This window comes from Hippocampus zosterae, chromosome 7 (assembly GCF_025434085.1).
Source record: "Hippocampus zosterae strain Florida chromosome 7, ASM2543408v3, whole genome shotgun sequence".
In the NCBI taxonomy this organism is placed as follows: domain Eukaryota; kingdom Metazoa; phylum Chordata; class Actinopteri; order Syngnathiformes; family Syngnathidae; genus Hippocampus; species Hippocampus zosterae.
This window is the reverse complement of record NC_067457.1, coordinates 11,937,263-12,081,441: the sequence shown is the minus strand read 5'-3', so window position 1 is coordinate 12,081,441 and position 144,179 is coordinate 11,937,263. Positions and strand designations below refer to the sequence as shown.

The window sequence follows — 144,179 nt, the reverse complement described above, 5'->3', positions numbered from 1 at the left end:
GACAAGAGCTGGGTCGACCACTCCGAGGCACTGCTTTGAAGATTTCTTCATTGACCAAATCAGAGGGGGGGGGGGGGGGGGGGGGGCACCTGTCTGAAAGCTTGCAGCGTTTTCATCTTAAATGGATTTTACACCATTCTAACTAACATTGTACGGTACAGTACATTGTGTCAAATGTTGCCCGCTCGGCATCCATTGCAGCCTGATCAGACTGGAAGGGGGATTCTCCCATCTGCGGCCCCTTCTCAAGGTTTCGCATTGTTCCCCAAAATGGGGCTTTTTGAGTTTTTCCTTGCCCTCTTGGGGGTTAAGGTCACGAGATATCGTGAATATTTGTCAATTGTGGGCATGTGAAGCCCGTTGAGACCGTTTGTGATCAAGGGCTGTATAAATCTGCTGTACGTTCTTATCACTAGTGTTATGATACATTCACCTGACCTGAGTGCGAAAGACAATTTATTGACTTGCTGAAAATCTGGGATTTTCCCAATGCATGATTAATTAGGTTCTATTCTATTCTAGTACATTGCTTTCATAACAAAGACATTTGACACCCAAACAGAAAAAAAGCATGCCAAAAAGCACCATAGGTCTGCTATTTTAGTATCCTTCACTCACACTGCAGTCTGTTTTGGTCTCTGTTATGACCAGCATCGCAGCTCTTTGTTCCAAACATAATACTGGCTACAAATCATGTTATTAAAATATTTTTTAGTAGCCACCAGTGGACAACATGGTATTTGGACAGAGGCGGGGGTGAGGGTGGTGGTGGTGGTGGGGCGAAGGAGAAATCAGCGGAATGGAGCTGATGATGCAGCATCTACTGCATGTGGATGACCTTTAACAAGTGTCCAGTCCCCTGCCAGCCAGTGTAATCATCAGACAGTTGGAAGAGGAAGACTAGGCTACCATGCTGCTGGCCCATTTTAACATTGTGACATGGAACCTTATGATTGACCTTCGTAGGGATTTGGGATGTCAGTTTAGGATTGTGTGTGTATTGCACGGAGGAGAATATGGAGGTTCGAGTACATCAAATGGAATCTGTTTGGATCGTCACCAATGATCATTGTGGCCACGTGGAAATATGAAGTCAGAAACTCGATCGAGCAAACTCTGTGGAAATTGTTGATGTGAATCTCTGCAGATTGAATTGAAACATTGAAGTGTTGAAAGTGAGACTTTTAAAAATTGTTGGATTGTCGTATTAATACAAGTTGCATCTGAAAATGCTGCTGTGAATTGGGAATTTCTCCATTGTGAGACTAATAAAGGTTTTTCTTATCTTATCTTATCTTATCTTAAAAAATTGCAAGAATTTTTTTCTCCTTTAATGTTGGATCATCTACAAAGAGATTTGCAGTTTTTACTTTGGCCACAAGAGGTGAGAGTTGTGATGTGATAAATTGTGGCTAGTTGACTAACCACAATGCCCTGAGCGCCCAACAGAGCGCCAAGAACATCGTTGAATAGAATCTGGGTTGATGATTTTGACACATTCGTCAAAAACAATCTGCCATGGGACCTGTATAACCCTTCCCTGTCTGTCCTATCAGCCAATCAGCTTACTCATTGTTGTTTTGTCTATTTTGTTGCCCTCAAACACATGCAGTTTGAACCCCCTGGGTAATATAAGGATTCCAATTGATTAGTTTGTTGATGAAGAAGTGCGTCACATAGTTTTGGCTCTTGAATCCTTTCAGGGACAGGGGTTACAAAAGTTAACAACCGATCGTGTGATCAGGTTACAGTTTATCGTTATTGGCGAAAGGATTAATATACAGAATCTGTCCCATTTTAATATTTCACTCTGTGAGCATTTAGAACATCTTGAAAGCTACAGGAAATAATCGCCTGCCTGTCCTGTACAAGAGCTGCATTTTGCCGGTTGAATGAGGTCAAATCAGTAAACTGATTTTAACACTGGCGTTTCACATTTTTGGTTGCAATAAGACTAATCATTCACACTATAAAAACATCAATGTGTTCCTTTTCTACGACGTAAGTTGAGTAATAAATTTTCAGGAATCTCAAAATGCAACTGCCGTAGGTTCTCGCCCTAATTTTTATCCTTTTCCCACGGGCATGTGTGTGTTTATGTACCGTTTGAGAGCAGGTTAATACGTGCTGAGCCTCTTACACAAGCCTGAGTGAGTGCAGATCAGCTTTCGGCACAGTAAATAGTAACCTTGGCATCTGTGGGAATGTGGAACATGTTTCCTAACACACGGGTGCTGAATTCTGTCACGTTCTGCCCGAAGCGATAACAGATCGCTCCGTGCAGAACAAGGAAGTAAAGGGTTGGATCCCCGGAAAGCAGACAACGAAAAAATCTTGTCAAACAAAAAGTGTCTCTAATGACAAAAAACAGAAAGAGCCCGACAGGGAAAAACGGTAAAAAAAAAACGCTGATCAAATAAGGACCAGGAGTAACAAAGAAGGAAAAAACAACTGAAAACGCTCGCGGAAAACAAAACACGAGGAGGGCCTGAATTGGCGAAAATACGATAAGTACAAATCTTAGAGTCTAAACGCGAATCACAAGAGTATCGGCCGTAAGGCAAGAAGGCAACGAGTCAATAACAAATAGCGAAATAGAGCACGAGAGAATATGGCACGGCGTGGAATTCTCCGGCAGTGAATGAGCTGCCAGAGCCACTTTAAAAAGGCCTGATAATCACCCTGGAATTAAGAGCAGGTGTGCAGTAGGCAGAGGGAAAAAACCCGCCACCTGCTGGCAGGCACGGAACGTGACAAATTCAAGAAAGTGAATGACATAGGGCCAGAGGTTCAAAGGCTGAGGGAGGAGAGCCCACATTAAAAGTTCGCCCAAAAAACACAGACAGGTTAGATCAGCTGTGTCAAACTCAAGGCCCGGGGGCCAGATCCGGCCCACCACATCATTTTACGTGGTACCTAAAAGAAAATCATGTGTGTCAACTTGCATGATCTCTGCTCAAAAAATGTACCGAAATGTCAAATTGTGATGTGTAACAAATTATGCTGAGATTTTGCAATAATTTTGGTACCCATAAAAGTTAGTAGTTTCACTGTCATAACGGCCCTCTGAGGGAAAATGTAACTCAAAAGTGGCCTGCGATAAAAATCTGACACCCCTGGTTTAGATAGTCATGTGTATATTGCCAATTTCTCTTCTGAGCTTCAAAACAATAATTAATATTTGGGGATTTTTTTTCTATTTCAGTGCTCAGGACTGTGCCGTTATAGGCAGTGATGTTGTTGGAATATAACTGGGTGTCTCAAAACTGTTACTCATTAGGATTGCATTCGGACGTACAGTCCTGCTCCACTCTGACCGTTCAAAAACATTCAGTTGGTCATGTTTTTGGAATGTGGGAGGACACCGGAGTAACTGGAGAAAACCCACACAGGTACGGGGAGAACATGCAAACTCCACACAGGAAAGCCAGAGCCTGGATCGAATCCACGACCTCTGCACTGTGAGGTCGATGCGCTAACCACTCGACCACCAGGCCACCACCCTTTCAGTTGGTCAGCGTGCCCCAAAAAAGAAATGCTGGAGCCCAATGCGTACAGTCCATATGGAAACAGTTCAAGCAAGAGATGGTGATTGGTTTATAACATAGGGTGTGTTTAGAAAGTAATGCAGTGGAGCATGTTTTGTCTTGCAATTGTGGTTGTATGCTCAGAATTTGCATTATAGCCTGGAAAAATAGATAGCAACTGCAGTATCTTTTATTTGTGTCAACATGAGTAGATTAAGACTTTCCTCCGCTCATCATGGCACAACAGAACTTAAGTGGGAGAAGTGGGTTGGTGCAGCCGCCAAATAGAATTTTTTTAGGGCCCTGTCACGGTTGCTTGTGATACACTCCTCATCGGTGACAGATTTTTTGATTAATTTGTTCAAATGCATGCACGTCCGCAGTTGGTCTGATTGCAAACTTGAACCAGCAATGTTTACAATGTTCTTCAAGCTGAATTTCACTTTTCACCGTTGTTGTTTTTTCTTCTCCAGCTTCATATCTTCTTTTGTATTCATCATTCCAGTCAACCTTTAGCCTCTCTGCCTTTGACCGAGGTGCAACACGACTTGATGGGATTTGTTGTCTGTCCGGGATGCATCGCCTGCCGGTACATTCAAATGAGATTCTTTTGTTTTTGAAGCACCCAACAGGGGGAAAAGCAGCGAAAGATGTGCAATTTAGACTGAACTTGACACACAGTCGTCTTAAAAAAAATGTATTGCATCACGGTGAATAATATATAATCGCCTTCGAGTTGCACAACCACTAATCTACTAAAGAAACTGTTCATATCGCTTCTGTTCGTTGAACTCTTAAGTAAAAGGACAAAAAGTTGGGAAAGGATTCACTACACAGGCGCGCGCACACACACACACACACGCATATAATAAATTGTAATTCTGAGACTATGTTCACACTGCAACTCAATTCAGATTTTTTTTTTTGCTCATATGCTACACATACAGTATCTGATTTTTTTCATATAGTGTGAACAATACAATTGTATTTTTTTTTATTCAAACACGGGCCTCTTCAATATGTATGCATCTGTAGTATGAATGCTCATCCGCACACCACTGGATTAAGGCGTTCACATGGAAAACGCGTCTCAACTTCCAAAATTTTCTATTGAAGAAATTTATTCCAGAACCAATTAATTTCGGAAGTATAAGTACCACTGTAAGATAAGATATCCTTTATTTGTCCCACAATGGGGAAATTTACAGCCTCCAGCAGCAAGAATGTATGTAGAAAGAAGAAGAGAAAAAAAACCCCAACAACAAACATCTTTCAATTAAATACAATATGAACACAAATGGATAAATCGCAGTACTATTTACAGTTTACCTTCACATCATTTAATTATTATTATTATTATGATTGTTATTTTTTATTCATCAGCCTGACAGCAGTCGGTAGGAACGAGCGTCGGTATCTCTCCTTCTTGCAGCGCGGGTGTAACAGTCTCTGGCTGAAGGAGCTACCAAGTGCTGTCAGGGCGGGCTGGAGGGGGTGGGAGGGACTGGCCATCATAGCTTTTAGCTTAGTTAGCATCCTTCTGTTGCCCACCTCCTCCAGAGTGTCAAGGGAGCAACCCAGGACAGAACTGGCCTTCCTGACCAGTCGCTCCAGTCTCTTTCTGTCCCGGGCCGAGATGCTGCCTGACCAGCAGACAATGCCATAATAGATGGCCGAGGCCACCACCGAGTTATAGAACGTCTTAAGGAGTGACCCCTGAACCCCAAAAGACCTCAGTTTCCTGAGTAGGAAGAGTCGGCTCTGTCCTTTCCTAATCAGGGTGTCCGTGTTTGTGGACCAGTCCAGTTTGTCGTTGAGAAGAACACCAAGGTACTTGTAGGAGGTCACCCTCTCTATGTCCATACCCTGGATGTTCATCGGTGCTGGTGAGGACTTTTTCCTGCAGAAATCCACAACCAACTCCTTAGTTTTCCTCGGGTTGATCTGGAGGAGATTCTGCTGGCACCAGTCCACAAAGTCCTTTGTCAGTCCCCTGTACTCCCGATCATCCCCTTCTGTAATGAGGCCAACAATCGCAGAGTCATCGGAGAACTTCTGAAGGTGGCAGTTTGGAGTGTCATGTCTGAAGTCCGAGGTGTAGAGGATGAACAGGAATGGAGCCAGAACAGTCCCCTGCGGCGCTCCAGTGCTGCAGAGAAGCCGGTCCGACTCACAGCTCTGCAATCTCACGTACTGCGGCCGATTTGTGAGGTAATCTATGATCCATGCTGTGAGATGGTGGTCCACTCCAGCGTTCTGCAGTTTGCCTCCCAGCAAATTGGGCTGGATGGTGTTGAAGGCACTGGAGAAATCAAAGAACATGATTCTCACAGTGCTCCCAGCCTTCTCCAAGTGTGACAGCACTGAGTGGAGGAGGTAGATAATGGCGTCTTCCACGCCGATGCCAGGCTGATAGGCAAACTGCAGCGGGTCCAGTGACGGGCTCACCAGCGGTCGAAGGTGGGCGAGGATGAGTCTCTCCAGCGTCTTCATCAGGTGAGACGTCAGCGCCACCGGTCTGTAGCTGTTCAGCTCCTTAGGGTGGGGGGTCTTGGGCACTGGGACCAGGCACGAAGTTTTCCACAGCTGTGGAGCTCTGCCCAGCTTCAGGCTCAGGTTGAAGATGTGCTGGACAATGTTACACAGCTGGTCAGAGCAGGTCCTGAGGAGCCGGGAACTGATCTTGTCCGGACCTGCTGCCTTCCTCACATTCATCTTCCTCAGTTGGTTCCTTACCTGCTCTGTTGTGACGTACAGGCAGGAACCAGGTGACATACTGGGTTGATGAGAGCTGGTCGAAAGAGGAGGGGGAGGAGAAGAAGTCCTCAGTGAGAGAGGTTGCAGTTTGTGTTTGGGGGAAGGGACAGACTTCATCAAAAGTCCAATATGCACTCCGCCTGAGCAGCAGGGAGTGCTCGACAGATGCATATGTATGCATCTGTAGTATGAATGCTCATCCGCACACCACTGGATTAAGGCGTTCACATGGAAAACGCGTCTCAACTTCCAAAATTTTCTATTGAAAAATTTATTCCAGAACCAATTAATTTTGGAAGTATAAGTACCACTGTACTTCATCAAAAGTCCAATATGCACTCCGCCTGAGCAGCAGGGAGTGCTCGACAGACGACTGACAGTCCGTGAATCTGCAAAGTTGTTTTGAGTAACAGTAGTCGTCTTTACATTTGACTTTCATTTAATCCCACTTGAAACACGATGCATAAAGTGGACATTTGTGGTGATGGTAGTAATTCAGCGATGCAGATGGTTCACTTATGACATGCCGCAATGATCTGACATCATGTTTAATAGCCATGCCCATTAAATGGGTTGATCGAGCTTTCCCTTTCATCCCCCAAAATAATTCTAACTCCTCCCGCCTCACCACTCTGACGATTTGAGATGATAAAATGAGCCTTAAACACTGCGGCACGTAATGTTTTGGGGGTTTTTTTTCGCTCGACATGCTCATTGCCTGTCGCGTGACCGAAAGCATTGCATTCACATTAGAAATCACATTTGTTTTTGTTAGTTGAACTAGTCCATAAAAAGATCTGAATTGGGCATCACGTAGATATCATTGTTATTTTGCAAATACTGTAGTCATCCAACAGTAGAACCATGCATGAACACTTCATAGTAAAAGATTAATTTTGCTCCTGTCAGCTGACATCACACAAACCCACAAGATTAGGCGAGGCATCTTTATTTATATATCTATCTATAGCATCCTCGTCTCGAAAGGCGATGGTCGACGCGTAGGGGGGGATTAGGTACTGGACGCATGAGCGCGAGTGGCTGAAGAGCCCTATTCTTGAGTGGCATTCCCGCTGGCATTTCACGCAGATGAATGTTGAGGATGGTGGGGTGGTGCGTGGAGCAGCTGCGCGGCACTTTCCAGCTGCCCGCTTCTGTGAGGGCCGGTCCTGCTCCTCCGCCGCAGCCTCGGCGACCCCTATGCGGATGGTGTTGCGCCAGGTGGCTCGGTCTGCTGCTGCACTCTCCCATCTGTTGGGATCCACCCGGACCGCCTTTAGGTCACGTTTGGCAGTGTCCTTGTAGCGCAGCAGGGGCCGGCCCACACTCCGGCGTCCCTCAAGCAGCTCGCCATAGAGGATTTCCCGCGGCAGACGGTGGGGTCCATGCGGAAGGTATGGCCGATCCAGCGGAGCCTCCTCTTCATCAAGGTGCATTGGATGCTTAGGAGGCCGGCTTGTTGGAGGACCACGGTGTTTGGAATCCGGTCCTGCCACCTGATGCGCAGCAGCCGCCGGAGGGCACGTAGATGAAAGGTGTTAAGTCGCCGTTCCTGCCTAGCGTAGGAGGTCCATGACTCACTGCCGTGAGAGGATGCAGGCCTCGTACACCATAACCTTGGTTTTTGCACTGAGAAGGCTGTTTTCCCAGACGCGTTTCGACAGCTTCGCCATCACACCGGCAGCCTTGGCAATCCTCGAGCTGATCTCGGCGTCGAGTGTTGTTGCACATGTGACGGTTGAGCCTAGATAGGTGAAGGAGTCGACATTTTGCAGTGGTGTGTCCTCGATGGTAATAGAGGGGGCGACGGTGGTTCCCTGGGCTAGTATATTTGTCTTCTTTAGGCTGATCGTGAGCCCGAAGTCCCTGCACGCACGCGAGAGTCTATTCACCAAGTGCTGGAGTCCTGCCTCACTATGGGAAGTGAGGGCAGCATCGTCTGCAAACAGTAGTTTTCTTACCAGGATGTTGTAGGTTTTAGACTTGGCGCGCAGTCTTGCCATGTTAAAGAGGCTACCATCTTGCCGTGTGCGGAGGTATACCCCCTCTTCGCAGTCAGAGAAGGCATACTGGAGGAGGATGGAAAAGAAGATTCCAAATAGGGTTGGTGCAAGGACGCACCCCTGCTTCACTCCACTGCTGACTGGGAATGGCTGGGAGGTAGCGCCGTTGAAGCGGACTGTGCTTTGCATGTCTTGATGGAAGGAGCGGATAACGGTGAGCAGTTTTGGTAAATAGCCCGCTCCGGCTGACCAGGTCGAACGCTTTGGTCAGGTCAACGAAGGCAATGAACAGAGGTCTTTGCTGCTCGCGGCACTTCTCTTGAAGCTGGCGGAGGGAGAATATAATGTCCACTGTGGATCTTTTAGCCCTGAAGCCACACTGCGATTCGGGGTAGACTCGTGAGGCGAGGCGCTGAAGCCGTTTCAGGGCGACGCGGGCGAACACCTTCCCAACGATGCTGAGCAGAGAGATGCCCCGATAGTTGTTACAGTCGCTGCGGCCCCCCTTGTTCTTGTAGAGGGTGACAATGGAGGCGTCCCTCATGTCTTGGGGGATGTGGCCCTTTTCCCAGCAGAGGCTCAGAAGCTGGTGCAGCGGTTGCAGGAGCGTGTGTTTCCCATGCCGCAGTACCTCAGGGGGGATGCCATCCTGGCCTGGTGCTTTGCCATTGTTTAGAGCGTCGATTGCTTTCGCAAGCTCGTCAGGCGAGGGTGCGCTGTCCAGTTCCTCCATGAGTGGAAGGTCAGGCAGGGAGTCAAGGGCTGCTCCTGCGACGGTGTTTTGAGTTGCATATAGCTCTAGGTAGTGATCGACCCACCTGTCCATTTGCCTGCTTTGGTCTTGGATCGTGTGACCGGTCTTGGACTTGAGAGGGGCGGTTTTGTTGCATGATGGACCCGTTGCCGTTTTGATCCCCTCATACATGCTCCTGGTCCTGCCCTGGTCAGCAGCTGACTGGATCTCCATGCAGAGGTCCTGCCAGTATTTGTTAGCACAACGGCGGGCTGACTGCTGGGCTTTACTCCTGGCAGCACGGAGGGTGTCTCGGGTGTTGGGGCAGGGGTTGTTCTTGTGCTCAAGCATTGCCTTTCTCTTGGCTCCTGTTGCAGGCTCCATTTCTAGCCAGTGCGCCTCGAACCAGTCGGCGTTTTTCCGCACTCTCTTCCCAAAGGCGAGCATTGCAGAGTCGTAGATGGCGTTTCTGAGCTGGTCCCAGAGACGCATGGGGTCTTCTGTGGTGTTGTCATATTTCTCTTTCAGCTTATCTCTGAATGTAGTGGAGAAGCAGTTCACCTTTTCCGGGTCGGCAGTGCCACAGGTGTTTATGCGCGGCTTACCCTTGGTCTTGGCGTGGTGGATTCTGCGAGGCTGCAGCCTCACCTTACTGGCGATTAGGGCGTGGTCGGTGTCGCAGTCTGCGCTGTGGTAGCTCCTCGTGTGGAGGATGGCGTTCAGGCTGGATCTTCTTGTAATTGCTAGGTCCAGCTGGTGCCAATGGGATCTAGGGTGCCTCCAGGACACCTTGTGGCGGTCATTGCCTGCGAAGAAGGTGTTGGTGATACAGAGGCTGTGGTGGCAGCACAGCTCGAGGAGGCGTTGGCCATTCTCGTTCAGTCGGCCAACTCCATTTGGGCCGAGGCAAGAGGGCCAAGCCTGCCAATCGGCCCCCACACGTGCGTTGAAGTCGCCGAGAATCAGGAGGAGTTCGGTCTTGGGGATACGTCTCACTTCATTTTCGAGAGTTTCGTAGAACTCATCCTTGGCTTCTGGGGAGGACGTCAGGGTGGGGGCGTAGGCTGAGATGATGTTGGCATAACCTGCTGTGGTCTTCATGCGCAGGGAGAGGAGACGGGACGTGCCGCCGGTCGGTGTTTCCACTGCGTGGAGCAGGGAGTTCCTCACTGCGAAGCCCACGCCATGCTGGCGCGGTTCCTTCAGCGGCTGACCCTGCCAGAAGAAGGTGTAGTTTTCTTCCCTAAGAGATCCGCTGTCTGGCAGGCGTGTCTCCTGGAGGCAGGCCACATCGATGTTCCAGCAGGCCAGTTCCTTCCCAATGATGGCGGTCTTTCTTAGGTCAGTGATCTGAGTCGGGTCGGGGGACATTCCGGGGCACATAGTTCTGACGTTCCAGCTTGCTATGCGAAGTGCTGGGGACTTCTTTCTCTTGCGTGTTTTGCCTGGTGCATGGAGGCACTCGCTTTCCGGGTTTCCCCTGCTCTCTACGCACCCAGTAGAGCAGGCGAGTGTGACGGGCTAGCACCCTATTGACCGGGGGCTGCCCAGTTTGGGGCGGGCGGTAGCTAGCCAATGGAGTGCGATGACTCCTCCCACCGACGGACGAGGCCCCTGGCGCTCCGGCTCCACGCCAATTGGCTGGAGCTCTAATGAACCGGTAACTGCCTCTTCCCGTGGTTGCTTTACGAAGTCTTGCGACTTTGGTGGAGACCACTCTCCAGTGCGCGTCGAAGGCTTGGGCGGGAGATATGGAGACACCGAGTTGCCCAGGCTGTAGTGTCCCCCTCTCGGCATCACCGATCGGAGCCCAAGGGAGAGGATGAACCAATACACTTGGGACCGGGTCTGCTGCAGGAGTTGCCAGGGTCGCTAACTGCGTGTCTGACCCTGCCTGTCGGGGCTCCACTCCGGGTACACTGGTAGGGTGTACCACCGTAGCCAATGCCTAAGAGGCAGACCCTGCGAGGCAGCAGGGGGATTTGGATTCAGAGTTGCCTTCTCCTAGCCTTTGTCTAAAGAGACCCAACCTACAAGGCAGCAGGTGGTTGGACCACCTTTATTTATATAGCATATGAGATAACTCAATGTGTTTCACAGACGTAAAAGGACAACGTTAAAATGCATTTACTAACAAAAGGGTTGAGGAAATTAAAAAAGCTAAGGACAAACAAACAAACAGACAAAATTAAGAAAATAAAAAGTAGCTCACTTTAAAATGACATACAATGCAAGAATAACATTGCGGATTTGTATTGATTGTAATCATAGAGATGCTTTAGAATACCTTTGTCACCGGCATGGTTTTAAAAGCATTTAAACTTGTGGCTGACATCGGTTCTACAGTATTACAAACTATTCCATATGCATGCTGCCAAACAGCTGAATGCTGATTCACCATGTTTGGTTTGAACTTTGGGCTCCACAAATTGACCCGAGTCTTCTAACCTCAGAAATCTACTAGGTTTATATTACACTATTTGTATTTATACTTGTATTCTTTGGCGTTTGACTCAGCATGACTTAGATTTGCTCTTGATTTTACTGCTTGGTGCTTTCTACCGCCTTATTACTTATTACTTATTACTGATTCGTCTTACTGTTTATTGTATATGTTAAATCGCTCCATGTACAGCACTTTGTATGCAGCGATGGCTGTTTGAAAGTGCTCTATAAATACTGTTGACTTGACTTGACTAGTATTTCTTTAATGTATTCAGGATCTTAACTGTTCACTGATTTGAAAAATTTCTGCGGAAATTTGAGACCACCTTCGACCCCGCTTGTTCGCGTTGCTGACTTTTTGCTCTGATTAGCAAGCAAGCTTCTGATGCTTTTGTCGAGTTTGAGAGAATGTTCCAAACTAAATTTTTGATTGCGATTTAGGTCAGAGCTCTCAATGAATTGCTATCAATTTCAATTGAACAGAAAATGTGTTTCCCCAAAGTGTTCCCATGACACATTGGATGCATAGATTAGTAAAAAAAGAAAAAATCTTGGTTAACTGAAGGACAGCTTTAAGCTTTTGCAGCTTATATGTAGTGTTAGAAAATATCCAAGTACCTAATGTCGATGTACCTAATACAACTATTTACTGCTCTGTTCTCACATCTGTCCCAAGTGCATTCCCTCTTTATCCCCTCTTGCATTTCCTCTTTTCCGTCCGTATGAAAAAAAGGGGAGATTGCAATCGTCATCGACCACAGTGCAGACACGCTATGATGGGATCACTTTACGGCCACGAGGTGATTAGAGCATTAAGTCCATAAGGGTTCAGTTTCACTTGTCACTGCTTGGCACAGAATGCTCTGCAAGACATTTGCTGCAATGAAACAGTCAGCTGCTGTTTCTTCCCAATATGCATTTTGTTTTCAATCTAGAGGACAGTGGAAATTTACCAGAACAAGCCTGCTGCTATAAAAGTGAAGCAGCATATGGACTATTACTTAGTCATTTTGCACGCCTTAATCCTAGTCACTGTGATAATTTTTTTGAGTATAATCATATATAAATTATATATATGATATATAATTATATATATATATATATAATTATATGATATATAATTATATATATATCATATATATAATTTGGTTGAAGTGGAACCGAAGACCTTGTCCACAATGAGGAATAAATGGCAAAGACAACCTTTGTCCCCACTCGGTGTTTATTGCATTAATATATTTTCTCTACTGCTACTCATTCTGATAAGGGGGTGGAGCATATATGAATTTATGGGTGATAGGCATGTGTTTCTTAAATGCTGCATAATACATGTCATGTCTGTCTATTTGTTTTGTTTTCAGCCCCATTTGCAGTAAAGGGCGTTTCCCTCCAGCAGGCGCGCCTGTGCCGTGGTTTCCAACTCAAGCCTGGCATGTATTTAAAGACGGCCAAACTGTCTGGTCTCTTGTCGGATTACTGACCTTGCTCATGGTCACGGTTCAAGTGTTGTTTTCTAGACCTCGCCATGGTCGCTCTCATTGTTCATCTTTTTTTGCTTTGCGTTATTGTTTATTCCCCGTGTTGCCAAGTACCTTGCCTTTTGCAACCGCTTTTGTTTATGCATTGTTTTTCCTGGATCCTTGTGGCCAGCCATTTCTGTTAGGACTTTGTCGATGCGCTTTTCATTAAAGAAATATTTTTATCGCACTTTGTCTTAGCCTGCATTTCTGGAATGCCAAAACATTATTCCAGGGTTCCCACTCTTCCGCTTGCTTTTTATTTATGGACCTTCTAATGACTTTTGTGGACCAATTTAGCCATTTTTAAGGACTTTTTCTCCATTCGGCGGGGGATTCGCGGTGGATTTAATCCCCGTTCAGCAATACACGGGCTGAACAGAAAGCCACATATCACTGAGCTGGTGTTCAAATCATTGCTGCCAAAGGAAGGGCACATCTTTATTTTTAGTGGCAATCACTTAACCCTTTATTTGACATACTTTATGTCACATTTTCACTTTGCTACCTATATCACAGGTAGGAAAATGAAAATAAAACGTTTTCATTAATTCTCAAATAAAACACACAAAGAAAAATTTAAATTGAGAAAATATAAAACTTCAATTTATTTTCGAATAAACACAACACTGAGAACAGAGCTAATGGTCATATGGGTCACCTGGAAAATCTGGTTTCACTAGCAGTAATGCCGATTGCCCATCTTAGCAGTATCCTATGTACCTGAACAGCTGAAATGCATGTCAGAAGTCTAAATCCCAAATCGCTTCCAGGAAAATTAGAAATTGGCATTTTTTTTCACTAAGATTTGAAAAAATTGTGTCTTCCTAATTTGCCAGGAGCCTGTGGCTGTTTTCAAGGAATTCAATACCAAGAAACAACCTGAAATATGTAAACTATGACAAGGTGACCTGACCAAATTTGGTCCTCTTTGCAAAAAGTTGGACGCCCCTAAAAAAAAGAAACCATCTCAGTAAAGATACCTAAAAAATCAAAAACAGTAATACCCCCCCCCCCCGTTTTGCATCCTTTTCCAGATAATTTCGTTTCAGCAAAATTTTGTCAAATCAAACCCTCACTTAAGGTGTGCCTCAGAGCTCTGTCCTGGGGACCTAGCTTTTCAACATCTATTCCGCTACCCCCACTCAGAACAGAATGGCTACTAATGGTGAACTACTTAATGTTTTTAAACTTTCATGAAATTAATGTTTTTTAATCTAAATTACAGTGCTGGATGGTAGGTGTGTGGTATAAACGATGTATTCAATATAAGTCATCAATTTTCCCGATGGGAGAAATTTTGCGCCTCCTGGCCAACCGTGTTAATGTATTTTGACTGTCTCTCTCGCTCTCTCTCTCTCTCTCTTTCATTCTAAATATATTTTTATATATCATATACATCACGAGCAAACAACCTTTCACTCTGACATTCAAACCGATGGACGATTTAGAATCTTCTATGAGCAAAACATGCATGTTTTGGAATGAGGAAATCGATGCAGAGCCTCAATAGAATGGCTGGAGCTAAGATTCTAAAATGGAACGTCTGAACTGTGAGGCAGATGTAGTAGTTCATTACGCCACGTCACAAAGTATTAATTTAATTATTAAAGTACTGTACAATCTGTCTCATGGTATTGGGGCTGTAAATAACTACTTCAGTTAGTTCGTGTCTCACCATTTTTTTTCCTCCATCGAAACACCACGACATAACATGATACCGAAGGAGACTGCAGATGTCTGTTTTGCCCTATTTTCCTCCATCCTGCTGGTAATATAAACAGCAGGCAGGCCGGGATGAGAATCGGCCGCTTGGCATCTTTAAAGGGAGAGACGCTAACAGGGCTGAAGCAGTCTTCTGAGTCCATCACATATTTTAATTACCGTCGTCCCGAGGACCCAGCCGGTTAATCAGTACTCCACTTGTGCAGCAGGCAGGAGATGCCACTGAGCACGAGCAGATGGAAGGAGTGAGCTAACCTCCTTCCGCCATAACAAACGAGAGCAGCGAGAGCTTAATGAGGCCTTACTTGTACGTACTACTTAACCTCGCTCAGAAATACAAAGTCTTATGCTGTCTACCATACCTGGTTTTTTTTTGTTTGTTTGCTTGTTTTTTTTGGGACAATCAATTGATATAAATGTATTCGTAAATATCATCATTTGAACATGATCAGTTGTAAAGTGGCAAATGGGAACTGGGAATGCAAGTAAAGAATCAGCTACGGTGCAGGACGTTGTAGGAAATGTGTTATATTGAACATCATTGCTTCTGGGTAAAACAGAAGATGAAATCTGACGCATTGAATCTGACATGCAAGTATGCTTGAACTCTTATTTGGAGAACCGTGTGATTGAGAGAGTGAGATCAGGCCATGAGGAATAAAAACATAGTAGGAATGTATATAAATGATTCTTTTTGGTCTGAGCAAATTTGAAAACAGTGTTTATTATTAAATATACTGTACTACTTTTAGCTTTCTATTACACACGCAGAAGCACAATCGGCTAGCAGACACAGACAACAGAACACAGATGGGCACACCATCTTCTTTCTTATTTCATTCTTCAAATATTTCAGAATTCTAAATTTAAAGGCTTCTGCGCCGCGATTGTGATTTGCAGAGTTTGGAACAAGGCGAATGAAAAACAGTAAAAAATCATTTGGTTTTTCATGTATTCATGTATGACATGCTCAAATGTTCCCCTAGTTGTTCTGAGCCCACATTGTTTTCTGTTTTGTCATTGAAGTGACGGTTTGACAACTAAAATGTTTTATATGTTAACTAGTGTAAGCTTATGTTATATGATTAATAATCATTTTATGTTTGAGCATCATATTATTTCATGTTAAGCATTCCTAAATTACATTCTGTTGTTTAATGATTGCTTAGACATGTTTTTATGTTGATAGGCTCTGATTGGCTGTTAAAGTAAGAGAAGCAGGAAGTGATTTTTGTTACAAGCTGTGTTCTCGAACGTGCTGCGGTGCAGACGCCCCCCCCCCCTTTTAATAAACTGCATTAAAGGATTCCATCTCTCCTTTTGTCATTCGTAAAGTAGAGCTATCCACTAAAAACAACGAACCCCTCAACTTACACGAGTAAGCGTTTGTTGCGCAGATAATTGTCGGGGACCAAGTGCGATTTCACCTTTCCTCTTCCCATACTGTGTTACGGGTCATTTATTTTCAGTTTTGCCGTACATAGTTCGTGTTATTTTTCATTTAGTCAATTGTATTATGAAAGCGAGCCCATAATTCATCGCAGCCGCCATTCACGTTTGTGACACAGTCGTCTCTGCTGCGTGTGATGTGTTCAATGACACTTCGTAAACTAGAGTGAATATGTTCTTTTTCTCTTTTACTGTATCTGTGCTGGGATTATCATTTTCATCATAATGTTTCAGTTGGAATTCCTATACGAGGACACATTGTTTAATAGGAGTAGAGACAATGTTGTGTTAGTAAGCGGAACTACGAGGAATGCGGTGTGATAGTTGTCCGAGACCCAGTGTGACTTCATCGTTTCTCTTGCCATACATACTGTACTGTGTTGCCGTGTTATATTAAAAACTGCCACACTCCGTAGTAAAAGAGATACTTACCAGAGGCATCTAAGCGTAACCGACTACACAAACTGCAAATAGCAGCGTCTCACTGTAAACACATACAGCATTAATCTGCTCAGTGCTTTGGTCCTTGCCTTTCTGCGAAGATATGTGCCAATGAGGATCAATGGCAGGTATATGCCAGTACTGTATTAGCAGGGACACCAACAGGGCTAATCGTTCCAACTTTCTACAAAGTAGGATGTTCTCTGGTGGACACACGCGCGCACACACGCACACACACACACACACACACACACACACACTTGGCCCGGTGGTCAAGTGGTTAGCGCGTTGACCTCACGGTGCAGAGGTCGTGGGTTTGGAATTTGCATGTTCTCCCCAGATCTGCGTGGGTTTTCTCCAGGTACTCCGGTTTCCTCCCACATTCTCAAAAAATGCATGGCAGGCTGAGTGAACACACAAAATTTTCCCTAGGTGTGAGTGTGAGCACGGATGGTTGTTCGTCTCTGTGTGCCCTGCGATTGGCTGGCAAACGATTCAGGGTGTCCCCCGCCTACTGCCCGGAGACAGCTGGGATAGGCTCCAGCACCCCCCGTGACCCTAGTGAGGATCAAGCGGTTAGGAAGATGAATGAATGCATGAATGAATGTATTTATTATTTTTTATTATTATTTGTTCCAGTAGCGGGCGGCCCGGTAGCCCAGTGGTTAGCACGTCGGCTTCACAGTGCAGAGGTACCGGGTTCGATTCCAGCTCCGGCCTCCCTGTGTGGAGTTTGCATGTTCTCCCCGGGTCTGTGTGGGTTTTCTCCGGGTACTCCGGTTTCCTCCCACATTCCAAAAACATGCATGGCAGGCTGATTGAACACTCTAAATTGTCCCTAGGTGTGAGTGTGAGTGCGAATGGTTGTTCGTCTCTGTGTGCCCTGCGATTGGCTGGCAACCGATTCAGGGTGTCCCCCGCCTACTGCCCGGAGACAGCTGGGATAGGCTCCAGCACCCCCGCGACCCTAGTGAGGATCAGGCGGTTAGGAAGATGAATGAATGCATTCATTCATTCATCCATTCATTCATTCATCTTCCTAACCATCTTCCTAACCAACATCTTCCTAATGAATGAATGAATGAATGCATTCATTCATCTTCCTAACCGCCTGATCCTCACTAGGGTCGCGGGGGTGCTGGAGCCTATCCCAGCTGTCTCCGGGCAGTAGGCGGGGGACACCCTGAATCGGTTGCCAGCCAATCGCAGGGCACACAGAGACGAACAACCATTCGCACTCACACTCACACCTAGGGTCAATTTAGAGTGTTCAATCAGCCTGCCATGCATGTTTTTGGAATGTGGGAGGAAAACGGAGTACCCGGAGAAAACCCACACAGACCCGGGGAGAACATGCAAACTCCACACAGGGAGGCCGTAGCTGCAATCGAACCCGGCACCTCCGCACTGTGAAGCCGACGTGCTAACCACTGGACTACCGGGCCGCCCTGAATGAATGCATGAATGAATTTATTTATTATTTTTTATTATTATTTGTTCCAGTAGCGGGCGGCCCGGTAGTCCAGTGGTTAGCACGTCGGCTTCACAGTGCGGAGGTGCCAGGTTCGATTCCAGCTACGGCCTCCCTGTGTGGAGTTTGCATGTTCTCCCCGGGTCTGTGTGGGTTTTCTCCGGGTACTCCGGTTTCCTCCCACATTCCAAAAACATGCATGGCAGGCTGATTGAGCACTCTAAATTGTCCCTAGGTGTGAGCGTGAGCGTGGTTGGTTGTTCGTCCCTGTGTGCCCTGCGATTGGCTGGCAACCGATTCAGGGTGTCCCCCACCTACTGCCCGGAGACAGCTGGGATAGGCTCCAGCACCCCCCGCGACCCTAGTGAGGATCAAGCGGTTCGGAAGATGAATGAATGAATGTTCCAGTAGCACCGGAGCAAATCTTGCCCTGTGAACACCCCTTTAGATTCATGTCTGGACTTTGACTTTGCCATTCTAACACCTGGATATGTTTCGTTTTGAATCGTTCCGTTGTCGATTTTACTTTATGTTTAGGATCATTGTCTTGTAGGAAGGTAAACCTTTGTCACAGGCTCAGTGCCCCACGAGATGTGTAAATCTTTTCATATTCTAATCCTGCTTTAATACCTCTCCACAACTTTATCCCAGTCCTGTCTGGGGTGTTTTTCATGATGTTGTGTGCTCCCCAATATTCTAACAGACCTCTGAGACCATCACCGAGCAGCTGCGTTAATATTCAGATGAGATTGCACACAGACGGACTCAATTTATCATAATCATTTAGGTCAACGATGGATTAATCTGAAATTGTCAGGGAACCTCTGGAGTGAGTTGGCTGCACTCACAGTCAAGGGGCCGAATAATATCACATTTTTTAGTGTGTGTGTGTGTGTGGGGGTGACACTTCACAATTGTGTGCCACTTGGTGTTGAGAACAAAATAAAATCTTATTTCATATCTTTATGTTTCAGGCCCGAAATGTGGCAAAAGGTCAAAAAGTTCAACGGGGGACACAATACAATACAATACAAACTGGTTGCCAGGCAATCGCATAGCACACATCCGCGCTCACACTCGCACCAAGAGACAATTTAGATTAGAGAATTCCATTAACCTGCCATGTATGTTTTTGGAATGTGGGAGGAAACCGGAGTACCCGGAGAAAACCCACACAGGCACAGGCAGAACATGCAAACTCTGCAACAGGAAGGCTCTTGTAGTTTCCCTCACTTTACAAAAACACACCATTTTCTCGTTCTATAAAAATACTCTGCAACAGACCTGGAACACTGGTGATACAAAGGACGTGGGCATCACACACAATGAAGCTGTCAAGGATGATTCCGGGCTGGTTAGCATCAATGACAACAGCTTTAGTAGTCGACTGGGTGCTGGTACAAATCCACACCAACGATGACAACTCATCGTGTTGTTGCAGTTCTTTTTGCTGTTCCTTTTCATATAATGCAGAAGAGGTGTGCATGTTTTCAATTTAGTCATTGTTATTTTCTGTGTTTTGAGAAAAAGATTGTAAGTGTAACCAACATGAGGGGAATTAAATTGTTAGGACAGAATTACTGAACACTGGGACTAGTAAGCCCTGAAACAACAGAACAAAATTAGGCTGTTTCCTAAAACAATATATGCCAGTGCTAAAGCTTTTATTTTCCTTTACATTGTCATATGTCAGCATTCCATGTGCTCCCCTAACTGGCGACTGTATATTCGCCTGCCTAGCCTCAAACTGCAGCCAATCCTGAGTAGACATGACGGGAGCTACAGGCAAGGTCAAGCTGTTATGTTTTTTTGCCTGCCCCCCCTCCCCCTCTTCCCCAGCACACACACACACACACACACACACACACACACACACACACACACACACACACACACACACACTGAAGTCTCGTCTCCGTGGTAACTGCTACCTCTCATTTTAATGCAAGATAATGTTAACTGACTCATCGAACTAATCAGTGGAATCATAGCAGCTGTTGTTGAGTTATAGAAGATGGTTGATTTTCAGCCAACAGACTTGAATACATTGATGAACATTCTTTTCAAGTACTTTAACGGTGGTCGCGTTGACTTAGATTGAGCCGGGTGTCTGCTGCAGCCAAATAATAGCATGAAAAACATTAGCGCACACACCTCATCCAGATTGTTGCCATTTACATTTGTTAGAATCGCCGCCTCTTTTGCCGTTTCCACTCGTTCAGTTTCCCTCAGATGTTCTTTCTCACTCATGAATGTTTGATGATGCTGCTCTCCCAACATTGGCTGGAGAGTCTAAGGTTGCTTTGTGTACTTGTATCGACTTAAAACTTCAAACCTATGGCTAAATGTGAATCTCGTTACTTCAGGTACTGTAATTCTTGCTGAAAGATTATATTTTCAATATTCTGTCCTCACAAGGATCCAGCCAAAAACAAACAAAAAAAAAACAACTGAATTGAGATATTGTTGCATTTTACAGCATAGCAATATTAACCCTTTCGGGGATAGCGGTCACGACAGTGGACAGCTTATCATGTTATCCGGTTAGATGGGGCCTTAAAGGGTTAACCTTGCTTTCCTTTTTGTGACATTTTACTTTCATCCTGCCCATGAATCCCACTTATGTGTCAAGAGGCTACCACATCACATTTCGAATTTTTTTATTTTTTGTAAACTTGCTTCGACGTACATGCGCAGCTAGCACTTCCTGCCATCCTGGCACCCCCGAAGACTGTCGGAAAGAGCCATGTCTCTTCTGCGTCGTCACAGCAACAATCTCCATCTCCATCATGCACTTTACTTTTATATTGCAACAGGAGCAGGAGTCCACGCCTGCAGGCACATTTAACCCCAAGGAACAACCTTGTCAGCATTCTTGTGTGACTTTGCTTATTTATTTAAAGCCGTTACATAGGTACAAAGTAATTTATGTTGGTTTTATTTGTGTTTTTATTCATTTGATTAGCGATAATCAGTTGAGGGAGACACATGGGAGACACAACAATTCTCTGATTGAAGTGTGTTTTCTTGAATGCCAAAAGATAGAACAAACATTTCTCAAAAATGAAGTTTAAACAATATTTTAATAATTTTTGTAAGTAAGCTTTAATGAGCCAAGCTTAGTCTATCGCTATTCTGGGATCATGGACTAGTAAAGTTATACTCACAGTAAATATTTGTCTAAAAAATATAACAATTAAATGGAAAAAAAGAATTACTGACACTCGAGTCAAAAAAATAAAAATGGAAAACTGGGAAAAGCAGAAATACTGTAATAAGTCACTTTAATTTTTAGATATCCTACAATTAATCAATTCATTCAACAAAACTGAGAATGTAAAAGCCTGTTTTGACAAAGTACGGAGTAGAAAGGTTGTGTTTTCCAGTTTGGAGAGTAGGCATGTCCATAGTCCGGTGCAGGGAACAATTGCGGTCCCCTGTTTAAATTTCCACCAGCCATCAACATCTGGCATAAAAATAATAAAGTTTGGCCCATCAGCACTGTTGACCACAGTTGATAATACAGTACATCTGTACAAAAAAGCTATTTTATATTTTACCGGAAGATGGCAGCAGACCTGTTGGCGCTGTCTGTGCTTTCAGAACAAGCGCACTCCGAACTAGCCACGCTCATTGCATTAAGCCTCAGAATAAATTGAAAATCCTGATGTAGCCCTTTCGCCCTCATTTCTAAAATGAAGATTGTAGCGTCTAAAGAGAAAGTTGACAGAGATCGCTGTCGCTTCCAGGAAAATTAGAAATTGGCATTTTTTTTCACTAAGATTTGAAAAAATTGTGTCTTCCTAATTTGCCAGGAGCCTGTGGCAGTTTTCAAGGAATTCAATCAATTTGTACAATCATAAACCGAGGACCCCCCCCCCCCCCCCACCCCCGTTTTGCATCCTTTTCCAGATAATTTCGTTTCAGCAAAATTTTGTTAAATCAAACCCTCACTTAAGATGTGCCTCAGAACTTTGTCCTGGGGACCTAGCTTTTCAACATCTATTCCGCTATCCCCACTCAGAACAGAATGGCTACTAATGGTGAACTACTTAATGTTTTTAAACTTTCATGAAATTATTTTTTAAAAAATCTAAATTACAGTGCGGGATGGTAGGTGAGTGGTATAAACAATGTATTCAATATAAGCTCTCTCTCTCTCTCTCTCTCTCTCTCTCTCTCTCTCTCTCTCTCTCTCTCTCTCTCTCTCTCTCTCTCACACTCACTCACTCACTCACTCACTCAAAATAGCAAAATACCAGGCAATAAGTGACTCCAGAGAAATTAAGCGTAAAGAAACATATACAGCAACCAAAAGGCTGAAATTAAGTTGCTACATCACTGCGTAAATCAGCTATAAAGAGCAGTATATTCTGGTAATATAATAAATACTTAAAACAGCAGCAGAAGTGGAGACAGGAAATTAAAATTCTAAACTGTTATCCATGCAGATATTATCCAACTCAATCTATCAGCACTGCTATTTGTCACTTGAGCACCGAGTTGTTATTTTGACGGATGAGATTTGATGAATCTAATTGAATGCACTTGCGTTCTACTGTTGAAAACAGAATCGGTAATGGCTAATTAATTCATGGACACAGATATTGAATGAATTCTCGTGAACTAAATGAAAGCCTATAGTACGGTGTTTTCATTTAAAATATCAGATGTTATCCTAATTAATCTGACTGTCATTATTTGACTGTCATTTGGAGCAATTTAGCTTCTCGAATGGAGTATAGAATTCAATCATACCAAAGTGAATTATTTATGCAATTATTATGAGTTCAAAATATTTTTTAACCTTAATTTTATATCGTGATATATATCCTTATTGTGGAGGGACGCGATTGATAAATGATGAATTTTGGGCCACATGGACCAGCTCCAGTGGAGGGCTTTACCAGGGCTACACAGATTTATAATGGCGCTATAGCACCTCCTAGCTCCCGGTGTGTGCTTATTATAACTGGAAGTAAAAGGTTATCTCCCACGGAAAGCTAATATTAAGATCAAATTTGAACTTTGAGTAATTCATAACGGCAAGTAGATTTTGTAATAAACCTTCTGGAATGTTTGGTGGTATACGTGTGAGAAAGATAATTACAAGAGCCATTTTGAAATGTTTCATTTGTCTTTATATTCGAGCTGCTATATTTGTAAGCTTATGTTAGATTATTAATTATCACTTTCTGTTTGCGCATCATATTATTACATGTTAAAATTACCTAAATTGCATTCTGTTGTTTAATAATTGCTTAGACGTGTTTTTATGTTGATAGTTTCTGATTGGCTGTTGAAGCAAGGGAAAGCAGGAAGTGATTTTTGTTGCCGAGAGTGTGATTTCGATCCTGCTGCGATGTAGACATCTTTTTCCCCCCCTAATAAAGCTGACTTCAAACGCAATCAATCTTTTTGCCGTTTCGTAAAGTAGAGCCATGCATTCAAAAATTACTAACCCCTCAACTTACATATTCAAGGCTCATGAATGCACTCTCACTTGTACTTCCAGCACGTGACTGCTTATTGGCTGGAAATGCTGCTCTGATTTCAACGTGTCTATGTAGGTCAGAGTTGTAAGAAAAAGTAAGTACTGTGGACTGGAGATACTTTGGAATTACTTATCACATTTTTGCCCCACTTCTAATCCTCTCTGTGGCAAGTCCACCGAGTCGCAAAATGATTTGAACACATTCGTGATCAGTCTTAAGGACGTTATTTACTTTGACTGCAACCAAGAACAACCACAGCATCATTCGTTTGAAATTGCAGAGTACTGTATTTGATGCAGCTCTTGTAATTGATAGAATGAGAATGTGTAGGGCTGTAGGCGTTGCGTCTTGTACTCTTGTTGGTGGAGCTGATAATTCACACAAGTCACAAAGTCAAATCTTTCCCTGAATTTGAAATGCAGACACCCCATGAATATAAAAAACTAAAATATGACAAAAATGGAAATAACGCGTTTTTTTTGGGGGGGGGGGGGGGGGGGAATTCCCACTGGACAGCGACAATATGGTACAATGTTGTACAGAAATGATGCCTGTTACAGAATTTCCAGCTAAACCCTGTCCCCAAGGATTAGACATAAAAGAATGATATTTGGGATCAATTTGGCTGAAAGTGAAAGCTAGAAGACTAATTTTTACAAAACAAAAGACGCCGGGATGATGTAATGTTGCGTATTTGCGGCGTACAGTATTTGATAGCTTGATTTAACACGACTGAGAATCAGCCAGTTATCAAAATAGCACATCTAAATTTATTCTCAATTCCTCACTGCTATGAATTAAGTAGTTCCTGTTTACATTTCTTCTTTCAAAATATGTATGAAACTTTTTTTTTAATCTAGAAGAAACCTTCCATTTCCCAGTGGGAGTCCAAGTTGGCTGTATTAAATAACAAGGAACTGAACATTTTATCATGTCCAAATTCAATTGGTCATGCCCAGTTGCAGTGAATATGGCACGTCAAGCTGAAATCCCAACTCTGGGAATAAATAAATAACTATAACGAAGCTTACACAAATGAAATACTGCCTTGGGGTCTCTGCTGCTGAGAAACAAATTAGTTCTGGGAATCAAACAAATGCAATTCGGAGTGTGGTGTATTGCTCTACTCGGGGAAATGCACTTTCATGCTTTAAAAAAAACATTGTAACAGATGAATTGCCTTAGCAGAAGTCAAAGTTGTATTATTTCAAAAAGCAAGTTTGAGTGATTGGAACGAGCATACAAAGAAGTATATTTACATGCAGTGCTACAAGTAAAAAAAAAAGTAGACTCCAAGAAATGTCAAATCAGCTAAAGCAACGTCCACAAAAGAATCAGACCAAATCAAAGTCAGCGAAGGCCCGATTATGAAATGTCCGAAAAATTAGCCTGAGCAACTATATTGTGCAGTGTCTGGTTTGTCCTCCTGATTCGGGCCTATCACTTCAATATTTAAATCACAAATCTTTATTTTGTTTGGTCATCATTGACCAATCTATGATTGTGACGTGAAACAAAGATCATCAATTAGTAAGCAGTGCTGGCTAACCAATACATGGCACCAAACACAAATAAAGTGGGAACGCACAAATGAAGCTTCACAAAGCACTTGTGACAATATTTTACTCCTCTAGAGGGCACTCTTGGTTTAAAGGGTGGACAGTGGACAGCTTATCATACGAAAGGGTTGATTAAAATGACAGAAGTCTTGATACAGAAATGTGTGGGGGATGCCAAAATGCAATTGCCAAAAATATAAACTAGCATGAATGTTTCAGGACTTGTTTCTAAGTCTTGAGTTGTGAAACCACCTCATTAAAATGGGGGAAAAAAACAGGCAAACTCATTCTGCCCACAAAATAGTTTTTAATTGATTGTTAAAAATAAGGCGAGAGATGTAGGAGTACATATTTGTGTTTGTGTACTGCAAACTGGGACTGCAACAGTCCCTGGCAAGTTTCTGACAATCGCTTTATGTAAATCCGAGGAGGGAGAAGAGTGTTTGGACAAAGTGCTCAGTATCAGAATGTGGATGGATGAAATTTCCTTTGCCTTTTTTTGTCTATTTTTAGAAAACCTCTTGCTGAGGAAACACCACACATCCCTCTTCTCCCTGCGGATATTTTTGCATAGCTCAGTAAAGTATGACTACTTTTACAACCGCAATCACCCAAGCCGTCCTCAATCATCTTTCATACATACTGGATAATTTATATTTAATGTAAAAAAAAAAGATACACTCTGAACTGCAAAGGCTCAATCATTAAAATAAATACTGAAATGGCTAAACTGCAATTACATGTCTATCTTCTACCGAAGAGAACACACACACAAGCACTGAGACGCGCAACGCTGTCGACAGACCTTATTTTATCTTCTTAAATACCAAACAAACAAACCATTGCAGTGTCAAAGGACAGAGGGCAGGAAACAGTTTCGCTGTCATTCGACCACCACCGCCACCATCATAAAAGAAGACATTCAAAAGTTCTTTCATATAAAAGCAAATATTTTGTGCAAGAATTGTTCACATCGCTGCACGTGTCAATGCTTGGGTGGACGCACTCAATAGTTTTTTTTTTTGGCTCTTCTCATTCTATGAAAATATTCCACCACAATTTCTAAATTGAAGTCTGAAAATTACATCTTATTTACACCAAGAGTTTGCTTACAAAATATATGCGCGTTAGCAAAACAGAGGCTGATTTTTATTTTATTTTTTGTGACCGAAAGGCGCCGCATTCTCATGAGACACGATTCGTTTAATTCAGAGCGTGCCGAGCTTTAATGAAGAATCCTTTGGTAGCAAACGTAACATTCTTTCAAGCCAAAAATAAATATATGCTGGGAACGGCCTAAGGCGGCTGGAGGACTGTTTACATTTGAAGGGCAGGGGGGGTATTGCAAATGAGTGAAATGAAGGAAAACAAAAATTGTAACTAAAAACCTCCAACCTTATTGCTGATCATCTTTTCTATTTCCCCGTTCCTTTGCCAGCATGCTTCTTGATCATTTCCAGCTGTCGGAGTTTAAGTGTTTGGAAACACACGCATGACCGCGTCACAATGTTCTCTTTTGATCGACCGAATCTTGCATCCTCTGCCGCTTATTTGGTTGGACTCATCCTCGACACAGCAGTTTTATGCAAAACAGCCAACGTGTTCATTTGTCCGAACACATTCCACTTTGAGGAGTCGAATGTCAACCAAAAGGCACCAAACTGGATGCTGTCTGTGCCATCTGTTGCATATTTGGAGACAATAATAATCCATGTCGTGGACTGGGGAGAGACACTCGACTATATTTTTGGTTTAAAAAAAAAAAAGGGGGGGGGGGGGGGAAACCCTGTTGAGTTTGTGTTTGTTTCCATCCATCCATCCATCCATCCATCCATCATCTACCGCTTATCCGGGGCCGGGTCGCGGGGGCAACTGCTATAGCAGGGAAGCCCAGACTTCACTCTCCCTAGCTACATCTTCCAGCTCTCCCCGGGGGATCCCGAGTCATTCCCAGGCAAGCTGGGTGACATAGTCTCTCCAGCGTGTCCTGGGTCTTCCTCGGGGTCTCCTCCCGGTGAGACATGACCGGAACACCTCACCGTGGAGGCGCTCAGGTGGCATCCGAATCAGATGCCCAAGCCACCTCATCTGGCTCCTCTCGATGTGGAGGAGAAGCGGCTCGACTCTGAGCCCCTCCCGGATGACTGAGCTCCTCACCTCATCTCTAAGGGAGAGCCCGGACACCCTCCGGAGAAAACTCATTTCGGCCGCTTGTATCCGGGATCTCGTTCTTTCGGTAACGACCCATAGCTCGTGACCATAGGTGAGGGTTGGGACGTAGATCGACCGGTAAATTGAGAGCTTCGCCCTTTGGCTCAGCTCCTTCTTCACCACGACAGACCGATACAACGTCCGCATCACAGCAGACGCTGCACCGATCCGCCTGTCGATCTCCCGCTCCCTCCAACCCTCACTCGCGAACAAGACCAAGATACTTGAACTCCTCCACTTGGGGTAAGATCTCTTCCCCGACCCGGAGGGGGCACTCCACCCTTTTCCGACTGAGGACCATGGTTTCAGATTTGGAGGTGCTGATTCTCATCCCAACAGCTTCACACTCGGCTGCGAAACGCTCCAGTGTGAGTTGGAGAGCCCCGTTTGAAGGAGCCAACAGCACCACATCATCTGCAAAAAGCAGGGATGCAATACTGAGGCCCCCAAAACGGACCCCCTCAACGCTTCGGCTGTGCCTAGAAATTCTGTCCATAAAGGTTTGTTTCCTGCTTTACATTATTGCCTACACACTATTTCAAAGAAACACAGTTAGTCTGACTTGCCTTCAACCAGACATTTCTCATAAAAATGGCTGGTTTATGTTTGGGTTTTTATGACTGATGTGAAGAACAGATGTGCTGAATAAATAAATAAGGTTTTCATATTCACTAGGAAAACGTTAGGCCAAATAAGTGAAGACGCACCAACATAACTTCTCGTTGTTTGGCTTTGAAAAACAAAGTGCTTGAGGCAGGTCTGAGGGTGCTGAGGTCAGCGCTTCATTTGTCATTGTCCACGACCTGCCATACGATGAGGTGGCTGCGCTCAGCTATTGTTAGCGGGGACTGAAGTTTCATTGGGGCATCCTCCACTTCCGCCGCTTCCGCTTCCTCGTCCCCTGGAGACACAAAAAGATGTCACGTGGTCTTCTAGAACCACTGCAAGCTTTCATTTTATTTATTTTTATTTTTTTTAAGTTCCCAGAAGTCTTACTAACATACGGTGGTGGCTTAAGACACAGGTGACTGACCTAACTTATGACTTGCTTTACCTTGCAAGCTCAAAATTGAGATACAAACGTTCCTGTGAACTCAACTCACATTTTACAACAGCGGCATTTTGGCAAATAACGAATATTAGCACCACACTCCGAGAAGCACTGAGATGTTATCATAACCTCCCATTGGGTTCTACGAAGGACATGCCCTGCTGCAAGCCAATTGACTGCTGCAGAGAGACAAGGACTTAAGACCACAAGTGGAATTTCTTCAATAACATGTCAATGAACAGGCCAGGTCTATCTGTACTGTAGTGTCTGTCTTATACTGCCCCCAGGTGGACAAATCGGGCACACCAGGAGCAGCATTTATTTGATGCAATGTGGCAAAAACTGTTTCTTTTTATTCTATTTAATTAAAAAATGAATGTATGTTTTTATAAAGTACAATGTTATGAAGGTACGTTTCTTTCAGAAAATGCACCACAAAAAGCTTTGTGTTTTTAGGAGAAGGTGAGAATGGATGAATTGTATGTCCATTCATTTCAATGGGAAAAGCTGATTTGACATACAGTGATCCTCGAAACACAAAACACGTGTATGGTGTGTTCAGGTTTTGTAAATTACCCACTCTGTTGCCTAACAGTCTTATTCACAGACGCATTTTCAGAAATAAGCAGACAATAGATTTATATCACACTTGATGATTAGGCCAGCACTAAAAAGGGGGAAAAACCCCCATAACATGATTTTCCATAATATTAACCCTTTCATGCATCATATAGTAACCGCTGTCCCTTAAAGGGTTAAAGCCGAAGTCAAACCAGAAATTGCCTTTTGCAATTTTGTATGTGCCCCCACTGGTCGAACCACAGTATTCTGATTAATATTGCGCAATGGAATACGAAATCAGCAGAAAAATCCATCTGTGTTTATATATCGCAGGGCGCTACCATTTTGCATGGGTGGAATTTTCTGCTTCATTCATATACTCCGTACTCAATATTAACCAGATTCCCCATGTTTAATTTTGCAAGGCAACACATGGTCTTGAACAGTAAAACTCACCCATCCTGAAATCTATGTAGCCTTCCCCCCCACTCATCACCAACATAGACTTGTTTCTATCCTGTGATGGGGCATCTGACGTCTTGTCATCTCCACAGCTGGATGTGGATGGAAGGGCATGACCTGTGAAACATCAACACACTTCAATTGTGTCAATTGTTGGAACTCCATTTCTCATGATCCACCAGTGCAGCATCTGCTTTCCACAGGACAATACCTTTTTGCTTGTATATTATCACTACACTCTCATAATCAATATCCCGTTACATTACAGCATTTCATCAACTTAAATCAGATTTATATTTAATCTTCTAACGTCCCCTAAGTGCACAACAAAGACTCAGGGAGAAGTCTATCAAATGATTACATCTAGCCTGATATCAAATCCGTTTCCTGTCGATGTTATTTTATTGATTAACGTGCAAATTAAAATCATTTGGAAGACTGAATTGAAGATGATTTGTATAAAGGCTATGTATGGCAGGGTTTTTTTAAACAGCTACAATTTTTGGATGATGATTAATGCAAAGGGACACAAGTTTGACACACATGTCCAAAAATAATTTTCTAGGTGGGTCCAGTGGTTAGCGCGTCGACCTCACAGTGCAGAGGTCGTGGGCTCTGGCCTTCCTGTGTGGAGTTTGCATGTTCTCCCCGGGCCTGCGTGGATTTTCTCTAGGTACTGTGGTTTCCTCCCACAATCCAAAAACATGCGTGGCAGGCTGACTGAGCATTCTAAATTGAGGATGGTTGTTTGTCTCTGTGTGCCCTGCGATTGGCTGGCGACTGGTTCAGGGTGTACCCCGCCTACTGCCCGAAAACAGCTAACTCCAGCACCCTCCTCCCTCCGCGACCATCGTGAGGATAAAACAGATCGAAAAATGGATCTGATTTCATCCACACACGACAATGAAATTACCAGATGACTTCCCCACAAAATAATTTGAGCCAATTAATTTTAACATTCATATCAAACTTGTAGCCCTTTTTAAAAAAAAATTCATTTCTAAATTTACCACAATGTAAGTCTAATTAAAAAAAATAAAACACTAACACCCCCCTAAAAAAAAACAGATAGTGGTAAGTTATTATTAAAACAGAGCCACAGTCTACTCATGTGGCTCAAGGGCACCAAGTTGATAACTCCATTTGGTTTACCTGGGACGGCGGTGAAGAACTTTACGGCATCGCGGTGTCCATGGAAACAGAGCTGCGCGTGGGCCATGGAGCAGTATGGAACAAATGTCGCTGCAGCTACTTTGTCACTGCTCTCATCACCGTAGACGCGAATCTCACTCCCTGGGTGGCTACCTGTTCCCTTCGTAGGCTTAGCTGCAAAAATTAACACAAGGTTACCACTATCCCGGTTTGCTAATCCAGAGGCACTGTCTCCGGCGTCAAAATTATGGCAAGACATGTCAACCAGGAGAGCTCTGCAACCTCTCTTCCTCTTGCTCTCTTCCACCCACGAGGCTTTGCCCACAGAGGAGTTTTTTTAACCACCTCGTGACTTCAACCCCAAAGATAGGTGAGCCCACCACAGAGTCCCCAGACTGTGTTTCCTCAAAGGAAGGCATGTCGGTGGAATTGAGGAAGTCTTCAAAGTATTCTCCCACAGCAAGTCACAATTTAAAGTCAACAGTGTTAATGGTGCAGTGCTTCCCTGGTGGACCCATTATTCAGGGTTCCACACGTTCTACAAAACCTGGAAAGTGATTGACCAATTTTACAGTCATGGAACGCGAGGAAAAAAAACGTCCTGCAAACACTCGAGTTGTCCTGGAAAATTGTTTTCCCTTCCACTGTTTCTCTCTGCCTTGTGGGTAGACAGGGGGAACATCAATGCTATTTGACTGTCGCCGCTGGATAGCCCCGGGCCGCTTGTGTTTTTTGCACCTGCAAAAGCCAGCATTTTTCAAGGCCCCGTTTTGTTCAGTGGAGATATCGGTGCTGTTGGCCAGTCTGCGTTGGTGCGGCTGAATGGATGGCTGGTGGAGCCGAGGTTGAGGAGAGAGGAGTGTCGGCGTGGAGCGTCGGCACGGAGCGTAGCTGCATATTTGGAACTGAGAGTTGCCGCTTGGATTTGAAGCGGATTTTACATGGGATGGGAGAAGTGAAGCGAACCAATCTCTTTTTTCGTCAATGGACGCTGCAGCTTCTCGTTTACTTTCAAACTTAACTTTGCTTGTAGCAGACATGTGTACATTTTCTGCATGACATCTCTGATCGACTGGTGAAAGGACACGGATTCTCTCCTCTTTCATCCAGAACTGCTTCAAACGAAGTATACGCAGGAATAGTGGTTCTGAATGCATGACTGTCCATGTCTTATGTTATGTGTATTCACGTGTATTTATTATCTGTTATGATTATTTTGTCATTTTAAAATGACCTGTTCTCTAAAGTGTTTTGTGACTGCTGCAGCGGTTGTGAAAGCGTTATATAAATAAAGATGTATTTTAATGTATAACAATGAAACAATCTGTTTAAATGTACAATTGTAGAAAATAACATTTGTCCAAATTTTGGGGCTGGAATTTATATGTGTATGTTGTGACAACTTGACTCATTCTGTGACAGATGAAACAGTCCTGCAGAATTCCCGGAAAAGTTATGCAAATTATTTCAAGCAAAAATTGGGAACCCTGAATTTCTTCAAAGTCGTCCAGAAGTCGTTTTTCATAGCCTTACCTAACTCATCCCATATGTCATCTATCCATTTATCGGTCTAAAAAAATCTGAGTTGGTTTACAGATGATAATGTCAAGGTATCCACAAAGACACTAATTGATTACAGATTCAATTCAATACTCACTCTCTACGAGAGGGATCGAAATGATGACTCCGTTTCCAGTACCAATCCACAGACGGTTACAAGACACCATGAGAGCCGTGATTCGCACAAATGAGAAGCCCAGTTTCCCCGTACCTGAAAAAGTGTGCAAATCATTGTAAAACATCGCATCCCTGACCTTCCCAGAAACCTGTGTGCAACGGTGGCTCCAGAATACATTGAAGACAATGAACCAACCCAACATCTTGCTGACATAAGGCTCAATGTCCACATCCTGTAGGTGCTGGAAAGTGTGGGCGTGGAAGAGCCTGAGGGTGGAGTCCAGCCTGATAGATACCCAGATCCCGTCACCATCCCATGCCAACTGACGCACCTGGCTCTCCTTACGGGGGTGTGCATCAAACGACTTCTGCAGGGTCAAATTTACATACATAATCGTGAGCAGAATAAAATTATACTACATTTCGCATTTGTCTGACTCTAAGTCACACTTTTTTTCATAGTGTGGCTGATCCTACCACTGATACTCAGGTGTGACTTGCACATATTAAAATTAGAGCTCGGACTCATACTCAAAATCCCCGTTCCCGAATCACAGCAGCGAACAAGTTCCGTTTGTATTTGAAACTACCTCCTGTAATTACAGCAAAGTCTTCCTTTTTAGTTTAAAATGACTCATCTTAACTGGATTCCTGCGCCGTGTCGGATCGCACAAGTTAAACTCACGTGCTGGATGGGGAGACTTTCCCTTCTTTGTTGACATGAGAAAACTGATATGCATCATGCATTTTTTTGCGAAAGACTACTGCTTTGTCTTATATTTTATCATCTTATATTTCTGTGTATGCTTCTATTTCTTCGTCCTCTATTTCTTCACCTTCTTCTATTTCACAATTTTTTATTGCTTCATCCTCATTTTCGATTACTTCGTCCTCGTCTTCTATTTCTTCGCCTTCTACTTCCTTTTGGCAGTTGGCAAATACTTTTGCTGCATTGGTGCCAAATTTTGAAATGGAGTGGCTGCAATGATTTATGATGATTCCAATTTTTTTTTGTCATGAGAAACAGAAGTTTCAAATCCAAACAAAACTTATTCGCTGCCGCCAACAAAATTACAGAATGGAATTTTCTTTTCCATAATATATTTTTTCACTGACAGCTTCTGCTCCGGGGTGACTACAAATAAATACAGTAATGTGTGTGTTCTCTTAAAATAATTAGCAACATGAATTAATGTATTATAGGTGAGAGAAAGTTCATTCTTTTCTGTCAAAATTCATCAACCAGACATTAAAAATTCTGTTAAAACCAAACAGCCAATGCAGGCAATGTGAAAACATGATGAAATAAATTATTTTCACTCCCACAGTTTGAAAACATTCAATAACCAGAAATGGAACATGAATGTTACTTTACCTCAATCTTCATAGCGTTGGGCTGCACCACATATATCTTATTTCTGAAACCACACCACACCTTGTCGTGCACCACAGTCATGCAGCGGATGGAGTAGTGAGTTTTCCCCAAGTCGAGCAGGTGGTAGTTGGTCAGATCCCACTGCCCATCTGGAACATAAAAAAAAAAACAACAACAAAAACAAGTTAAATAGGAGAAAACAAGTTAACGGTGATTTTAGCGATGGAATTTTACGTCTGCTCACCAGCTCCACGGTGGAAGATGGCTAACGTGCCATCAGACAGCCCAACCAGGACACGCCCTTTCACATGTCTGTGACCGAGAAAAACAAAACAAAACAAAAAAACCACATCAAATGCTAGGTTGGCAGAGCTTTTCAGTTAGCAAATCTAAATGAACTTACACAATGCCTAGTACAGAGTCTTTCAGCTTGACAGAATGGAGACACTTTGTCCATTGTGACACAGAGGAGTGGACATACACACTGGAGAAATACAACAAACACACAGATTGAATTTTCTGCTCACAAAACAAACCATAAAATGAACGTCAATTGATTCTCACCATCCGTTCTGTGCCCCAAGCCACATCGTGGGCAGGACGCTGCTCATCTTCTGAGCCTCTTCTCTCATCAGATCCTGCTCCTCAGCAGTGGAGTTTGAACTCATGCCAGCTTTTCCCAGGTCACACTCTCGACTAAGCAGAGAAATCAAGCATTCAGCATCTCAGCCCGGGAAAGAGAGAGACTGGATAGACTGGTCAAGAGGGCCAGCTCTGTCCTGTGATCTTCATGCACGCAAGGTCGGAGAACAGTAATTACGGCATTGTCCATGCTTGTGTAGTGAGCGAACGAAATGGCAAACATGTCTGCATATCTCTTGGTCTACACGTTTTCCAATATGTATTTTACATCTTTCACATCAAAAGTGTAATCTCAATCAGTAGACTTTTTTTTTTTAGCATTAACTGGAAATCATATGGCTTCATGTTTTTCAGGATTAAAACTTTGGATGTATTCCACTCAGTGAAGCTCTGTGTCTATATGTCGCTGCAGTCCAACTTTTACATGTGCTGGTTATCACATGACGTGCTTGGCTGCCAGCCATATTTTTTTTAAACTTGTTTCTAAAGTTATTAAAAGTACCGTATTTTCCGCACAAAAAGGCGTGCTGGATTATGAGGTGCATCTTCAATGAATGGCTATTTTACTATTTTTTTTTCATAATTGGAGGCATCACATTATAAGGCGCAATCTACAATGCCTCCACTAGATGGCGCTACGCTCATTCCATTCAACTCAAGAGGCGTTCATGACCTCAAGAGGCGTTCATGACCGCATCTGACAAAATTAAATTAACTATTACTGTACTTAAATGAAAACTACAAAAATTGAAAATAATGCATCAAAACAGAAAATCAAGCGAGGAAATCATAAAGTAAATTCTATATCCCCCTAAAGAAGTTATTTTGCGATGTCCTCGCTTGATTTTATTCGTAGTTTCATTCAACTAATCATTAATTTATGTTTTTCGGAGGCGGCCATGAACGCCTCTTGAGTGGAACAGAAGTAGAGAAGACACGCAGATGGACATAGACGTAAAGTACCTGTATTTGTTCAGACTGTGATAACCATTAATAAAGTCTGTTTAAAAAAAAACACAGCTCTCCTTTCTTCAACAAATACAGGTGAGTCTTTGTCCGTCTCCGTGCCTTCTCTTCAGTTCAACTCGAAAGGCGTTCATGACCGCCTTCGAAAAACGCACTGCCATTTCCTTGATTATTGCTCTAACTACAGAACGACCTGATGTCAGTAGTTATTTATTCCTTTGTTGTGTATTCACAATTGATGAAATCACAACATAAATTCTGTAGTCGGGGCTATATAATTTATTTTGTGATATCCTCTCTTGCTTTTCAGTGTAGATGTATTATTTTCAATTTTCCTAGTTTCATTGAAGTAATTGTTAGTTTACGTTTTTCGGAGGCGGTCTTGAACGCACCTCGAGTCGAACTAAAGAACAGAAGGCACGTAGATGGACAAAGACTTACCTGCATTTGTTGAGACTGTTTTAAAAAAAAAAACACCACCACAGCTTTCCTTTTTTGGAGCCGCAACAAAAACGTATTTAATAAAGCAGCGACACAGTTTACTGAACCAACAGCAAGTTACAACATTGGAAGCATGTCTCCAGGAAGGAGCCCTCTTGGAGTCGACGTATTACCGTAATGACCATACACAAGACGCACTATATTTTAAGGCGCTCGGTGAGCTTTTAAGAAAATTGAAGACTTTTTGGTGCACCCTATAGTGCGGAAAATACGGTACATTAAAAATAATAAGGTTATTCTATTAATAATCGACAACGTATAACTTTTTACTGCTGCAAATAGTTTACATATATGAAAAATCCCTTTAAATATGTGGACTTCACTCAGTCTGCACATGCAAGGCAGCTTGGACGAATAGTCCGACCAGAGTGCCTCACAATAGAAACGGTGGGACTGACTGGAATGCTGAAGGACATGCGCTAAATTCTGTGCAAAACCAGGACAACAGATCCAGGCAGACTAATCCGCTTCCGTCACATTTTGTGGTTGATTGATCATTTTGCAGCGCAGATTAGGCACGGTGCAATGCAAGTGGCTTGGGGCTGATGACCGGTGTTGTTCTTCACCCTTTCAGGGACAGGGGACAGTGAAACTCCTCTACAATGAAATCTACAAGGGCGAAAATACCCCCTATTGTGAAAAAATGTTCCTGCATTAACATCTTTCCCACTTTCCTGCCCCCATACAAAAAAAAAAAACACTGTTGCGTTATACAAAATCTTTTTCTCTGCTCTTAGCTCACGATGAGATTCACTACAATGAAGTCTAATCCAACAGCGACCTCTACTGCTTCATTCGGAAACAGCCACAGCAACCACCACACTGGTTTACACATGCACAGTAGTTCAGGAAATATTTGTTATTGCTATTGTTTTCAAAACTCTAAATGACCTCTCCGAGCTCATCCGCCCCTACACACCTGCCCGGCGCCTCAGGACCAGACCTTATTGGAGGTACCGAGAACTAGGCTGAGGCTCAGAGAGGATCGAGCCTTTTCTGTTGTTGGTCACTCTCTCTGGAATGACCTCCCACTGAACATTCGGCAAGCCTCCTCGCTGCCCATCTTTCAAACCCGCCTCAAAACTCACTTGTATTCTTTGGCATTTGACTCAGATTTGTCCTTGGTTTTGCTGTTCGGTGCTTTCTCCCTTCTTTGTTACCGATTTGTTGCTTTACTGTAAGGGGTTTTCTCACAGCACACATTTGCTCCGGCGCTGCACTGATGTATTTCATTGCGATATATTTTACACCGGAGCAAATTTTGTGAATCTTTGACACGGCAGTTTCTGCAGCGGAGCAAAACGACAGAAAACAAATGAGCTGTCGTGTTGGTTCTTTTTAAAACTTTTACACAACTCCAGCGACTACTGTACAGGCACATCCTTCTCGGTCTCCGTGCCTTCTGCTCGAGAGTGATCGCCCCCGAAATTGTAAATCAACGATGACTTCAATGACACTCAGAAAAGCAAACATATAATGCACCAAACAGAAAATCAAGAGAGGAAATCACAAAATAAATTAAATGGGGGCGGGGGGTTGTGAACACACACCAAAGGAACAAACTACACAAACAACTCCGAAACAGTCCAGTTTACTATAAAAGGAAAGATGACGTTTGGGGACTATCCCCCCACCATTCTAGTTGAGATGGTATAACCCAAGAGGTGCTTGCGACTGTTACCAGCCAAGTCTTGTGTCGTTATTAAACAAAAACATGACGGAAGTCCGACAGAGCACTAAAGCAACGCATTCTCACCGTACGTAATCAACTCTTAACGAGCATTTGCTCTGGAGCAAATTTAACCCAGTTGCGTTCACACATGCAAATTTACAAAGGTGCTGCTTCGCAAATGAGCATTTGCTCTGGAGCAAATTGTTAAACCTCCTCCTGAGGTGGATCAAATTTGCTCCAGAGTAAGCCGTTTTCCGGGGCTACGCCGGAGCTAATTTGCACGTGTGAACGCTCTACTGGGGCAGCCTCTGAGTAGCACTGGAGCAAATCTTGCCGTGTGAACACCCCTGTTGTCTATGTTAGTTGTTCCATGTACAGCACTTTGTATGCAGCGATGGCTGTTTGAACGTGCTCTATAAATACAGTTGAGTTGAGTTAGTTTCAGATGCAGCAAGAACGTTGCATTGCTAAAATTGCTACAAAATGGACCTTTGGATATCAAGCAGCTAAAACAAGAAGAGCTCTGACGCTGGAAGAGAGGGTAAAAGTGATCAAAATGAAAGACTGAGGAAACCAAATAAAAGACATTATCCAAAAAATTGATGTAAGTGAAAGTGAATGCTGATCGTAAATTTCGCAATTTCTTTCCCTTTTTTTCTTTCTACACTGACTATATGAAGTGTCAAATAAGTGTATGCTCATACTTATGCACTATTGGAATAAAAATAAAGAGTAAACATACATTTGTGTGTGCGTGTACAAATAAGTGTGTTTGTGTGTGTGTGTTTACATCCGAGATTAAATTTGCTACAGTGAAAAAACCCGTGTTGTGAAAAATTTCTTGCTGCAAACATGATTTCGTTGTAGAGGAGTTTCACTGTAGTGGACAGTTTACCATGTTATCAGATTACAAGGTGGCATGAACGGGTTAATCACACTGATAGCATAGTTGCATTGCATTCATATTATCTAAACGTTGAACTCAACCATCGGAAGACAGTGACATGAAGACTTGTACATCACTTTGACGTTTATTGAGACACCTTTTGGGTTATTCACCAGATTACCTTTGCAAGGACTTGGTGGAAGCCTCTGCTGTCTCCTGCAGCCCCAAAGGATCAGTGAAGGCATATTTACTGTATACTCCTCTCTGACGGGCAGACCCTTCACTCTCCTCAGTGGTTTCTACAAAAGTCACAACCGTTAGTAAAGCGGAGTTGGTGATGAAAAAGATTAACTCACTTACCCATCTCTCCGTTTTCTTTGCCTGCACCGTCTGCTGTCTGAGGGACAGCCGTTGCTCCCTCAGCTGTGCAGCCTACGACAGTGATGCCTCCAAGCACGGCATCATTGCTGGCTGTGCTGCTACTGCTGTTGGACAAACAGGCCTTTTCGACGGGCGCAGTCTCTGAACTCAAGGTGAGTTCCTCACCTGCTGGATAGTCCGTCTCTCTGGCACCTGAAAAACCACAAATTGTGGATCAATTTGGGAAAATAAATGGGGGACTCATTTGAGCACAAGGCATAGCCTTTCACCTTTGTTAGTGAACTGAAAAAATAAGTGTCAATGAACACCCTTTCAGATGAAATTCCATTACACCCATTAGAACTGGAGTGGGCTACGTATAGGCTGCATTCTTTAATGCTGCATCGTGTACTCATTATAATTATGTGCCTTGGCTGAGGGCCTTCTGATTGTTCCAAAGTGGAGACATCAAATGAAAGATTCTCTATCAGTGTCTTGACCAGAAGACTATGGGAATTGCGGTTTTGTGAAAAAGTGTTAGAGCAGGGGTGTGCAAACTACGGCCCAGAGGCCGGATCCGGCCCCTTGGTCTTTTTAATCCGGCCCGCCGAAGGTTGGTACATAATTATGGTTCGATGTGAATGATTGCATTCATTTCATTTGGACTTGTAATGACAGCCATTTCAACGCCAGGTGGCTCAGTTACTTTAAGTTGCAGAGCAGGTAGTGAGAGGGAGAGAGATAGAGGGAGAAATCTTATCTACCACTTGCAGATCTCGGTCAAACAGAAATTCCCGAACCAGGTAAAAAAAAAAAACTTTATGCATGAAACTTTCTACGACTATATTACATTAACGATCGGTCCATAACAACGGAGGTTTTGGAAGCCATTCGGAAGCCTGCAGAAGCACAAACACCAGCAACATATTTACTGGATTCATGTCTGATTAAAAAGTTGGTATTTAGATTTTTGTCATAAGCCATATTAAATATCCCAAAAAAGTTAGTCAAGATACATTTCTTTTTATCCACATTCTTTTATCCACATGTTTTCCTATCACAAATAGTTTTTTACGTTACATCCATTTATCAAGGAATTTTAAGATATGATTTGAGCCCTTCAATGACTTGATCACTTAGGAATGGAATCTCAAGATGGTCGTGTAGGTATGGGTCATGAAGTTGAACGTCATCCAAGAGAATGTGCAACTTCTGGAGGCAACCTAAGTGGCATGCAAATGTGAAGTGGACTCATCCAATATTTGATTTGTTTTTATAATTTATTTATTATTTTTTATTATTATTTGTTCCAGTAGCGGGAGGCCCGGTAGTCCACTGGTTAGCACGTCGGCTTCACAGTGCGGAGGTGCCGGGTTTGATTCCAGCTCCAGCCTCCCTGTGTGGAGTTTGCATGTTCTCCCCGGGCCTGTGTGGGTTTTCTCCGGGTGCTCCGGTTTCCTCCCACATTCCAAAGATATGCATGGCAAGCTGATTGAACACTCTAAATTGTCCCTAGGTGTGAGTGTGAGCGTGGATGGTTGTTCGTCTCTGTGTGCCCTGCGATTGGCTGGCAACCGATTCGGGGTGTCCCCCGCCTACTGCCCGGAGACAGCTGGGATAGGCTCCAGCACCCCCCGTGACCCTAGTGAGGATCAAGCGGTTAGGAAGATGAATGAATTCATGAATGAATTTATTTATTATTTTTTATTATTATTTGTTCCAGTAGCGGGCGGCCCGGTAGTCCAGTGGTTAGCACGTCGGCTTCACAGTGCGGAGGTGCCGGGTTCGATTCCAGCTACGGCCTCCCTGTGTGGAGTTTGCATGTTCTCCCCGGGTCTGTGTGGGTTTTCTCCGGGTACTCCGGTTTCCTCCCACATTCCAAAAACATGCATGGCAGGCTGATTGAGCACTCTAAATTGTCCCTAGGTGTGAGCGTGAGCGTGGTTGGTTGTTCGTCTCTGTGTGCCCTGCGATTGGCTGGCAACCGATTCAGGGTGTCCCCCACCTACTGCCCGGAGACAGCTGGGATAGGCTCAAGCACCCCCCGCGACCCTAGTGAGGATCAAGCGGTTCGGAAGATGAATGAATGAATGTTCCAGTAGCACCGGAGCAAATCTTGCCGTGTGAACACCCCTTTAGATTCATGTCTGGACTTTGACTTTGCCATTCTAACACCTGGATATGTTTCGTTTTGAATCGTTCCGTTGTCGATTTTACTTTATGTTTAGGATCATTGTCTTGTAGGAAGGTAAACCTTTGTCACAGGCTCAGTGCCCCACGAGATGTGTGAATCTTTTCATATTCTAATCCTGCTTTAATACCTCTCCACAACTTTATCCCAGTCCTGTCTGGGGTGTTTTTCATGATGTTGTGTGCTCCCCAATATTCTAACAGACCTCTGAGACCATCACCGAGCAGCTGCGTTAATATTCAGATGAGATTGCACACAGACGGACTCAATTTATCATCATCATTTAGGTCAACGATGGATTAATCTGAAATTGTCAGGGAACCTCTGGAGTGAGTTGGGTGCACTCACAGTCAAGGGGCCGAATAATATCACATTTTTTAGTGTGTGTGTGTGTGGGGGTGACACTTCACAATTGTGTGCCACTTGGTGTTGAGAACAAAATAAAATCTTATTTCATATCTTTATGTTTCAGGCCCGAAATGTGGCAAAAGGTTAAAAAGTTCAACGGGGGACACAATACAATACAATACAAACTGGTTGCCAGGCAATCGCATAGCACACATCCGCGCTCACACTCGCACCAAGAGACAATTTAGATTAGAGAATTCCATTAACCTGCCATGTATGTTTTTGGAATGTGGGAGGAAACCGGAGTACCCGGAGAAAACCCACACAGGCACAGGCAGAACATGCAAATTCTGCAACAGGAAGGCCGGAGCCGGAATCGAACCCTTCACTGTGAGGCGGACCAGTCAACCACAGGGCAAGTCTTATCTATTTATTTTTGCGGCAGAAATTTGCTCTTGTAGTTTCCCTCACTTTACAAAAACACACCATTTTCTCGTTCTATAAAAATACTCGGCAACAGACCTGGAACACTGGTGATACAAAGGACGTGGGCATCACACACAATGAAGCTGTCAAGGATGATTCCGGGCTGGTTAGCATCAATGACAACAGCTTTAGTAGTCGACTGGGTGCTGGTACAAATCCACACCAACGATGACAACTCATCGTGTTGTTGCAGTTCTTTTTGCTGTTCCTTTTCATATAATGCAGAAGAGGTGTGCATGTTTTCAATTTAGTCATTGTTATTTTCTGTGTTTTGAGAAAAAGATTGTAAGTGTAACCAACATGAGGGGACTCTAACCTTGAGTTCTTGATCCAATTTTTCCAAGCTGCTATGAGATCCTGTTTTCTTTTTGGGGCTCTCTGGGCCTGACACATTGCTGTAAAATACACTGGCTCCTACGATGGAACCCCCATCCCTGGTTTTACCTCCAGATAAATGCACGCCAGCAGCACACCACAGCTGAAGCACAAAAACACAAGTTCGCTCAAACACATGAACAAGTACTATCACAACATTACTTATTCTGGGCAGTAATCTGCTGAAGAGACTTGAGAATTTTTACTATAGTATAATATACACACAAAGTATTTAGTGGACAGCAGAACCCTCAGTCAATTATATTTGAATGTAACACTATCTTTAGTATTGCTGTGGTAGATTAGTGTAGAATTACATATTAAGACCTCCAAGCATGGTAGACTACAGTACCTAACTTGCCTTATACAGATGCAAAGAAAGGAAAATATGCTGCTCTTTGTTCAAAATCTCATTAGATTGTGTAGGACAGGGGTGCCCAACATTTTTCAACCAAAGATCTATTTTTCGATCAACCAACCTCCTGCAATCGACCCGTTAAAGCACACACGTGCATGCGCACGAACTTACACGCGCTTGTCATGATGAGCAACAGTCGTAACGGCCCCTAAGATGAATGAAACAGAAATATAATATAGACACAAGAGTTTGTGTGTTTGTGAAAGTCACTGGCTACCTTCATTTAGACCTGACGCAGAGGACACACTTTTGCAACGTGTTAACGATCACAGCTCACGTGTACCGTTTTAAAATGCTTCTCCCAACCATCCAGATTCCCATTCTTTGCCAGTGGCCCCGGTGAAGTGTACATGAAACAAACTCTGAATGAGAATAATATTAACAATAAAAGATATTGCGCAGCAGCTCTGATTGCGAGCTGCAATTAAAGACCGATGACCGCTAACAACTTCCGGTGATGCAGGTCAGGGGCCACCGTGCTTTATTATTTTACTTTATTTTGAAAATACTTTTTGAGAAACTGAGACTGACAGGGTGTTGAGGCCCCCCCGCCCCCAAACCCTTCGCGATCGACTTGGGACCAGTCCGCGAGCTACCGGTCGATTGGGATCGACAAATTGGGCACCCCTGGTGTAGAAGAAACCTATGTTGTAGTTGTCAAACCACAAGACAGCATCTGTATAGTAGCAAAAGTAAAGGAACATACCTTCATCGAGGCATCTTTCTCATCTAAAGGTCGAAGGAAAACTGGGACAGGTAGGTCCTTCATCTTCTCTTGACCACCATTGTTCTGTGAAAAGAAAATGACATTTCAAGATGCTGCCAAAGCTTCATCCACAACAGTGTAAACTCTCCCCAAAAATATGATTGACCGTACACAATACAGAATCTAACAATTAATGGTGGATGCTTAATATTTCAACACTCTTTTTCGCTAAAAGCAACAATAATAATAATACATTTTATTTATAAGCGCCTTTCAAGACACCCAAGGAAACTTTACAATAACAAAAAACACAAAACAATACAGGTTGAGCAGTGGCAGCCAAAAGCGCCAGCGTTCACTCAACCCTGAAGTCAGAAAGAAACCACAAGGGAAGGAGAGGGGGAGAAAAAAAACCCACGCTCGAACTATCCTCATTTTGAGGATAATTTGAGTTGGGCAAAAAACTCCTGCACAAGCATATGACAGTTACAACAGGTCACAAGACAATAAGAGATTCCATGAAGAAATAAGTGAGAGGTTCAGAATCTATAGTGGCATGAAGGAAAGGCTGAAGGAACGTTTCTACTTACTTTGTGCTTCTTGGGGAGACTCCAGCCATAAGCCTGCAGTCTGCCCTCTTCCTCTTTTTGGACATGGGCTTTAACCTGCTGATACTGTGCCCGTTTCTGTTCTCGCCTGGAGACCGTGCTCTCCACTGCCAATCTGTGGTATATATCGACAGCCCTTTTACAAATGTGTTTTGTAATTCTGAATCATGGTTAAAAGGACTGATTTGACTTGCGTTTTGTTCACCTTTTCTTTTGAGTAAAGTCTCAAAATTGGCTGATATGTGTACATTATATTAATATATTAATTAATCGTCAATCTCTTGTGTCCGACTTACTCCTCATTGAGAAAATCAAAGGCTTTGCTCTTGTCGCTGGGCAGCTGCTGCAAGGCGCTGCTCCTCTTCTTGACAGACGGTTGAATGTGCGATGTGGGCGCATTGTACTTCAAGTTGACCGGGGCTTCAGCGGGAGGTTTCTTTGACGCGCCGCCCGATGAACTGAACAAACGGCTGAAACTGGAGTTGTAAGGGCAGGGAGGAGGGCAGGGGAAGGGAAGGGAAGTGAAGGGAAGAAAGAGCATCCAGACAAACATATAGAGGGATGGACACAAGCAGTGGCTCCAGCAGAGGGAGGGTTTGAGCAATTAAAGGTCGGTGACAAATTGTTCGCATGCCAGCCTCCATAAAAAAGGTAACAATTACAAGGATAAACATGAATATGTCAAAATAATGATTTGCACTGTATGATTATACAGGCAAAAAAAATGTGTGCAGCAATGAAACAGGGGAGCATGGGGGTGTAGGGTTAGTGCGATGGATTTGGAAGTTATTGACAGCACAATGCAACACTGAACAAAAACACATTCCTCTCACCCTAAATTGTTAGCGCTGTCTTTGTCTTAATTATGCAACTTAAAGATAGCATTTTATTATGAGTCGGTTATAACATTAACTGCAACTAGAAAGCCATAACAGGTTAACCGTATCTGTGTCTCGGCAACACCCATTCACACCGTAGTATCCTCAGCAAAGAGAACACAGCCGCTGAACACACAAATTCTCCACTCCTACACCAAGTGCATCGTATCCCCACTATTTCAGGCATGAGATGACATGCACTCATTTAACATGCATGGAGCTAAACAGAAGGTTAGATTGCATTCACAAACTCATACAGGACATGTGACATCCAGTCAGCCTAAACTACTCAAGCCAAGTTTGACATTAACTAGTACAGTGGTACCTCTACTTACGAAATTAATTGGTTCTGGAAGAAATTTCTAAACTAGAAAATGTTGTAAGGCGAGATGCGTTTTTCATGTAAAGGCCCTAATCTGTTTCAAGCCCCCTAAAAATTCAGACATGAATGTTTTCTAAAGCATAAAAATTGCATCAAAATATGAAACATTGCGCAATAAATGATGGTTGATCGTAATGTAAAAAAACAACGAATAGATTGAAGAATAAAAATTATGGTCATTTAACTTTGAACTGCATCCTCATCGTTTTTTGCCCTCTTTAGTTCATGTTCCTTCTCGGTCGTGGTTTTTGCCTGGCATTTTGTAATGAACGTCTGTCTGCTTTTGTCTGCTTATAACAATCCTTCAAAAATGTCCATTGCAATGCAGTGCGATCGCCTGAGTGGTGAACACTTTTTCTGGGTGATACACATTTACGAGGGGCGAGTGATGAGGGCGCTGCATAGACACAGTTCCATCTACCTGAATATACACACATAGACTCATACGGTAGAGGTCCCTCTTAGCCAATGAGATGCTAGGAAGAAATAGCCAATGGCAGAGCAGCTATAAGTATTTTGAGTTCAGGAAAGCTGAACAGAGCTGAGAATACTGTAGTAGAACATACTGTATTTTTTTTAACCTTTCGTATCTTGAAATTTCTTTCCTAACAAGAGGCAATATTTTCCAGTTGAGGCATTTCGTAACTTGAAAATTCCATAGGAAGAGACTTTGTAAGTAGAGCTACCACTGTAGTTTGCATTGGTAGCCTGTGACAGTCTGTTAGTACTCTAAAGCTCAAATGTAAAACCTTAATGCCTGTAATCTTAACTCAGACATGACCTACAGCTAACACTCCCAACATACCGCCTAGACACAGACACACGACATCAGGCAGATTATAGAGGAGTACACAAAAGAAGGAGAAATAGTAAGATAATCAGAAGTCAGTTCTTTCCACGGGTTCCTCTGCTATCCAGAAATCTTTTCAATAATATGCACAGCTCCACAACAAACCAAACTCATGCCTGCAACCCAACAAAGAAGAGCCCGCATTAAGACGTCAGTCAATCACTCGTGTCTTATGATTATACTGCCATGAGAGTTCTTTTGACCAGTTTTAACCAAGACCTAAAGAAGAACTGCGCAAGAAAAAAAAACAGCCTTGGCTGAATTCACTGCTCCAAAACAGGCTTCTCCTCTGTTGAGATTTTTATACTACATGAAAATGAGCACATCAGAAACCATGATTTGCACTTCAACGTGACAGATTGACCTACATCCTGGAGAACCCCCCATTCAATATGTAATACAGAGGGAAATCAACACAAAGAAAATCAACACAAAACAAAGAAATCACAATGACTGGTATTCGAGCAAACACAAATGGGAGGAACTCACAACTGCCAGAGGCTGGATTTCTTCTTCTCTGGAATTGCTGGGTTCTCCTTTGATGCCCTAAGAGTAAAAAATATATAAATCAATATCATGTCTGAACAGATTCCTTTTATTTTATTTTTTGCTCTTAAAATCATCCAGCAACAGCTTACGTTGGAAAATATATATAAATATTAGACATGTAAACAAAAAACACAATGCTAACAGTTTCAGTGAGTTGGCTAGTGCGTTAGTTAAGTGATATTTTGGGTGTATTTCTGTGAATCTTCTGAATCATGAGTGCAAAAAAATTATTCAAATAAACTACCGTATTTTCTGCCGTCTAAGGCGCTTTGGATTTTAAGGCATATCTTCAATGAATGTCCTATTTGAAAACTGTTTTCATATATAGGGCTCACCACATTACAAGGCGCATACAATAGAAACTGTAAAAGTGTCTGCGGTTTACATGATGCACCCACTAGATGGAGCTACGCAAAAAGGAATACAACACAATACAATGCAGCTCCATTTATATAGAGGCTATACAACCGTTGCAGTTGTAATAAAATGTTTTTAAGATTAAAACATTAAGATGTTTCCCATGGGTGGTGAGCCCCCTTCCCATGGGCTCACCACCCATGGGAAGGGCCAAAGGGGTCGGGTGCAATGTGAGCTGGGCGGCAGCCAAAGGCGGGGACCCTGGCGGTCCGATCCTCGGCTGCAGAAGCTAGCTCTTGGGACATGGAATGTCACCTCTCTGGCAGGGAAGGAGCCCGAGCTGGTGTGTGAGGCAGAGAATTTCCGACTGGATATAGTCGGACTTGCCTCCACACTCAGCCTGGGTTCTGGTACCAGTTTTCTCGAGAGGGGTTGGACTCTCTTCCACTCTGGAGTTGCTCACGGTGAGAGGCGCAGAGCAGGTGTGGGCATACTTATTGCCCCCCGGCTCAGTGCCTGTCCATTGGGGTTCACACCGGTGGACGAGAGGGTTGCATCCCTCCGCCTGCGGGTGGGGGGACGGGTCCTGACTGTTGTTTGTGCATATGCACCAAACAGCAGCTCAGCATACCCACCCTTTTTGGAGTCCTTGGAGGGTGTGCTGGAGAGTACTCCTGCTGGGGACTCCCTTGTTCTACTGGGGGACTTCAATGCTCACGTGGGCAATGACAGTGAGACCTGGAGGGGCGTGATTGGGAGGAACGGCCCCCCCGATCAGAACTCGAGTGGTGTTTTGTTATTGGACTTCTGTGCTCGTCACGGACTGTCCATAACGAACACCTTGTTCAAACATAAGGGTGTCCACATGTGCACTTGGCACCAGGACACCCGAGGCCGTAGTTCGATGATCGACCTTGTGGTCGTGTCATCGGATTTGCGGCCGCATGTTCTGGACACTCGGGTGAAGAGAGGGGCGGAGCTGTCAACTGATCACCACCTGGTGGTGAGTAGGCTCCGATGGTGGGGGAAGATGCCGGTCCGTCCTGGCAGACCCAAACGTATTGTGAGGGTTTGTTGGGAGCATCTGGCGGAATCCCCTGTCAGAAGGTGTTTCAACTCCCACCTCCGACAGAGCTTTTCCCATGTTCCGGGGGAGACGGGGGACATTGAGCCCGAGTGGACCATGTTCCGTGCCTCTATTGTTGAGGCGGCCAATCTGAGTTGTGGCCGTAAGGTGGTTGGTGCCTGTCGTGGCGGCAGCCCCCGTACTTGCTGGTGGACACCAGCAGTAAGGGATGCCGTCAAGCTGAAGAAGGAGTCCTATCGAGCCTTTATGGCCTGTGGGACCCCAGAGGCAGCTGACGGGTATCGACTGGCCAAGTGGAACACGGCTTCGGTGGTCGCCGAGGCAAAAACCCGAGCGTGGGAAGAGTTCGGTGAGGCCATGGAAGCCGACTTCCGGACGGCTTCGAGGAAATTCTGGTCCACCATCCGACGTCTCGGGAGGGGGAAGCAGTGCACCACTAACACTGTGTACAGTGGGGATGGGGCGTTGCTGACTTCGACTCGGGACGTTGTGAACCGGTGGGCAGAGTACTTCGAAGACCTCCTCAACTCCACCAACACGCCTTCCTTAGAGGAAGCAGAGCCTGAGGACCCTGAGGTGGGCTCTCCTATCTCTGTGGTTGAAGTCACCGATGTGGTTAAAAAGCTCCTCGGTGGCAAGGCCCCAGGGGTGGATGAGATCCGCCCGGAGTTCCTCAAGGCTCTGGATGTTGTGGGGCTGTCCTGGTTGACATGCCTCTGCAACATCGCGTGGTCAACAGGGAGAGTGCCTCTGGATTGGCAGACCGGGGTGGTCGTCCCTCTTTTTAAAAAGGGGGACCGGAGGGTGTGTTCTAACTACAGAGGGATCACACTCCTCAGCCTCCCTGGTAAGGTCTATTCAGGGGTGCTGGAGAGGAGGGTCCGTCGGGAAGTCGAGCCTCAGATTGAGGAGGAGCAGTGTGGTTTTCGTCCCGGCTGTGGAACAGTGGACAACCTCTACACCCTTAGCAGGGTCCTTGAGGGTATGTGGGAATTCGCCCAACCAGTCTACATGTGTTTTGTGGACTTGGAGAAGGCGTTTGACCGTGTCCCTCTGGGAGTTCTGTGGGGGGTGCTTCGTGGGTATGGGGTACCGAACCCCCTGATACGGGCTGTTCGGTCACTATACCACCGATGTCAGAGTTTGGTTCGCATTGCCGGCAGTAAGTCGGAATCGTTTCCAGTGGAGGTAGGACTCAGACAAGGCTGCCTTTTGTCGCTGATTCTGTTCATAACCTTTATGGACAGAATTTCTAGGCGCAGCCGAAGCGTTGAGGGGGTCCGTTTTGGGGGCCTCACTATTGCATCCCTGCTTTTTGCAGATGATGTGGTGCTGTTGGCTCCTTCAAACGGGGCTCTCCAACTCTCACTGGAGCGTTTCGCAGCCGAGTGTGAAGCGGTTGGGATGAAAATCAGCACCTCCAAATCTGAAACCATGGTCCTCAGTCGGAAAAGGGTGGAGTGCCCCCTCCGGGTCGGGGAGGAGATCTTGCCCCAAGTGGAGGAGTTCAAGTATCTTGGGGTCTTGTTCACGAGTGGGGGCAGGAGGGAGCGGGAGATCGACAGGCGGATCCGTGCAGCGTCTGCTGTGATGCGGACGTTGTATCGGTCTGTCGTGGTGAAGAAGGAGCTGAGCCAAAGGGCGAAGCTCTTAATTTACCGGTCGATCTACGTCCCAACCCTCATCTATGGTCACGAGCTATGGGTCGTGACCGAAAGAATGAGATCCCGGATACAAACGGCCGAAATGAGTTTTCTCCGCAGGGTGTCCGGGGTCTCCCTTAGAGATAAGGTGAGAAGCTCGGTCATCCGGGAGGGGCTCAGAGTCGAGCCGCTTCTCCTCCACATCGAGAGGAGCCAGATGAGGTGGCTTGGGCATCTGATTCGGATACATCCTGAGCGCCTCCCTGGTGCGGTGTTCCGGGCATGTCCCACCCGGAGCAGACCCCGAGGAAGACCCAGGACACGCTGGAGAGACTATGTCACCCAGCTGGCCTGGGAACGTCTCGGGATCCCCCGGGGAGAGCTGGAAGAAGTAGCTAGGGAGAGGGAAGTCTGGGCTTCCCTGCTAAAGCTGTTGCCCCCGCGACCCGGCCCCGGATAAGCGGTAGATGATGGATGGATGGATGGATGGATGGATGGATAGAAACATTAAGATATCCTTTATTTGTCCCGCAATGGGGAAATTACAATCAGAATTCAGAAAGGAAAACGCTGGGTAGGGAGAGGGAAAAAAAAACACGCTCGAACTATCCTCTTCCGAGGATAATTTAAGTCCAGGATAAAAAAGACCCTAGTACATAAATAAGCATATGACAGTTACAACAAGTCACAAGACATAACATGTACCGTATTTTCACGACTATTCGACGCATCGTACTAATGGCCGCAGTCTCATTAATGCGTGACATTTCTGTATTTTACACATACACAGGACGCATCGTACGAATAGCCGCAGTTTTACAGTGGTAAAACATACGCCAGCTTAAACATACGGCATGCATGCGCGCACTCTAACACGTTAGCTTGAAGCATACGGTAGCATGCCAAGACATACAAATAAGATAAAAACACGTTTTTAAAAAGGCAACGAAAGCAGAACTGAGTTCGGGTGTATTTTATTTAGCCATCGTACAATGTTCTCACGTTTTTCGATCAATCATCACCCAGAAATCCATCAAAGTCCTCATCCTCTGTATCAGAAGCAGAGGACTGCACACCTCAGTTGTCATTGAATGCATCACATGCTAGTGTGAGTTGCTACGCATTGCCGAGCGAAAAGAAGGAGTAGCAACAGCAAAGTCAACATTTCTCTCGTGTGAAGCTTTCCCACATTTGAAAGTAAAGAACAGAGCGAAACATGGTGGCAGCGCGTGTGTGTGTAGAAAGAATTGAACAATTGTGCAAGTACCGTAATCTATCCAAAACGCCGCGTTCCCTCTCGTTGTTGCGTATTGTGGCGTAACTCGCCAAGCGCTGCCTCTCACTCTTTGTAAAGTTGTGTTTGCCACCGATCATCCATTGTTCCCATGCCGTTTGCAACTTTACTTTGAACGCCCGGTTGATGCCAATGTCCAGCGGTTGGAGTTCTTTAGTCAAGCCTCCGGGAATAACGGCAAGCTCAGAGTTCATTTGCTTGACTTTTTTTTTCACCGCTGCTGTGAGATGGGCACGCATGCCAAAAGCATAACCGGTGGCTTTAAGTTTGAACTGAGCTTCGTAGGCGTGCGTGTCTTTTTATTTTCAGGGGTTCTTAGAAACCAAAACCGGAGTTGTTTTGCAACAAAGCACATTGCCACACTCTATACAAGTGTTGGTACTGGCTTGAGGCGTCCACTTACACGCCCACCCTTCACCATTGGCGGACTAGCTTGTCTGTCCTCTCTCTCCCTCTCTCTCTCTCTCTCTCTCTCTCCCTCTCCATATATGTATGTATACACGCCCACCCTTCCCTGATTGGCCGACTTCTTTCACAGTCACTTCCGCCTTTTCTCTATATAAACAGCGTGTCGGCAGTCAGTCAGATTTTGGAACTCAGCGCATATAAAGGACGCTCCGCACCATAAGGCGTACTGTCCATTTTGGAGAAAATTTAAGACTTTTAATGGCGCCTTATAGTCGTGAAAATACGGTAATAAGGGGGGAGGATGAATGGGAAAGGGGGGTGGGAGGGTGTAACGGCGACGCGGCCGAAATGACCAGCTGCACGGTCATCGTTGCGCTCCGCATATTGAACCACGTCACCGGGGGGGGGGGGGGGGGGGTTGTGTATGCGTGTGAAGGTCATAGCTGCTTCGTCGAGGTCTGCTCATCATGAAGACAGTCCCGGCTTATCAGTCCATGGCCGAGAAGGAAGGGGGGGGGGGGGCCCTAGACTCCATGCGTACTTCCATCCAGGGGAAAGGCCAGATAGCGTTGTCCTTGGTCTGTATCTCCTCACTGGCGCCAATCAGTGGGATCATAAAACTCTTTCCGCAGCGCGGATTCCAACTTCTCCATGTTGTTGTCGATCTCGCGGAGTCGCTCCAAAACCGCAACAATATTGCGGTTGAGCTCAGTCACCGCTTGAGTCTGAGTGTTGGACATTCGCGCCAAGCCAGCCAGAGTGACCGGCAGCTTCTTCACTTCCAATAGAGCCGCTCCTGTCGGCTGAATTTTGCGATAGAAAAGAAAGCTGCCAATACCAAACAGCAGCATACCAGTTATCAAAAGGCCAATAATGTAGATGTCTTCCACATCCTCCACGGACAGTACTGCCAGGCACACCGGTCTCCACTTTCTCCATGGATCCAGGGGGTATCCGGCAGGAAGTGTCCCCGCAGGGCAAGCAGGCTCGCCACTGCCCGCTCTTTTCGTCGAAAAAATGTTGTCGATTACATCGAGAGACTAGCCAACTATAATTCCATGGTTAGTTCTTCGGATGAAAAATATGGTAGGAGGCTAGGAAAAAAGTTAGACAAAGACAGCACAAGGACTAAGTGGCGAGCACGGAAACTACAGAACTTTTAAAATACTACGTCCAAGAAATCCAAATATTGATCCATATGTAGCTCCCTCAGGATATGTATGCAGGATAATACAAAGTCCATAAATATACAGGGTTTATTATAGGGTGATAACTGGTCAAAAACATGGACATAAAAAATATAAATACAAATGGCATCACAAAACAAATGAATGACAAACATGAAGCCATTTGATTCAACAAAAAGGCACACAAACCTCGTGGCCTCACACCCACAAGGGGCTAAATATCCTTCGAACACTTGATTGTCTCCTTCTTCCTTCATATAGTCAGGAGTTAACTATGCTTTTGGTACAGTATTATCATTTCATCATGGCTGCGCAGAGCTGTTGTCTGTTTGAGTATATGGTGGCGAATGCAAATGTCAATTAGTGTAGGGCAGAATCCTTTTATATTACAATTGGTTCCTGCTAATAATCACCACCAGATGGCATTGAAACACTTACAGGGAGACAACTTCATGAGGACTATAAAGAGACTGTAACTAACACAATTTATAAGTTGCATTAGGTCATAGGGCGCACTGTCGGCTTTTCTGAAAATCAAATGCTTTTAAGTGCGACTTATGTGCGGAAAATACGGTACAGTACAAATATTAGGGGATAAAACGGTCACAATGAGTGATTTTGACCCTAAATGTTTCATCTCTGTAAATATTAAGTTGTACAAAAGCACAGTCCAAACCACCTCAGTTTGAAAGCCCTCTTTAAATCGTTTAATAAGATGAAGCTGATATTACAATATTGTCTGATGTTATTCTAATCTTACCGGATCATCTCTGTCCATCTGACAGCCTCTTGCAGCTCCATCAGCCTCTCCTTATACTGGTTCCTCTCCATCAGGACTCGGGCCATTTCCACCCTGGTGAAACGTTTCCGCTGTGCTGTGGGCACATCACTCTGTACAACCAACATCAATATTTGTGTTTAACCCTTTCATGGACAGCGGTTACTACAGTGGACAGCTAATCATGTTTATCAGATTACAGGGTGCAGAAAAGGGTTAAATACAGATTTTTTTTGTTGTTCTATATGAGACAAGTCAATTTAATCTCGTTCAATTGTGGTTTCCTCTCTCAATCCAGCAGTCCCACACATGCAGACAGTACTGCAGATGACCAAGAACTCACATCATCCTCATTCTCTGTCTTAGACTTGTGTTTGCTGTTCCCAAGTTCAGCTTGAACTCTAAAAAGAAGGAACATTTTCAACGTCAATTGCGCATTGTGTGACGCGAGATCAAAATGTGAAACTGCAAAAATTCACAGACTTCTTCAGCTCATCTTCTAAATCGTTGTTCCTCTCCTCTAGTCTGATCTTCGCCTGAGTGACGGCGTCAAGCTCCCCTAGGAGGACCTCCTTCTCGCAGGACAGCTCGTCCATTCGAGCAATCAAGTCATTCTTGACCACGTTGAGGGCATTTCTGAAAACAAAGGTGGGGGCAGGATTTTCTTTCAAAGCCCTTGGTCGATACTGTACAGCAGGGGGTTATCAGCATGGTGTCTAGGGGTACCCATTCGCCTTATATGACTTGCAAGTAGGCATCTTTTAAACATAGCTCACCAGAAATGGTACATTGTGATTTCCTAGGATATTTATCGAAGTGAACATTCCAAAGTAAACACGTGCTGAGATTTATAGAAATAAAGTGCTGCTTATTGATAGCAATTTGTACCATAAGCTGTTGAATCCTTGCTGATACAAATTGTGGGAAATCAAACATGATCAGTGTCTTCACATCAATAATCAGTACCGGTAATTATAAAATTCACAATATCAAATTAAAACTCATTCAGTACCAGCCAATTCAGTTTAAAAACGTCTTTGGAAGTTAATGAGTTCAAAAGAAGTGGACCAGAATAGTAATTTCCAAAGTGTGCTTTAAAGTGGGAGCTCTTCGGATCAATCAGTAGCCAAGAAATACCTTTCAGTTTCAAAACGGTTGGTGACCCTTGCTTAGTGGTTTGCCCCCCTAGATGTGCTTCATCTATTTCAAACTACCTCGCAGTAAAAGTCTAGAGTGAAAACATACTGTAAATCATGCCACCACCTATTATTCTGCATATTCCATGTACTAACTTTGTCTCCAGAAGTTGGGCGTTCTCCTGGATAAGATGTTCGACTTCACGACCCATTCCTGAAAAATCACGTTGATATCAACTGTAATTGATGTATTTACTTTGTTTTTAAAAATCATTACAACATATATGAAGACAAGTTTGCGACATCTATATGAAACTATGTCTTACCTAAAAAATTGTAGTCTGCGGATTAAAATTAAAAACATTATTGATCAGATTATCAGTATGATTGTACACTTGATGTTCTTATCCCGTGATTTCTACTCTAAAAACACAATTTCACCATTGTAATCACAAAAAAAACCCCACAACTAACAAAAATATCTAAAACCAAACTGAATATTAAAGAAGACAAAAGAAAACCGATGGTGGAGATGATCTATTCTTAATTGATACACACCAGAAAATTCATCTGTCGGGGTGATAAAGCCCAGCAGCCAAGAAAAGACATTTCATGAAAATGAGAGGCAGAGGTGACTGCAATGGCGGCCGAATACACACAATTTGCGAGCAAGGCAAATTACCTAAAAGGTCTGCTCCATCATCAACATCTCCTATGTAGTCATTTCCAGCAGAGGACAACTCCTCGAAGAGAGAGTCAGTGTTCCGGTCGAATGCTAGATTCTCTACACCACCTTTAGTGGGTGTGCTGGACAGATTAGGGGGGGGGGGGGGGGGGGGAAGACAATGACAAACATTGTTAACAAGGTTTAAGATAAGATAAGATAAGATATCCTTTATTTGTCCCACAATGGGGAAATTTACAGCCTCCAGCAGCAAGAATGTATGTAGAAAGAAGAAGAGAAAAAAAAACAACAACAAACATCTTTCAATTAAATACAATATGAACACAAATGGATAAATCGCAGTACTATTTACAATTTTCCTTCACATCATTTAATTATTATTATTATTATGATTGTTATTTTTTATTCATCAGCCTGACAGCAGTCGGTAGGAACGAACGTCGGTATCTCTCCTTCTTGCAGCGCGGGTGTAACAGTCTCTGGCTGAAGGAGCTACCAAGTGCTGTCAGGGCGGGCTGGAGGGGGTGGGAGGGACTGGCCATCATAGCTTTTAGCTTAGTTAGCATCCTTCTGTTGCCCACCTCCTCCAGAGTGTCAAGGGAGCAACCCAGGACAGAACTGGCCTTCCTGACCAGTCGCTCCAGTCTCTTTCTGTCCCGGGCCGAGATGCTGCCTGACCAGCAGACAATGCCATAATAGATGGCCGAGGCCACCACCGAGTTATAGAATGTCTTAAGGAGTGACCCCTGAACCCTAAAAGACCTCAGTTTCCTGAGTAGGAAGAGTCGGCTCTGTCCTTTCCTAATCAGGGTGTCCGTGTTTGTGGACCAGTCCAGTTTTTCGTTTGCTATTATTGATAAACATCTGGCTCAAAAGATCTCTTTTTTCTTTTTTTGTTTAACTGCATGTAGGTCAGTGCAAGCGAGGCAGTAAACCGGGACTAGAATTTTTGTCTGCAGGGTTGCAAACTTTGCGATATTTTTTCTATATTTAGAGACTTTTCCAAGTTCTTGAACATATCCTTCCATACCAACAGACTAATTTCAAAGGAAGAGACAAGCGAAAATGCCAGCAGTTGTTATACTGTATATATACACGATATATAAATAACCGAACATGCATGTTTTTAGAACGTCGGAGGGAGAGGGTGCGCCAAGAAAAATCACTGAAACAAGAGCGATCGCGCAAACTCCACACAGGAATTTCGGAGAACAGAACAGAGCCTGAACCTCAGAACTGTGAGGCACATACTTAACGCTGTGCTGCCTCTGTCTTACAAATTTGCAAAAAATATGTTTTGTTGTTGTAATTATTACAGCCATAACTAGCTAGCGAGCTATCTAGAACAAAGGTCATTATTATTTTATTGTATATCGGTCATAAAGCTGTACCTCGTTCCTTGGCAGCCATCAAGGTCCATGTCCAACTCTGGAGTGGACTCGATAATCACCAATACCTCAGACTTTTCCAGGTTGTTTTTGCCATCTGACACAAGCAGCCGAGAAACATCAAAGTTAAATAAGCGTTTGTAAAATGTGTTTTTGTGTGCTCTGAGTTGCAGTGCTGTTACCATTGCCTTCATGAGGCATAGTTGCAGTTTCTTCATTCTCCTGTCCGAGTTGACCTTGCACGGTTGAAATGCTCTTACGGTTTGGTTTAACAATGTTGCCGTCCAGATTCTTGTTGAGGTCACCGTGTCCCTGAGGTGTAGCTACAGATTCAATTGAAGGACTTGTATTGCCACCAGGCGATGTCGGCGCTGAAGTTTGGCATTGACCACTTTTCATTGTTGAGGTGGAGTTGTTTGTCAAGCTACCCGTCTGAGACACATGGGTGCTGGTTTTGTACGTTCCTCCTTGTGCTGGTGAGGGAACATGTTTGAAGACGCCTCCCTCCTTGGCTGGAGTGCTGGATTTAGGTCCATCGCGGCTCATGTTGGCCAGTTCATCCTAAAGAGGAATGGGAAGTACACGAGTCATTTACATTTATACAGCCATGTTGATGCACGAGATAGGCATGAGTCGATTACAGGGGTTCTTCGGTTTCTGATTTCTGTTCTCACGTGACCAAATTTAACTTTAACCATCACCCACCTAGGGAGTTTGTAGTAAATTCACTAACTTGGGAGTAAACTCATAATTACAAGCAATATCTAAAACAAAAATTTAAATAAGCAACTGAAAAACAGTACGTTTCGCAGTTATTGGGCATTCAGGCTGGCGCTGCGTGGGGACTGTGTTTGAATTAGTTCATTGCATGCAATCATCCACTTGTATGACAATGTTTACTGAAGCAGTCAACCATATTGTACTTTGTAGTTAGTTGCTGAGCTAATGTCTAGACTTGTTGCTTCAAGCCAAGCAAGGTAGGTTAGTTTGAGAAAATCACAGGTTTGCATCTTCATTGTTTTCCACACACACACACACACACACACACACACACACACACACACACACACACACACACACACACACACACACACACACACACACACACACACACACACACACACACACACACACACACACGCGCGTGCAAATAGCACTCGTGTCGTGGTCATTTCCTTCTCTGCGGACTGCTTCTCATGTTCCCGCTCATTTTTAAGTGGCGCGGCGCACTATAGGATCCGACTAGAATGTTAAATCACGCACTTTGGTTCCACCTTTCGCGTTGGCGACTCGGCGCGACTGCGTAATCTACCCCCCCCCCCCCCCACCACTGCCGTAAATGAGCATTTACTAAGGAGTAAATTTTTAAACCACCTCCGTGAGCAGGGTTAAATTTGCTCCGGTTTAAGCTGTTTTCAGGGGCGACACCGGTGTAACATTGTACGGGTGAACGCTCTATGGGGGCAGCCTCGCTGCTGCACAGCAGTAAAAGTTGCCGTGTGAACACCCCTAATGAGTCCAACTGGCATGGAGACTGTTAGAAATGACATATTTTCAAAACCAAACAAAGTTTCCGCAGCTCTTAGACGTAAGCAAGTGCTACAACCCTGCTTTATTTTGATTCTGAACATCCACGGCATCGATAGCCACTCTGCTGATGGAAAGTAAAAACAAATCAATAAGTTAAATAAATAAATCACAGCAACAAATATGCTATCGTATACTGTTCCCAGGGACAATGGAATTTCAGGACTTAAATTGCTGATGTGCCTTTTCATAAAGGTGTATAATGTTTGAAAAGTAAAACGGCACATATAAAACTCTGTTTTAACAGTATGCTAATTAAGGTTGATGTATTTATGTGGTGTAGAATTGCATCATACAATGCGTTGTGTATTATATTTTGAAAGAGTCATTAAAAGGTCTTGATCCAGATGAGCTGTCAAGTTACAGACCCATTTCCAAACTGCCTTTCATTTCCAAAATTCTGGAAAAAGTGGTGCACATGCAGTTGAAACTTTTCTTGGATGAACATAACATCTTGGAGGTCTTCCAGTCAGGTTTCAAGACGATGCATAGCACGGAGTCAGCCCTGTTACGCGTTTCTAATGACATCCTCCTGGCAAATGACTCTGGAGACCACGTGTGTCTGGTTTTATTGGACTTAACTGCAGCATTTGATACAGTGGATCACAGTATTCTGCTGACTCGTTTGCAGCACTTGGTGGGCATTGGCGGGAGTGTTCTTGATTGGTTTAGGTCCTATCTAGCTGACAGGACCTTTTGTGTCAGCCTTGGCTGCTCTGAATCACGCACTGCTCCCCTGTCATGTGGTGTTCCACAGGGCTCAATTCTGGGGCCTCTGCTGTTCTCGCTGTATCTGCTCCCATTGGGTTCCATCTTAAGGAAACATGGTATTCCTTTCCACTGCTATGCAGATGACTGCCAGATCTATGTCCCACTGAGCAAGAAAGACACCTTCTCATTAAGGCCACTCCTATCCTGTCTGGAAGAAATCAAAACCTGGATGGCACAAAATTTCTTGAAGTTCAACGAAAAGAAGACAGAGGTGATATTGTTTGGCCCCAGTGGACCTTGTACATTCCATCCTGTAGACTTGGGCCCCCTATCTCCTTATCTGAAATCAACGGTCTCAAACTTGGGACTTAAACTGGACAGTGATTTCAAACTCGATCGGCAAATTGGTGCCGTTGTTAAATCCAGCTTCTTTCACCTTAGACAGCTGGCCAAAATAAAACCTTTCCTCTCACATGAACACTTTGAGACAGTAATTCATGCCTTTGTCACATCCCGGCTCGATTACTGCAACGCCCTTTACTTTGGAGTCAGCCAGTCCTCCATCAAGCGCCTTCAGCTGGTACAGAATGCCGCTGCTCGCCTCTTGACTGGTACTCGTAAGAGGGAGCATATAACTCCTACTTTGGCATCCCTTCACTGGCTCCCCATTCATTTTAGAATTATTTTTAAGATCCTCCTCTTTGTTTTCAAATCTCTGAATAATCTCGCGCCACCTTACCTCTCTGAGCTCATACGCCCCTACACCCCTGCCCGGCGCCTCAGGTCTGTGGACCAGTCTTTGCTAGACGTACCAAGAACTAAACTGAGGCTCAGAGGGGATCGAGCCTTTTCTGTTGCTGGTCCATCTCTCTGGAATGACCTCCCACTGAACATTCGGCAAGCCTCCTCGCTGCCCATCTTTAAATCCCTCCTCAAAACTCACTTGTATTCTTTGGCGTTTGACTCAGCATGACTTGGATTTGCTATTGGTTTTACTGCTTGGTGCTTTCTACCGCCTTATTGCTTATTACTTATTGCTGATTCGTCTTACTGTTTGTTGTATATGTTGGGTCGCTCCATGTACAGCACTTTGTGTGCAGCGATGGCTGTTTGAAAGTGCTCTATAAATACTGTTGACTTGACTTGACTTGACTAAAAGAGGTAAACAAAATATGACATTTTGTCAGTATGTTGTAGCGCATTGCCAGGTACAACCCACAGTTAACAAATATCGTGTGCTTCAAAAGCACAAAAACTGAGTATTATCATCATTGAAAAGACCCAACTTTTAAGAGAGCTCACTTAGATGTGGTGGTCCTTGTTTAAATAAAAAATAAATGACTTGCTTAACATTGGTGTAAGCAAGTCATTTATATTGATGCCGTCTCACTTGCAGTTTGGTTTCTAAGAGCAACAATGTGAAGAGACTCTGTCCTTCCCTCCCTCCCTGTCCTTCCCTCCCTCCCTGAATGGCACTAATTCCTCCACTTACTGGGCTCCAGGCCACTCAGTGACAACTCAAGCTGTTCAAAATTCTCAATACCCACGACATCCTCTCTCTAAAACAGAAGTGTAAAAACTTTTTCGAACCTTCATTTAACTGAGCCAAGTTATGATGTCTTCACTCGGTGGAAAGAAAACCACTTCACATTTGAATTTAACTTAATTAGAAATCATCATTTAAAAAAAAAGGCGGCCTCAATTGGTAACTGTGAAGGCGCATGTTGCATACCTTGAGACTGGTGTTAGACCTTGGATGGCTGATGTTATTGAATCTCCAAGGTTCAGCCTGGACATCCACGGGGTCCCTGTGGAGGTCAGTGCTCATGCCATCAATCCCTGGTACTTGAAAGATGCCCATGGAGATAGGTCGATCCTTCCTAGATGCACAATGGCAAGAGAGAGAAATGGAACACTAATTCAGATGACAGCAAAAAAAAAAAAAGATAGAGGGACATAAATTACAATTGCAAGTTGATAAGAACCACAAGGATAACCTGTTCCCTTGAAAAGAGAGGCTGGAGTACATAGAATCATCAGATGAACAATACAATGAACAGTGGATGATTAAAAATTTGAAGGAATTCCATATTTCGATGAGGCTGCCAAATTAAAAATTACAGCAACAAAAAGAAAGACACTACATTTAAAGGATTAGCATTTTAGTCAAGTCAAGTCAACAGTATTTATAGAGCACTTTCAAACAGCCATCGCTGCATACAAAGTGCTGTACATGGAGCGATTTAACATACATATAGGATCCTAAGAGCAACCTTTCGCGTTTCGAAAAGAAAAGGGCGAATCAGGTGATGGTGGGAAACGTTTGCAACACCCCTGCAACATAGTATGAACTCGATGCTGGCTCTCCCTTTCAGTGAAGAGGTATGATGGAGATCGTACAGGACAACAACGGTAGCTGCGATAAAGCAGCAGTGAGGAACGACAGTGTTCCAAATACAATGGAAACGGCTCAGCAGAGTGCGGGACAGGTCACTCGCGGGGCACTAATCTTGACTTGTGCTAAACAAAACCAAAATATTCCCTATCAGTCAAGTGCAGTGAATGATGAAGGCCAACCACTGTTATTTACATTTAGGGTCCCCCAAAATGTTAGCGATGCATACATCCTCTTTTTTGGTTTGTAATAAAAGGCTGAAGGGGATTGTAACTGATTTGTAAGAATAGCTTGAGCAAAAAAACAGCCTGCTCAAGGTCCTGCAGCAATCTTGATCAACCCCCACAATAACAAATCCATTTATTTGCTGGCTTAAACTCGTCAAAGGCAAATGTTAATCAGAGATGGCTTGATGTGTCCCAAAACAGATTAAAACTTTTTTTTATGACTATGACTTAAAAAAAATACAAAATCCAGCTGCTGATGAACCTAACCCTTAATTCATAACTATTACAGATTATGTTATTATGAAAACCAGATGTGTTAGAGAAAATAAAACAGGGAAGATTCTGAATCAGTGCATAAACAATCTAGAAAAGTTTATGTACTTCTAAACTGTATTTTTATTATTTAAAAATTTGGGCAATATTTGTTGACAAGTATTATTTGACAACACAAGTCTGACTAGATGCATTTTCTCTCCATACATTTTCTTTTTTGGCCTACTTATTGTGGCGGTTAGTGCTGGGAGATATCACAACAATAATAGAACATACACCGGATCAGATCACAGACCGATAAAAAACTGAAAATGTATTGTGGTGTATTGTTATCGTGATAGAAAATGGCCTCTATCGTGCTTTAAGTTTTTATCCACATCGCCCAGCACTACCTCCTGGGGAACAACACAGTGCCAGTTTACCATTCAAACAGGCTTCAACGGTTAATATTACAGTGGCTGGCGAGCAGGAAAAATACACTTTTCCACTCAAGCCATTTCTACGCACATAAATGTACCTGCTGGGACGCTGTATGGAGGACAAAGATGGCAGGGCAGGTAAGCCGCCAGTAGCAACAGAGTAGTGAACCAGAAGCAGCACTGACAGTGACACCAGTATAGCAGAATTGATGACCACCGCTCCCCCAACAAAGCCAAAAACAAAAAGCAGCATGCACCCGGGGCTCATGGCCCCACGCCTCAATCGTGTCAAAACGTCTGTGGGAGACGAAGCAGTGAAACGCAGCGATGGGCACCACAGAACAGATTTAACCAAAGTTGGACCCAAAATCAAACACTGTTAGCTGTTGTATAGCCTTGTAGCTAGGAGCCAGAGCAGAAAAGAACTCAGTTGTGAGGGAGACAGTGAATGGAAGCAGGCAGCAGTAACAATAACAGAAATTCAGGAGCAGAAACTAAGCTAAGCAGAGCAGCAGACAGAGAGAAGAAAATGCTGCATGGAGAGCAAAGAGAGGCTGGTTAACTCCACCACTGTCTTCCTCTGGTGAACCTGTTTTTGTTGCTCTGTCCCTTTTCCTGTCCTTTGCCGAGCTGTGACCCAGCAGGCACTGTGCAGTACAGAATGATCTGACGTGTCTCTCTCTCTCTCTCTCTCTCACTCTATATCCATCTATCTCCCTCTCTCTCGTCGGATGCTGATGCAGCTTGCTCCATATGCCTCACTTCAGGCAGCAGCTTCCTGGCTGCACTACTCCCAAACTCATACGTTTTTGTCTGAATGTGGGTGTGAGACTTTGCTCGTGACTTTAAAGCAAAAATAGGTTATGTGTACACAAGAGACTGAGCCATGAGGGGAATGTTATTATTTTTCCTCTCTCATTATATGATGGAAAACAGCAGGCACCAGGGTACATCCGGGTGGCACAAAAGTGACTGACTACTGCTGACCAGGACTGAAAGAAAGAAAGAAAGAAAGAAAGAAAGAAAGAAAGAAAGAAAGAAAGAAAGAAAGAAAGAAAGAAAGAAAGAAAGAAAGAAAGAAAGAAAGAAAGAAAGAAAGAAAGAAAGAAAGAAAGAAAGAAAGAAAGAAAGAAAGAAAGAAAGAAAGAAAGAAAGAAAGAAAGAAAGAAAGAAAGAAAGAAAGAAAGATAGAAAGAAAGAAAGAAAGAAAGAAAGAAATAAGGAATACAGCAGAGCCTGTGGGAAACCAAAGGGATGTTGTAAACATCTGTACAGAGATTACAAGACTGCTTAGTGGCCAAGTAGCCACTTCTAAAGAGGAACAGAATGGAATGTTAGCAAAAACTTTGGGGCGCTCCCAGGTTCATCAGCATGTCTTAAAATGTTAAATGAAAACTAGAATGGAAAGTAGCTCACTATAGTTTGACAGTCATAAAATAGGGCCCTGCACCACATACAGTCTGGTCGCTAATGGCTGCAGGCTGAAAAGTATGAGCTGTGAGTGATTGTTTTTTGTGATCAGGAATAAATGGCTTTGATCTCGCTTAACGATGACATCATTTTCCACGAAAATCGTATGATCATGATCAGCTGTTTGTGACTTGCGTCAACAGCACATTGACACAATATGAAGAGCTGACCTCTTGTTGGGCCTTACCGCGTTCTCGCAGATGTGCCTACTCCTGAATCGGAGGGCTCTGCTGGTACTGTATGCTGGTGTCTGGTTCGCTCCAAGTGATCCATGTAGCTATGGATCATCTGCAAGGTGAGGTCAAATACGTTTTCATCATCAATATGATCATCTGTTAAAATGTGACGTGGTTGAAATGTTATATTTTGTAGATGAGGCTCTTGTTCATTGAACCTATTTATTTCCATTGAGGGTGCTTGCTTGCATAGCATAACATTCCGACAAGCAATGGTTAATTTCTAACTCATTTGAATACAATGTTAAATTAAAACACAAAAACTGTTGGGCTGTCACTGTAAGCGTATGAAGACACACTTGCGTGCTGATCTCATGAACTAGAATACCTCCGTGTGTCTCTGGTGGAGAGCACCGTACTCCTTCTTGAGCTCCGCTTCTCTCTCCTCAAATCTGATGACTGCATAAAAGAAAAATACATTTTTAGAAACCAAAGCGCATATGATTTAACAATTGGTGAAAAGAAGGGAAAGAAGTGTGAAAGTTAAACTCAATGTGGCTAAAGTTGACTGCTGCGTTGAAAGCTCATGACCAGAAGGGGCCCCTATATCACTATTTTCCAATACACAACACCTGACTGAGATCAAGGAAGCCTATCTTTTTGTAAGTTAGAACGCTTACAAAACATGCTAGGAAATGTCACACATGCACAATTTTATGAAAATGTGAAATTCATAGAAAACGTGCCATCCAAACAAAAAAAAATCAATTATTTCAACGTTACACATGCTGGAAAATGGATCTTTCATTAATTGTATACAAATTGTGATTGCCCACCCATCAAGTGTTAAATATATCTATATGGATAAATTTGCCTGTGGTGGTTGTGTGCAAGTGTCAACAACACCTTCTCTCAGACTCTCCATAAATCTTTTCAAATCATTTAGGCCATAAAAAATGACTAGTCGCTTTTTAAAAATTCATTTCAGTGTTGGAAAAGTTGCTGAAGACTGTATCGCCACAAAGCCGCTAAATTGGCGGCACCGATTACCATATTTTCTGGACACAGAAGTCGCAGTTTTTTTTCATAGTCCGAGGGGAACAAATTATACTCTGGAGCGACTTACGTGTGAAATGATTAACACATGACAACGGTACCTCTACTTATGAAATTAATTGGTTCTGGAAGAAATTCCTTAACGAGAAAATCTTGTACAGACACGTTTTGCATGTAAATGTCCTAATCCGTTCCAAGCCCCCCCACCACCACCAACATTCAGACATAAATGTTTTCTAAAGCATAAACATGCATCAAAATATGTAACAAATGCATGTTACAATTACATTATTGCACAAAAGAAGCGGGTAAAGAACAACAATGATGGTCATTTAGCTTTTCACCGTGTCCTCATCGGGTTTTTTTGACCTCTTTAGTTCATGTTCTCTCTCAAAAGTGGTTTTGCCTGGTATTTTGTAGAGAACTGATCCAAGGACGTTTCCTTTTGTCGGCTTTTAACAATCCTTGGCAAACAGCATCGTGAGCGATCGTTCGACTGGTGAACACATTTAGGTAAAGTACCTCGATTTGTTAAGTTACAGTAAATAAGAGCCACTACAAAAGACCTTTGCTTTAAGAGCACTGATTGGACTACACTCCAACAGCATGCTGATTTAGCACACACTGCTCCCAATTCTGCTAGCAAACAGAATGTATGACAAGTGAAACTCCAAATGTGACACAAACGCGAAAAGAAGAAGTGTCACACTGCAATACGCGCGGCAAAATGTTTCCCTTCATTAAAAAAAAAAAAACAACTGTTACAATGTCTTGTCGAAACAAACAAGCGGTCACGCACTGTCAACAAGGCAGTCATGCACGCATCATGAGGGCTTTTGCTTGATGGCCTCTGAAGATTATCTCCCGGTGTTGTGATGTTCTTAAACATGTCTTGTCCTGCAATTTTAATTGGTCAGTTTCCAAATCAGTCTCTTATTTCTGTCTATTGCGTGGTTTGTTTGCTAGTTTGTTTGTTTGACCCAGAATATTTTATTACAGTTCATGAAGTGTCCCAGTTGCAAAAACAATATTCCCCAGTGTTCTTTAAAAACACGGATGACCGTCCATCGTCCCTCTGGCAAAACAACCTTCCATCGTCACAAGATTAGAAATTGGCCGACAACTGAGCTTGTGTGTGCATCTCTTCCAATACAACACAGTACACTTACTTTGATCTGCATAGTTTCTTGTTTTTAGCTCAAGCTGCCGCGAGTGTGACTCGAGAGTCGCCACTCGACCTTTGAGATCCTTTCTCTCCCCATCCAAGGAGTCTTCATTTGCAATGTATCGCTGCAGATGGAGAAGAAAACAATGATCAGAGAACTGACGTTCATAGAAGCACGATCAATTCCAACGTCATAATTGTTTTTGGGGTAGAAACATTACATCCATCCATCCATCGTCTATCATTTTTTCCCCATAAGGGTCGCAGGTGAGCTGAAGTTCAGCGCTGCGGACTTGTCACCAGCAAGGGAACATATAACACACATTAACACTCACATTCACACCTATGGACAATTGCATGTCTTCAATGAACCTTGCTATACATGCAAACACATGACGATAAGCAAGATTCAAACCCAGACAGTCAGAATTGTGAGAAAAGTCGTCAGTACTAAAAACAGTGCTGCCACTAATTATTTATTTATTTATTTGTTTATTATTATTATTTATTTAATTTAATTTTTTGAAAGAATGACATCTCAGATACAGGTGGCTGAAATGCGTTTTCTCCGCAGGGTGTCTGGGCTCTCCCGTAGAGATAAAGTGAGAAGCTCGGCCATCCGGGAGGGGCTCAGAGTCGAGCCGCTTCTCCTCCACGTCGAGAGGAGCCAGATGAGGTGGCTCGGGCAAGTTTTGACAATTCACGCAAAGCAGACTATGAAGTCGTCAAAGCAGGCTCAATAGTTTATCTCTGAAGTCGTCAGAGTTATCTCTGAAGTCGTCAAAGCAGGCTCCAGAGTCCATCTCTGAAGTTGCTTAGGCAAGAAAGCTACCAAGTCATGCAATCATCTCAAAGCAGTTTTTCACTGAGAAGATATACATTGATTAAAGAAAACATCACAAAATATCTTAATATACCAATGTCCCACCGACAGGAGGCCCTGGGCACGACCCAGGACAGGCTGGAGAGACTGTCTCCCAGTTGGCGTGGGAACACCTCAGGATCCCCCAGAAAGACCTGGAACAAGTGGCTGGGGAGAGAGAAGTCTGGGCTTCCCTGCTAAAGCTTTTGCCCCCGCGACCCAACCGCGGATAAGCGGTAGAAAAACGGATGGATGGATGTATATGGATGGTTAGTTCACTTTTTATATGTGGTGAGCAAGCACTGAGAAATGTTTTTAAAAAAGCAGCTTTAATACTTTCAGGTTACTCTAGAAATTCCCTCAATGGGACAGCATTTTGCTCCTGTGACTTTAGTTGTACAAATGATTGAGCAGTGGCATGGTTCTGGCTTTCAAAGGCATATTGCTCAACCACTGTGAAATATAGTTGGGTAACCAATGGCAAAGAGAAAGCCTTTGCTTGTGCGTGATTAGGCGTGAGAAAACGGGCCGCGCAGCACCTACTTTCTGTGATCAATGTCATCTAATCTGCCGCCACAACAGGTGGATGATGCCGGTTCCGGTGTCAAAGAAACCCAGCCACACAGCGAGGCCGTGTCTGATGTGGATTTGCATGTGTGAGTGACTGTGAGTGGAACGCTGTTAATGTGGTGATAAATTCTAAACTCGGCTGAATGTGGGCACAATCATTTTATAATCAGCAGATTTAAAAAACTAAACTAGTTGCTTCTGGTGCCAACCTTTTACCCATATCGAATTTGTGTGTGTGTGAATGGATGAATGAAAGGGATTGACTTCATGCAAGATGTAAGTTGTCACTTTTGAATTTGAAGTGCCTTAAATTACGAGGGCGCTGCCACATCAAATATGGAAGAGACAAACGCCAAAGTATTCTGTGACTTATTAATGCAGTACTCTATGTTTGACTCTGTATCGATGTCTCAGCTTAGTTTCAAACTAACAGTCGACATGGTGTCTAATCTATTGCTTTATTTATTGGCTTCTCAATTAAATGCAGAACGGACATTAGGTATTTGACCAGCAATAGATGAGCTAAATTGTCGAGCTAACCTTGCTAGCTTAGGTTCACAGAGCTAACTTCTGCCAATGTCAGACGACAGGAATGTAGCTGACGGGCTGACGGGCGTGTCATAGTGTCTTGTAAACGAGTTTCAGTTGCCTTGACAAGTCGTAGCCCGGGTAGTGTGACATACTGTACTCGATGATTGGTCCTGTGGCATCCAGGGCACTTTAAAACCACGATGATGAAAGTCTGGCATGTGAGAATTTTTGTTCTTTTTTTCTTCATAGTGTCACATGTCCTACGTCATCCTCATTGGTTCTTCGGCATTGACCAATATGACAATAGACTGAACGTGGCGTACACAATCACAACGTGATGTACAGTATTTGAAAAGTGAGAAATATTATAAAGTATACAAAGCATTTCCACTCCTGCTACGTTTGCTAACTGCAAAGCTAGAAGCTGACGTCATGTGAAGGAGTCACAATTGCTAACCTGTCTGTCACTCTCAAGTCAAGTCAATTAAAGTCAGCCGTATTGTCAAATATGCTCTATGTACAACATACAGCACAGATGACATTTTTTTCCTCTCAACCCCAGTGCAAACATCCCCTGCATTGAAAACACACACAGCTAAAAATATGGGGAGTGAAACTGAACTGCATAAAAAAAGACAAAGATATAAATGTATAAATATAAACAAATAAAACAATAAATAGCAATCAACAGACAACCAAGGGCACTTATGATTTTTGCCGATTCAACTCAACTCTCAACTCTTATGCCCTCCACTTCGCCAAGCTACGATCATGCGAGGATCAACTCTAATAGAGGAATCATTTCTGTTTATAATCCCACCCCAACCCCAATTTATATATATTTATTAATTAGGGTAGCACTCAGAACATGATCACGGCCCGCATGTGCGTTTTGACTGTCAGAAAAAAAAGTACTTCAATTTAATATACAATCTACTCTCGCGGACGACCCATTCCCGCAATTAATTTGTTAAATCAAGGTACCAATGTATTCAATCTCATCCGATCCATTCTGGTGTACTAGATATTGCAAGTTAATGAATCATGATTTCGGCATCTGAAAGACTAAAAGTGGAACACGACCATAAATTTCTCTGAAGGCAATCCTTCATTAGTTTTCAAGTAATGAGTGGGTCAGGCATTAAATCTTGAAAGTTGTGCTGGATGGACACTCAGGAATTCAGTTCATGCGTGTTGCTTGTAAACATGCAGTCTTGTGACACGGGCCCCTATTGATATAAAGCTCTGACCTCGGGGTGGGTGTCATCTGTAGACACATGAGGATCACCTGAGTACGTTGCCACAAGCAGCCTCTTTTTGTAAGAATATCACATTGTTGCCCTCACCAACAAAATCTCCCAAAGGGTGTTCCTTTTAAAAGGTCTGCAGCTTTTTTTTTTAATTCTGCCACACGTGTGATGTGTATTGCATTTGAGGATATGGCTGACTAATAATGCAGCATCCCAAAAAAAATAAAAATAAAAAATAAAACATTTTGTTCTCAATTGTAAACCTAGTTGTCTCCATGTTTTGTTTTATACAGTGAAACTTCTCTACAATGAAACCTACATGGTCGAAAACAGCCATGTGTGAAAAAAATTTCATGCATTAACACCATTCCCACTTTCCTGCCTCCCATGCAACAAAAAAAACCCCCTGTTGCGTTATTCATTCATTCATTCATCTTCCGTACCGCTTGATCCTCACTAGGGTCGCGGGGGGTGCTGGAGCCCATCCCAGCCGTCTCCGGGCAGTAGGCGGGGGACACCCTGAATCGGTTGCCAGCCAATCGCAGGGCACACATAGACGAACAATCATACACGCTCACACTCACACCTAGGGACAATTTAGAGTGTTCAATCAGCCTGCCATGCATATTTTTGGAATGTGGGAGGAAACCGGACCACCCGGAGAAAACCCACGCAGGCCCGGGGAGAACATGCAAACTCCACACAGGGAGGCCGGAGCTGGAATCGAACCCGGACCTCTGCACTGTGAAGCCGACGTGCTAACCACTGGACTACCGGGCCGCCCCTGTTGCGTTATATGAAATCATTTTCTCTGCTCTTGCCTCGCGACGAGATTCACTACAACAAAGTCTAATCCAACAGCGACCTCTACTGCAAAACTAACAACTTTTATTGTTAGTTTCAGACGCAGCAAGAATTGCATTGCTAAGATTGCTACAGCTAAGACAAGAAGTGCTCTGACGCTGCAAGAGAGGGTAAAAGTGATCAAAATGAAAGACGGTGGAAACAACATGAAAGACATTATACAAGAAATTGACGTAAGTGAAAGTGAATGCTGATCGTAAATGTCGCAATTTCTTCCCCTTTTTATCTTTCTATGCTGACTATATGAAGTGTCAAATAAGTGTATGCTCATATTTATGCCCGATTGGAGTAAAAATAAAGAGTACACAATCGTTTGTGTGTGCGTGTACACGTGTTTACATCTGAGATCATATTTGCTACAGTGAAAACCCCCTGTTGTGAAAAATGGCATGCTGCAAACATGATTTCGTTGTAGAGGAGTTTCACTGTATAGCAAAACTCACCATTTTACTCTCACCCTGCAGCTCATCATATGACAAAGAAAGTACGATCGCACATAAGACAACTCTCCAGAGAATGGATTTCCCCGTTGACTGTCACAGTCTTCCTCCAACATCGCATGCATAATGCTCCTTTTGTCCCCGAATTCCAATACACTAACACATGTGGCTCAGGCGAAAGTGCATGAATGCAACCAAACACACAGGGCACCACTGTATCGCCGCTCAATTGACATGCTGACATGAACTCGCTTTGTTTCTGCAAATGTCTTGGTTGCTGCTGGGGTCCTTCTGGGAAGACCACAACAGGGCACAACTACTGACAAGAGGACGTTCAGTCCTGTGAGTCCGGGGAAACTGCCTCCTGGTAGCGTGGCTTAGATAAGCATTTCAAAAGACTCATGATGGAATCGTGATTTTTGCAACAACCTTCAAAAGCTACATAAGAATTTCATAACCTGCTCATTTCTGACTTTTGGCATTAAATAAAAATATATAGATAAAGTAAAATGTGTTGTACATACAGCACATACTACAATACAATACAACTATTGTGTACTGTTGCTTGTTTTTCTTTGGTTTCAAAAATGAGCTTCCAAAGATTTCCATGAACCATCAAACAATCACAAATCAAACAGATGTTTAAATGCAAGGGGTAGAATATGTGTCCAAATATATCCAACTCCACAATCTGTAGCACCTTAACCTGTCAAAGTTGTCGGCAGTCGATCAAATACAAAGCATGTGTTGAACTGCACTTTACAGAACAATGATTTGTTAGTCTGTTAGGTAGTAGGATATCAGAAACCTGAACTGTGTATCAGGTTAAATATAATGCCTGGTTTTGCACTCTGCAGTAAGTGACCGTCTGTTGCAGGTCAGCAGACACCCCTGACTGGACAAAAGAAGTAAGGGAAGTGCTTGTTTTTCCGAAGGATTTCCTGCCTTGCCTTTTCCTTTGCTATTTAGATAAACCTCTAAATTGGAATTAGTCCGCTGAGTTTGGAGCAGTGACAAGAGGGATTTAACTTGAATAATGTGAATGTTTGAAGTTAATGTGATTATTTGGTAGAATGTCACTTGCCCCCTAAATGGGATTACTACAATTAAAAATATATATATACACTAATTAAACTATTAGAAAATAAACATAATACTAAAGCTATCTGGGATGTATTAAATAATCTCATCAGTAAAGGCCACCTTATTCAATAGAAAATTACATAAATATTGATACAGTAATATGAATGATGCTGTTGATAAATTCAATATACTGTATACTTGGTAGATGTCAGACCTAATCATGCAAAAAGCATTCCTGATCCTAAGATAAATAGCAACAAGTTATTACAAGAATGTGATGTTATTTTTAGTCGAAGCAAGAGGCAAAATGCCCACCTCCAGATATGGATAAATTTTGGTGGATTTTGTTTCTAAACTCATAGCGCAAAAACACAAAATTAAACAGAATACCATGTTTAGACTGGCGGGGGCCCATAGAACATGTTGGAAAGAATGTTTTGACTTCCCATTAAGGCCAAGTTGGGGTAAAAACTTTTTTCCCATCATAGCGAGCGTCAAAGTCACTAATGGTATAGTGCAGTGCTTCTCAAATAGTGAAGCACTCCACTATTCAAGATGTTTGACCGACTTCAAGGTGTTTGACTGGAGAGTGCTGTGGGTTTTCTCAACATGTCCTCTCAAGAACCTCTTTGAAGTCTGGACATCACAGTGCTTGTGCATTTTTGACTGACCGATGGAAGACCACAACAACAAACAATGGAACAAAACCGATGCTGTTAATTGCATATCTAACAGGGTTTGCAGAGAAAAAAAAGACATACGGGAAATTTTCATACAATCAATAACTATTATACGTTGCATGTGTGTAACTTTAACCTGATGTAGTCGGTCGAGTACAGACGGTGCATGGTTACAATGTAGCAGCTACATTGTAGCCAATCGGAATGCATGTTGGTCTACTACACGAATGCTTTGGTCAACTTTATCATTACCAAGTTCTAAGCGCAGCATGGCGATCCACTCCGAAGGTGATGACCAAATCCTTCCATCCATCCATCCATCCATCCATCCATTTTCCGATCTGCTTTATCCTCATAAGGGTCACGGGGCATGCTGGAGCCTATCCCAGCTGTCTTCAGGCTGTAGGCTGGGGACACTCTGAACCGGTTGCCAAACCAATCGCAGGGCACACATAGACGAACAACCATCCGCACTCACAATCACACCTGGAATATGGGAGGAAACCAGAATACCTGGAGAAAACCCACACAGGCCCCGGGTGAACATGCAAACTCCACACAGGGAGGCCAGAGCTGGAATTGAACCCGGTACCTCCGCACTGTGAGGTAAACGCACTAAACACTGGACCACCAGGCCGCCCTGGCCCATTTTACAACAGTTTTCCTATATAGGTCGCACAGCATTATAACGCGCATAGAATAGAAGCTACAATAGTGGTTGCGGTTGCGCTATGCATCCAATAGATGGTGCTATGCTAAAGGGAATACAATAGAATACAATAAAGTTTTATTTATATCGAGCCTTCACAACCCGTGCAGCTGTAACAATGAGAACTGATTACAAACACGGACATGAAACATATACATACAAATGGCATTACAAAACGAATGAAAGACAAAAGTTATGAGGACAACTGATTCAACAAAAAGGCACAGAAACCTCATGGGTTCACATCCAAAAGGGGCTAAATCTCCTTAGAGGTCTCGCTTGTCTCCTTCTTTCTTTTAGTCAGTAGTTAAACTCTGCTTTTGGTATCATCTTCGATTCACAAAGGCTGTGCAGAGCTCACAAAGTAGTTCTCTCTTTGAATTTGTGTTGGTGACTGCAGGACCCTTTTACACTACAATTGATTGCTGCTAATAATCACCACTAGATGGCATAGGAACACACTAACACTGAAACAACTCAAGAGACTGTGACGCCATACATAAAGTTTGGTTTGGTACATAAAGGCACAACATGAAGGGGTGTGTGCTTGTGATCTTTTTACTTTCCAATATCTGATTATCTGAAAATAACATCATCAGATATGTACAACTTTACATAACATGCGAGCTAACGTTAGACTATTGCGAGAGCAGCTTTCCCAGGCATGAAGTATTTCACACTAATGTCAGAAGAACCAAAGATGACGTGAGCCTGTCAATCTTACCTGACATTCTGGGGGCCCAAGGTTAACTTTCGCGCTTTCGCAACATGTCATGACAAGACAAATAATCTGAACACTCCTTCGTGACCTGTTGCACTTGTCATTCAACATCTAACTTGCAATGTAGAAGCAACAAATAGGAAAATACCAGAGTCTGTTGGAAAAACACATGCAAAAAGGCATCAAAGGGCCTTTCAATGTCCATTCCCCAATGTTTTTTCCTGCCCTGAAAAAGCAAGATGGGTTTTCCTGGGATTAATTACAAAGGTTTTGGAAAAATACCAAACCAGATTAAGTGTAACAGCCCTTGCCAGCAGTGGATCAGGGCTGTTCGAAATGCTTGATGATGTTTGTGCGTGGGATGGTCCAAACAGGAGGCCCACAGAGGATTAAAAGGAGTGCACGCATACAGTCAGTGTGAGGGGTTAAAACGGCATTGTTAGAGCGTTCTAAGTGCACAAGTTTGTCAATAGCATTCATATCAGTACAACCACAGACGTCTAAGCAACTCGTACTAAGATCAGCTGTCGACTCGTGATGAACCCATGTCTCTCGAGCGGTTCATCTCCCTTTGTGATCAGGATTTCCAACAGCATTAGATAACACCCCCTCAGCACCAAACCTGCACACCCATCCTACCCTGGTGCGCTCTGCTTCCTGACTGATCGGCCAACCTTTCACAAGGCACGAGACGCCTACTGCCCCCAAGGAATTTAACCAATGCAACTCAGCAGAATTCGCTTCACCCTGAAGGAACGCACCAAGCGGGTTGCACAGGATATGTACCCCCCGCCTCCAGTCAAGTCTGACCTTTCCAATGTTGGTCACAGTTTGGGCCTAGATTCACCCTCCTTTTCCATATCTCCCTCCTGAAGCCAGTCTCATCTAGCACCCTCGGATCTTCTTCCGTACGGCCCCCAGGAGTGTTCCTGTGTCTCGAGGTCCCTCATCCTCGACCTTTGCCTCCTCCGGAACTTCCCTCACAAGCCGTGTAGGGCACCGTGTGGTGCCCCTTGAGGGGGTGGTGCTATTATGACTGGTTTAGGCCGTGTTTTGGGTTGGATCTGTGATGTTGTTGGTCGCTATGGTCCTTCATTTTGTCAAACAAGATTGGGCATTGCTTGATTTATCTCAGTATTAAAGCTCAGTTACATGTTGGCAGAACGTCAAGCCGCATTCAGGGCTTCTGCATTCAGTCCTGCCGTCTGTTGTTACTTGGTGTTCTTGTGCTCTACATCCAAACCTGCGCTCTGTTGTCACTTTGTATTTTTGTATACACACAGGTAAGATCACACTAACATTAATGGAATAAATTCTTCCCAATCAAAAACAATTTAGATAAATAGAGCTCAATAGCAACTTCTTCTGTTCTCATTCTGTGTGGACTCCATCTATGCTTGCCGCCACACTATGCCGAAGAAGCTAAAACATGCAGGAACCGCTGCTATGTATATTTTTAAAATCTGATTTGTTATTTTAATAATTACGATTTCAATCTCAATCAAAATATTTGTGATTGTTATTTTTTTTCCATAATCGTCCAGCCCTAGTCATAGGTGGGATGGTTAGCCATCCATTGTATGATGAAGTTTGAAGAACCCTTGAGACTATTTAGAGTTCAGTCACACAAGATAGAATCCGTTTAAAACAAACAACTTCAACAAACCCCGGATGTAAGAAGGTCTCTCGTCTCTAAACTGCTTAGTCACGAGTGTCCAGAAAAGTGCTGATTGGATGATTCTGGATACTGAATTTACAGAGTTCCACCACCTAATTTTGAAAGTTTCTATTTATACGCGTGAATAGCAGCCAGGACTCGTCATACCACTTAGTGCTTGAATGGCGAATGTCAGACCTTTCATTTTTCGTGATGCTTGTATCCTTGATCTCACTCTTTCTTCGTGGTAAATAAAATAAGATTTGTGGTGAACGTCTTTTTACAAGCAAATTTGAGTTGCAAATAATGCAAGTACGGGCAACTGAATGCTGCGTTGTGAGCCCTGAAGCCTTACATTTAACTTAAAAGGTGACTTTGTATCCATAACAAAAGGGCGATGTGGGAGAATGGTCAAGTATCAAGTGCTGATTGGCTAGGAAACAAAACAAAAGGAAAGCACAGTGGGTCAACAAGTTTTCAGTGTGCCTTTTGCTGCCATGGCTTCTGCACAACACCTGCGCACCCACCCTAAGTGTATTTCTTAGGAACAAGACAAATATGTGTTATAAAGTCATTGCAATACATTTGCATGAATGGAAGGAGGAATTCACTTAAAGGAGCATTTGAGTGGGCTGAATGTTGGAACTTATATAATAGGTCTGTAGGTAAAAATTATGTCAGCACTAAAATCCATCCCCTGAAAATAATCTTTTGTGATTTAAGGACTTTTTTGAGATAAGCTTGACCAGAAATTGCCCGCCCCCTTTTGGAGCTTAGCATCCTACCCCCCCCCCCCCCCCCCCACCCCATCTAGGCCTATCCACAGTCGCATCAAAATTTTGGACCGCAGCACACTCAAAGCAAAGCCAACCTGTAGAAATTCATTTCCTGAAATGTTCTTTTAATTTAGCTAATTTTAAAATTCTCTCAAGAACATTATAGAGGGTGTCACGGTCAACCACTGGTTAGCACATCCGCCTCACAGTGCAAGCAAAGGTCAAGCACACTCGTGAGGATTAGCAGTACAGATAACTTTTTTTTTAATTACAGCGGTATATACATTGTTTTACTGTATATAGATTTAATATTAATCCTTCAAAGAATAAATCACTCAAAATTATTTACTTGGTGACACTTCTACCATGCACATTGCACAATCATACATGCACACACACTCATGTTTTTAAATAAATACAAGAGCCCAAATCTTTCAATGCTCACTTTCAAGCTCCGACAATTAAAACATATGATTAAAAATACCATTCACCATAACTGACCTATATTCCAACAAGTATTAATGACTAGGGATATTCTGATCAGGGATTTAAGGTGCCAATAAAGCTACTGATCAACCAGGAGTGCTATGAGCCGATACCAATCACATGGATTCAGTGTAAAAAATTTTGACAAAATGTGAATTATGTAATATCGGACACTTTGGCCTGCTTTCTCAATATGTTTACAATGATCTGACAACTTAAATTTGGTTAATAATATTTACCACCGAAGACATTGAATATTAATATTTTGCATTACCCAACCGAAAATGTGTTGAGAAATTTGAGAAAATTCTCAAATTTACTTGGCTAGGGAAAGCCCTTAAAATTATTTTTATGGATTATTGTCGAAGAAGTGAAGCATCTCAACACTAATAGTAATTAGTAATGCCATTATGCAATATTTAACATATCTTTTGCAAACATTTTTAAACTCGCATATTGTTGATGAAAAGCATCTCTAATGGCACGCTTCACTACATAGGTTTTGTATCATAAATAGCAAACACTGAAGCCATCATTGATTAGAAATTGTATGACAAAATTTGCTTTCATTGATTTCTGCACACCCCAGATTTACAAAAATAGTGTGTGACAGTGTGCATGTGTGTGTATGCGTGTCCTTTTTTAAAAATAATTTACTTGACAAATACTATATCAACTAAACACTAAAGCTAAAACTAAAACCAATAAACTAAAATTTATCATTTTTGAAGAAAAAAACTACTTTTTTACACTCCAATAGCTAATTTAAACCAAGTGGATTAAAAAAAGCTAAAATCAAAACAAATTAACCCCCCCCCAGGTACAAGGAACACAAGTTGCAAAATTTGCCAGTAGAGTTTAATGCTTGTTCAATTCAATACTTTGTACGGCTGTCAAATTCTGAAAGTTACACTTTATTTTCCGTATTGTAATTCTAAAACCGGTTTCATTTAAAGTAGAGTTCAGAACTAATCTTAATTTCAACAATTAGTTGGATTATGTGCTTTACACAAATTGTGGCGGCAAATCAGAGTGTGTACCATGGAAACGCACCTCTTCAATGTGCTTTCTCAGCGACTTCTCTCGTTCGTACTGGGTGACAAGTTGCTCGTTGTCCTCCTTCAGCAGCTCCAGCTCTACTTCGTGCTCCTGGTTGACAGTGAACACCGAGTCCAAGTTCTCCAGAACGGCGACGACGAGCGGCATCAGTTCCTTCACCACGTCTTCGTCGTACTTCGCGATGAGCCGCTCGAACTCGCGGTATATGGAACTGGCCAAATCGGAGACCCGCTCGGACATCATGGTCGAGTTGCAGGAGTCGTCCTGGTAGAGGACGACGTCGTCCAACTCCATTTTTTTGGCCGCTACCCGCACACGTCTTCCCCTGGCTAATGTGAACGAGCTAGCCGCGAGTTTCGGATTGACGTCCGGAGCCTGTTCGCCTTGTTCCTCTCGAAGCAGTAGAGCTTGTTTCTAAAGCATAACTCAAGTGTTCTGTGCTGTAACGTAGGAGAAACAGTCCGCCCTGAGCGCCAATAATGTTTGGCTTGTCCGAGCTTCTCTTCTCGGTAGACGACTTGAAGAGTTTTGCTAGGCTTGTTGTTGTTAGCAGTCCTGAAAAGACTTTACTTGGCTCCTGATTAGTTTCACTGTCCAACAGATGAGCTCCTGCTGTTGCATTGAGGAGAAATCGGAAAGACTAGGACGTATTGAACTACGCCGAACCATAAGCATGTACAGACAATACACATCATGTTTGACTATGATTTTACAATTTAAGAATGCGAATCCACAAGCCTGTTTGACTAATCTGATTCAATTATTGATCGTTCTTTTTCAAGCTAAATTGTGACTGACCGCGCCGGATGCGCATGTATGTGTATGCGTTTAAATAGGATTACATAGGTTTTTTTTAAACATTGTTTTATATTACAATTTAAAGTATCAAAATTGAATTTGACGGTACAGAGAATTATGTACAGAAACAGACCTCGACATTCTCAATTTCGTCGAGAGCGAAAGTAAGAAGATTGAATTTCCGAGGGCAATGAACATTTCATGTGTTGGGGAAGGTCCCTCGCAGTGCCGTCATTCTAAAGCGGGCGGGGAGGATGGGTCAGAACTGCAGCCGATCCTTAGTCATTGTGGAAACATTTATGAATGATTTATGCCTCCACCCTATTGACTCACAGGCTTCGCTTGTTTTAAGGGATTTACTAAACTTTCAGATTTTCTCATTACCTGTATTTCGAATCGTTACGTTCCAAATGCGATTTTAGATAAATTAATAGCGGCCACTAAGAGGATGTCAGTACATTCCACAAAAGCTTTTATTGGCATCATTTTATTGAATACGATATATAACTGGAAGATGAAAGCATCAGAAGTTCCAAACCTTAATACTGTACTGCCGTTTTGGGAGTGAAAAAAATCAATGACATGTCAGTTTGCACTGATTTGAAAGTCTTTCTCCTACTGTATTTGCAACAACACACGACTGAACATCAGTTGGAGAAATCCTGAGCAAGACTCAGAACATAGGAGGGGGTTTTTTTCTGTCGAAACAATTTTTTTTTTTTACCATAAAGCATAGGCACTGTTCACCCTGACATCTCAAAACAGGAAAACACAATTACTAGACAAAGACGTAACATTTAGACTATTGTTGAGGAATGGGAACTGTCAATCTGTAACCAAGGAAGGGCCAAGAGCAAATTGACAGTTCCCATTCCTCAACACTATCAAACAAAAGACATTCCTATTAAGCTGTCATCCTTTATCATTCCAACCAGCTATGAAGACGAGTGGTCACTTGCGCGTTAGGCAAGGGCACAGTCTGCCAGCAACACATCACACACACAAACATATACTACAGGATATAAACAGTACAAACGTGAGAAATATTGTACACAAAGCACATTCAAGAGATTATGCCATTAAAACTCACAGAAATGCATCGTACATCTGAAACCATAAAATGATTAAAAGTGCAAAGAAAAAAAATCCAATGTGCCTTTTTCTTAAAACATTTTCCTATCAGATTGCAACAACAATGGCGTTTCCACAGGTCTGTTGGGAAAAGTGCAACAAAATATTGGCATAGCAACAGGATCGTAGGGCACAGAATCCACTTGGAGAAAGACAAACACCTTATTTACAAATTAACAGACAGGCCTGTTTGTGTGGTACATTCAGACAACATTGTGCTGGCTGTGGTTGGAGGATGACGGGCAGAGCGAGTAGGGCTTGTCGCTGGTCAGGCTCTTGAGGGCTCGGAGCACGGCATCTGGCATGTGATCCACGAGCATACTAGGGCTGATTAAAATACTCCTGAAGGCCATTTCATTCGACCACTCGGCACGGTATCGGACCTGGGAGAAACAAGATCTGGGAGAAAAGGAAAATATTTCGAATGTTAAGAATAAATACTATCTATTCCAGGATAACCCTATTTATATAGTTTTTTTGTTGTTTTTTTCCTCAATCACTACCAGAGAGCTCATGCTCATGTCAGCTTTCTGAAGCGACACAAAGTCGAAGGAAAAGATATGCTGTCACGAAGTCCGAGTCATTTACACAACCTGCCATAAAAAGAAATGTTGGTGATGAAAATGGCCAATATTTAAGAAGGGTGAAAAAAAGGAGACTAAATATATTTTCTGTTGACAAGTTTTGAATGCGCGGGAAAAAGTAGCAGTGCTCAAGAAATCCAAGGTCATTAGTATCATATTAGTATTTTCCCCAGTGTGGGACAAATGAAGGTTATCTTATCAACTCCACATGTCTGCAGGTAAGCAAGATAAATATTTCCTTATAATGTTCAGTTGTATTTAACTTTTTAGTGCAATATGTTTGCATTTAATCTTGAAGAACCATTTGTTTTTCAAATGTTATTTCGGGCAGATTTTTATCGAACCTTTGTGTGAAATGCATTTTAATCAAATCATTGAATACAGATTTTTGTTTAAATGTTCCTACATTTAAGTGCAGTGTTAATGTCCATATCTGCATCCTGTTACAGTGGCTGAGAGTCATATGAAATATACATTTTAGGAATTTAAAAAAAATCTGTAGGCGACAAACCTGCGTGTGGGCCCATCTTCCAGAATATGCAGAACACGTCCAGGTAGGAAGAAAGGCATGTGTGGCACAGTGTGGAGAGGTGAGTCGTCCGACGCCAGGCTTTGATAGGATGACGATTGGTGGATCAAAAGTGATTCTTCACCAAGCAGAGGCAGATTAAGCTCCTCTTCCCTCCTGCTCACCATTTCAGAAGGAGAGTCATCTGGTTCTCCACCAAACAGTTCGTACCAGCATCCCTGCAAAAGGATGCGGTACTGCAACACACACACACACACACACACACACACACACACACACGCACGCACACACACACACACACACACACACACACACACACACACACACACACACACACACACACACACACACACGCAGCTGACATTGAGACACAACTAATATTAAGGCTGTATTATTGTTTGAATGGCTTCTTACTTTGGGTTTATTGCAATTTGATACTATCTTGAGTATTTTTCGTTTCAGATCCTCCATATTGGGTAGGCTCAATCTATATGAGGGAGGGGGGGGGACAATATGACTTCACAATATAGTAATGACACGAGAGAATCATGTGAAAGGCTACGAAATGTTGAGCTTGTCAGTTGTCCTTGTTTCTACGCATGTAATAGCAGAGCAGTGCTAAATATAGTCCGCATTACACATGCGTCTATAAAAGTCTCGACACCACGACGTGTCCATTTAGTCCATTTTGGGAAACTACAACACACAAGCCTGTTGCACCTTCGATGATACACAGTCCGTCCAAATAATGATGTAGTACATTGAAAAAACCATTCAATCAGTGCACTAAGTCAACTATTTTCAAAAACCAGTACTGGTGACGGTGACACACTTACCGTGGAACCAGGTCTTTTCCCAGTACAACAGAGACCACAAAGTCCTTGGAGTAATCAGCTAAGGCTTTACTGTATATAAAATGAATACAAAATTGTTGGTAACCTTCCATTCAAGAAAAAAAAACAGTTCCACAGTAATAACATGAAAACAACCAAAGGAATAATAAATTACATTTTCCTGAAAATTAACCCTTTCATGCACCCTATAACCTGATTGCATGATTAGCTGTCCACTGTAGAGGCTGCTGTCCCTGAAAGGGTTCGTGAAAATGAACTCATGAAAATTAGTCATTACTTTATTTTTGTGGTCCAATGGAAGTAGAGTGGTACCTCTATTTACGAAATTAATTGGGTCTGAAAGAAATTTCTTCACTAGAAAATTTTGTAAATCGCGTTTTTCCATGTAAATGCCCTAATGCCAAAATTCAGACCTAAATGTTTTCTAAAGGCGGCCCGGTAGTCCAGTGGTTAGCACGTCGGCTTCACAGTGCAGAGGTACCGGGTTCGATTCCAGCTCCGGCCTCCCTGTGTGGAGTTTGTATGTTCTCCCCGGGCCTGCGTGGGTTTTCTCTGGGTGCTCCGGTTTCCTCCCACATTCCAAAAACATGCATGGCAGGCTGACTGAACACTCTAAATTGTCCGTAGGTGTGAGTGTGAGCGTGTATGATTGTTCGTCTATGTGTGCCCTGCGATTGGCTGGCAACCGATTCAGGGTGTCCCCTGCCTACTGCCCGGAGACAGCTGGGATAGGCTCCAGCACCCCCCGCGACCCTAGTGAGGATCAAGCGGTTAGGAAGATGAATGAATGAATGAACGAATGAATGAATGTTTTCTAAAGCATAAAACTGTAACATCAATCAAAATCTAAATATGTAACAAATACATGTTACAAATAGATTATTGCGCAATAAATGAGAGCTGTGCATAACGTAAAAAATAAAGAATAAAAATGGTCATTTAACTTTGAACTCCGTGTCCTCATCGTTTTTTGCCCTCTTAGTTCATGTTCTCTCTCAGAAGTGTTTTTTCCCTGCCGTTTTGTAAAGAACTTTTCCAAGGCCGTTTGCTTTTGTCGGCTTATAACAATCCTTTGAAAATGTCCAAGGCAAACGTCAGCATAGTGAGCGATCGCCCGACTGGTGAACACTTTTTTCTGGGTGGTTCACATTTAGGTAAAACTACCAGAACGCCTCATGGACCGAAGGGCAAATAATGAGGACGCTGCATAGACAAAAATCTATTCATCTATCTGCACACAGACACATACTAGAAGTCAGTCTTAGCCAATGGGATGCCAGGAAGGTGCTAGGTAATAGCCAATGGCAGAGCAGCTATAAGTATGTTGCGTTCATGAAACTCTGAGTTGCAACTAGGGGACTATACAGTACTGTATTTTTACCAATGGTATCTTGAAATTTCTTACATAACAAGAGGCAATATTTTCCTGTTGAGGCATTTCACCCCCTTCTCATGGTCTCACCACCCATGGGAGGGGTCAAAGGGGTCGGGTGCAATGCGAGCTGGGCGGCAGCCAAAGGCGGGGACCCTGGCGGTCCGATCCTCGGCTGCAGAAGCTAGCTCTTGGGACATGGAATGTCACCTCTCTGGCAGGGAAGGAGCCCGAACTGGTGTGTGAGGCAGAGAAGTTCCGACTGGATATAGTCGGACTTGCCTCCACACACAGCCTAGGTTCTGGTACCAGTCCTCTCGAGAGGGGTTGGACTCTCTTTCACTCTGGAGTTGCTCACGGTGAGAGGCGCAGAGCAGGTGTGGGCATACTTATTGCCCCCCGGCTCAGTGCCTGTCCATTGGGGTTCACACCGGTGGACGAGAGGGTTGCATCCCTCCGCCTGCGGGTGGGGGGACGGGTCCTGACTGTTGTTTGTGCATATGCACCAAACAGCAGCTCAGCATACCCACCCTTTTTGGAGTCCTTGGAGGGTGTGCTGGAGAGTACTCCTGCTGGGGACTCCCTTGTTCTACTGGGGGACTTCAATGCTCACGTGGGCAATGACAGTGAGACCTGGAGGGGCGTGATTGGGAGGAACGGCCCCCCCGATCAGAACTCGAGTGGTGTTTTGTTATTGGACTTCTGTGCTCGTCACGGACTACCCATAACGAACACCTTGTTCAAACATAAGGGTGTCCACATGTGCACTTGGCACCAGGACACCCAAGGCCATAGTTCGATGATCGACCTTGTGGTCGTGTCATCGGATTTGCGGCCGCATGTTCTGGACACTCGGGTGAAGAGAGGGGCGGAGCTGTCAACTGATCACCACCTGGTGGTGAGTAGGCTCCGATGGTGGGGGAAGATGCCGGTCCGTCCTGGCAGACCCAAACGTATTGTGAGGGTTTGTTGGGAGCGTCTGGCGGAATCCCCTGTCAGAAGGAGTTTCAACTCCCACCTCCGACAGAGCTTTTCCCATGTTCCGGGGGAGACGGGGGACATTGAGTCCGAGTGGACCATGTTCCGTGCCTCTATTGTTGAGGTGGCCAATCTGAGTTGTGGCCGTAAGGTGGTTGGTGCCGGTCGTGGCGGCAACCCCCGTACTCGCTGGTGGTCACCAGCAGTAAGGGATGCCGTCAAGCTGAAGAAGGAGTCTTATCGAGCCTTTATGGCCTGTGGGACCCCAGAGGCAGCTGACGGGTACCGACTGGCCAAGCGTAACGCAGCTTTGGTGGTCGCCGAGGCAAAAACCAGAGCATGGGAAGAGTTCGGTGAGGCCATGGAAGCCGACTTCCGGACGGCTTCGAGGAAATTCTGGTCCACCATCCGACGTCTCAGGAGGGGGAAGCAGTGCACCACGAACACTGCTAAAGTGGGGATGGGGCGCTGCTGACTTCGACTCGGGACGTTGTGAACCGGTGGGCAGAGTACTTCGAAGACCTCCTCAACTCCACCAACATGCCTTCCTTGGAGGAAGCAGAGCCTGGGGACTCTGAGGTGGGCTCTCCTATCTCTGTGGTTGAAGTCACCGATGTGGTTAAAAAGCTCCTCGGTGGCAAGGCCCCAGGGGTGGATGAGATCCGCCCAGAGTTCCTCAAGGATGTTGTGGGGCTATCCTGGTTGACGCGCCTCTGCAACATCGCGTGGTCAACGGGGAGAGTGTCTCTGGATTGGCAGACCGGGGTGGTAGTCCCTCTTTTTAAAAAGGGGGACCGGAGGGTGTGTTCCAACTACAGAGGGATCACACTCCTCAGCCTCCCTGGTAAGGTCTATTCAGGGGTGCTGGAGAGGAGGGTCCGTCAGGAAGTCGAGCCTCAGATTGAGGAGGAGCAGTGTGGTTTTCGTCCTGGCCGTGGAACAGTGGACCAGCTCTACACCCTTGGCAGGATTCTCAAGGGTATGTGGGAATTCGCCCAACCAGTCTACATGTGTTTTGTGGACTTGGAGAAGGCGTTTGACCGTGTCCCTCGGGGAGTTCTGTGGGGGGTGCTTCGTGGGTATGGAGTACCGAACCCCCTGATACGGGCTGTTCGGTCACTATACCACCGATGTCAGAGTTTGGTTCGCATTGCCGGCAGTAAGTCGGAATCGTTTCCAGTGAGGGTAGGACTCCGCCAAGGCTACCCTTTGTCACCGATTCTGTTCATAACCTTCATGGACAGAATCTCTAGGCGCAGCCGAAGCGTTGAGAGGGTCAGTTTTGGTGGCCTCAGTATTGCATCCCTGCTTTTTGCAGATGATGTGGTGCTGTTGGCTCCTTCAAACAGGGCTCTCCAACTCTCACTGGAGCGTTTCGCAGCCGAGTGTGAAGCGGTTGGGATGAAAATCAGCACCTCCAAATCTGAAACCATGGTCCTCAGTAGGAAAAGGGTGGAGTGCCCCCTCCGGGTCGGGGGGGAGATCTTGCCCCAAGTGGAGGAGTTTAAGTATCTTGGGGTCTTGTTCACGAGTGAGGGCAGGAGGGAGCGAGAGATCGACAGGTGGATCGGTGCAGCGTCTGCTGTGATGCAGACGTTGTATCGGTCTGTCGTGGTGAAGAAGGAGCTGAGCCAAAGGGCGAAGCTCTCAATTTACCGGTCGATCTACGTTCCAACCCTCATCTATGGTCATGAGCTATGGGTCGTGACCGAAAGAACGAGATCCCGGATACAAGCGGCCGAAATGAGTTTTCTCCGCAGGGTGTCCGGGCTCTCCCTTAGAGATAAGGTGAGAAGCTCGTTCATCCGGGAGGGGCTCCGAGTCGAGCCGCTTCTCCTCCACATCGAGAGGAGCCAGATGAGGTGGCTTGGGCATCTGATTCGGATGCCTCCTGAACGCCTCCCTGGTGAGGTGTTCCGGGCATGTCCCACCGGGAGGAGACCCCGAGGAAGACCCAGGACACGCTGGAGAGACTATGTCACCCAGCTGGCCTGGGAACGCCTCGGGATCCCCCGGGGAGAGCTGGAAGAAGTAGCTAGGGAGAGGGAAGTCTGGGCTTCCCTGCTAAAGCTGTTGCGCCCGCGACCCGGCGGTAAGCGGTAGAAGATAGATGGATGGATGGATGGATGATGGATGGATGGATGGCATTTCACAACTTGAAGATTTTGTATGAAGATACGTTCGTAAGTAGAGGTACCACTATATAAATAAAAATAAACTGGAAACCTTTAATATTTTCCTGAGCAAACGACTACAGTTGTCTTAAGTTTGATGGACACCTTCTCCAAAAGGCATGTTGCAGCTCCTTCCAAAGACATTCAATATGATAATATATAGATAATTCTGATTCTGGAAACAAACGCCACGAAAAATCTAATCTAATAATTGCGAGCATCCATGCAGTGTACCAAAGTGGATGCTTGGAACTTGAAGACAAAAGGTATAATTATATATGTATTTTTTTTGACCTTTCAGGATGGTACGAATGCTCCCATCATCGTCCACCATTAAATTCAGTCCCAGGGAATCCCACGAGCCTTTCTTACCTCAGGAGTCCCCCTGGTGGAGAAAAGGCATAGCACTGAAGAGTGGGAAAGGAGTGGCGCAATAGGATGGCAAGCACTGCAGCTGCACCCGCGCCCAAGCTGTGACCGGTAATGACCAGTTTGTACTCATGCAAAACAAAAACAAAAAAAAGCATGTATAAATAATTTTTTTTCTTAACATAGGGCCAGATAGAATATTCTCTTTCTGTTTAGCGGTAGTACAGTTGTGCGAAATCAGGGCAGGGGCAAATACATTTTCACAATATTCCACTTACTGGCACAATGGAGAACGCTTGGTTCAGGATTCCATCATTGACCAGCTTTCTGTAAATGTAAGATGCAGCCTGGCTGATGCCCTGCGAGAACCAGAGAGAAGGACACTTTCAAAAACTTGTGAAACCAAAAACAAACAAGAATAAAAGAAATAACTTTGTTTGGGGAACGAACATGCCTTGTGAGCATAGCAGGCTCCAGTCACGCCATCGATGGGCATGTTCTCACATTCGGCAGAAAGGTCTGTCAGGGCATCCTTGAGGGCAGACACAGGGAAATACACATTGGGTCATACTCTTCTATGTGTACTGTGATTCTTTTTTAAGTGCCTCGGCTTGCAAACTTGGATTCACATTTCACTGTTCAGACTTATGGCGCACACCACAAGTAAACTGCAAAGGAACACGGGAACACTGGGAGGCGTTATTTAACTCATTCACTCCCAAAGACGTTTTTAAACGTCTTCTCAGACTTGGTCCAGAAATGGCTGGTACTGAAGGAGTTCATGAGAGCACAGTTTGCTTCAAAATCCCGGAACGTGTGCTTTTCCTGAAACTTGACGAATGTAATTGAAATCAAATAAAGCACACATGAGGATGCGCCACAAACATTCCCAACAAGGTAGTAGCCATATGGTACCGGGCTGTTAGACTAATGGTTGAAGACCACTCCTCACACTATGTCTCAGAAATAGTAAGCCACAATGATGTACGCCAGTTGTGCCTAGTATGTCGATCATGATCGACAGGTGTCTCGCGGACTGCTCGCACGTCGATCGTGAGTGGTTTTGAGGGGGAAAAAAAACAATTGTCTTTGTGCGTGTTATTAATATGATATATTGTTGTGTTAGTGCACACTCCACCCTTAGCATCCTATCAGTCTCACTTTCACAAAAAAGTATTTACAAAATAAAATTTAAAAAGCAGGTCACAAAAAAGATTGGGCATCCCTGGTGTACAGGATATCATCCGAAGATAGTCGACTTGAGTCACATGGCACAACTCACCTTCAATGACAATGTTCCTCTGACAGCCACAAGAATAGACTCCCGCTTATGATCCAGCACCACAAAGAAGGGGATCTCGTATATCTAAAACACATTTGTTCAGATGACAAAATGAACGGAAGAATTTCAGCAACTGAAGTCAATTCACCTTTATTCTCGCCATCTTCAAAAAGGATGAAGGGAAACTACCTGATTGTGGAAGCTGACATGAATGAAGTCTCTGTCTTGCAATCCAGTGATTTGCAGGATGGAAGAAAAATTACAACCCAGGTGGTCTGCCCCAACAATGTCAAACTCGTCAGCACGACTTCTACAGCTAAAAACAGAATTAGATTTTGTTCAATACCAAATAATGTCGTCAAAACTCTTGATGTAACTAAAAAGACAACCTAATCATACCAGTCTCCGCTAAGTTTGCAGGGCCCGGTGAGAAGGTTGGAGTAAACGTACAAAGGCCAGCCATAGGCTGCAGCAGCAAAGTGCATAAAGTGTACGGCTTTCTCCAACTCGGACTCCAGATCTTCTTCCTTCCAATTTTCATTCATATTGCAAAATGTATCTCCTTAACATAAGCGGAACTGAATAGTGTCATTGAAGAAGTTACCTGAATATAATCTACTAGGGGGGAAAAACATTTACTTACAATGGGAGATGATGGACTGTGATCAATGGTGACATCTGGATCTCTGCTTCTTTCCATCTTGTCCTGTTCCTGATGTATCAAAGCCAAACCGGCAGCAATATCACTGGGAACCAAATCTGTGTCCTGCAACACACACAAATATTTCAAGGCAGTGCAGGGGGGATTGGATTCCGTCATCAAGTCAGGCAGCACAAGAAGGCGCTGCGATACACCATATACCAGCTTCTAAAACATCAAATGAATTGTTTTAGATTTGTGTCCTTGAAGTGTTTTTCCCGCATTAGTGGCAATATTAGAACTCATTCAGTACCAGACAATTCTAGACCAAGTCTGAAAAGACGTTTAAAAACGTCTTTGGGAGTGAATGAGTTAATGTTGTTATATTTCATTCTTTTTGGATATTTTATCATGTCCAGATTTATATTTTGAGCCCAAACGTATAAGGACCTGCAGGAAAATAGGCTGCTGTGCTAGGATAAGATGATTGATTGGTTGCTTTATTCGTGTACAAATCCAAAATGTAAATTAAATTCAAATAAATACTTGGACAGCAATCTCACATTTAAACGTCATCTTGATAGAGTGAGTACAATCATCAAATTTACAATTGTAAATTTTACGCATCTTCGAAATCATACGTCGACAGAAGCTGCCAAAATATACACGTTTTTCTTTATAGTAGATCATATTAATTACTGAAAACCCGCCTGGGCCACTGCAAATTCTACTATTCTAAACCTGTAATATCTTTATATAAACAAGGGCTGACAATTTTGGATTAAAAAAAAATTCTTCTTCTCCTTTTGGCTTGTCCCTTTTCAGGGCTGCCATATTTTAAAAAAATAATAATAATTAAAGCAAAAAAAACCCCAAGATCATTCCATCATTATACATCCATTTCGTTACCTTAGCGTCTCGCATCCTAGACGCATAATTTTCCCACTGGACGCAGAGTTCCAAATAATGTGCGTTTTTGGGACGCAAGGAAATTTCTCAGTCAAAACAACAACAAAAAAATACGGTACATGTTTTTTTCCAGCAATGATCGCAGTTTGACAATCGCCGTCGTTGTTGTTTTAATCTCGCGTTAAATAATCTTGCGTGACGAGATTTCCGTTCTCGCGAGACGAGATTGGCAACAAGTGGTGCGAACAGGTGTTGCGAAAGTTTGTTGCGGTGATATCACAGAGGATGCAGCTAAAGTTGGATAGTTTTTTGCGATGATAAATTGACTTTGAGAAAGCCTTGCATCATCGGAAGCAGAGTAAAAAGAGAAGAATTTATAAGCTCAAAGACTCAACCATGGGATGAACTAAGAACCTATTTCTCAGAAAATCTTGTATGCCTGAATTATTAAAATTTTTGCAGCATTTGTTTATAAGAAATAAACCTAATGTCAATGTATATTGTTGTTGTTTGTTATTATCAAATGCAATTGAATAAGTCAACCATTTCAGAATTCGAAATTTGGGACTCTCTAAATGCATAATGGGACTCATACTTTTCTGATCACCGAGTCACTGGGACTCGCATGGCTTAAACTGTAAAATTATCACTGAACTATACAAGATCATTCCATCATTATACAATTCTCAATAAATATAGGATACTAAGATGGGGAAAAAATCAATCCTTTTAAGGATGTATGCCTTCTATATCACATCTTTCACAGATTAGCACCACTTCCACTCTGTAACCTTACACAAAAAAATTACACCAAAAAAACTTTATAGGAAAAAAGATGATTGACAGGCTAGTTTTAAAATCGTATACATTTGGCATGTATAATTCCCATACCTTGCTTTACCAGATTTGACACAACTAGTAGTGATCTTTGTAAGAATCTGGATTTATTTAATTGATCATTTGACAAAAATGCTAAGACATTGGCAAGAAAGAGTGGGGCTATGCTGGCAAAACACACTATTTATCTTTCTCTCACATGGAATGAATTCAGATTTTTCCTCAAGTGTCTTTCCTTCATCAGTCATACCACATCCCACTCCTTTGCCCAGCTGTCAACAATCACGTGCGATAGGAAAGTTTTGCAGCTTTTGTCTGTATGCCATTTGCTTCCAGGCTTCTAAAAACAGATTCCTCTCAGTTTCATATCACCTCTCTGAAATTTGCTCACTCAGACTCGCGTTACAAGGAGATGTGAAGGAAGAGACTTACAGAGAAGAAGCCACTGACGAGCTGTGAGATGCTGGAGAATGCCGCACGGTTGCTTTCGTCCTGCGGCAAACAACAGCACAAAAGTCGGAGCCTGCTCTCCCACACCTTGACAGCGAGCGAGCGCGCCGTGGAAAGGAACTGAGTTCCCCCGCTGCTCTCCAAGTGTCGCACTCCCAGGGGCTCCATGGGAGCAGCTGAAGGCCGAGAGTCGCCCATTGGATCAAAGACAAATATTACACCCAGAGCCGTGAAAAGCAGGATGATCCAACTATATGAGGAGAAAATCTGTATTTAACATCTCTTAAAACACAACAGAATAAAGCGTGCTAATATATCCCACCTGGCAACCACTGCTGCGACGACAACCCCCACGGTTGCTGGGTCACAACCTTTACCATCATCAGACACCCACACAGCCCCCAGACAGGCCCACATCAGCTCGGGGAGGTAAAGAAGAGCTCGCAAGTACACCAGCGTAGGCATGCAGCGTCGTGATCCAGGATTTGTTATGGTACCTGAAAACACAAACATCATCGCCATTCATGGAATTAACTTAACACCGGCAAACCAGCAGCTGGATTTGTGTGTCGTAAGACTGTCATTAAGAAAGGCATAGAACGGAACCACCATTACTTAACACGTGGTTTTTGAAATCGGCTGAACATCTGTGCTCTCTAACCTTTGAATATGCAGCGTGAAGTTGTTTTATGAGCCTTTAATGGCACTCCTAGGTGGCAATTTACAAACTACCCAGGATGTTAGACATGACGGAACTACCTGTTTAAGACAAATGTATTTTTAATTCTTGTCCATCTATTCCTTTTCTGCACCGCTTCTCCTCAATAGGATCACCATTTAACTTTAGGCAAGAGATAGGGGTCGTAGCTGGACTAGTCGCAAGTAAATCACAAGGCATATAAATAGACAAATAATTTCGACTCACATTCACATCGAAGAGGACAAAGCATGCATGTTTTTTTTAGTCCATGGAGAAACCATGCCGCTGCGCAGCCACATTAACTAGAAATGTCAACTTCTACAGCAGATAAAATAATTCTTATGGTATGGGGTTTACCTTGAGCACTGACATATACAATGGCACATAGTGACAGAATGACGAGTGCCAGCACCACTAAGAGTCCAATAAGGTAGATGTGAAGAACACCTTTCCCGTTACAATCAAATTGACCCTTGTGATAAGAGTACAGGAGGACGGTGCCAATCCACCTAAATGAAAGACAATAGATAAAGTGTGGCGTAACAAAGGGAGAGAAACATGTCAACTACATTCACAATCCCAAAGAGTAGCAGAGTTACAATTAACGACTATGCAATAGAATTGTTGATTTCATGAATAATTTGAGGCTCATACTTACCAAAGTACGCGGATGAATAATTCGAAAGCTCCAGGGAAAACAAGATCATCACTGGCGATTCCCCACCGACGACCAAAAACCACCATTCCAGGCATTTTGGAATCAAAACGAATAAATGTTGCCTCGGAGTAATGGACTGCTGTAAAATCTCTTGAACGGGCGCTTCGGGTCATTCATGACTCCACTTCCTGAAAGCATATCAAAATTGCCACATTGTACCCTTACAACGTTGCATCACAAGCTCAAGAATTCTGTCTCAACACGCCATATTACATTCTCGAGTGTTTACCATTGTGACGATAGCCAAAACGTTCCGCTAATTATTTCGATGCACGCCAAATGATACTAACCGCGTGCTTTACTGACATTAAATAATATGATTAAGGTACCTCATGGAGGTCGGCGAATTGTTGATGTTAAGTGATTAGCTGATTATCTTCTAATGTTAGCCACAAATACTAAAATTATACCGATTCCACGATAAAGATTTTCATTGATCATAAAACGGTTAGTTTCGACGGTTTACAAATTATTATTTCGTTGCACGGCAAACGCGTTTCTTTCGAGAAATTAATGGGAACAAATTCTAAGATAAACGGACCTGTTTTCCCCACAGACTGTCCATCCGGGTGTATCAACCCTATGCAACAGAGCGTCGGTATTTCGTTCCGCTTGTAGCTTTTTGTTTTGAGAACGGACAATTACTATTGCACCATTCACAAAGCACTCTCCTTGGTAGTTACCTACTGCGAGCCTCGGCAGAAAGCCTTTTCTGACATTATATTTGCATATATCCGTCGAATTGGCATTAAGGGTTCCATGGTGTAATCGTTAGCACTCTGGACTCTGAATCCAGCGATCCGAGTTCAAATCTCGGTGGAACCTGAAATTTTAACGTTTCATCGGTGGAATTAGAACTTTTAATTTATGTATCATGTTTAATGTGTTTTATTAAAATCAATAGCATACACATGTTTAGATACTCATTTTGTCCCCACAGAAATGTCGAAAGTAGTAACTCGTCTCGTTCACGGCTTATTCGTCACATCCGGTGACGTCAATGTAATCATGGCGGCACACATAGCTCGATGCTGTATTTTTCTTTGCGGTAATGTCCGAACTCGTTTCACCACGATTCCGCAGCAAGTAAAACCAAGGCGTGTTCAGACTAATCAACTTAACAACATTCTCCAGCCGAACGCTGGTTATGCAAACCGAGGGACCGATAACAACCAGGTTAGTCAAATAGCGTGCTACATTGAAATGATGAATGTACATTTCTAATATTTCAATGAGATTGAAACGGTTCATGATGCAAAACAAACGACTGCATAATTGTGAACCTTTTTTAGGGTGTTCAAGTACTCGTTCCAGTAGGTAAATATTTGCCAACCAAATCACAATACTTCCTTAAGCCTACTTTGTATTAACACTTTCTTTTCTTAAGACCGTCTGACCGTGTCTTACAGTCGAAGCAGTGGTCCTGGTGGTCAGCATGTCAATAAAGGTATTCCAACAGTCAAACGGTGAATTAGTGTGTGTGTTCCAACTTGACAATGCAATTTCATCCCACAGTCAATACGAAAACAGAGATCAGATTCCATGTGTTAACTGCAGACTGGATCCCAGAAGACGTGCGACAGAAAATCATGGAAAAGGTGTGCTGAAGAATACTTTCACCATATTAATGGAGAACCTGTAAATAAAACTAAAGTGTACAACATTTCAACCTTGTGATGCAGAACAAAAATCGAACCAACAAGGCTGGCGAGTTGATCGTGACCTCTGAGCTGAGCAGGAGCCAACACAGGAACTTCAATGACTGCATACAGAAGATCTCAGCTGTCATTGCAGAAGCTAGCGAGAAGCCACATGAGGCAACGCCAGAAGATATTGCTCTATGGAAATCTAGGTAACAATTTTAAACCATATTTACTCATATACTGTAGCTGTCTGTGTTTTTTTCATATGCTGTGTTACAAATTATTTTATATGTAGGATTTATTCATTCATTCATTCATTTTCCGAGCCGCTTGATCCTCACTAGGATCCTCATTCATTGAAGGTGCACCTTATACTCTGAAGTGCCTTAAAGTGCGGAAAATCTAAATGCTGATCAATATTTTGGGAAATACTGTGATTGTCTTTCTTTTGTGATTTTGGCCTTATGTAGAGAAACTGTTTTTCAGGTTAGACAACAGAAACAAGGAGAGAATCAGACAGAAGAAGATCCATTCTGCTACCAAACAGAGCAGGCGACTGGAGTTCGATTAATGTTCCAGCCCACCTTTATAACGTCAACTTTAATGTATTTATTCTATTTTCTCTTTAATAAAATAGTTTTGAAAAAAAAACGCTTCAATATTATGTGACCAATCACCCTGTCAACAGATTTTAAAAAAGAAATAAAAAATTGGAGGAATCTCAATGTAAATACTGTACTGGAATCGACAAATGCATTACCGGTACTTTTCACTAGTGTTGAAGGTAATGAGTTACAAAAGTAACACGTCACTCTAATATATTACATTTTGACAAGAAAGTAATAGCAAGTTACTCATCATAATATTTTTAAATATTATTACAGTTTCTGAGTCCCAAAACACGTCTCAATTTTCTGACCGTACGACAAAATGAATCACTTACAGCACAGGTGTCAAAGTCAAGGCCTTGGGGCCAGATCTGGCCTGCCACATCATTTTATGTAGCCTGCGAACACAAATCAAGCATGTCAAGTTCCATGATACTTGCTAAAGTCTGAACCAAAATTTCAAATTGTCATATGTAATCCACAATAACAGTAATTATTCTTGACTTCTGATTTTAAACCTAGTTATGCATCAATTTGCTGTGCGCTGTGCAAGTAATATATGGAGTGATTAATCATTTATATGGTTTCCCAAAATTCATAACAGCCATCCAAGGCAAACCGTAACAATGTGGCCCGCGACAAAAATGAATTAGACACCCGTGACTTAAAGTACAGTATAGGGAAAATCAGTCCAGTAGGTCATTGACGATAATAAGCCAAGTCAAGTACAACTTTATTGTCAAATGCGCTATATGTGCAACATAAAGCACATATGAAATTTCCTCCCTCTCAAACAGACAACAAGAGGAACCACTGAGGGTGCCCGCGCCGCCATCAAAGGAACCATACCATAATGACACCCAAAACCTACTTGCCTGTACAAGTGCCTGTAGAAGTCACACATTTAACACTGTCTAGCTAGCTATCTAGTTTTGTTCGGCCAATTATCAAATATGCTTCATCTATCACTATAGACCAATTATTATAATACTTCATCTATTTGGAGCTGGGAGTCGCGGCTTGGAGTTTGAAGCGGATTACGTGGGACAGGAGAAGTGAACTAATCTCTTTTCGTCAATGGATGCTACAGCTTTGTGTTTGCTTTCAAAACTTAGCTTGTAGCAGACGTGTGCTCATTTTCAGCATGACGTCTCTGATCCACTGGAGAAAGGACACTTTGATCCTCTCCTCTTTCATCTAGAACTGCTTCAGACAACAAAGTGTATGCAGAAAACTGGTGAAGATTGAACGACTGTGTCCTATGTGTTGTCTTGTGTTATTTTTGTTATTTTGACTTCAAAATGGCGCCGCGAGAGTGGCTGCCTTTCAAGCAGCTCCTATATTTTGTTGTTCTACTTCTTACTTTCATAACTTTGCTGCTGTGAATTGGGAATTTCTCCATTGTGAGACTAATAAAGGGTTTTCTTATTAGTATTATTTGTTGTACCAATGATCAAGTATACTTAAAAACTTTTTTTTTTTTAAAGAAAACAAACGTTCTCGAGTGTGTAAATGAATTGGGGTATGTTAATAATTTTGTGGTGCACGGTCTGGGATCATTTATTTACTGGAGCAAATATCAGTTACAATAATTACATTTTAAAATATACATATTTATTGAAGGGTGGCCCGGTAGGCCAGTGGTTAGCACGTAGGCTTCACAGTGCAGAGGTACCGGGTTCGATTCCAGCTCCGGCCTCCCTGTGTGGAGTTTGCATGTTCTCCCTGGGCCTGCGTGGGTTTTCTCCGGGTGCTCCGGTTTCCTCCCACATTCCGAAAACATGTATGGCAGGCTGCTCTAAATAGTCCCTAGGTGTGAGTGTGGGTGTGGATGGTTGTTTGTCTCTGTGTTCCCTGTGATTGGCTAGCAGCTGATTCAGGGTTTCCCCCGCCTACTGCCAGAAGACGGCTGGGATAGGCTCCAGCACCCCCCGCGACCCTAGTGAGGATCAAGCGGTTCTGAAAATGGATGGATGGATATTTATTGATATAAATATTAATCAAAGGCAGTGAACTCCCACCCACCACAGAGTCAAAACATTTCACATTACACCCTATATATAGTTTAAGATCGTCATGACAAGTTAAATAAATATTAAATCTATTAAGCCCAGCTTTTTAAAAAATAAATTAGTTTAGAGCAGGGGTCACCAACCTTTTTGAAACCAAGAGCTACTTCTTGGGCACTGATTAATGTGAAGGGCTACCAGTTTGATACACACTTAAATAATTTGCCAGAAATAGCCAATTTGCTCAATTTACCTTTAACTCTATGTTATTATTAATAATTAATGATATTTATCTTTGTGAAAACACTGATCATGTTAATGATTTCTCACAACAAATATATAGAAACAGATAAATATCAATATGCAACACTTTATTTTTATATTTTTCAAACATTTGAAAATGATCACTTCTACAACAGTATTATGAAATCACAATATCCCATTTTAACTAGCTAGCCACTAACATTTTTAACAAATCATGAATTACTTTGCACCATGTTTGTACAAATAATAACTCATGTAAAATACAAAAATCAACTCTCAAATTTTTAAATAAATCATGTCACACTTTGAACTGGACACCAAATCTTTTATCTGTTTCTATGTCAATTAGTGGGAAGCCTGGCATTGCATGCTGTTAACCAGTGTGTTGTACTCTGGTGTGTAACTTGACACTGAAACTCTGAGTGAGTCTTGCAGATGTGCATCAGTGAGGCGTGTTCTGTGTTTGTTTTTGATGAAGGTCATGTCAGAAAAGGCTGATTCACAAAGATAAGTTGAACCAAACAGGCTTGCAACCTTCATAGCTGCTGCGCATACACCACTGTACTTTTCTGTGTCAAGAAGGCACCAAAAGTTTGGTGCAGCCTGATGGGCTTTGAGGTGGAGGTCATTTTGCAGTGTTACAATTTCAATCTCCACCTGTTCAGCATCCAGGCTGAATGTTGCACTTAACTGCTCAGCAATACATGATATGTCCACGTTCATGAAAGGGTTAGAAATGAACGACACACATGGCTCAAGCTGATCCAGGTCACAAAACCTGTTCTCAAACTCTTGACCAACTCTGTTTATGACCTGAGAGTACTTTTCTGCAACTTTGTCAAAAGCCTCAGATGCAGAAGCATTGTCTTTCAGCACCATCTGCACAGAGGGAAAGTGCAGCACTTTTTTTCTCTGTAAATGCACAGAGAAAAGGCTCATCTTAGCTTTAAATGCATTTAAAGCACTTATCATATCGGCGACAGTCTTACCTTTGCCTTGCAGCTCACAGTTCAAACTGTTCAGTTTCCCAGTAATGTCCGTTAAAAATGCAAGGTCAAGTATCCACTCAGTGTCCTCCAGCAGCACGGTGTCCTCACCCCTGGACTGCATGAACTCTTTGATTTCACCCAAAAGTGACAAAAAACGTTGCAAAATTCGTCCCCTGCTAAGCCATCGGATTTCTGTGTGCAGTAACAGGTCACCATATTCAGCTGACAGGTCCTCCAAAAGTACCTTGAATGTTCTGTGCTGTTTAGCTCTGGAGCGGATGCTGTTTATGATCTTCACGACGGGTGTCATTACGTGCTCAAAGCAGATCACTTTTGCACATAAGGCCTGCTGGTGTATGATGCAGTGGTACTGCAGAAAGTTTGGGAACTCTGGGTCAGCTTTACAGTGAGCAACGAATCCTGTGTGTCGGCCAATCATAGCAGGAGCTCCATCCGTAGTCACTGATACCAGCTTTTCCAGCGGCACCTTTTTTTCCACCAAAAACTCCTTCACTGCGTCATAAATGTCAACTCCTCTCGTAGTTGTCTTCAGGGGCAGTAGTATCAGAAGTTCTTCTTTTGTGGAGAAATCATCAAACACCATCCGGATAAAGACCATCAGCTGAGCCGTACTGCTGCCGTCCACCGACTCGTCACACTGGATGCTGAACCACCGGCACCTCACCAGATCACGGTCCAGCTGGTCGGCCAAGTTCCCAGACATCATCGACACTCTTCTTACGATTGTAGTTGCCCCGAGTTGAACATTGGAGAGACTGGAGAGTACATCGGTTCCATACTTCTCGTCTTCAAGCACAGTTTTAGCAATTATCATCATTACTTCTTTGACAACATCCCCGTCTGTAAATGCCTTCTTTTTCTTAATCAAGAATTGCGTAGCTCTAAACGAGGCTTCGGTTGCTTTTTGGGAGTTTTTAACCGGTCTAGTGAAAAAAGACTGCCGTTTGCACAAAGCAGCCTTTAACTCACGGGCTTTCTCTGCTCGCAGTGCGCTGCCCGGTGGGTAGTTAGCGTGGTAACTTGTGTGACATGTAGTGAAATGTCTCTCCACATTGTGCCGCTTTGCTACCGCCACAGTTGCCCCGCAAATGAGACACACGCAGGATCCTTTCACAGTGGTAAAAAAAAACTCTCCCTCCCATTCGTCGTGAAAATGATATGTTTTCTTTCTTTTTTCTGCCATTTTTTGGGGTAACTCTTCTCCTCAGTTTCGTTGCGTCTGCTAGCTTGTTTGTATGAGAGCAACAAACGCTATGAACTATACTAGGTCAGAGTTCATTTATATTAAACACAAAAAACATTTTAAATTTTAAGTGTTTTTATATATATGTTGTCATTTGTAAGTTACTTTTTTTCCCCCAAGATGGCGCCCGAGTAGGCAGCCTTCGGCAAGTGCTCTTCAAGAGCCTTGCTTTTTTGTTCTTTTTTGCTGTTTTTGTCTTTTGTTTTGTCACATGTTGTTTGTTGTTTCATTGTGTGGACCTGATATGGACTGTTTTCAGCGCTTTTTGGCCACGACATTCGTCAAAGGAGCAGTATCTGTGCTTGGTGGTTGCGCCTTCTCGGCAGCACGCCTGTACCAGCACAGATTTTGATTGGGAGGAATGTCGGCGCCATTGACTGTCGGTGCTGGACAGACCTGGGGCGCTTGTGTTTTTTGCGCCAGTAATGGGCAGCATTTTTCACAACCCCGGTTTGTTCAGTGGCTATGTCAGCGCTGTTGGACAGTCGGCGTCGGTGCGGCTGGATGGATGGCCGCTGAAGTTTTCGGATGAGGAGAGAGGAGCGTTGGCGAAGAGCGCCGATGCGTATTTGGAACCGTGAGTCGCCGCTTGGAATTGAAATGGATTTCCATGGGACAGGAGAAGTGAACCAATGTCTTTTTTCGTCAATGGATGCTACAGCTTCTTGTTGACTTTGAAACTTAGCTTGTAGCCGACGTGTGCACATTTTGAGCATGACGTCTCTGATCCACTGGTTAAAGGACACTTTGATTCTCTCCTCTTTCATCTCAAACCGCTTCAAACAACAAAGCGTGTGACGGAAAAGTGGTTAGGACTGCACGACTGTCCGTGTTCTATGTTATGTGTTGTGTTTATTATTTTACTTTATGTTGACTGTTTTGTAAAGCGCTTTGTTACAGCTGCCGCTGTTGTGAAAGCGCTATATAAATCAGCATGTATTGTATTGTATTGTATTGTATTACATGCAAGTCTGATTTAAACAACAATAGCAAAAAAAAATAAATACATAAAAAATAGAGGCAGCTCACTGGTAAGTGCTGCTATTTGATCTATTTTTAGAACAGGCCTGCGGGCGACTCATCTAGTCCTTACGGGCGACCTGGTGCCCGCGGGCACCGCGTTGGTGACCCCTGGTTTAGAGTAATTCATTACTCTGCATAGGTGGTAATATTGTAAAGAAACGTATTCCTTTCAAATGCAAATAGCTATTAATATGAAGTCTATAAGTGTGGGACGAATAAAGGATATCTTATCTTATAACATTTTGGAAGTAATTTCCACCAACACTGCTTGTCACTGAAATCTGCTACCTACCGCCAACTCTTTATCAGGTGATGACTTGTTAATAATAGACATTCGCAAAACATTTGCCAACTGGACCAGAAACTCGAGTAGTGTTCACATAACCGTGTTTTATTTATTTATGTATTTGGTTGGTTGATTGTTTTTTAATGTCATGAATGACTGCTTTACTGGATTTCCGTGTGGGTGCTGGATTTAACATTTCTCAAAAATTGTATTCATGAACAACGGGATAATAAAAGTAGTTGTATGTTCACACCACACTAAATTCCACCTGACGAGTATTAACGTATTCCATCGGGAAAAAAATCAGTTAGCAGAGGATGGTTTCGATCCATCGACCTCTGGGTTATGGGCCCAGCACGCTTCCGCTGCGCCACTCTGCTCTGATACCGTAAAATATTCAATAACACTTTATAATATAATTCATAAGGATTTTTTTTTTGTAAATTTGAACTGGCCGACGACGTTAATTTCTAGCGCTGAAAATACGTTCAAGGAGTTTGAGAATTTTCAATGACTCCCAAAAAATGTATGTTTAAAAAAAAAGCCGACCACGAAGGGACTCGAACCCTCAATCTTCTGATCCGAAGTCAGACGCCTTATCCATTAGGCCACGCGGTCGTACGACGCAAACAGCACTAATTAACCCAAATGTACTAAACATCTATTCTCTGGCGCACGAAAAATATTGTAAAAGTATTAGCGTTTGACAATACTGTATGGATAAATGGATAATACGCGTACCGTGGCAAAGTCACGTCGCATTCTTAACCCAAAACCGTGTAAGATAACAATACAGTACTGTATAGCATTGCTTCTCAGCGACTACTTTAAGCTAACATTGAACAGTACGTACGCAGTATACTACCAGTACTTTAACTGCATATCACGCAGTCTTGTGGCAGTATTTTGGCGTCATTTGTCCAGTTTGGTCAGTCTTAAGCAGTGTAGATTGGCAAATTGATGAAACAAACAAAAAGTTATGCCAGGTCATGTACCAATGTTTAAACGTGAAGGCGTCTGAGCCACACGTCAGCTTCGATTCGTGTGGACCGAACTCGTTTCAATGAAGTTTAATTGTTTCGTCCCAAAGTACCGTATATTGGCACTATTTTGAATTGATAATAGTTGTTTTGAATCATAGATTTCGCGTATTTTATTAGCGATATTCCTTTTTCCCTTCAAGTTTATTTACGTTTTCATGTTGAATTAATCCACACTTTTATGCGGGTTGTTTTTCGAAATCTAAATTAATCGGAACGACTGGATGATTACATACAACAGTGTGCACTGGACAGGACAGTCTTGATATTCATAATAATTTAATTTACTGTGATTTTAACCACTTGGTAAATTAGGTAATTTGCCCATACAACGCAAAATGAAAATGATGTCAATCACTTCATAGAGGCAAATTCCCCCCTAAGATAATAAGAGGGTTATGAATGACATGTGTCTTCATGCAATACACAAATACCAAATGCAACACATTAACAAACCATGAATGCAGTGTAAGGCTTTATTATCATAGGTCATTGTTGAGACAGTGGTATGAAGCTGACAGGACAAATCTAAAAGGAGTCTCAGTAATAGTCATAGGCTAGTAAACATAAAGCAGTATTAGCAAAGTAGAATTAGTAGAAAATAAATACACTCATAAAATAAGTACACTTCCACAAGCAAAGAGGCACAAAACAATTCCAGATGAAACAAAAACATAAAAGTCGGTAGTTTGACATTCTAACTGGGTTAACAGTTTACTTAAAATGCACTTAATGCATCACAGTTATCCTATTTTATTGACTGAGGGATTTTCGTACGCTCTGATTTTCTCACCAGAATTCATTAAAACAAAATCCTGTTCTTCACAACTTCATGTTGTGGGTGACACATACGATGTGCCTGAGCCAAGTACAATTCTTTCAAGCTTGGTTTTGTGTTCAACATGGTAAAAATATTCATTAAAGTAAAGCTTTAAACTAGACGCAGGCAATCGTGATCCCAAAAAGGCATCCAATTCATGAAAAGGTTTTTCAAGGTTGGTTAGTGGGGTAGGCTAACATGCTCTCAACATGACTGAATGACTTGAGAGCGTGTAGGATAAACTGCTGGCTTCAACATGCCTATTATCAAATATGTTTTTAGAATAAAATCATATCAAAAGATGTTATGACGCCACATGATTCTTTTTTTAATGCCCAAACAAATCATGATGTTTCTATTTGTGGTGACCCTAAAGGGACAACCCAAAAGTCACAACATTACTTGAGCAAAGATTAAACGTGTTCACGACCAACCTGCACAGTAAATATGGTTCACTGGCCAATCGTAAGAACTTGACATTCAATATTCTTATAGTGATATCGTTATTTCCATTCAACTCCCACAAAGAAAAATTGAGATGTAAAACAAGTAATCTTATTCATACAAAAAATAAAAGTAATGGGAAAACTAGCACCGTAGGCTCAACATGAACCAATGTTATTTTTCCAGAAATTTTAAGAGATTCCTTTTTTTTTTCAAATACAACATGATTTAACATATCGCTGATATTTCCACATGCATTCACGTCGGTTACAGTATATAATGGTGAGCTTTCATGTTCTCGTGTACTATAGGATGTGGGGGAGCCTCAGTTCAGGTCATTTTGAAGATGAAGAATACATCATCGTGCGGCACTCGAAGGCATGCTCAGTTACCGCTATGCTCACCGCTTTCCATTTGATCGTTTTATACTTCAGAAGTGACTTTCAAACAAATATTTACTGCAATGTTAACTTTACTACTGCATTAACCCTTTCGGCTACAGTGGTTACTACAGTGGACAGCTTATCATGTTATCAGGTTACAGGGTGTATGAAATGGTTAATGTAGGTTAGTGACAGTACAGTCGTAAACGTGAATGTGTATTTAACTCATTCAGTACCAGCCAATTCTTTTTTTTTACCCTAAGTCTTGGAAAAATTGGAGAAAAAAAGTATCTGGGGTTGAACGTGTGGAGTGTGAAAAGACATAAATATTGGGAGTGAATGAGTTAATGTTGTTCATTTCTGGTTTTCTCTTTGACCTATTGTACTTATTAAGTGGCACAAGTATGCACAACAATTTAATTTGTGTTACTCACTCAATTTTGGGATGCATTGAGCAAAATGAGGAGTGTCACGGGCTGATCAACAGCCGAATCATTTTTTGGCGCAAATTCAGAATGAATGTAGATAGAGGATAACCCCCGTTTTTGCCATTTGAGTGGCTATTGGAACAAAATGCAAATTGTCCAAATTTTGTTGCCTATTCGTATTTCATTACAGTCGTCTGCTAACAGTAACAAACGAAGTGCTTCACTATTTTTTCCCTTTTTTTTAAAGGAATTTCTTTTCAGTCAAATTGAGTCATTCAGTCATGTTGAGAGCATTTTTGATGTGACTTCCCCTTTAATTGAAGACTATAAATTGTCCATAGGTGTGAATGTGAGTTTGAATTGTTTATCTGTACGTCGATTGACTGGCACCCTATCAAGGGTCTACCCCGGCTCTCGACAAAAGTAAACTGAGATAGGCTCCATCATCTGCAAGTGATTTGGATAATGGATGGATGAGTATTGTATTTTCCGCACTACAGTATAAGGCTGTTAGAGGAATCTATGAGCAAAATTGTATCATGTTTAAAGTTTCATTTAATTTGGGCACATCTAAATGTTTGGGTGCGTATCCAGCACCCCCAAATGCCTGTGCACAAAGGCCGGAGGACTGTTGAAGTCCACAATTAGCACGTCAATGCAGGTGGATTATCAGAGGAGAGAGGGCTAGACTCGGTCACAAAGGGGGAATGAATAATTCGGCAACAGCGGTTGAACAACAAAAGATGATTTGGAAACACCCGTCCCGCCCAGGCAACATTGGCCGTCTGCAAAATGTTGATTCAATGTAGACCCGACAGAAAGGTGCCAGCATACTGGTGGTTCAAAGCTTACACACAGGTAACCAATCACGACCGAGGGGCCAGACCGGGGTTGCGCCATGAAAATATCGGGGGCAGTGTTTTTCTTGTATTTTGCATACTAAGTGTAATCGCGGAGCAACTAAACCGTCGTTCGTTCTCAGAGATCCGCTTCCATCGATATTGAAGACAATTATCCCTGTGTGCCGAGTCATTTCTTTAACTTCTACTTCTACTGTCCGAGAAAACCTCTGACAAAGGCGCAACTAAAAGCATTACATTTTCAGAAAACTGCGCCCTATAATCCGATGCACCTTACAAATGGCGTTAGTTAGAGTCTCTTTATAGTCCTCATTTAGTTGTTTCCCTGTTGGAGTGCCATCTTGTGGTGATTATTAACAGGAACCAATTGTAACCTAACAGTCTTCTGCTCGACACTAATTGACATCTGCATTCGCCAACACACACTCCAACAGACAACTACTTTGTGAGCTCTGCGCAGCCATTATGAAGCAATGATAATACACCAAGCACAGTTAACTACTGTCGAAACGAAAGAAGGAGACAAGCAAGACTTCTACGGATATTTAGCCCCTTGAGGATAGGAGCCCACAAGGTTTATTGCGCCTTTTTGTTGAATCAATTGTCTTCATAACTTTTGTATTTCATGTATAATTTTGTAATGCCATTTGTGTTTACATGTTTCATGTCTGTGTTTGTGACCAGTTATGCATGGCTCGGCTCTATATAAATAAACTATATTATATTGTACTGTATTCTCTTTAGCGCAGTTCCATCTAGTGGATGCATAGCTCAACCGCAGGCAGCCGTTATTGGAGCTTCTATTTGACGCGCCTTATAATGCAGTGCGCCCTATATATGAACACAGTTTTGAAATAGGACATTCATTGAGGGTGCGCCTTATAATCCGAAGCACCTTATAGTGCAGAAAATACAGTATGACAATATGACTTGGTGCTTTGTGGATGTTTCCCAGCGCAGAAGCACTAAACATTGATATTGTACTACAACCGTCCTGTATAATGAGACACGTCACTATTTACTGGATTTGCTAGATTTGATGGATTTTGGAGATTTGGAAGCTTTAATATCCATCTTGGTCTTCTGGATCCGAGAGAATATCTCCTTGAAGAGCGCTTTGTACTCTGGAGCGTTCTGTCCCAGACGCTTATCAACTGCGTCCACTTGCTTGCCGATCATCTCGATGGCTTCTGGTGTGGAGGGGGACTGAGTCGGGGTCGGCGGAGGTGCAGGGACGTGGCCCACAGCACAGTCTTTCATGGAAGGGTCTCGGGAAACAGGTCGGGATGTCTGGACACCCGCGTGGCAAAGGCTTTCTTCGTGGCGCCTGCATTTTCCCAGCAGCTCCTCGTATTTTTCGAGTAATGCGTGGTACTGCTCATCGACCTCCCTGAGGATGGACATCCCTCTCTTCCTCACGCTGTTGGCGTGAAATGCGTAGCTTCCTCTCCTGCGGCCAGACGCATCCCGGGCGATGATGACGTTGAGTGCCGTGTCGCTACAGCTTTTCCTGACTGGGTTTGACTCTGGGAGAGCATCCCCGTCCACACCGGTGCCCCCCTCCGCCTTCTCCCTAACACCCCCTCCTGTATCGACAACATCTCCCTCCAGGAAGGTGTCGGTCTCCGGGGTGCTATTGAGGACCGTTTGGGTCAGAGTTACGCCGTCGTCTTCGTTTCCAAGAAGGAAAGTCCGAGTGCGACGTAGCTGCTGTAGCTCCTGCAGCTCCACTTCCAACTCCCGTACCCTTGCCTGGCAACGCTCGGCATCCTTGGATAAGAATCATAAAAAATCACATTGTAAGTTGGTGACTCATCGTAAAGAAATAGCGCAACAATCACCTGCACGCGTGTTTGCAGGCGGGAGAAGTCTGCAAGGAGATGGTTGCACTCCTTCTCCACACCCTCTCGGCGGCCCCGCTCTGTCCGGATGGCCGCTCGCAGAGCTGATATCGCCTCTCTCAGGTGCTTGTTCTCCTCTTCGAATGGCTGACGCTTCGGTTCCAAAGTAAAGCTTTCAGCCCTGCCCACCACAAATTCATCCTCGTACCTGAGACAATTTACAAAAACGAGCTTTGAAGGGGACATATTTGAGGGGAATTGCTTGCTTTGAGTATCTGGAGTGCCTGCCAACCCATCAAGTGTAAAATTAAAGATGTGAATCCTTCATCTGCCTATTTTGGGCAAGTTAATCTTTCAGAACAGCGGGGAGAATCACATTCTCCATTGAAATGAATGAAATGATTAGTGCAGTGCATCCTATGTGTGAAAACAGTTTTAAAATAGGCATCGAAGGTGCGGCTTATACTCTGAAGCGCCTTATAGTGCAAAAATACAGTAACTATAGCTTCCTCGAGTCACTGTTCTCAATTTTAATCACGGGCTCCTTCCTCACTTTTCTCATTTCTTTGACCGCACTCAAATTGAAAAAGCTGAAGGGAGGAGCTCATTGCTGCTAACAGACCACAGCGATTGCTAAAAATAACAGCATGCAACCATGTCAAGTCAATACTCAGAATGCCTTATGAGATAAACAACAATGATGAATTTGCAAATAAAGTTTCAACAAAATGTATTCATTTGGCAATGACTTTCACACATAGATGCTAATTGTTAGCTTGTGTGCCTCTGGTATTTCTCACTGTATGATATCATTAGGCTAGCTGACACTATCCATCCATCCATCAGCTACCGCTACCGGGGCCGGGTCGCGGGGGCAGCAGCTTTAGCAGGGAAGCCCAGACTTCTCCCTAGCTACTTCTTCCAGCTCTCCCCGGGGGATCCCGAGTCGTTCCCAGGCAAGCTGGGTGACATAGTCTCTCCAGCGTGTCCTGGGTCTTCCTCGGGGTCTCCTCCCGGTGGGACATGACCGGAACACCTCACCAGGGAGGCGCTCAGGAGGCATCCGAATCAGATGCCCAAGCCACCTCATCTGGCTCCTCTCGATGTGGAGGAGAAGCGGCTCGACTCCGAGCCCCTCTCGGATGACCGACCTTCTCACCTTATCTCTAAGGGAGAGCCTGGACACCCTGTGGAGAAAACTCATTTCGGCCGCTTGTAACCGGGATCTCGTTCTTTCGGTCACGACCCATAGCTCGTGACCATAGATGAGGGTTGGAACGTAGATCGACCGGTAAATTGAGAGCTTTGCCCTTTGGCTCAGCTCCTTCTTCACCACGACCGACCGATACAACGTCCGCATCACAGCAGACCGATCCGCCTGTCAATCTCTCGCTCCCTCCTGCCCCCACTCGTGAACAAGACCCCAAGATACTTGAACTCCTCCACTTGGGGCAAGATCTCCTCCCCGACCCGGAGGGGGCACTCCACCCTTTTCTGACTGAGGACCATGGTTTCAGATTTGGAGGTGCTGATCTTCATCCCAACCGCTTCACACTCGGCTGCGAAATGCTCCAGTGAGAGTTGGAGAGCCCTGTTTGAAGGAGCCAACAGCACCACATCATCTGCAAAAAGCAGGGATGTAATACTGAGGCCCCCAAAACGGACCCCCTCAACGCTTTGGCTGCGCCTAGAAATTCTGTCCATAAAGGTTATGAACAGAATCGGCGACAAAGGGCAGCCTTGGCGGAGTCCTACCCCCACTGGAAACGATTCTGACTTACTGCCGGCAATGCGAACCAAACTCTGACATCGGTGTTATAGTGACCGAACAGCTCGCATCAGGGGGTTCGGTACTCCATACCCACGAAGCACCCCCCACAGAACTCCCCGAGGGACACGGTCAAACGCCTTCTCCAAGTCCACAAAACACATGTAGACTGGTTGGACGAAAATCACACTGCTCCTCCTCAATCTGAGGCTCGACTTCCTGACGGACCCTCCTCTCCTGCACCCCTGAATAGACCTTACCAGGGAGGCTGAGGAGTGTGAGCCCGCTGTAGTTGAAACACACCCTCCGGTCCCCCTTTTTAAAAAGAGGGACTACCACCTCGGTCTGCCAATCCAGAGGCACTCTCCCTGTTGACCACGCAATGTTGCAGAGGCGTGTCAACCAGGACAGCCCCACAACATCCAGAGCCTTGAGGAACTCCGGGCGGATCTCATCCACCCCTGGGGCCTTGCCACTGTTGAGGAATGGGAGCTGTCAATTTGCTCTTGGCCCTTCCTTGGTTACAGATTCTTTTATCTCTCTATAAGGTGGAAGAAGACCCAACACCACGTAGTCTTTTCTTCAGTTTATCGCAACGCAACACGAATCGATTCGGGCTCCTGTGAGTCTCAGATTTCATCAGGAAGCCCCGAAGAAACACATTCATGAGATTATATAGAGACAATATGATAATGAGAGGCGGGGAGGTACGCCTCCCATGCAAATCCCGAAACAAAGAAAGTAACATGTCATCTGACCCGGTGTGGCCGGAGGAAGCCATGAGCGGTGAGGTGAGACCAGACCACCACTACCCCCCATTTGGTGCGATGGCAGGAACAAAGATACCGGAGATAACAGCTCCTCTAAAACATGTCCCGCGGAGGGGGGCCCCAGAAGTGGTGGGGGCCGAGGGCACTAAAGTTGATTGTAATAACATTGAGCAGGAAATACCTTCAACTGCATTTGTACATTGTTTCTTTCAGTGTCTGAACAAACAGGAAGGAACAACACCATAACCAAGTAAAAAGCAGAAATAAGGAAGATCAAGCAAAGTTCGATCTTGATATGATGACAAAGTATAGACCACTGCTGCTGGTCACAGATTTTGAGATTAGGGTTCCTCTTTGAGGGCACTTGAGAGCCTTCAGGGACTTTTATGAGGAAGTGGAGGCAATAAAAACCCTTGGGGGGCTGTTAATTAACCAAAGGGAGATGGGCTCTAAACTTCAAAGTACATCCTTTGTTTTAACTACTTCAGCAGATGTTCAGGAGAGAGACTAGTGTCAATAGTTCTCATACCAAGATGAAATTCAACAATGTTCTACTACTACTTCTAGCGGAATAATTCCTTAACACCACCGAGGAGCTTTCTAACCACATGGGTGACTTCAGCCACAGAGATAGGAGAGCCCCCCTCAGAGTCCCCAGGCTCTGCTTCCTCCAAGGAAGACGTGTTGATGGAGTTGAGGAGGTCTTCGAGGTACTCTGCACACCGGTTCACAACGTCCCGAGTCGAAGTCAGCAGCGCCTCATCCCCACTGTACACAGTGTTAATGGTGCACTGCTTCCCCCTCCTGAGACGTCGGATGGTGGACCAGAATTTCCTCGAAGCCGTCCGGAAGTCGGCTTCCATGTCCTCACCAAACTCTTCCCACGCTCAGGTTTTACCCTCGGCGACCACCGAAGCTGCGTTCCGCTTGGCCAGTCGATACCCGTCAGCTGCCTCTGGGGTCCCACAGGCCATAAAGGCTCGATAGGACTCCTTCTTCAGCTTGACGGCATCCCTTACTGCTGGTGTCCACCAGCGACTACGGGGGTTGCCGCCACGACAGGCACCAACCACCTTACGGCCACAACTCAGATTGGCCGCCTCAACAATAGAGGCACGGAACATGGTCCACTTGGGCTCAATGTCCCCTGCCTCCCCCGGAACATGGGAAAAGCTCTGTCGGAGGTGGGAATTGAAACTCCTTCTGACAGGGGATTCCGCCAGACGCTCCCAACAAACCCTCACGATACGTTTGGGACGGACCGGCATCTTCCCCCACCACCAGGTGGTGATCAGTTGACAGCTCCGCCCCTCTCTTCACCCGAGTGTCCAGAACATGCGGCCGCAAATCCGATGATACAACTACAAAGTCGATCATCGAACTGCGGCCTAGGGTGTCCTGGTGCCAAGTGCACATATGGACACCCTTATGTTTGAACAAGGTGTTCGTTATGGACAATCCGTGGCGAGCACAGAAGTCCAATAACAAAACACCACTCGAGTTCTGATCGGGGGGGGGGGGGGGCGTTCCTCCCAATCACGCCCCTCCAGGAATCATTGTCATTGCCCATGTGAGCATTGAAGTCCCCCAGCAGAACAAGGGAGTCCCCAGCAGGAGTACTCTCCAGCACACCATCCAATGACTCCAAAAAGGCTGACACTATGTCGTTGTTTTAAATATACATTGAATTGTTTTTGTTTTATGTTTAGTTTGACAGTTAGCTAAACTGGCCAAAAGCAGCACATTGCTTGTTTTTTGAAGAATATCTACTTATGTTATCTGCCAAACTGCTGCTGCTTGTTTTGAGACAGTTGAGTCACATACCACCACACAGATTCAAAATAAAAAAACACAAAAGTCCCTCCATAGTAGTGGCTTTGCGCACAGTAAGTAGAATTGAAGTGAGTTTAGTTGGATGTGCAGGTTCGTGTTAGCTAATAGTGTTAGCTTCTCAGAAGCCTCATAAATTGCTTGTTGAATTCGTCAATGCAGTGGACCTGCTGGGTGTGTTTACAATGTGCATGTGCTCCACATGAAGACTGTTTTATGTTAAATTGTATTATCTGTATTATTTTGGATTGTTGTCTGTGGACAGAACTTTGTTTTGGTTGTTTTGAAGTGATTCCTAAGTATAGCTGAATATGCTTTCATTCTTTTTAAGGGCGTGAACATGTTTTCCACACTCTGGGCTTGTCTTTTACAAGTAGAAGCAAGCAGATGGCCGCTGAGTCAGGCAGAATCAGAGCTCGCCCAACATGGGTCAGCCCGCTTACGAGTGCCTTGTCACAAAGGTCGGATTCGCCATAGGCCGAGCAGTACGGAGGACGGGAGGAGGGCTGATTTACTGATCAGGAGCAAGTCAAGGTATATGTTGTCAAGAATCACCAGACAGCAGAGGGACCACCATACCTGGGTGCTGTGCAAAGTTCCATCAAACAAGGGAAGGAGTGGATGGTCTTGCGTCGTTCCCTCTTTTCCCTTTTGACTCTCAGCTTTTCCACAGACCGCAACTGCTCCACCTGGCCCGAAAGGGACTCCACCTGATTCTGCAACGTCTCAATTGTCCCCGTTAACCTGATCCAAAATGCAGGACTTTTTTTTTTTAACAAAATGGTGCCACATTTGAGCGAGAGCGGAGGTTTTTACCTCTCTATCTTTTGCTGTGAGGCCTTGCTGTCAATCACGAGTGTTTGATTGGTGTGTTCAAGTTCTCTTGCGGTGCCATCCAGTTGCTCGTACACTTTGGCGTGCTGTTCATTCATGTCTCGAAGGACTTCCAGTTGTTTGGACAGGTACTGGGCAATAAACACATAAACACACATATTCTTGCCGATTAGGCTTAGTCCTGAATATACAGTATTATTGTATTTTTTTTTCTATGGTTCAGATTCCTGTCCCTGCGGTGATGGACACGATTTCAGCTGCCGTACACATGATTCACAAACAGTTATGGAGAAATAACTTTGGGGTGGAATTTCAAAATTAATCTAAGATGTGCAAAAACCTTCACAGGATTACTTTAGTTTCATCATTCATTGCTCATATTTTGGGCATGTGTACGTTCATTGCACTTTAGCATGTTGGTTCACAGAAATAAAGCCACAATAATTGCCAAAGAAAATGTTTTGGTTCTTGGCTTATTTTGATTCTCATTGTTACCACTTTATCTGTGCGTATTGCATAGTCCTAAATCAGCCTTCCTCAACTGACGGACCGCGATCCACGACCGGACCGCCGACCTCCTTTGTCCGGACCCTCTGCAAATTGTATAAAATACAATACAATACAATACAATACATGCTGATTTATATAGCGCTTTCACAACAGCGGCAGCTGTAACAAAGCGCTTTACAAAACAGTTAACATAAAGTAAAATAATAAACACAACACATAACATAAAACACGGACAGTCGTGCAGTTCTAACCACTTTTCCGTCACACGCTTTGTTGTTAAAATAATAAATTATAAAGTGACTTTTACGTTATACATTGTATATTTTTGGACTGTGCATCTGTGGACTAATCTGCGCATCACCGCGATCGCTTGTTAAAATTATCCGTTGTATTCTTTGCAAAAGGATATTTTTGTTGTCATGTTTAGTATTTATTTTGGTAAAATGAGTATTTTATTTTTGTTAAATTAAGGGAAAAAAGACAACTACTGTTGAACAAAGTTAAAGTAAAAATGTCTTATTTCCCTAAAAGGGCTACTTCTATTACTAAGCAGGCACAACTTACAAACTAACAAAATACAGGAATTCCTGTGCCTCAACACAATACCTTTCATTATTTGTTGTGTACAGGCAAAGTGAATAATTGTTATTTTCATGCACCCCATTATTGGTTGGTTGTGAGGTGTGTTGATTTGTATAAGCTTGGCTTGACCATACTAAATGGGCATGTAGTCCTGCTCCCCATGACCGCCGTGCATGGGACCGTACCTTCGTCTTATTAAAAAAAAAAAAAAGTGGACCTACAGCATTCCTATTTGAGAACCACTGTCCTAAGTAGATCAGAAAGTTATTGTTATTGGGTGGGAACCTTCGATGTCTATTTGGATCTAAAACTAGACTAAAACTTTCTGAGTATTTGTCGATGAAAACCTTTGTTCACACACAGACAAACAACCATCCGCACTCACACTCACACCCACAAACAATTTGGAGTGTTCAATCAGCCCGTCGTGCATGTTTTGGGGATGTGGGAGGAAACCGGAGTACCCGGAGAAAACCCACGCAGGCACGAGCAGAACATGCAAACTCCACACGGGGAGGTCGAACCCTGCACCACTGCACTGTGAGGTCGATGCACTTACTGTACTCATTTAATAAAAAAGATTTCATACAGTAAATCATCAAAAAATAAATTTGAAAAAAATACAGGCATATCGGCAGCCATATTGCGTAAAGATGTACATACGCTAGAGAAAAGGTTTCCCTGAATGTAGACAGAGAGAGATGAGTTGGTTCGATATCGACCAATACTACTGCCTTTTGTTCCCCCTTTTTTTTGGGCTAGTTTTTGTATTTCTCCGTTTTATTTATGACTTTAAATTTTTGAAATAAAAAAGATTCTTTTCCCTTCAATTCATTCATATGCTGACCTCTTCCTGCTTTGGGGTCCAACCACTTCCATAGCATAACACTATAATTGGCTGGCGCTTTGTCCAGGATTTACTACTCAGCCTCTCTCCCTAAATCAGTTGAGTCTCCGGATCACCCGCAACCCTAATGAAGATAAGCACTAATATGGATGGATACTTGGGGGGTGGGAGGATTTGAGGGACTCGCCCCCTGGTAGGGCAGTGACCCTATGTATGAAGACAGAGTTGCCAGTACTGTATCGCTATCTCTCCTACCTCAATTTCATGCACTTGCTCTTCATTGGTTATGTACATCTGCTGCAACGAATCCTCCAGCTCTTTGTTCCTCTCCAGCAATGTTTTTCCCAGCTCTGCAGCCAGGTGGAGGTCTAAAAAATGGGAAAGATGAAGGAAGTGTTGAATAAATAATGTGCGCACCGAGAAAGGGCACAGAAAGTGAGAATGGAATAGAGCGATAAAGGATGAAATGATGGAATATTAATAGAAAGTAGAGAAATTCAGGTCGAGAAAAATTATGGGATATGCAAGTGACAAAAAGGATTAGGTGAATAAATGGGGTGTTAAACTCCCGGGGAAAAAAAACAAAACAAAAAAAAACACTGCAGCTGCTCATTTTTATGAACTGCAGCCATGGTTGACAGCATATATTTTTTTCATCGTTCCAGGATGTCTTTGGGTTATTTTGGACAACACCTCAAAGATTATAGGACACTTTTCACATCCTGTTTCTTGTACAGTTGAACCGCTACTTATGAAATTACTGTAATTGGTTCTGGAAGAAATTTCTTAAATAGAAAATGTTGTAAGTTGAGACGCATTTTGCATGTAAATGCCCTTATCCGTTCGAAGCTCCACCCCAAATTTGGGCTCCTTCTACTGTTCGGCTAATGGGAAGTATAGATTTATGATAACTGGGGGTGTAGCTAGCAGAGCACTATAAAAGACAACCAAAAACATTTTCACTCAGGGATGCGGGAGTTCCTACACTACACTGTTGTGTATGTAACATATCGACACATCTCCAAACACAAATACCCACCACCGCACACTCAACAACTTAACGAGGCAATACAGAATGCCACTTATCAGAAGCTAACGCTTTTAGCGAACACTAATCTCTCTGAAAATGTTTCAAATGCTAACCATGTCAGGGTTTGGTGTGGTTATTTGGAAATTAGCAGCAGGCAGACTCACTCATAGAAAAAAATTTCAGTAATGGGGAGTTTGAACTGTTTAATTCCACACTTGAAGGACAAGTAGACATTCCAGAGTCTGTTTGTATACAACCCATTAAAAAGTACAAAGTCGGATCATAATCAGAAATGCAAAAATATAGTGATACAATCATCTCACCCAGAGGACTTTAAAAAATTACTAGAGCTGTCAAACGATTAAAATATTTAATCTAATTAAAAATGCAACTGTCATAATTAACTCAAATGAACTAAAAAATTAATTGTGATTACTCACACATTTATATCGTTTATGAATTTCCTTTTACATTTTTTGTCCTATTTTGTCCCCATTTTAATGCTCTCATCAACATGGAATCATGAATCAGTTTTCTATGTGCCAAATGCAAATATTTACTGAAATAACAATTTCGATTTTCAACTTTACGTGAACAATTTTTCACTTGGTGCAGTTATTCACACATAATCTCTCACACAATATTACTGTCCATCAATAACGGTGAAAAAATATTTTGTCACACAACAGCTGCTCTAACAGCTTTTTTTTATGAAATCAATACAGAGCAATATAACATTATAAAGTGCACATCTAAGGTACACTAGTACTCAGCCTATAGTGGATTTAAACCATGGTTGCATACTTCGTTTTTCTCAAGTTTGCTTTCAACACAGCAGTCTGTTTCTGTGTTTGTTGAAGAATAACGAGACACCGGACACCAGTGTTCATTATGTGGCGCTGTATTCGAAACTGCCGGCCGTACAAACAAGCACACGCACTTCCCCCGTGCTGCAGGGGCAAACCATTCTGGAAGGGGGGGCGGGGGGCAAACCATTCTGGAAGGGGGGGTCGGGGGGGGGTCACTCCCCGAACACAGTCAGGCTATGTTGATTGTGTTGGTCCTTCTTGCGCGGAAGTCTCTCTACGGTTTTGTGTAGACCTCATTTCGAATGACTACACTTGGTTCGATGACAACACTGGAGACGTTTTACTTTCGCTAGGTCGCTACCACCGTAGCGCACTGTCGCTGTCAGACGAACACAGTGAAGCTCCACCCGCTCTATTTATATGGACACAGACCACTGTAACCTTCCACACAAAATAGTTCCAAACAAGTAACAATCGCGTCAGTGGCATACATCGTATACCTGTATGATACAGAGAGAGAGAGAAGAACAGATAACTTTGGTCTTGTCAGTGGAGCAATATGGCAACTATTTAAAAGTAAACTTTCCATTCATAAACTCTAAGTATCACTTTTCGGTGTCTCGCGCTGCCGTGGCTGGCAAAACAGACATGGGCGTGGACTTCTGCAGCGCGCTTGTTGTTTTGTTTCTGGTGTATTTATAGAGCAACGTAACATCCGCTTGTGACGTGTGCCGCGTTAATCTCGCGAGAAAAAATGTAATCCCGTTAAAATTCATTTAAATGAATGCCAATAAAAACGCGCTAAACTGACAGCTCTAAAAATTACACAATGAAATCGGAATGATATAATACTTATTCCTCTCACAGCCCCCAAAAAAGGACATACTGTATTTGTAACTATAGTTTTGATTTAATCAGTAGTGTAGCCCTAAATTAATTTATTTTCGAAGCGCTTCAGCAATTCAAATTTGACAGCATTCCTACACAATTTCAAGACTACTTTAACTAGTTTTGCTCAAATAAAATCTGATATGCTAACTCTGCATTTGCTTCTATTTATTTCTTAAATACACAAAATTAAAAACAAAAAGCTACCTCAGACGAGCTCGCACCACAGCCGAGTCAACTAAGGGAGATCTAAACCAAACAAACAAAGAGGGTCTCAGCATCTATCAGTTCATTTGTAATTTCTCCTTTGCTTGACAGAGGCAAACAGCTGAAAGCATAAGAGCCAGAGAAAAAGGCGAAAAATGAAGCAGACCAATCAATACTAATAATTGCATTCGAAAACATTACAATCGATCCTTGCCACACACTCACGTCGGTTTGCTCCAAACAGGCCTGAAGCGGAAGCCACCACAGCTCAAAGAGTTACACATTACTGAATCATGCTGAAAATATTAATTTCCTGAACTTTTCCCTTCATTCTTCTGATTGAATAGCTGAATGAAAAACGATAACTCTGAATCGTGTGACACGCATAACATGTATTTCTATTCCCCTGTTGATTTCTTCCAAAAGCATTATTACTTTGGCGCTCGTGTCACCCCGGTGACTGGATTGTGGAAAACAGGACATCTTCTGTTCTTCCTATCTTGTGATTCAGGCATTCATTTTGTGTTATAGATGACAAGTAATTCTGTATATCTCCCCTGATAGTGATGTGTTGAAGCCCAGTACAGTGACATGTAGATGCTCTGTCCTTGCTCAAATGTAAACACTTAAACTGGAGCACTGAAAGAGCTTGGGAGGCCTCTTATTTGATTTCAACAAGTCCGTTTGGTAACGGCCAAGCATTTGCTTCCTGGAATTCAGCCAGTCGAGATTCTGGCAGAAACACACACACACACAGACACACACACACACACAATAGGCCCAAACAAAGATGCATGCTAACGTGGTCAAAGGACAGAACTGACAATGACTCTGTTCCATCACCTAGACACAGCACACTTTGACACACAGCCATTTTATCCCATGTGAGGCTTTTTGGCATCCGCTGATAGTCATTTTGGTGCATTGCACAGTTTCTGCATCAGCACTGGTTCACCTTCAGGAATATATTATTCTGATGATTTTGCACAGTGACTGAGCATGAAAGAGAGACTGGAAATTAGGTAAGTGGGGTTCAGCATCACAGCATGAAGCACTGGCATAGCCTTTTTAACCCTTTTAGGGACAGCACTTACGACAGTGGACAGATTCTCATGTTATCAGGTTACAGGGTTCATGAAAGGGTTAATATCACTGGTCAACAGCAGATTTTTATCAGAGATGGCTTTATGTGTCCCTCAACATGTTTTTGACTCTGACTTAAAAAATGTCTTGACTCTTTGAGCATATTAGGTCTTTCATATACTTCCATCGCATGAAAACTTGCACGAGACCGATTTTATGACCATGTACTGCAATTTATAGCTATGTTTCCAAAAAGAAAAAAAATCCACCTGTTGCTGAAACCAATCTTTAATTACTGGAATAAATATTACTAAATGTAGTACTTGTTCTTATATGATGTTTATTAATAAGACCTGATGTGCTGGAGAAAAATCAAGGGTAAGTTCGGAATCGACAACTTCGATTTAAACATTTAGGAAAAACATTTTAACCAGTTGTCTTTGGGAGAAGGAGTCCAAATTATTATTATTGTTGTTGTTATTATTATTATTATTATTATTATTCGTAGTAGTAGTAGTGGTAGTAGTAAGTTCACAAAATAAAGTTCCTTGTCCTTTATTTGCTTATGAGTGCCTTAGATTCTGTTGTCTTTAAATGCTCAATTTAAACCTTGTAAAGCACATTGAATTATCCATACACCCATGCATCCCTTCATCCATCCAGTTCTGATCCGCTTATCCTGACAAGATGCGCCGGGCGTGCTGGAGCCTATCCCAGGTGTCTTCGGGTAGTAGGCGGGGTTGCCAGGCAATCTCAAAATGTTGAATTATATTGTGTATGAAATGCGGTATATACAGAAAGCTTCTTTGCCGTGCCTTGAAGAGCACTCACACACAAAAATATTAAATGGAAAAAATATTCCGTGTTTGGTCACATCATTTTGGCTGCATTTTTAATGAGAAAAATGCACACAGGAACAAAAAAAATCATGGCAAATAAAAAGCGTGTGTCTTTTTCAGAAATAGTGGTCGCATTTGCACAGAATAAGTGCATTACACTATACAACACTGACCAATAGGCTGGACCCGTTGACATTCGGCAAAATGTCATTTGTTAACTGGTTAGCAGAACATGAGTTTATTATAAACTCATGTTCTGCTAACCAGTCGTCATCGAAATGTCAGATCTAAATCTACATTTCGAATAAAAAACACAAGATACTGAGACTGGCCACTTCCAGCAAAGCAAATGCTCTGCTTGGCAGACGTTCAATGCTTTGTTGTGGAGGGAGAAAAAAATACAGCCACGCACGCTGTCTGCTTTTGAGACATGTTTAGGGCTCAACTAAACAATACTAATTTTGACTACGCCACAAAAAAAAATTTGAATGCAAAAGTGATATTCCATTCGTGCACATGAAAGCCTTTGTATTGCGGGTGCCACTGAGAGATGCACACCGACCGGCGGCCGTTTCCTGCTGGGATGCTGCGGCCAAAGAGGAGGATCTTACCCTGCTCCAAGTCCCGCTGGTCGTACCAAGGCTCTTCCTCCTCGGTAACGAATTCGTCCATTGTTCCTGAGCTTAGCATCGATGAAGACCACGTTTCAAACAATAGAGACTACGACGAGATTCACAGAGGCCATTCAAGACATCAAGCCGGAGCTGCTTATTTCCTTCCTCTCTTCGCTATTTCCTTCCTCTCTTCGCTATTTCCTCCGTCACTCCTGCTCTCTCCCTCTCATCCCCCACAGCCCATCCCGTCTGCTGCTGCTGCAGAGACGTGGCAGTGATGTTGCAAGAGGAGCACTTCCTGTCATTGCGGTCAGGCCAGCCTCCACTTAGTTTTCGAATGTTTATACTCGGAATTACGGTAAGGCGCCGAGAACCTTGTGCAAAAGTACATTTCAAAAGCTTGAAATAAATATGGGGACGTCGATGCGGTTAAATTAAGTGGTAATTTAGGAATATTTTTTTGATCTCTCTCTGAAATTGTTGACATTGAAGGTCTTGCGTACATTTTAAAAATAGATTTTATTTTGAAATACAACATTAAATCTGACTACAACTTCCTGCCTGACATCCTGGGGCAGTCTCGCGTGTCCAGAAGTACTGTAAAATGTTTGTGTTGTTCGTGTGATAACAAGGGATTTTTTAATATCCCTCTGAAATCTAATTGGAATACAGTCAAACACATTTTCAAAAGACTCGTATTTTCAAACGCATCATCAGATCTGAGATATTAATATGGGAGGGTTTCGTTCTCTGTTCCTCAACAGTGTATGCTCGTGCGTGTGTGTAAGTGCATGTGTGTATACTTAGGCTGAACAATTAATCAAAATCAAATACACATTCAAATTCAAAGATACATGTTCTGGATAGTGCCTTGAACTCGATTAGGATGTGAGCCATTTGAAACAGTAAAGGGATGGGAAGCAGCCTGGAGAAGACCCACAAATACATAGACCGCAACCTTCAAAATGCTCCCTCCCCACCGACCTGGGGTCACTGTAGAGGATTAACAAAGGTTAATTAACAATTAATTAACAAAGGAGTTAATTTCGGGGTCGTCCTCTGTTTATGGCAATACTACCCTGAGGAAGTATACCAACAGTGGCGGTTCAAGATCAATTTCACTGAGTGGGCCTGGCTGGGGCCAGGGGTTTTGATAAAGGGGCACATTCAACCCGGGGCAAAAAAAGACACAGATTTGAAATCTTATTTGACTTTTTATTTCCATCAAACTCTTAAAACTTTGCAGACATAACATTACAGTGACCATGAAAAACAGTATAATAATCACAGTAATACTGAATTAAGTGCTGATAAAAGATTCATATGTGCAGATCTTTTGGAACAGTCGTAAACTGCCCTACTATTAGAGCAACTGTATTCTTCAATTTTGGTGATTTCTGGCAAACCAATCAATAAGTGATTCAAGATTCAGTGCTATCGACCTCCGAGGCTCAATGCTAAATACACCAAGCTTGCTTAATCTATCATCATTCATAGTGGACCTGAGGTATGTTTTTACAAGATTTAATGTGGAAAAACTCCATTCTGCATTGGCGGGTCATCTTTACTTTTGTTTGTCTGTGGAGAAAGACAAACCGAATAGATTTAAATGTCATTTCTGCATGGATACGGCATATACAATAACCTGCTACAATTACACTGCTTAGGCACTCAGACACAAACAATTGTCTAAAATGTGTTTGTGAATGCTATTAATTAATTAATTCATTAATTAATTAATTAATTAATTAATTAATTAATTCATTCGTTAATTAATTAATTAATTAATTAATTAATTAATTAATTAATTAATTAATTCATCTTCCTAACCGCTTGATCCTCACTAGGGTCGCGGGGGGTGCTGGAGCCTATCCCAGCTGTCTCCGGGCAGTAGGCGGGTGTAGTTTTGATATGAAGAGACCAGTCCTGATGAGCTTGAAAGTGGTTTTTACTCAGCAGCACCAAGAACGTGTTACAGGCTTCCTCGTGTTGCTAATCAACAACCGAGCTCCCGCGACACCTTGTGGACGGGTGGCATAACAGCGGGTTAGAATGGCTGAGTAATTGGGACGTTATACAAAATAAACAGATCTACATCCCTCCTTTTAAATCTTTTTTTCTTTTTTTTTTTAAACACACATGAAGGCTAATAAGTGGCTGATTCAAATTAGCAACAGTTTCAGGAACAGAAAATTAATCTCATTCAAAATATTTACGATTCGGTTTTGATACTTGACAGTTTTGGTGGCTATTGCGTTTGGCTTGAGTAACTTCTTGCAGACAGGTAAAGTTGACCGTGTTCTTCTCGAAAACAGTCTCTGAGCTGGAGATCCAAGGATACTGTCTCTGGGTGTATTTCGCAGATATAATAGATTTAGGTAGAAATCGGTTCCATCTCTCCTTGTTGTTTCCAGTAGTCTTTTCGCACTACGAACAGCTCTCTCGCTGAGACTATTTGACGGAGGGAATTCAGGGCTGCTCGTAACGTGTTCAAACTCCCATGACTCAGAAGAATCACGAAAGCTTTGACTGGTGAACTGAGTCCCAGTGTCAGAATATAGTTTCTGAGGTATTCCGTGCACTGCAAACTGGCGTTTGAGTTTCTTGATGACACACATCGATGTCATGTTTTCCAGCTTGTCCACTTCGAACCATCCGGAGTAGGAATCCACGAGTACGAGGTAGTTATTGTTGTCCCATTCGAATAGGTCTGTAGCTGTGGTGGACCATGGTAGATCTGGAACTTTGTGTAGTCTCAGTGGTTGCTTTTGTTGGTGAGGCTTGAGGCTGTTGCAAACACTGCATGACTTTACTTGGTCCTCTATGTCAGAGTTGATTGTGAGCCAGAAAACAGTGTCTCTCGCCCTTCTTTTCATAGACTCCATGCCTGGATGTCCTTTGTGTAGTTCCTGCAAGTACACTTCCTGTAGAACAGCTGGAACAACGGCTCTGTTATTTTTCATAACAATCTCGTTTTCAACAGTCAGTTCTTCTCGAAAGCTAAAGAATGGTTTGATCGCTTCAGGTACACAGCTTACCCGTGTGGGCCAACTTTGTAGGATGTAGCGCGTCAGTGTCTGAAGAACTGGGTCTGTCTTTGTGTGTCCTGCCAGCTCTTGTCGACGTTTGGGTGAAATAAGTTGGAGCGTCATGACTTCAAAATCGCGCTGCTCCTCTTTTGATGGGGGAGTGTTCAGCCTTGGTGTGCGAGAAAGTGTGTCCGCAATGTAGAGATGTTTACCCTTCTTGTAAACGAGTGTTAGGTTGAACTTCTGTAGTCTGAGCATCATTCTTTGCAATCGCGCTGGGATCGTGTGAAAGGGCTTGTTGTGGATGGTGACCAATGGTTGGTGGTCGGTTTCAATCAACACTGGTTTTCCGTAGATGTAATCATAGAACTTGTAACATGCAAACACAACAGCGAGAAGCTCTTTCTCGATCTGCGCATACTTCTTCTCCGTCTCCGTCAAAGTTCGTGATGCAAAGTCAACTGGTTTGTCATCTTGTAGGCATGCAGCTCCCAGGCCGTACTGAGATGCATCGCAGGTGAGGGTCACTGCCTTCTTTATGTCATAGTACTGAAGCACTGGTGGGCTTGTGATGCACGCTTTGATTCTGATGAACGCCTCTTGTTGATGATGCGTCCAGCACCATACAATGTCTTTGTGAAGCAGCTGGCGCAATGGCGCTGACAGTTCACTCAAGTTTGGAATGAACTTCCCTAGATAGTTAATCATTCCTAGGAACCGCTGAAGAGAAACCTTGTCTTCAGGTGGAGGCATATCTTTACTCGCCGCAATTTTCGATGGGTCAGCTTTCAGTCCTTTGTCTGTGAAAACATGTCCAACATAACCCGCCTCTTTCAATCTGAATTTGCATTTCTTGTGATTTAGCCTGAGTTTGACTTGTCTTGCACGATCTAGGACTTTCCTGAGGTTGCGGTCATGCTCTTCAATCCCTTTTCCTCCGACAAGGATATCATCGACAATCACTGCACATGGATAACCTGTAAAGATTTGTTCCATGGCCTTTTGAAAAACTTCGGAAGCTGTGTTAATCCCAAATGGCATTCTCAGAAATTTGAATCTACCAAAAGGTGTGGCAAATGTTGTGAGCAGGGACGAGGCATGATCTAGCTTTATTTGCCAAAATGAACTCTTCGCGTCCAAGACAGAAAATACGGTTGCCTCGGGCATTTGTGCTGCAAGCTCTTCAACTGTACGCATGGGATGGTGTGGTCTCATTAACGACTTGTTTAACTCCCTCGGATCGATGCATAGACGCACATCGTCACCCTCTTTCTTATGAGTGGCTACCATGTTCGACACCCATTCAGTAGGTACGTCAACTGGTTAGATCACACCAAGTTTTTGCATTCTTCGGAGTTCACTTTTCACCTTCTGTTGCATTGGCACTGGAACGTGTCGTGGGGAGTTGATGACTGGGACTGCATCAGATGCGAGCTTCATCGAGTAGGTCACTGGTAATTCCCCAAGCTCATCTTTGAATAGATCTTTGTACTTTTTAAATACTTTCTCCTCAAAGCTTTCATTTGGAATCGCATCAATGTGAAAAACTTCTTTGCTGAAACTAACTAGTTTCATATTCACGCTGTCCTTGAGTCCCACGATTGACTGCACATTTTGTTTCACAACTTGGAAAATTAGGTCATAGCTCTTTTCTCCTAATTTGCATTTGAGAGTAATCGTGCCTGCAGACTTGATCTTTGTTCCTCCAAAAGCGATTAGATTGATCTGCTTGTCTTGTGGCTGTATTTTCTCATGCTGAAACATGTCCTTGCAGGTGTTCAGAGAAATCACGTTACACTTCGCACCCATGTCCACTTTGAGCTTTAGCATCTTCTCTCCGACTGCAACAGAACAATAGCCTTCTTTCTTGTGACTATTCTCGCCCTCCAGTGTTAGGTGCTCGATAGTGAATGTTTCATCACTGTCTGAATCATCAGTTGATATTTGATTTACTTGTCTGCCTCTTGCGTGTGCTTTTGCGAACCTGCACTGGCTCTTGAAGTGTTTTGGCTTCTTGCATGTGTGACATTGTTGTCCAAAAGCTGGGCACTGGTCAAGTTTGGCTACGTGTGAACCACCGCAATTTCTGCAATTTGAGATTTCAGTCGCTATTTTCTCTTGTTTCTTTTTGAAGTTGTGAGTCTTTTTAAATGTGTGGCTGCGCTTTATTTGTACAGCGTCCACACTTGTTGATGCCACGTGTTTTGGAGCAGCTAGCATTTTGCTACGTTGGTCAGTGAGCTGGTTTATTTGACAAATGCGCACTGCTTTGGCAAGTGTCAGCTCAGTTTCTTTGAGAAGTGAACGTCTGATGCTATCACTGTTAATTCCACACACTAATCGGTCTCGGATTAGCTCATCTTGCAATGCTCCAAAATTACACGTTTTTGCCATGTTGCGTAATGTAGTCACATAAGCTTCAATCGTTTCTCCTGGCTTTTGATGTCTCACGTTGAAACCGTGCCTCTCCATTATGATATTTGTTTCTGGGTTGCATATTTCTTTGAACTTCCTTTTCAAACATGTCGGATCTTCCCGTGACTCCGCTGCGGTTATTTCCACGCCTTGGTCTGACACCTGCTGGGTCGTATGTGAACGATCTCTCTCTTTCAATGGCCTCCGGTCCCGCCAGATTTAGGAGTATATGTAGGCCTTTGTTTTAGCATTTTTGTCACTGTGTGCTGCGGCTATGAATATATCATATTCTTGCTCGAACTTACGCCAGTTTTCAGCGACATTGCTGTCGAAGATGAGAAGATCAGGCCGCCGAAATCCGTCCGCCATCGCTGCCTTTTCACGAAGGTAAAATCTCGTCCTTTTTGCTCACCACCAGCACAGACTGTCTCCGTGGACCCTGCAGACTTTTTGAAGGATTTTTTAGGATATTAAGAGACCAGTCCTGATGAGCTTGAAAGTGGTTTTTACTCAGCAGCACCAAGAACGTGTTACAGGCTTCCTCGTGTTGCTAATCAACAACCGAGCTCCCGCGACACCTTGTGGACGGGTGGCATAACAGCGGGTTAGAATGGCTGAGTAATTGGGACGTTATACAAAATAATAAACAGATCTACAGCGGGGGACACCCTGAATCGGTTGCCAGCCAATCGCAGGGCACACAGAGACGAATATCCATTCGTACTCACATTCACACCTAGGGACAATTTAGAGTGTTCAATCAGTCTGCCATGCATATTTTTGGAATTGCATTCATTAATTTATTCTCTTCATGAAAGCTCAGCAGGGCCTGGATAGTACTTGGATGGGAGACTCCCTGGGATTACCAGATGCTGTAAGATTTTGCACACATTAACACTCTTTCACGTTATTTCGTGCTTTCATTTCTCATTATTTTCACCTCAGCCTTAACTTGGAGACCCACACCATTTAGCTGACATTTTAAAGTCTCTTGTCTATTTTTTGCACCTCCACTGGAAAAGTAAACTTTCCCAACAGACATCAAGTACAGTACTGCAGCTGCGTGCTCGTAGCAAAGCTGATGCGAGCCTGACAGGCTGAGAGCTCAAAACGCCAAGAGTGCGCGCCCCTCGTCAGTGGAAAAGGGGAGGAGGGAACAAATCGCAACAAATTTGCCCATTCTCCAGACCTGGAGGCGCTTGTAAACTATAAAGAGGGAAATTTTGACCATGACCTTCGCTTACGGCCATACTACCCTGAGAACGCCAGATCTCGTCCGATCTCGGAAGCTAAGCAGGGTCGGGGCTGGTTAGTACTTGGATGGGAGACCGTCTGGGAATACCAGGTGCTGTAAGCTTTAGCACCCACCTCCAATTCACTACACCAATCAACTCCCCTTTACTATTAATTATCGCTTTCATTTCTCATTCAACTTTCACTTCTGCTACGGGTTGAAATCGTTTCCGTAACATTGATCTGACTGAGCAACGTCTTGTTGTAATACTATTATTTGCCAGAAGAGGGAGCCCGCTGCACGAAAATCGATCATGATCGCACTTGGATAGGAAGCAGCCTGGGATTTCCGCCTGCTGGATGCTTTTGCACCTCCACTGGAAAAGCAAACTTTTACAACAGACATCAAGTACCGCTGAGAGCTCAAAACACCAAGAGTGCGCACCCCTCGTCCGTGGAAAAAGGGATGAGGGAAAGAAATGCAACAAATTAGCCGCCCATCCCCCACCGACAAAATACATGTTGAAGTGTGTGCATAAGTCCTTTGGTTTAGGCGTGACACTCAATTTGAGTTTCTATTGCTTTTAATGCATTTTCAGGCCGAGTAGAGCACATTTTCTGAGTTTGAATGTATCTTCATAGGAATGAGTTGTGTGGCCAAATTAATGCTCATTTAGGCTTCAGGGGGTCAACCTGAACTAAATACATGTTGAAATGTGTGCATAAGGCCTTTGGTTAAGGTGTGACACTCAATTTGAGTTTTTATTGCTTTAAATACATTTTCAGGCCGAGTTGAGCATGTTTTCTGAGTTTGAATGTATCTTCATAGGAATGAGTTGTGTGATCAAATGAAAGGTGATTTAGGCTCAGGAGGTCATCCTGAACTAAATACATGTTGAAATGTCTGCATAGGTCCTTTGGTTTAGGCGTGACACTCATTTTGAGTTTTTATTGAGTTAAATGCATTTTCAGGCCGAGTTGAGCACGTTTTCTGAGTTTGAATGTATCTTCATAGGAATGAGTTGTGTGATCAAATTAATGGTGATTTAGGCTTCAGGGGGGGTCATCCTGAACAAAATACATGTTAAAGTGTGTGCATAAGTTCTTATAAGTTTTTATTACTTTAAATGCATTTTCAGGCTGAGTTGAGCACGTTTTCTGAGTTTGAATGTATCTTCATAGGAATGAGTTCCATCCATCCATCTATCATCTACCGCTTATCCGGGGCCGGGTCACGGGGGCAACAGCTTTAGCAGGGAAGCCCAGACTTCCCTCTCCCTAGCTACTTCTTCCAGCTCTCCCCGGGGGATCCCGAGTCGTTCCCAGGCAAGCTGGGTGACATAGTCTCTCCAGCGTGTCCTGGGTCTTCCTCGGGGTCTCCTCCCGGTGGGACATGACCGGAACACCTCACCGGGGAGGCGCTCAGGAGGCATCCGAATCAGATGCCCAAGCCACCTCATCTGGCTCCTCTCGATGTGGAGGAGAAGCGGCTCGACTCTGAGCCCCTCCCGGATGACTGAGCTTCTCACCTTATCTCTAAGGGAGAGCCCGGACACCCTGCGGAGAAACTCATTTCAGCCGCTTGTATCCGGGATCTCGTTATTTCGGTCACGACCCATAGCTCGTGACCATAGGTGAGGGTTGGGACGTGGATCGACCGGTAAATTGAGAGCTTCGCCTTTTGGCTCAGCTCCTTCTTCACCACGACAGACCGATACAACGTCCGCATCACAGCAGACGCTGCACCGATCTGCCTGTCGATCTCCCGCTCCCTCCTACCCCCACTCGTGAACAAGACCCCAAGATACTTGAACTCCTCCACTTGGGGTAAGATCTCCTCCCCGACCCGGAGGGGGCACTCCACCCTTTTCCGACTGAGGACCATGGTTTCAGATTTGGAGGTGCTGATTTTCATCCCAACCGCTTCACACTCGGCTGCGAAACGCTCCAGTGAGAGTTGGAGAGCCCCGTTTGAAGGAGCCAACAGCACCACATCATCTGCAAAAAGCAGGGATGCAATACTGAGGCCCCCAAAACGGACCCCCTCAACGCTTCGGCTGCGCCTAGAAATTCTGTCCATAAAGGTTATGAACAGAATCGGCGACAAAGGGCAGCCTTGGCGGAGTCCTACCTCCACTGGAAACGATTCCGACTTACTGCCGGCAATGCGAACCAAACTCTGACATCGGTGGTATAGTGACCGAACAGCCCGTATCAGGGGGTTCGGTACCCCATACCCACGAAGCACCCCCCGCAGAACTCCCCGAGGGACACGGTCAAACGCCTTCTCCAAGTCCACAAAACACATGTAGACTGGTTGGGCGAATTCCCACATACCCTCAAGGACCCTGCTAAGGGTGTAGAGCTGCTCCACTGTTCCACGGCCGGGACGAAAACCACACTGCTCCTCCTCAATCTGAGGCTCGACTTCCTGACGGACCCTCCTCTCCAGCACCCCTGAATAGACTTTACCAGGGAGGCTGAGGAGTGTGATCCCTCTGTAGTTGGAACACACCCTCCGGTCCCCCTTTTTAAAAAGAGGGACTACCCGGTCTGCCAATCCAGAGGCACTCTCCTTGTTGACCACGCGATGTTGCAGAGGCGTGTCAACCAGGACGGCCCCACAACATCCAGAGCCTTGAGGAACTCCGGGCGGATCTCATCCACCCCTGGGGCTTTGCCACCGAGGAGCTTTTTAACCACATCGGTGACTTCAACCACAGTGATAGGAGAACCCACCTCAGAGTCCCCAGGCTCTGCTTCCTCCAAGGAAGGCGTGTTGGTGGAGTTGAGGAGGTCTTCGAAGTACTCTGCCCACCGGTTCACAACGTCCCGAGTCGAAGTTAGCAGCGCCCCATCCCCACTGTACACAGTGTTAGTGGTGCACTGCTTCCCCCTCCTGAGACGTCGGATGGTGGACCAGAATTTCCTCGAAGCCGTCCGGAAGTCGGCTTCCATGGCCTCACCGAACTCCTCCCACGCTCGGGTTTTTGCCTCGGCGACCACCGAAGCCGCGGTCCGCTTGGCCAGTCGATACCCGTCAGCTGCCTCTGGGGTCCCACAGGCCATAAAGGCTCGATAGGACTCCTTCTTCAGCTTGACGGCATCCCTTACTGCTGGTGTCCACCAGCGAGTACGGGGATTGCCGCCACGACAGGCACCAACCACCTTACGGCCACAACTCAGATTGGCCGCTTCAACAATAGAGGCACGGAACCTGGTCCACTCGGACTCAATGTCCCCCGTCTCCCCCGGAACATGGGAAAAGCTCTGTCGGAGGTGGGAGTTGAAACTCCTTCTGACAGGGGATTCCGCCAGACGCTCCCAACAAACCCTCACTATACGTTTGGGTCTGCCAGGACGGACCGGCATCTTCCCCCACCATCGGAGCCTACTCACCACCAGGTGGTGATCAGTTGACAGCTCCGCCCCGCTCTTCACCCGAGTGTCCAGAACATGCGGCCGCAAATCCGATGATACAACTACAAAGTCGATCATCGAACTGCGGCCTAGGGTGTCCTGGTGCCAAGTGCACATATGGACACCCTTATGTTTGAACAAGGTGTTCGTTATGGACAATCCGTGACGAGCACAGAAGTCCAATAACAAAACACCACTCGGGTTTTGATCAGGGGGGCCGTTCCTCCCAATCACGCCCCTCCAGATATCACTGTCATTGCCCACGTGAGCATTGAAGTCCCCCAGCAGAACAATGGAGTCCCCAGCAGGAGTACTCTCCAGCACACCCTCCAAGGACTCCAAAAAGGGTGGGTATGCTGAGCTGCTGTTTGGTGCATATGCACAAACAACAGTCAGGACCCGTCCACCCACCCGAAGGCGGAGGGAGGCAACCCTCTCGTCTACCGGTGTGAACCCCAATGTACAGGCACTGAGCCGGGGGGCAATGAGTATGCCCACACCTGCTCTGCGCCTCTCACCGTGAGCAACTCCAGAGTGGAAGAGAGTCCAACCCTTCTCGAGAGAACTGGTACCAGAACCCAGGCTGTGTGTGGAGGCAAGTCCAACTATATCCAGTCGGAAATTCTCTGCCTCACACACCAGCTCGGGCTCCTTCCCTGCCAGAGAGGTGACATTCCATGTCCCAAGAGCTAGCTTCTGCAGCCGTGGATCGGACCGCCAGGGTCCCCGCCTTTGGCTGCCGCCCAGCTCACATTGCACCCGACCCCTTTGGCCCCTCTCATGGGTGGTGAGCCCATGGGAAGGGGGACCCACGTTGCCTCTTCGGGCTGTGCCCGGCCGGGCCCCATGGGTGTAAGCCCGGCCACCAGGCGCCTGCCAACGAGCCCCACCTCCAGGCCTTGCTCCAGAGGGGGGCCCCGGTGACCCGCGCAAGGGAAACCTAGATCCATTTATTTTTATCATCATTGGGGTCTTTTGAGCCGTGCTTTGTCTGGCCCCTCATCTAGAACCTGTTTGCCATGGGTGACCCTGCCAGGGGCATAAAGCCCCAGACAACTTAGCTTCTAGGATCATTGGGACACACAAACCCCTCCACCACGGTAAGGTGACGACTCACGGAGGGGAGGAATGAGTTGTGTGATCAAATTAATGGTGATTTAGGCTTCAGACATCTTTTGAAAACCTTCTCCACTCGGCCTGAAAATGCATTTAAAGCACTAAAAACTCAAATTGAGTATCACGCCTAAACCAAAGGACTTATGCACACACTTCAACATGTATTTTGTTCAGGATGACCCCCTGAAGCCTAAATCACCATTACTTTGACCACATAACTCATTCCTATGAAGATACTTTCAAACTCAGAAAACGTGCTCAGCTCGGCTTGAAAATGCATTTAAAGCAATAAAAACAAAAATTGAGAGTCACAGCTAAACCAAAGGACTTGTGCACACACTTCAACACATATTTTGTTCAGGATGACCCCCTGAAGCCTAAGTGAGCAATAATTTCACCAAACAACTCATTCCTATGAATATACATTCAAACTCAGAAAATGTTCTCAGCTCGGCCTGAAAATGCATTTAAAGCAATAGAAACTCAAATTGAGTGTCACGCCTAAACCAAAGGACTCATGCACACATTTCAACATGTATTTTATTCAGGATGACCCCCTGAAGCCTAAATCACCATTAATTTGACCACACAACTCATTCCTATGAAGATACTTTCAAACTCAGAAAACGTGCTCAACTCGGCCTGAAAAAGCATTTAAAGCAATAAAAACTCAAATTGAGTGCCACGCCTAAACCTAAGGACGTATGCACACACTTCAACGTGTATTTGGTTCAGGATGACCCCCTGAAGCCTAAATCACCATTAATTTGATCACACAACTCATTCCTATGAAGATACATTCAAACTCAGAAAACGTGCTCAACTCGGCCTGAAAATACATTTAAAGCAATAAAATCTCAAATTGAGTGTCACGCCTAAACCAAAGGACTTATGCACACACTTCAACATGTATTTTGTTCAGGATGACCCCCTGAAGCCTAAATCACGATTACTTTGACCACATAACTCATTCCTAAACCAAAGGACTTATGCACACACTTCAACATGTATTTTGTTCAGGATGACCCCCTGAAGCCTAAATCACCATTACTTTGACCACATAACTCATTCCTATGAAGATACTTTCAATTTGATTAATTTGATCACACAACTCATTCCTATGAAGATACATTCAAACTCAGAAAACATGCTCAACTCGGCCTGAAAATGCATTTAAAGCAATAAAAACTCAAATTGAGTGTCACGCCTAAACCAAAGGACTTATGCACACACTTCAACATGTATTTTGTTCAGGATGTCCCCCTATAGCCTAAATCACCATTACTTTGACCACATAAATCAAAGGACTTATGCACACACTTCAACATGTATTTTGTTCAGGATGACCCCTGAAGCCTAAGTGAGCAATAATTTGACCACACAACTCATTCCTATGAAGATACATTCAAAGTCAAAAAACGTGCTCAACTCGGCCTGAAAATGCATTTAAAGCAATAACAACTCAAATTGAGTGTTATGCCTAAACCAAAGGACTTATGCCAACACTTCAACATGTATTTTGTGCAGGATGATCCCCTGAAGCCTAAATCACCACAGGGTATGTATACCGCCACAGAAATGGAGCTACGATCATCACCTCCTCTACATGGATGACATAAAGCTGTATGATAAGAGCGAGAGGGACATAGACTCCCTAATCCACACAACCAGCATCTACAGCGGTGACATCGGGATGTCATTCGGGCTTGAGAAATGTAGTCGGATGGTGACTACGAGAGGAAAGGTAGTCCGCACTGTAGGGGTCTCACTTCCTGAAGGAACAATACATAATATACAACAACAATACAACAATACAAGACATTGAGGACAGCTACAAGTACCTCGGTATACCACAAGCCAATGGCAATCTCGAACTGGCAACAAGGAAAGCAGCTACGGCCAAATACCTCCAGCAGGTGAGGTAAGCATATTTGACAATAAAGATGACCTTGACCAATCATATCAATGGGGAAAAAAGAAAAATTGAAAAATAAACGTTGGGCATCCATAATCGTTGGGCATCCATAATCCTTCTTGAGGATTTCTAGGGACTGATTACACGGGCTTTATCTTTGCGCTCGGGCAGTTGACTTACTGCCGGAGTATTCTACGCCGTGCCAATTCTCTCGCTTACTGTTCATATCCATTAGTTGCCGTGTAGCCTTGTGGCTGTGATTGCGCGTCGTTATATCTACTCGTATGAATTCTTATTGTTGCCAACTATATTCCTTGCCATTTTCTCGCAAGCGTTTTCTGTTACTTCTTTTTATTCCTGGTCCTGATTTTGACCAGCGTTTTCTGTTCCCCGGACGGGTATTTTTGTGTTTTTGTCTTAAAACTCATTTGTTCTCAGACCATCTTTTTCTTTGTCTGCTATTTCGGGGATCCACCTCCTTATCTTGTTGTGCACGAAGCGATCATTTTATCGCTTCGGGCACAACGTGACACTTACGAGTGAACTAGTGAGCGTTTTGTGGCTTACATGTACACTAGTAAGCGTCAAAATGATCTTACGAGTCAACTAGTGGGCGTTTTGTGGCTTACATGTCAACTAGTAAGCCTCAAAATGATCTTACTAGTGAACTAGTTGGCGTTTTGTGGCTTACATGTCAACTAGTAAGCCTCAAAATGATCTTACTAGTGAACTAGTGGGCGTTTTGTGGCTTACATCTCAACGAGTAAGCCTCAAAATGATCTTATTAGTGAAATAGTGGGCACATTTATGACCTTATATGTTCACTAGTAAGCGTCAAAATGATCTTACGAGTGAACTAGTGGGCATTTTGCGGCTTATATGTGAACTAGTAAGCCTTAAAATGATCTTACTATTGAACTAGTGGGCGTTTTGTGGCTTACATGTTCACTAGTAAGCGTCAAAATGACCTTACTAGTGAACTAGTGAACGTTTTGTGGATTACCTGTTCACTAGTAAGCGTCAAAATGACCTTACTAGTGAACGAGTGAACGTTTTGTGGTTTACCTGTTCACTAATAAGCGTCAAAATGACTTTACTAGTGAACTAGTGAGCGTTTTGTGGCTTACATGTTCACTAGTAAGCGTCAAAATGATCTTACTAGTGAACTAGTGGGCGTTTTGTGGCTTACATGTCAACTAGTAAGTCTCAAAATGATCTTACTAGTGAACTAGTGGGCATATTTATGGCCTTATGTTCATTAGTAAGGCTCAAAATGATCTTACTAGTGAACTAGTGGGCGTTTTGTGGCTTACATGTTCACTAGTAAGCCTCAAAATGATCTTACTAGTGAACTAGTGGGCGTTTTGCGGCTTACATGTCAACTAGTAAACCTCAAAATGATCTTACTAGTGAACTAGTGGGCACATTTATGGCCTTACATCTTCACTAGTAAGCGTCAAAATGATCGTACGAGTGAACTAGTGAGCGTTTTGTGGCTTACATGTTCACTAGTAAGCGTCAAAATGATCTTACGAGTCAACTAGTGGGCGTTTTGCGGCTTACATGTCAACTAGTAAGCCTCAAAATGATCTTACTAGTGAACTAGTTGGCGTTTTGTGGCTTACATGTCAACTAGTAAGCCTCAAAATGATCTTACTAGTGAACTAGTGGGCGTTTTGTGGCTTACATGTCAACGAGTAAGCCTCAAAATGATCTTATTAGTGAAATAGTGGGCACATTTATAGCCTTATATGTTCACTAGTAAGCGTCAAAATGATCTTACGAGTGAACTAGTGGGCGTTTTGCGGCTTACATGTCAACTAGTAAGCCTCAAAATGATCTTACGAGTGAACTAGTGGGCGTTTTGCGGCTTACATGTCAACTAGTAAGCCTCAAAATGATCTTACTAGTGAACTAGTGGGCGTTTTGTGGCTTACATTTTCACTAGAAAGCGTCAGAATTACCTTACTAGTGAACTAGTGAGCGTTTTGTGGCTTACATGTTCACTAGTAAGCGTCAAAATGATCTTACTAGTGAACTAGTGGGCGTTTTGTGGCTTACATGTTCACTAGTAAGCCTCAAAATGATCTTACGAGTGAACTAGTGGGTGTTTTGTGGCTTACATGTCAACAAGTAAGCCTCAAATGATCTTATTAGTGAACTATTGGGCACATGTATGACCTTATATGTTCACTAGTAAGCGTCAAAATGTTCTTACGAGTGAACTAGTGGGCATTTTGCGGCTTATATGTCAACTAGTAAGCCTTAAAATGATCTTACTAGTGAACAAGTGGGCATTTTGTGGCTTACATGTTCACTAGTAAGCGTCAAAATGACCTTACTAGTGAACTAGTGAACGTTTTGTGGCTTACCTGTTCACTAGTAAGCGTCAAAATGACTTTACTAGTGAACTAGTGAGCGTTTTGTGGCTTACATGTTCACTAGTAAGCGTCAAAATGACCTTACTAGTGAACGTTTTGTGGCTTATCTGTTCACTAATAAGCGTCAAAATGACCTTACTAGTGAACTAGTGGGCGTTTTGTGGCTTACATGTCAACTAGTAAGCCTCAAAATTATCTTACTATTGAACTAGTGGGCACATTTATGGCCTTATATGTTCACTAGTAAGCATCAAAATGATCTTACGAGTGAAGTAGTGGGCGTTTTGCGGCTTACATGTCAACTAGTAAGCCTCAAAATGATCTTACTAGTGAAATAGTGGACGTTTTGTGGCTTACATGTTCACTAGTAAGCGTCAAAATGACCTTGCTAGTGAACTAGTGAGCGTTTTGTGGCTTACATGTTCACTAGTAAGTGTCAAAATGACCTTACTAGTGAACTAGTGGGCATTTTGTGGCTTACATGTTCACTAGTAAGCCTCAAAATGATCTTACTAGTGAACTAGTGGGCGTTTTGTGGCTTAAATGTCAACGAGTACGCCTCAAAATGATCTTATTCATGAACTAGTGGGCACATTTACGGCCTTATATGTTCACTTAAGCTTCAAAATGAACTTACTAGTGAACTAGTGGGCACCATTATGGCCTTATATGTTCACTAGTAAGCGTCAAAATGATCTTACGAGTGAACTAGTGGGCGTTTTACGGCTTACATGTCAACTAGTAAGCCTCAAAATGATCTTACGAGTGAACTAGTGGGCGTTTTGTGGCTTACATGTTCACTAGTAAGCGTCAAAATGACCTTACTGGTGAACTAGTGAGCGTTTTGTGGCTTACATGTTCACTAGTAAGCGTCAAAATGACCTTACTAGTGAACTAGTGAGCGTTTTGTGGCTTACACGTTCACTAGTAAGCCTCAAAATGATCTTACTAGTGAACTAGTGGGCGTTTTGTGGCTCACATGTCAACTAGTAAGCCTCAAGATGATCTTACTATTGAAATAGTGGGCACATTTATGGCCTTATATGTTCACTAGTAAGCATCAAAATGATCTTACGAGTGAAGTAGTGGGCGTTTTGCGGCTTACATGTCAACTAGTAAGCCTCAAAATGAACTTACTAGTGAACTAGTGAGCGTTTTGTGGCTTACATGTTCACTAGTAAGCGTCAAAATGACCTTACTAGTGAACTAGTGGGCATTTTGTGGCTTACATGTTCACTAGTAAGCCTCAAAATGATCTTACTAGTGAACTAGTGGGCGTTTTGTGGCTTAAATGTCAACGAGTACGCCTCAAAATGATCTTATTCATGAACTAGTGGGCACATTTACGGCCTTATATGTTCACTTAAGCTTCAAAATGAACTTACTAGTGAACTAGTGGGCGTTTTGTGGCTTACATCTTCACTAGTAAGCCTCAAAAGGATCTTACTAGTGAACTAGTGGGCACATTTATGGCCTTACAAGTTCACCAGTAAGCGTCAAAATGATCTTACGAGTGAACTAGTGAGCGTTTTGTGGCTTACATGTTCACTAGTAAGCGTCAAAATGATTTTACGAGTCAACTAGTGGGCGTTTTGCGGCTTACATGTCAACTAGTAAGCCTCAAAATGAACTTACTAGTGAACTAGTGAGCGTTTTGTGGCTTACATGTTCACTAGTAAGCGTCAAAATGACCTTACTAGTGAACTAGTGGGCATTTTGTGGCTTACATGTTCACTAGTAAGCCTCAAAATGATCTTACTAGTGAACTAGTGGGCGTTTTGTGGCTTAAATGTCAACGAGTACGCCTCAAAATGATCTTATTCATGAACTAGTGGGCACATTTACGGCCTTATATGTTCACTTAAGCTTCAAAATGAACTTACTAGTGAACTAGTGGGCACCATTATGGCCTTATATGTTCACTAGTAAGCGTCAAAATGATCTTACGAGTGAACTAGTGGGCGTTTTACGGCTTACATGTCAACTAGTAAGCCTCAAAATGATCTTACGAGTGAACTAGTGGGCGTTTTGTGGCTTACATGTTCACTAGTAAGCGTCAAAATGACCTTACTGGTGAACTAGTGAGCGTTTTGTGGCTTACATGTTCACTAGTAAGCGTCAAAATGACCTTACTAGTGAACTAGTGAGCGTTTTGTGGCTTACACGTTCACTAGTAAGCCTCAAAATGATCTTACTAGTGAACTAGTGGGCGTTTTGTGGCTCACATGTCAACTAGTAAGCCTCAAGATGATCTTACTATTGAAATAGTGGGCACATTTATGGCCTTATATGTTCACTAGTAAGCATCAAAATGATCTTACGAGTGAAGTAGTGGGCGTTTTGCGGCTTACATGTCAACTAGTAAGCCTCAAAATGAACTTACTAGTGAACTAGTGAGCGTTTTGTGGCTTACATGTTCACTAGTAAGCGTCAAAATGACCTTACTAGTGAACTAGTGGGCATTTTGTGGCTTACATGTTCACTAGTAAGCCTCAAAATGATCTTACTAGTGAACTAGTGGGCGTTTTGTGGCTTAAATGTCAACGAGTACGCCTCAAAATGATCTTATTCATGAACTAGTGGGCACATTTACGGCCTTATATGTTCACTCAAGCTTCAAAATGAACTTACTAGTGAACTAGTGGGCGTTTTGTGGCTTACATCTTCACTAGTAAGCCTCAAAAGGATCTTACTAGTGAACTAGTGGGCACATTTATGGCCTTACAAGTTCACCAGTAAGCGTCAAAATGATCTTACGAGTGAACTAGTGAGCGTTTTGTGGCTTACATGTTCACTAGTAAGCGTCAAAATGATTTTACGAGTCAACTAGTGGGCGTTTTGCGGCTTACATGTCAACTAGTAAGCTTCAAAATTATCTTACTAGTGAACTAGTGGGCCTTTTGTAGCTTACATGTCAACTAGTAAGCCTCAAAATGATCCTACTAGTGAACTAGTGGGCGTTTTCTGGCTTACATGTTCACTAGTAAGCCTCAAAATGATCTTACTTGTGAAATAGTGGGCGTTTTGTGGCTTACATGTTCACTAGTAAGCATCAAAATGACCTTACTAGTGAACTAGTGAGCGTTTTGTGGCTTACATGTTCACTAGTAAGCGTCAAAATGACCTTACTAGTGAACTAGTGGGCATCTTGTGGCTTACATGTTCACTAGTAAGCGTCAAAATGACCTTACTAGTGAACTAGTGGGCATCTTGTGGCTTACATGTTCACTAGTAAGCCTCAAAATGATCTTACTAGTGAACTAGTGGGCGTTTTGTGGCTTAAATGTCAACGAGTACGCCTCAAAATGATCTTATTCATGAACTAGTGGGCACATTTACGGCCTTATATGTTCACTTAAGCTTCAAATTGAACTTACTAGTGAACTAGTGGGCACCATTATGGCCTTATATGTTCACTAGTAAGATATGTTCACTAGTAAGCGTCAAAATGATCTTACGAGTGAACTAGTGGGCGTTTTGTGGCTTACATGTTCACTAGTAAGCGTCAAAATGACCTTACTGGTGAACTAGTGGGCACATTTATGGCTTTACATGTTCACTAGTAAGCGTCAAAATGACCTTACTAGTGAACTAATGAACGTTTTGTGGCTTACACGTTCACTAGTCAGCCTCAAAATGATCTTACTAGTGAACTAGTGGGCGTTTTGTGGCTTACATGTCAACTAGTAAGCCTCAAAACGATCTTACTAGTGAACTAGTGGGCACATTTATGGCCTTATATGTTCAGTAGTAAGCGTCAAAATGACCTTACTAGTGAACTAGTGAGCGTTTTGTGGCTTATATGTTCACTAGTAAGCGTCAAAATGACCTTACTGGTGAACTAGTGAGCGTTTTGTGGCTTAAATGTCAACGACTACGCCTCAAAATGATCTTATTCGTGAACTAGTGGGCACATTTACGGCCTTATATGTTCACTTAAGCGTCAAAATGAACTTACTAGTGAACTAGTGGTCACCATTATGGCCTTATATGTTCACTAGTAAGCGTCAAAATGATCTTACGAGTGAACTAGTGGGCGTTTTGCGACTTACATGTCAACTAGTAAGCCTCAAAATGATCTTACTAGTGAACTAGTGGGCGTTTTGTGGCTTACAAGTTCACTAGTAAGCGTCAAAATGACCTTACTGGTGAACTAGTGAGCGTGTTGTGGCTTACATGTTCACTAGTAAGCGTCAAAATGACCTTACTAGTGAACTAGTGAGCGTTTTGTGGCTTACACGTTCACTAGTAAGCCTCAAAATGATCTTACGGGTGAAGTAGTGGGCGTTTTGCGGCTTACATGTCAACTAGTAAGCCTCAAAATGATCTTACTAGTGAACTAGTGGGCACATTTATGGCTTCACATGTTCACTAGTAAGCGTCAAAATGATCTTACTGGTGATCTAGTGGGCGTTTTGCAGCCCTACATGTTCACTAGTAAGCGTCAAAATGATTTTACGAGTCAACTAGTGGGCGTTTTGCGGCTTACATGTCAACTAGTAAGCCTCAAAATTATCTTACTAGTGAACTAGTGGGCGTATTGTAGCTTACATGTCAACTAGTAAGCCTCAAAATGATCCTACGAGTGAACTCGTGGGCGTTTTGTGGCTTACATGTTCACTAGTAAGCCTCAAAATGATCTTACTTGTGAAATAGTGGGCGTTTTGTGGCTTACATGTTCACTAGTAAGCGTCAAAATGACCTTACTAGTGAACTAGTGAGCGTTTTGTGGCTTACATGTTCACTAGTAAGCCTCAAAATGATCTTACTAGTGAACTAGTGGGCACATTTATGGCCTTATATGTTCAGTAAGCGTCAAAATTATCTTACGAGTGAACTAGTGGGCGTTTTGCGGCTTACATGTCAACTAGTAAGCCTCAAAATGACCTTACTAGTGAACTAGTGAGCGTTTTGTGGCTTACCTGTTCACTAGTAAGCGTCAAAATGACCTTACTAGTGAACTAGTGACCGTTTTGTGGCTTACATGGCAACTATTAAGCCTCAAAATGATCTTACTAGTGAACTAGTGGGCACATTTATGGCCTTACCTCTTCACTAGTAAGCGTCAAAATGATCTTACGAGTGAACTAGTGAGCGTTTTGTGGCTTACATGTCCACTAGTAAGCCTCAAAATGACCTTAATAGTGAACTAGCGAGCGTTTTGTGGCTTACATGTCAACTAGTAAGCCTCAAAATGATCTTACTAGTGAACTAGTGGGCACCTTTATGGCCTTATATGTTCAGTAGTAAGCGTCAAAATGATCTTACAAGTGAACTAGTGGGCGTTTTGCGGCTTACATGTCAACTAGTAAGCCTCAAAATGATCTTACTAGTGAACTAGTGGGCGTTTTGTGGCTTACATGTTCACTAGTAAGCGTCAAAATGACCTTACTAGTGAACTAGTGAGCGTTTTGTGGGTTACATGTTCACTAGTAAGGCTCAAAATGATCTTACGGGTGAAGTAGTGGGCGTTTTGCCGCTTACATGTCAACTAGTAAGCGTCAAAATGATCTTACTAGTGTACTAGTGGGCGTTTTGTGGCTTACATGTTCACTAGTAAGCCTCAAAATGATCTTACTAGTGAACTAGTGGGTGTTTTGTGGCTTACATGTCAACTAGTAAGCCTCAAAATGATTTCACTAGTGAACTAGTGGGCACATTTATGGCCTTATATGTTCAGTAGTAAGCGTCAAAATGATCTTACGAGTGAACTAGTGGGCATTTTGCGGCTTACATGTCAACTAGTAAGCCTCAAAATGACCTTTCTAGTGAACTAGTGAGCGTTTTGTGGCTTACATGTTCAGTAGTAAGTGTCAAAATGACCTTACTAGTGAACTCGTGAACGTTTTGTGGCTTACCTGTTCACTAGTAAGCATCAAAATGACCTTACTAGTGAACTAGTGAGCGTTTTGTGGCTTACATGGCAACTAGTAAGCCTCAAAATGATCTTACTAGTGAACTAGTGGGCACATTTATGGCCTTATATGTTCAGTAGTAAGCGTCAAAATGATCTTACAAGTGAACTAGTGGGCGTTTTGCGCCTTACATGTCAACTAGTAAGCCTCAAAATGATCTTACTAGTGAACTAGTGGGCGTTTTGTGGCTTACCTGTTCACTAGTAAGCGTCAAAATGACGTTACTAGTGAACTAGTGAGCGTTTTGTGGCTTACATGGCAACTAGTAAGCCTCAAAACGAACTTACTAGTGAACTAGTGGGCACCATTATGGCCTTATATGTTCACTAGTAATCGTCAAAGTGATCTTACGAATGAACTAGTGGGCGTTTTGCGGCTTACATGTCAACTAGTAAGCCTCAAAATGATCTTACTAGTGAACTAGTGAGCGTTTTGTGGCTTACATGTTCAGTAGTAAGCGTCAAAATGATCTTACTAGTGAAGTAGTTGGCGTTTTGTGGCTTACATGTTCACTAGTAAGCCTCAAAATGATCTTACTAGTGAACTAGTTGGTGTTATGTGGCTTACATGTCAACAAGTAAGCCTCAAATGATCTTACTAGTGAACTATTGGGCACATTTATGACCTTATATGTTCACTAGTAAGCGTCAAAATGATCTTACGAGTGAACTAGTGGGCATTTTGCGGCTTATATGTCAACTAGTAAGCCTTAAAATGATCTTACTAGTGAACAAGTGGGCGTTTTGCGGCTTACATGTCAACTAGTAAGCCTCAAAATGATCTTACTAGTGAACTAGTGGGCGTTTTGTGGCTTACATGTTCACTAGTAAGCGTCAAAATGACCTTACTAGTGAACTAGTGAGCGTTTTGTGGCTTACATGTTCATTAGTAAGCCTCAAAATGATCTTACGGGTGAAGTAGTGGGCGTTTTGCGGCTTACATGTCAACTAGTAAACCTCAAAATGATCTTACCAGTGAACTAGTGGGCGTTTTGTGGCTTACATGTTTACTAGTAAGCCTCAAAATGATCTTACTAGTGAACCAGTGGGCGTTTTGTGGCTTACATGTCAACTAGTAAGCCTCAAAATGAACTTACTAGTGAACTAGTGGGCACCATTATGGCCTTATATGTTCACTAGTAAGCGTCAAAATGATCTTACGAGTGAACTAGTGGGCGTTTTGCGGCTTACATGTCAACTAGTAAGAATCAAAATGATCTTACTAGTGAACTAGTGGGCGTTTTGTGGCTTACATTTTCACTAGTAAGCGTCAGAATGACCTTACTAGTGAACTTGTGAGCGTTTTGTGCCTTACATGTTCACTAGTAAGCGTCAAAATGATCTTACTAGTGAACTAGTGGGCGTTTTGTCGCTTACATGTTCACTAGTAAGCCTCAAAATGATCTTACTAGTGAACTAGTGAGTGTTTTGTGGCTTACATGTCAACAAGTAAGCCTAAAATGATCTTACTAGTGAACTATTGGGCACATTTATGACCTTATATGTTCACTAGTCAGCGTCAAAAGGATCTTACGAGTGAACTAGTGGGCATTTTGCGGCTTATATGTCAACTAGTAAGCCTCAAAATGATCTTACTAGTGAACAAGTGGGCGTTTTGTGGCTTACATGTTCAGTAGTAAGCGTCAAAATGATCTTACTAGTGTACTAGTGGGCGTTTTGTGGCTTACATGCTCACTAGTAAGCCTCAAAATGATCTTACTAGTGAACTAGTGGGTGTTTTGTGGCTTACATGTCAACTAGTAAGCCTCAAAATGATCTTACTAGTGAACTAGTGGGCACATTTATGGCCTTATATGTTCAGTAGTAAGCGTCAAAACGATGTTACGAGTGAACTAGTGGGCGTTTTGCGGCTTATATGTCAACTAGTAAGCCTCACAATGACGTTACTAGTGAACTAGTGAGCGTTTTGTGGCTTACATGTTCACTAGTAAGTGTCAAAATGACCTTACTAGTGAACTAGTGAACGTTTTGTGGCTTACCTGTTCACTAGTAAGCGTCAAAATGACGTTACTAGTGAACAAGTGGGCGTTTTGTGGCTTACATGTTCAGTAGTAAGCGTCAAAATGATCTTACTAGTGAACTAGTGGGCACCATTATGGCCTTATATGTTCACTAGTAATCGTCAAAGTGATCTTACGAATGAACTAGTGGGCGTTTTGCGGCTTACATGTCAACTAGTAAGCCTCAAAATGATCTTACTAGTGAACTAGTGAGCGTTTTGTGGCTTACATGTTCAGTAGTAAGCGTCAAAATGATCTTACTAGTGAAGTAGTTGGCGTTTTGTGGCTTACATGTTCACTAGTAAGCCTCAAAATGATCTTACTAGTGAACTAGTTGGTGTTATGTGGCTTACATGTCAACAAGTAAGCCTCAAATGATCTTACTAGTGAACTATTGGGCACATTTATGACCTTATATGTTCACTAGTAAGTGTCAAAATGATCTTACGAGTGAACTAGTGGGCATTTTGCGGCTTATATGTCAACTAGTAAGCCTTAAAATGATCTTACTAGTGAACAAGTGGGCGTTTTGTGGCTTACATGTTCACTAGTAAGCGTCAAAATGATCTTACGAGTGAACTAGTGGGCATTTTGCGGCTTATATGTCAACTAGTAAGCCTTAAAATGATCTTACTAGTGAACAAGTGGGCGTTTTGTGGCTTACATGTTCACTAGTAAGCGTCAAAATGATCTTACGAGTGAACTAGTGGGCGTTTTGTGGCTTACATGTTCACTAGTAAGCCTCAAAATGATCTTACTAGTGAACTAGTGGGTGTTTTGTGGCTTACATGTCAACTAGTAAGCCTCAAAATGATCTTACTAGTGAACTAGTGGGCACATTTATGGCCTTATATGTTCAGTAGTAAGCGTCAAAACGATGTTACGAGTGAACTAGTGGGCGTTTTGCGGCTTACATGTCAACTAGTAAGCCTCACAATGACGTTACTAGTGAACTAGTGGGCGTTTTGTGGCTTACATGTTCACTAGTAAGCGTCAAAATGACCTTACTAGTGAACTAGTGAGCGTTTTGTGGCTTACATGTTCATTAGTAAGCCTCAAAATGATCTTACGGGTGAAGTAGTGGGCACATTTATGGCCTTACCTCTTCACTAGTAAGCGTCAAAATGATCTTACGAGTGAACTAGTGAGCGTTTTGTGGCTTACATGTTCACTAGTAAGCTTAAAAATGACCTTACTAGTGAACTAGTAAGCGTTTTGTGGCTTACATGTTCACTAGTAAGTGTCAAAATGACCTTACTAGTGAACTACTGGGCGTTTTGTGGCTTACATGTTCACTAGTAATCGTCAAAATGACCTTACTAGTGAACTAGTGGGCGTTTTGTGACTTACATGTTCACTAGTAAGCCTCAAAATGATCTTACTAGTGAACTAGTGGGCGTTTTGTGGCTTACATGTCAACGAGTAAGCCTCAAAATTATCTTATTAGTGAACTAGTGGGCACATTTACTGCCTTATATGTTCACTAGTAAGCGTCAAAATGATCTTACTAGTGAACATGTAAGCCACAAAACGCCCACTAGTTCACTAGTAAGATCATTTTGAGGCTTACTAGTTGACATGTAAGCCGCAAAACGCCCACTAGTTCACTTCTATTTTCAAATACAAGCCAGTGCTCAAGTTGGGTCAATGAAACTGACTTGGACTTTTTACATTCCCATTAAAAGGTAATCAATTGAACATATTTCAAATGTGTCAGCAAAATAAAATGAGCCAAATGCAGCATAGAATCACCAGAATGACCCCAACAAAAAGCACTTACTGCGTAATCTTAGTAAGTAATCTTAGTGATACATTTTCTTCTTTACCTTGGGTTATGTTAGGGTATCGCGTTGAAAACCAGGAACAAGCATAGTCTGGAGGATCACCAGAACTACCCCAACAAGAAGCACTTACTGCTTCCAGAACACGAGTGAGTGCTTTGGTTTGAGTAATCTTAGTGATGGATTGGCCTATTTAGCTTGGCTGAGGTCAAGGCATTGCGTTGAAAACTAGGAACAAGGATAGTCTGGAGGATCACCAGAACTACCCCAACAAAAAGCACTTACTGCTTTCTAAACACAAGTGAGTGCTTAGGTTCGAGTAATCTTAGTGAGAAATTGGCCTATTTAGCTTGGCTGAGGTCATGGCATTGTGTTGAAAACTAGGAAAAGGCGTAGTCTGGAGGATCACCAAAACTACCCCAACAAGAAGCACTTACTGTTTTCAGACTACAGGTGAGTGCTTAGATTTGAGTAATCTTAGTGATGCATTGGCCTATTTAGCTTGGCTGATGTCAAGGCATTGCGTCGAAAACTAGGAACAAGCGTCGTTTGGAATC

At 43.3% G+C, this 144,179-nt stretch overlaps 4 protein-coding genes, 1 long non-coding RNA gene and 3 other non-coding genes across 13 annotated transcripts; 4 read left to right on the top strand and 4 right to left on the bottom strand.

Moving 5' to 3' along the window:
• Positions 1-26,742: 26,742 nt before the first annotated feature.
• On the top strand, positions 26,743-28,000 carry LOC127604319 (uncharacterized). Its single transcript, XR_007963251.1, has 2 exons — positions 26,743-26,921; positions 27,834-28,000. It is a non-coding gene; the product is annotated as an uncharacterized LOC127604319 (long non-coding RNA).
• Positions 28,001-28,076: 76 nt separating this feature from the next.
• On the bottom strand, positions 28,077-78,190 carry LOC127604118 (C-Jun-amino-terminal kinase-interacting protein 4-like). Of its 3 annotated transcripts, none has more exons than XM_052071021.1 (29): positions 77,554-78,190; positions 65,876-65,996; positions 64,039-64,109; positions 63,662-63,762; positions 60,423-60,570; positions 56,581-56,953; positions 56,396-56,489; positions 55,002-55,126; positions 54,476-54,533; positions 53,667-53,819; positions 53,527-53,584; positions 53,166-53,296; positions 46,370-46,426; positions 44,067-44,246; positions 43,753-43,885; positions 43,163-43,246; positions 41,980-42,141; positions 41,700-41,871; positions 38,639-38,851; positions 38,460-38,577; positions 34,176-34,307; positions 34,015-34,095; positions 33,856-33,923; positions 33,612-33,760; positions 32,433-32,604; positions 32,217-32,330; positions 30,560-30,733; positions 29,402-29,524; positions 28,077-28,234 (listed from the first exon to the last, which is right to left on the bottom strand). In XM_052071021.1, exons 1-29 carry the CDS (start codon positions 77,851-77,853, stop codon positions 28,116-28,118), a joined length of 3,984 nt encoding a protein of 1,327 aa, XP_051926981.1. In that variant the 5' UTR covers positions 77,854-78,190; the 3' UTR covers positions 28,077-28,115. The 3 variants fall into 3 exon arrangements, with proteins under 3 accessions (XP_051926981.1, XP_051926980.1, XP_051926982.1); XM_052071020.1 differs by having other exon boundaries at positions 56,575-56,953; positions 77,554-78,189; XM_052071022.1 differs by lacking the exons at positions 63,662-63,762; positions 64,039-64,109; positions 65,876-65,996; positions 77,554-78,190 and adding an exon at positions 62,103-62,680 and having other exon boundaries at positions 56,575-56,953.
• A 1,208-nt stretch (positions 78,191-79,398) lies between these two features.
• Positions 79,399-92,581, bottom strand: LOC127604146 (diacylglycerol lipase-beta-like). 3 transcript variants are annotated; one of them, XM_052071092.1, is made up of 16 exons: positions 92,426-92,581; positions 91,825-92,012; positions 91,524-91,675; positions 90,789-90,963; positions 90,449-90,716; positions 88,274-88,396; positions 88,030-88,157; positions 87,820-87,946; positions 87,631-87,714; positions 86,803-86,880; positions 86,627-86,707; positions 86,352-86,476; positions 81,438-81,506; positions 81,016-81,088; positions 80,584-80,837; positions 79,399-79,887 (listed from the first exon to the last, which is right to left on the bottom strand). In XM_052071092.1, the coding sequence occupies exons 2-16, from the start codon at positions 91,995-91,997 to the stop codon at positions 79,692-79,694; spliced, it is 2,106 nt and encodes a 701-aa protein (XP_051927052.1). In that variant the 5' UTR covers positions 91,998-92,012; positions 92,426-92,581; the 3' UTR covers positions 79,399-79,691. The 3 variants fall into 3 exon arrangements, with proteins under 3 accessions (XP_051927052.1, XP_051927051.1, XP_051927053.1); XM_052071091.1 differs by having other exon boundaries at positions 92,114-92,551; XM_052071093.1 differs by lacking the exon at positions 91,524-91,675 and having other exon boundaries at positions 92,114-92,556.
• Positions 92,582-92,637: 56 nt separating this feature from the next.
• Positions 92,638-92,709, top strand: trnaq-cug (transfer RNA glutamine (anticodon CUG)). The gene has a single exon. It is a non-coding gene; the product is annotated as a tRNA-Gln (tRNA).
• A 147-nt stretch (positions 92,710-92,856) lies between these two features.
• Positions 92,857-94,178, top strand: LOC127604261 (peptidyl-tRNA hydrolase ICT1, mitochondrial-like). 2 transcript variants are annotated; one of them, XM_052071301.1, is made up of 6 exons: positions 92,857-93,060; positions 93,177-93,197; positions 93,294-93,331; positions 93,400-93,482; positions 93,567-93,736; positions 94,014-94,178. In XM_052071301.1, the coding sequence occupies exons 1-6, from the start codon at positions 93,032-93,034 to the stop codon at positions 94,096-94,098; spliced, it is 426 nt and encodes a 141-aa protein (XP_051927261.1). In that variant the 5' UTR covers positions 92,857-93,031; the 3' UTR covers positions 94,099-94,178. The 2 variants fall into 2 exon arrangements, with proteins under 2 accessions (XP_051927261.1, XP_051927260.1); XM_052071300.1 differs by having other exon boundaries at positions 93,177-93,201; positions 93,272-93,331.
• Positions 94,179-100,515: 6,337 nt separating this feature from the next.
• trnar-ucg (transfer RNA arginine (anticodon UCG)) lies at positions 100,516-100,588 on the bottom strand. Its single transcript has one exon. It is a non-coding gene; the product is annotated as a tRNA-Arg (tRNA).
• Positions 100,589-104,578: 3,990 nt separating this feature from the next.
• On the bottom strand, positions 104,579-118,618 carry LOC127604179 (cerebellar degeneration-related protein 2-like). Its single transcript, XM_052071168.1, has 6 exons — positions 118,395-118,618; positions 113,183-113,295; positions 110,971-111,119; positions 110,734-110,898; positions 105,787-105,994; positions 104,579-105,715 (listed from the first exon to the last, which is right to left on the bottom strand). The coding sequence occupies exons 1-6, from the start codon at positions 118,471-118,473 to the stop codon at positions 104,960-104,962; spliced, it is 1,470 nt and encodes a 489-aa protein (XP_051927128.1). The 5' UTR covers positions 118,474-118,618; the 3' UTR covers positions 104,579-104,959.
• Positions 118,619-125,079: 6,461 nt separating this feature from the next.
• LOC127605216 (5S ribosomal RNA) lies at positions 125,080-125,198 on the top strand. Its single transcript, XR_007963546.1, has one exon. It is a non-coding gene; the product is annotated as a 5S ribosomal RNA (ribosomal RNA).
• The last annotated feature ends 18,981 nt before the right edge of the window (positions 125,199-144,179 follow it).

What these genes read in the sequence shown, in the direction of transcription:
- LOC127604118 (XM_052071020.1), bottom strand. Translation starts at nt 77,853, where the DNA reads ATGGAGTTGGACGACGTCGTCCTCTACCAGGACGACTCCTGCAACTCG. An exon ending in GATGGCTGCCAAGGAACGAG is followed by an intron (nt 55,127 to 56,395) that starts GTACAGCTTTAT and finishes TAATCTGTCCAG; the next exon opens with CACACCCACTAAAGGTGGTG. An exon ending in CTTGGGGCACAGAACGGATG is followed by an intron (nt 34,096 to 34,175) that starts GTGAGAATCAAT and finishes GTATTTCTCCAG; the next exon opens with TGTGTATGTCCACTCCTCTG.
- LOC127604146 (XM_052071092.1), bottom strand. Translation starts at nt 91,997, where the DNA reads ATGACCCGAAGCGCCCGTTCAAGAGATTTTACAGCAGTCCATTACTCC. An exon ending in ATGTCAGCTTCCACAATCAG is followed by an intron (nt 87,715 to 87,819) that starts GTAGTTTCCCTT and finishes AATGTGTTTTAG; the next exon opens with ATATACGAGATCCCCTTCTT. An exon ending in CCACCAGGGGGACTCCTGAG is followed by an intron (nt 81,507 to 86,351) that starts GTAAGAAAGGCT and finishes TTTTATATACAG; the next exon opens with TAAAGCCTTAGCTGATTACT.
- LOC127604261 (XM_052071300.1), top strand. Translation starts at nt 92,893, where the DNA reads ATGGCGGCACACATAGCTCGATGCTGTATTTTTCTTTGCGGTAATGTC. An exon ending in TGGTCAGCATGTCAATAAAG is followed by an intron (nt 93,332 to 93,399) that starts GTATTCCAACAG and finishes TTCATCCCACAG; the next exon opens with TCAATACGAAAACAGAGATC. An exon ending in GACAGAAAATCATGGAAAAG is followed by an intron (nt 93,483 to 93,566) that starts GTGTGCTGAAGA and finishes CTTGTGATGCAG; the next exon opens with AACAAAAATCGAACCAACAA.
- LOC127604179 (XM_052071168.1), bottom strand. Translation starts at nt 118,473, where the DNA reads ATGCTAAGCTCAGGAACAATGGACGAATTCGTTACCGAGGAGGAAGAG. An exon ending in CCAGCGGGACTTGGAGCAGG is followed by an intron (nt 113,296 to 118,394) that starts GTAAGATCCTCC and finishes CCCATTTTTTAG; the next exon opens with ACCTCCACCTGGCTGCAGAG. An exon ending in TCACAGCAAAAGATAGAGAG is followed by an intron (nt 110,899 to 110,970) that starts GTAAAAACCTCC and finishes ATTTTGGATCAG; the next exon opens with GTTAACGGGGACAATTGAGA.